The sequence below is a fragment of the Athene noctua genome, chromosome 2, assembly GCF_965140245.1.
Source record: "Athene noctua chromosome 2, bAthNoc1.hap1.1, whole genome shotgun sequence".
In the NCBI taxonomy this organism is placed as follows: domain Eukaryota; kingdom Metazoa; phylum Chordata; class Aves; order Strigiformes; family Strigidae; genus Athene; species Athene noctua.
In genome coordinates this window covers 59900435-60044613 of record NC_134038.1, presented here as the reverse complement: position 1 = coordinate 60044613, position 144179 = coordinate 59900435, and the positions used below count along the sequence as shown (strand labels likewise).

Genomic DNA, 144179 nt, shown 5'->3' with positions numbered 1-144179 from the left:
TCCTTGACCCCAAACACAAATATTTTAAAGTAATGCCTACATTTTTTTTATTATTGAATTCATTTCTTTCTTTTCCGAATGTTGAAGTGTGCTTTCCTATCAATATTAAATATTCTCTGTCTGAATGTTGAATACTTTTTTTTTTTTTTTTAAGTAAGTTTGACTATTTAAGTTTTCCTTGAAGGAAAACTTTATCAAATTAGAACAAAGAAGGAAAAATTTGGTCTACCTGTCCATGGGCTAGAAAGCTCACTGGTGAATATTTAAGAGCATAAACTACCTTTGCAATGTATGATCTCCCAAAAAGCTGTCAATTCATAAGCCTGTTTTTTTGAAATAATCCAAATCCTGGCATTTAGAAGAAACAGTGGTTTCTTCTAAAGATCTCTCTATCGTTTTACCTTTTTTCCTATTTAGTAAAATTTAAAATATTTTGCCAACAGTATAGATCAACAATACAAAGAAACTAGAATATGAATGACAATTTCTTCCCAAGGTAAATATTTATTATTTCCTTCAGTTCTAATACAGTAAACCAAAAGGAATAAGAATTATCAGAGAGACACCAGAATATCAGCACTGAAAATAGTTTAAAAAAATGAAATTAAAATTTAAAATGTAGAGAGAATCTGAAACAAGTTTTATAGGGACATGGTCTTTTAGAAATTAAAATGTAAATTTCCTACTTAAAGAGTATAAAAGTAAATGCTTTGACAACTTTAAAATTGCTCTCATTTTTTTTTTACTGAGGTTTTAATCAAGAATAGTTTTCTGGGAATAATTTTGATTTTGACAATTCATTTACTGTCAGAAATATTTCTGTGAAAAATCTCCAATCAATCATTTCAGAAGCTCTCTTCTAAATGCTAACATCTAATTTCCCCATAATGTAATGTCCATCAAAAATGTGTCTGGTTTCTTCCTTTATCTAAAAAAAGTTATAACTTTTTTTAACAAAAGTTTCAAGATTCGATTAAGAATCTCTGAAAGATGGTTTTCTCATTTTTCACAGCTTACAGACTCCTTCCAAGATTTGGCTTGTTCTTGTTCTTGTGATCCCCAACCATGACATTAGCGCATAAAAAATCTGCTGTCCATGGCATTGCCTCTTTACATCATTTCTGGCTAGATGTCTGCTTTCTGCAGGTTTATGTGGCAGTTTGGACACTTCCCATATGTAGATAGAATGACACATCAAACCTGTTATCATGCATGGGGTGTCTAAATATCAGAAAGCAGTGAGGACAGGCAGTTTCACAAGGGTGCCAAGCTGGCAACCATGGGTGACAGCATGGCTGGTAGGGCAGGAACCTCATGGAGTTTGGGATACAGTCCCACTGCTCCCCAGCAAAGAGACAGAGCAGGACTGGTGCCAGAAACCAGGGGGAGACTCAGCTCCAGGATGGATGGGCAGGCCTGTGGGGTCCATGGCATTGGGCTGGTGTCCAGGTCAGCAGATGTACCCCTACAGTGTAGTCTGGGTGAGGGCCAAGGCTGAGGGCCTGAGCTCTAGCGCAGTCCCCACTGGAGGAAGAAAGGACTTACAGAGGCCGATCCCAGACTTTCCGCACTGAAGCTTTGTCCCAGGTCGCTGCACTCTGCAGCAGAGATGGTGTTCATCTTTTTATAGCCAGGTGGTTTTTTATTCATACAGTTCCATGGATAATTTTCTTAGTTATTATTGTTTACACAAACTCTGCCTTTCAAAAACTCTCTATTGTAACTATAACAGCAGTCCAGCTGGGGGTGAATGTCAGTCAGGTGGGGGTTCGTTACTGATAACATACTGTCTTCCTAGTCCCTGAGATTCACTTCCAAAAACTTCCTCTTCTGAAAAAACCTCATGTCATTCTCATATCTCCCCTTTATGTATTAGAAAAGAGGAAAAATGTACAAAAATGCAAATTTTAAACATTTTCTTTCTGCTGTAATCTTCTGAGTGACAGCTAAGCTTTTTCCACTACTGAATTCAGTGTGAATATTTCTTTTTTTTCCTATAAACTGGTCAAATGTGTACTTGAAGTATAATAACTAATGTATAACCTTGCTTCAACTGTTACGGAAAGTAAAAACAAATTTGGGAAAGGGTAGGTATCTTCTCACCACCAGAAGCATTCCATATACTCATGGAAGCATTAAATGTTTCTCCTGCTTTCTTACTCACTCTTAAAGGCATTATGAGTAACTTAAGATTTTTTTCAGGAGATTTGCACTAGAAAAAACGTACAACTGTCCAGGAGAGAAAAAATAGCTGTCAATAATATTTTAGGAAGTAATTAAAATATTGGGAATTGATCAGACCAGTACATAAAGAAAGCAAAGCGAGAACTACAAAATCGCAATTCTTAATTCCCTTTCTTATGACATTCCAAAATTTGGAGAGAAAAATGACTATTTTTTAGGAGTCAATTTCAAAAATTCCTCCAAAAAGAACATTGGAAACTAATGTCTAAAAGAAAGAGTTTGATTTGAAAAATACTGGCACAAAATTCTTTATATAGCTTAATCTCTGAGAATTTACTTTTTTTTTTTTTTTTTTTTCCTCATTGGTGCATTGGGAGACACATGGTGTCTGACCAATATTCTATAGCAAAGGCCTTAGAAAATCAAGTCTCTCCGCATTTTAAGACACCCTGCTCAGAGTCAGAAACCTATATTCTGAAAGCATCACTGCAAGCTAGTATCCATCATGATCTTAGGGAGTCCAACTGTGTTATGACTGTCCTATCTTTAGACAGCTTAGGCATCAGGAGCGTTTTCCTGTAAGTGACTGCGAAAGACACAGCTACCCAAATCAAAAGCATTTCTGAATTGATAGATTAGCAGAAACTGGTGGATGTTACTGACCTGTTTGTGACTAATTTATCAAGCATGTATAATTTATACATGTTTCTTTTCTGAATTAAGTAAAGGTTGCCTGTCCACCTATGTCCAAATAAGTAATTAATTGCCCAAATCAGTAATTGATGTCCTTTTGCCAGAATAATTAAAAAAGTCAACAAATCAGGCCAGCCCATGGAAACTTTGTTATGATTATCTTATATTTTCTAGAATAACATTAGCGATTAAAAAAACTACAAAGGTACTCATATTTTGCCATAGATTTTATTATTAAGATTCTTGTTTTATCATACAGTGCAAAGTCTGACAAGTGGTGTCCCTCAAGGATCAGTACTGGGACTGGTATTGTTTAATATCTTTGTTGGTGACATTGATAGTGGGATGGAGTACACCCTCACCAAGTTTGCCGATGACACCAAGTTGTGTGGTCTGGTTGACATGCTGGAGGGAAGGGATGGCATCCAAAGGGACCTGGATGTCATCCAGACAGTGGTCCCAGGCCAATCTCATGAAGTTTAACTTAAGTGTAAAGTCCTACACCTGGGCTGGGGAAATCCCAAGCACAGATACAGGCTGGGTAATGAGTGGATTGAGAATAGTCCTGGGGAGAAGGACTTGGGTATGTTGGTGGATAATATGATCAACATGAGCTAACAGTGTGTGTTTGTAGCTCAAAAAGACAATCAGACTCCGGCTGCATCAAAAGAAGTGTGATCAGTAGGTCAGGGGAGGTGATTCTGCCCCTCTACTCTGCCCTCGTGAGACCCCACCTGGAGTAGTGTGTCCAGCTTTGGAGCCCTCAATACAAGAAGGTTATAGAACTGTTAGAACGAGCCCAGAGGATGGCTACCAAGGTGATCAGAGGGCTCGAACACCTCTCCTATGAGGACAGGTTGAGAGAGTTGGGCTTGTTCAGCCTGGAAGAGAGAAGGCTCCAGGGAGATTTCATCATGGCCTCCCAGTGCCTGAAGGGCACCTACAGGAAGGGGCTTTTTACAAGGGACTGTAATGTAGGGCAAGGGAGGGGAGGTTTAGATTAAATATAAGGAAGAAGTTTTTTACTGTGAGGGTGGTGAAGCACTGGAACAGGTTGCCCAGAGAGGTTGTGGATGAGCCAGGTTGGATGGAGCCTTGAGCAACCTGGTCTAGTGGGAGGTGTCCCTGCCATAGCACGGGGTTGGAACCAGATGATCTTTGAGGTCCCTTCCAATGCAAACCATTCTATGATTCTATGATTCTATGAAAGTATTTGGGGAAAGCAAACAAACTAAAAGCTAGAAAATAACACCTAAAAGTTTAGAGTATCATTAGAAAGCATAAATCATATGTGAATATCCTGCACAGAACTCCCAGAAATTAGTGATACTTCCCATCTTCTCTTTGCAAAACTCAGGCCAACACACAGAGATATGATAGAAAACATGTAATCTCTTCATTATGAGTACTAGTACAGTGACAGTTAATATCACACTGAATGGAACAGTTTGCTCCTCATGTTACCGTGGAAATTTCACAAGCATCTGTTCACAAATAATTTAGTGCATTTTCTATGTGCTGAGGAAAGATGCAATAATTTTAAGAAACTGCATCTCTTGGGTTCCTTATTTGAAGGACTTAACCTACTACTCATCCTTTCCTGTGGAGCCACCTATGTGATATGATTTGTACTGCATATTTAAGGGTTTCTCAGAAGGCAACTGTTCCATTTGATAGCATTTAAAATATATATAGCAGCTGATGTACTTTTAAATGCAACAGAACCTGATGTCCATATGTGAGGTATAGTGACAATTGACATATAAAAGATGCAAACAGTGTGGACACAAGCTGAAAGCTAAGTTAGAAAACATTTGGTTTCCAACAAGTGTGTTGAAGGACTCCTTGTGTGCAGATTGACTAGTCTTTTATATTAGGCTTAAGTGGCTGCCATACAATAGTCACCTTTAACAGATATGTTAGCCAATGATTGTGTGGGAAACAGATTTTTAAATAGACATTTATTTTAGTATGGGTAAAACATACCCTGTAAGGTAAACATTTTTCCTTTGTGGGGGAAACAGCCTTTCTCTGTCTGTCATGATTTTAGTGAAATTTCTTACATAAGCTAAAATTTCCATAAGATTTTATGAATAGTGCCAATACTGAAGAAATCTCTTAGAATGTTGATTAGTCAGAAAAATCTCCAGAAAGACAATCCTTGATCCATCAGACTAACCCAGGTACTCAGAAATATTTATTTACCTGAGACTTTCCAGAAATAGAGAAATTTTTTGTTGTATGAGTATTTACTATGATACTACTTTCTCAAGAAATCTTTCTCAAGAAATCCTCTATTATTTTGTTCATATTCTGCAAGCAGAAAAAAAAAAAAAAAAAAAAGTGGATGAGTACTGTTTCTCTATAATTGACAAAGCAGGGTAAACCCAGATATTTCTTAAGAGCAACAATAACTGTTAAAATGGTATTTCTGAAGGGCAATACAAATCAACATCTAATGAATAAGATTCGTATTTGTTGAATAAGAGCCACTTACAGTATGAAATGAAACATATGTTTTTTATCTTAGAAGATATGACTTATGCATTCATAAAAATCTTTTAGATGTTGCTTAAATATAAAGTGGTTTCATTATGAGTCCATAAAGGAAGAGAAAAGGCTACTGGAGTCTGCTACTTCTATAGCAGCCAATTTGTCTGTTTATTAAAAAGGTTTTATTTATCTTTTGAAAAACACTTTTCACAGAGACAATACAAGAGACATGGATTGCATCTCTGCAGAAATGACATGTATAAATGCATTTCATAAACATAAAGGAATAAATAGGAATTGATTATAAAGATATATTCCTCTTTCTAAACGATCATTCCTTTTTTAATGAGCCTAATACCAAAATCAGGACACGAAGATTTACACACAGGATCTTTTCTTCCCTTCCTCTGTCTCTCTCCCCGTCCACACTCTATTTCTTTCATTTGAATGACAGTGTTTGTTAATATAATGCTAACTAGTAGGCAATAAGCCACTATAAGGTGTGTCTATGATATGATCTATTGTTCACATTTTATAGCTAAGCTTCATATGATTCTATTTTACATATAATATTTTTTAAAAAGTAAAAAAAAAAAAAAAGTTCTTTTCAGCCTGCTGGTACCCCTCAGTAGAAAATACAGTTCCTTTGATTGATCACAACTGCAAGGCTGAAATTCAGGTTTCGTTCTCCTTTTCTGTGTTCATCTCCCTCCTTTTATATTCAGGTGAAGTTAAAATTATTAGCATGATGCTGACAGAGATGCTGACATGAAGTGTTTGAAACAAAAGGTTTTGAATTATTAACGAAACTACAAGGACAAAATCAGATGATTCAATGGAAGTTGGGGTCTTAAAAAGACCAGTAATAGGTACTAAATTTTAATGAAGTTCCAAAGTAACACTGAAATGCACCATTTCATTTGCTGTTAACCTTTTTGATATGCTGCTCTTTGGACTTTAACTTCTTTAATACAGGGTGCCTCTTAATGACAAGGACAGTGTTCCATTTAAGTGAACATGCTTAACTGGAACCTGGCAGGGGAGTTAAAATCAATGAGAGCTAAATATGAAGGGATGTAGCAGGTTTAGAGGATATGTCCAAAGACAGAAAAAGGAAGGAGGAGATGTGCAGAAATAGGTAACACTGGGTCTCCTGAAAGAAAAAAAAAAAAAAAAAAGAGAGAGAGAGAAAGAGAAATTACTCTGGAACAGAGCAAACATAACTTGAGAGATAATAAGAAGTTCTAAATGTCTTTTCTGAAGAGGTACTGAGGAGGTTTAGTTCTTAAAGCTCTTGTGCGCAAATATGCCTAGCACTGATGAGGAAGAGACAACACACTCTAATGTCACATGAAGGCTTAAGGCTGGGCACACTAATATCATGCTGTGTCACAGGACCTGGGATCAGAATTCAAATTCTTGACTTTCTGTCATCTTTAAGCAATCAATAAGAACTATTTCTATGTTTAGAGAGTGCCGTATACCTAGTAAGCAATACAGTTTAAAAAAAGGAGGGGAGAATGGAAGTTATAATAGTGGGGGAATGCTCTCCTACTAAATGAGTCCAAATTGATTAATTTTTTACAGCAAAACTCTAGAGATTTTTATGAAAGTTTATAAGTGAAATTACACAGGATATTTCAAAAATTGGCATAAAAATGAAGACTCGTCACTGCCTGAAGTTTTTCTGAACAAAAAACACTCCCAAAGAGCTGTTTCATAGTCCTCAGATGTCTACTTGGAAGTTTGTTGAGCCTGTGATTTGGGGCTTTTCTTCATGAGAAAGGCATGAAAAATTGATGACAGACTAGTAAGAAAAGTCTTACCTGAGACTAATCTCTATCCTTCAAAAATGTACCCAGTACAGGATAGTTGCAGCTGTTCCTTCAAACCATAGGCATATATAAATAGCTGAAATCAGCAGCCCCAGGGGCAACTTATTTTCACTTCTTAATTACTGGCTTCAAAAACTGACCTATCATCATGTTGGGTTATCTCCAGTCCTTCAAAGATGAACATTTTGCATTAATTTATTGTATATTTGGGTCACCAGCTCCCAAACTTTTTTATCTGGGGTCTTTAGGGAAAACTTGTAATGCTTACACCATTTTATTTAATTCCCTCTAACAATGTTCTGACAAGTATTATTATAATAATTCCTTCTTTATTCTCCATTTTTTCTTTTGCTCCTTTTTTTTTTTTTTTTTTTTTTTTTCCAAATACATCAATGATACAGAAGAAAATGATATTGGAAAACTCTCTCACTAAACTGCTAAGGAATTATGTTCAAGTTTTATTTTTATTTTCTCTATTTCATTCAATAATTTCAGCTTTTCTGCCTTTGGGTATCATAAACCCTTGACCTATACTGTTTATACACTTCATAGTCTTGCTGATGTGTTCGAAATACCTAGTTACTGAAAAAGGACAAATAAAATTAAATTTTCTACAGCAGATGTGATTAAGAAGGATTTACATGGATATAATTTCTTACTCAGTAGGAATGAGCAGAAATAGGAATAACTAGGAAAAGAGTCTCTTCTGGAGCTGTGTGTAGTGATTGAAAGGACAAATGACTGAGATGCATTTGGAAATAGAAAGGAGTGATGTTTCCCAAGGTCTCCTCTCCTCTGTGATTCCTGTTTTAATAGTTACAGATGCCATTGTGCACATGGAGATGAAAAGTTGCCTGATTTGTGTTAGTATACATATGGATTCGTTTAAAATGTCCATATAAAGTCAATTAAATATTTAACAATGAAAGGATTTTGAAAGCATTTTATCTTTCTAGGAACACTGAATCAGAGCATTTACAATTTCTGACCAGAAACCTGTGTAAAGTGATACAGGAAGGGAATGTGTTAAATGAGGAGACATTATGAGTACAGAGGTCGAATAGAGGAGGGTTTCAATCAAAATATGGATTTTTCTTGGCTTATAATTATTACCCACTCTTTTTAAAATATCTCCTGAAAATTATTTTGAAAAAAATAATCTGAGCAGTTGCTAAATAAGGAAAATTTGATAGAAAATCTGTAGAATTTTCCACTCCAAACTTACCATTGTTGATCTTTATTGTAGGTGTTTTAAATCAATAGACACTTACATAAATATCTCTTGCCGGAATTTACTACAGCACCTAGAAACAGGAAGCTTTATTACTGTATTAAAAGCTGATGCTGCCTAATAGGAACATTTAACTACCTCACATCACTTTTACAGGACATCAATATTTAACTATTTGCATAGTGTTCCTTTTATTGCGTAGTCATATGAGCATTATCCAAAAACTCTTCAGTTCTGGTTTAGTGACTATGAGCATGAGAACTACAAGGTGCTGTTAAGAAAACATGGAATTCACAGCTTCTACACATTTGGAAGGGAACCGTTTTGTAAGATTAGAAATCTAAGCAAATACAACAATACCCTCTCTAAAACATATCTATAGTCAAATACAAGCACTTTTATTTTATAAAAATGTATGTAATGTCTTGTAAACATATCTAACTGTGATTTTCTAATGCTGCTAGCAGGTCAGACGTAACAGTAAATAAAGTGGGATTACAGCTGTCAAAAAGTCCAAGAGATGGATCTCTGCTCTCCCATGTACATACTGCAACTATAAAAGGAAAGTGAAAATTATTAAAAAACGTGACTGGTTGCACGTACATGTGGCTTTCTCACATTATCACCTTTTTATTGCTTGTACCTAGAACAAACAATAGCCTTTCTTGTTAGCCTTAAGTTATTTAAAATATTTGCTTATTTTTTACACCTGAAAAGTGTCATTGCCAACACAACTACTGCATGTAGAGCATGGCTACTTGTTAAAAGGATGGACATCTGGAAAACTGATGAAGGAATAAGACAGTGCACAAATAAAAGGATTTGCCTTCTTGGGCTCCTGCCTGTATTTTCTGTCACAATCAAGTAACCTGCCTTCCAAAATCTTTCAATACCAATGATTTTACTGTGAAGTACAAGAAAACCTAATCATCTTGATATTCACTGAAGATTAACATTCATCCTACACCTTTAACTGAATACTAAACATAACGCTGTTTTCTACTAATTTTATATTCAGTGAAAGTTTCTTCACACCCAAATAATCTGTATGAACCTTTTCAATATTTATCTCTAATAACAAAGGAAATGTCTTTTTTTCTTGCATACCTTTAGGAATGCAATGAAACATTCAATAGTTATCTCCTTTGTGTGTTAAGATATGAAAACATACAAAATGAAATTACTAGTCTGAGATTACTTGATTATTCTTGTTTTGGGAAATAAATTATTGAGCTCTTTATGGCTTTATTTCCTCCTAACCTAATTCTGCAGCATATTTGCTGCAATGTTAAAAAAATTTACATAGTAATCCTTGAAGTGCTAAGGCTTGGACAACAGGCCCAAGCCAGACTTGACTTATAGATGAATCCTGTATTTTTTATAACTGAAAACCATTGTGCTAGTAGGTATTGTACTAAGTTATAATAACCCACTTATGCTGATGTAAAATTGCTAAAGTGATGAAATACTGAAGCGTGAACAACAGGCCCTAAGACGAAGCTGCTAACTTAGTATGCAATCATTAACAAAGTATGTAATATGTGAAAGATGCAGCTCAGACAGAATATAATCAATAGTGAGGATGAAAGGCCAAGAGAAAGTATCCAATTTCCCTTCCTTGGCTTTGTATTTGGCCTTGTTAGAAACTCCCTTTGTCTCCCCCTGCCGAGCCCTGGCCAGGCTTTGGGTGGAATCCAACAGGAGAATGAAACCAGAAATTTTCCACTCAAAACAAAGGTGCCAGCTATTCTGACCTGTCTATCTCTGGTATATAAGGCTGGGCCCCTTTGCAGTGACTTTGGACGCCTCACCTACGGGTGGATGCACCACGTAGGATTTCCCCCTTGCCGGGACAGGCTCTCCAAACCCTCGCTGTAACCGGGGCTGCCCAGCCACTGCGGGTCTGGGTGATGGTAACGTGTGCAAGTGGTGATGGATCTTTCTTAATCACTATTCTCTCTCTCGTGTAGTAATGATTTGATGCATTACACTGTATTTTCCCGTTTGTTGCTTTAGGTGCACTATTCTGCCTTTTCTTACTGCAAGTTTTCTGTATTGCTTTCTTACATTATTTAGTTATCACTAGTAAAATACATCTACTTTGTTCACTCTGGTGTCTGAGATTAACTGGTATTCTTAAGCAGCAAAACAACCCTAAACTGTGATTTATAGGTATGTCCCAAAAGGATAAGTCTGTAATGTTCTTTCAGTATCTCTAGGGCTTAAAATTTTATGCATTCATGGGACAGTTGACTACTTGGTAAAGATAGCATTCAAAAGGAGTTGAAAAACTCACAGAAACATAAAAATGAAGCTATGGAAGGTGAAATCTGGTGCAAGAAATAACTGCTGCATTGCCTTCCTAGTTACAGGATCTTCAAAAGTATGGAGCTTCTATGTCTGATGTGGAAAGAAAGGCACAAGAAAATTAGTAGCTTGTTAAGAAAATTGTTGGGATGTCATTTAGTTTCCCAAAGAATAATCTTTATGAAGATTTTGTGAATGTTGTTCCTTTCACCAGTAACTGTCAAAATGGAAGTGACCGCTCACATAACAGTAATGGCAACATTAGGATCAAAGGAATAAACATGGCAAAATGTGTAATAGAATTATGGGAAATCAGAAGAGAAAAAAGTGGTAAATATACTAATCATTACTGCCTCAACTCTTTCTGTTCTTCATAGTTTTTTGAGTAAAAGAAAACAATATACCAGCTGAAATATCAGATGTAAAATGCATTAGAATTTCAGTATATAAAATAAAAATAGCAAAGGTCACAGGGTTTTGAGAATGAGTCTTAATATATTACTGAACAGAAGCCTGTCCTCATCAACTTAATTATAATTCACAGATGCATAGGTAAGTTTAGGTTCAAAGGAAACTCTGAAGCTCACCTAGCCCAACCTTCTGCTCAAAGCAGGGTTAAACTCAAACTGAAATCAAGTTGCTCAGAATCTTGTACAGCTGAGTTCTGAAAAACTGTCAATAATGATAGCAATGATTGCAGAAAGACTGGGAAATTCCAAAACTATAAACATGAATTTCGACAGCTTGATCTAAAAAGCCAATCTTTTAACAAGTCTTATGTACTTACATATATTCGTATTTTTTTGTGAAATGGGGAAGGTTTTGTGCTTAGTCCACATTCACCAGTCTGCTATACTTGCAAATCATCTTTAAAAGGGATTAGGTTAGCTCCAGTCTGTACTGTGTAATAAAAAGTCTTCTGCCACACAGGTATGTCTTGTAATGTTGAGAATTATGCTGACGAGGGCAGCTTTAAATGTATCTGTACCTGACACTACATACAAAAGAAATAGAAGCCCAGCAGCATACCAACTGGTTGGAGGAAATGCTCCGATTCAGAATGAAATTCAGGAAATAAATTAAAGGAATCAAAAGACAGAAGAAAGTAGTTTACATTTTATGAGTGAGGAAAACCTGATGACACAGCAAGTATCCAGTAGAGAAAATTCACTGCTCAGACATCTCAAAAAGCAAGATGTAGAGGATAAGCTATTGCTAAAGAATACTCCATGTTGTGTAGCCAGCACAGGCATAACATTAATAATAGTAGCTGGGAAAATATATTGACTATAGAAGAAAACTAAGAATCCTAAGAAAAATAATATTTGTGAAGTGCTAATCATGAGTCAAGTTTGGTAAACACTTTTCCCTTTTTTTTTTTTCACCTTCAGTGAAACTTTTTCCCATCAAAACATTTTTATTTTTTTCCCTGAAAATTATTATTAAAAATTAAAACCTCAACAGGCTTATTCTTTTTATGGTGTATGCGTTTTCCCCCATTCTTTCTCCAGTGCAGTTGTTAATGTCTATTAGGTGATAATTACTTCTCCCTGTTCTGAGACTAAAACACCTTTCTTACTTCTGCCATCCCTAACATTTTTTTCTGCTCTACACAAATCAAGTCTGAAAGCATATAAAACCAGTAAGTAAGTTAAATTCAGAGTGTGATCTGATGTAGTTCTTTCCACATTCATTAGTTCCCAAGGACTGTAAATTTTCTGGATCAATTGATCCATCTGGTTTATACAGGTGGTTTACAAACATTTACTGTCACAGCTGAAGCACCCACAAGTTGTATGAGGGATACAAGGAAGAAGAAGTTGAGGACACGAGAAACCAGGGGAAGGTGTATTAACTTTAAAAGTCACTAACCAACCTGGCCTTAGTCTAAGGTTTTCTCCTTCCCTTTTAGATATAAAGAGGTGATGGGTTCACAAGTTTACTTTTCACAACTACATTATTTTTTCTATATATTTAAGAATATTAGTTGTCACTACAACCTTGTTTCATTTTCTTCCACTAAGTGCTTTTGTTTACAAAGCATTGTCTTCTCCTCCCCCATTTTAATTTCAGAATAAATATTTGATTTTCAGTTTCTAAAATCCTATCTTGAAAACAGAAGTATTGAAGAGTGTTCAGCTGTTAAAAGCAAAGAGGGCAGATTTCTCTTATGGTTATGATTGTGTTGGTTGTGCTTGAATTCTCATAATTTAAAAGATAAAAAAATGTTTGCGATCAAAACTTCCTGAAATGTAATTTCTCAGATAGCTTCCACTTTTCCTTATGTGGGCTTTTACAGAGGTGGGGGTCCCTGGGCTGAGAAGACAATCACAAACCGCACTGTCTTGTTTCTGCTGAGGCCCCTGGGACACCAGGGACCTTCACGCAGATTAGCTACCACATGCCGGCAGAGACTGCCCTTGCTTAGGAAGTGGAGGAGGGGAGAGGAAATGGGAAAAGGGAGCCTCACATCACACCTGCCCAAAGCAGGGATGGAGGGCAGCCTGCCTGGACCGTGAGTAAAAAAACCTCTGTACAGTTGTACCTCTCCTAGAAATGGTCACAGCGGCGCCATTCAGCAGGGCCCGGAGTATGGGACCATACAGAGGTCTGAGGCCAACTCAGAGCTATCATGGCCAAGGGTGTTCTGTCCATCTGGAGCCATGGGGAGAGGCCCCAATTCCCTGTGGGGGCACCCTGGACTGTCTTCAGCCTGCCCATGTTCCCACAGCCCTGCCTTGGGCTCCACCAATCTGGATCCATCCACAGGCCGGTGTCCCAGCCAAGGCTTGGCCTGTCCCTGTCCCCAGGAAGGTTCCTGATGCCCAGGGCTGGGCTGCCCCCATGGCCCCCGGCTGCCCTGCTCCTGGCGGGGCAGTGGGCTGGGCCCTGACTGACAGGCTCTGTCCTGACATGGCCCCTGCCCCCCACTGCACCCTGACACACTTCTGCAATGCATCAGGAATGAAACTGCAGATCACCTTTAATTTGTTTTCAGCTTGTGCATAAACTATAGTAGTAATATCAAAATTAAACACTGAAGAAGAACAAGAAGATAGTAGGTACTTAATTATTTTCAATTAATTTTAATTGCTGACATTTTGAGCAGCAGTTTAGTTTCCTGAGCTTTCCCCTTCCCCCTCTCTGAATGACGTTGGGACTTCTGCCAGGTTTTTATTGCTTTGGGTTCCCTCAGTGCTGTTTGAAAAAGAAGTGCTTTAACAGGTGAAAAGTTTAAAATCCATTTTAGTCAAATGAGTACATGGAGGCAGGATAGCATTTGAAAGCTTAGCAGTTTATCTCAGGGAGGGAAGAGGGATAAAAGGAGCCAGCTCATCAGCAGTAGACTGAAATCCACCTTGCCAGTTTTGTGTACTTATGTTATATATAGCCACTGCAGCCACACACATATCATGCACTATACAAAAACAGCCTTGGAATCATTTGGACTAATAAAAAGAAAGAGGTCTGTGTGGCATTAAAAAAAAAAAAAAAAAAAAAAAAGAGTTGGTTGTTTTTCTTCTATTTGGTTGCTGCTGTTGTTAAAATAGACCAAACATTTTAAGGTAAATCTTATTAGACAAGATGGAAGAAGACCAGCAGCTAGAACTGACAATAAGAGGCATGTGGAGTTTTAGATACCATAATCCATTTATAAGTATAGTCATTTTCAGATGAATATTTCTTAAGAAGCTACTTGCAAACATTTGCAAAACTCCCTGCAGTTGTCAGCTAGATTGGTGCCACATACTCTCCTACTCTTCATTGTGTAAATGCTGACACCCTGCTTTTTTCTTAAATCCACAAGCCATTAATAACTGACAACTTGCCTTCTGCCTCTGAGGTACCTTGGTGACTCTAAAATCTATTCCAATTTCAAAGTTAACCATCTTATGTTATGTCAGACTTTTGTTGATGCTGTGGTTATTTGCAGGTAAATAATTGAAATGTTCCACCTATCTCATATGAATCAATGTTTCTGTTTTATTCTACCTGTACAGCTCCGCATTGCTGAGAGATTTCTTGGTGCCAGTGTTTCCAGCATTGTAGGCTGCATAGTCGTTGACTATGCACATTAGCCATCATGACAAAGAACTTTGTTAATCTGCTTGTTTCCTGTCAAGACATACTGCTAAAAAACCACCACCTGTATAGCCCTCATGCTCAAAAATCACTAAATGGCAAGTGATGAGTTCACTGAAAATGGCAATGAATCATATTGATTTTCCTGAAAGGCAGTGTGTTTCTGTATTAAAAATAATTAAATAAATAAATTACTGAACATTACTATAGCTTAATCCTGTACTTTAACAGTTACAAAATGTTTCTAGTAAATGTCTGTATTTATAGAAAACGGTCACATGTTGTACTTAGATAAAAGCGCATTTGAATACTTATGAGGCACGAGTTTTCTATAAATATAGAAATTCAGTAATTATCACTGTTGTGTAGTAGTAATAAGCACAGCTGGGAAATGCTGCTGCTCTTGTTTCATTGTTTATAAAGTTAAATTTCAGACTTGCAGGTTCTCTCTTGTTCTTACCTGCTTTTTCATTCTACATGGAAAAAAACAACTTCAGGATATCAGGGTTAAATCTGTGGCTTGTCCATATATTTGGTTGTCAATGGCATGTTCCAAGGCAAGTAGAGTCAGTATGACTGTGTCTGTGCCTTTGGGTCAAGCCTTGGACATTAGTCAGAACTGAATCACTGAAATGTCTAAGCAAAAAGATGAAACTGAAAAAAACAGTTCTTGCTCCCCCAATATGTACATTTCCTAGCTGTTATAATAATAAAAATCTGGAAATACCTCATAGCTCTTGTCTTGCATCCTTGCTTCCTACGTTTCTGTCTCGTTCCTTCTTTCCTTTCCTCCTTCCCTCTTTTTTACCGAGTAATCAAATACCAGCGATGTTGCAACTTAATGGGCAGTACAGAATGGAAGAACATTAACTACACAGGGTTAAGCAGCTAACTTGAACTAATATTCAGGAAGCCTTATTTACTTTAGAATTATATGGACATGTAGGCAACTGGTGGCTAATTCTAAATTGTCACCTACAAATTAGATGTGAGACATTCATGTACAGACTTCATTTATAGCTTGTATAGCTGGGAACTACCTGACTTGATAGAAATTGCAGTATAAGCTGGGTTTGGTTTGGTTTGGTTTGGGTTGGGTTGGGTTGGGTTGGGTTGGTTTTGGTTTTGTTTTGGGTTGGTTTTGTTTGTTTGTTGTTGTTGTGTTTGTTGTTTTTTTTTTTTTTTAAAGGCCTTTAATTGAGGTATTTCTTTTTACTTTCTCTCATTTTGCACTTCCAGAACTAACATAGGGCTGGTGTCTTTTGTTTACTCCCTCTAACATGCTGTGATACTTAAGAGAGTCAGATAGTCCTTTCTTGGAGTACATACTTCGTGATCTATACAATTATCCTTAATATCAGAATGTACTTTATCTATGTATTCCCCTTTAAAAACAAGATGTCTCAAAAGCTGAATGGAAGAGTGGCTTTTGTTACCCCTTTGCACTGGCCTTCAAGCTGGCTGGCTGTGCAGAGAACAGCTGCACTTCATACTGTAAAAGCCATTGTAGATGTATTTGATTCCACTTCCTGTTCCACTTTTATAACCAATAACTACATTTTTCCTTCTGAATATGTGCCTTTAATACACTTCCAACTTTCTGTGAACTACATAGATGGAGAAGTCATGTAACCACCAAGGCAAACCAACCACTTGTGATGGTCCGATGAAACCATAGTTAATGTCTCAAACATCCTATACAGGACTTTGGTAAAGGAAGCTGTTTCTATGGAAATGCCAAGGCTGTGCAGGTAATGGCAGAAAGACGCGGTGAGAAGAGGGGGTCCCACGTAGGTCGGACCACACTTTCCTGAGGCTGAACTTCCCTATCTTGAGCAACTCTGTAAAGATCCAATAGAGAAGCCGTTTTCATAAAATGTGCATATTGAAGAAAGGTCAGACAATGGTCATATCTGCAGGGAGAGGGCATTAACTCCCCAATGACCCCCAAGCCCCACACCGACCTATTTCCAGAAAACTCTGAAGGCACAAACTACACATACACCAAAGCAAGAAGAATTCTAGAAGCACAGACTATGCACGATGCCTAATTAACCTAATGAGTCCAAATGCCTGCTTGGAGGAGGGGCAAGGAATCATAAAAAAGACACCAGTCAAGGCCCCAAGTGGCAGCACCCCTCTGGAACAGGATCCCCAGGCTGGCTAGACCAGCACTGAAACCAGGACTGGTGAAATCCTTCTTTTTAGACATTCTCTCTCCCTCCCTGCCTCTCTCACTTTCCATTTCTCTCTTTCCCTCCTTTTTCCTCTCATTATCTATCCCAGTATCTCTGCATATAAGGCAAGGTTTCTCGGGGCATGTCTGCCACTTGTTAGGGTATGTTATTAGATCTGCAGCTAGTCAGTGTATGATGTAAGGTTAGCCATTTTTTGGTGCATGTTATGAAGTTTACTGCTTGTAGCAGAGATTGCAAGGCTTACTGACACAGTTTCATGCCAATATCTGTTGTGAACAAATAAAAGTTGACTTTTGTGAATTGATGAATCCTAGGTGTCGTTTCACCATAATCCTGACCTGGGAATCAGTGAATCTGAATCATTATCCTGAGAAATTGGGGTGTGACACCACTGAACCTCTACTGGCTTGCACACAATTATTTTCAAAAAAGTCCTAGAGGATCTATGAAGTACCAAAAGCCACACTGAATTAGATTCTCTTGACGAAGGGCATCTTGTTTAATGAGTCTTAAGGGAGACATTTTTGGAACTTGTACATAGTCTGGCTGTACTTGAGTTTCCATCATTCTTTCTTCTAAACCTCTATGGCTGGAAAGTGCTATCTGTGAAACAAATGTTTAGAGACAGGATCTTGACTGGTTATTTGGGGTGTCTGGGGTTTTTTGTTTGCTTTGTTATGTTTTGTTTTCAGCTCATGTAGAAGAAGGATATATGAAAAAATAAAAAATAAGAACAAAAAGGAAATAATGTTATACATAGTAGCAAAAATGTAACAAGATTTAGTGCAGGCCTTCTAGGATGGAAAGATAATTTTATTAAAAAAAAAAAAACAAACAAAAAAGCTAACTAATTTAACTTGTTAACACTCATACTCACATACTCACCAAGATCTTTGTGTCTCAGCAGCCTATCCAGCATTCAGTGACCAAAGTGCTTGTACAATATCAGTTTGTTCCACAATGATACAGATTCCAAGGAACTCCTGCTACTCACCATATCCTCAGTTTTTCTTAGGTTGGTGACTATGTGCTAGTTGTGCATGTTTCTGTTGGACTCTTCAGAGATTCAATTCTCCATTTTGTCTATGTGACTTCTACGTGTCTTCAAAATTTGCTCAGTTGTCTATTGCTATGTATGTTTTGAGATTCAACATGTAGGTGTGTGTGGGTCTTGATGACCACCTGATAATCTACATGCTATCAGCACGTTATTCTCATAGATGTCACTTTCTTCTGCTTTTTCTTCCATTGCTTCTATCGTAAAAAAATCCTGTTCATTCTCCATTCACGTCAATCTTAACGATTCTACTGTTCCTACAAATGAAAGCTGCAGGACCAGTTGCCTTTGTTTCTGTTTGTTTCTTTTGTGTCAGCTAACAGATTAAAGCCATTTCTCAAAATGCAATGGTGGGGTTTTTTACATAGTTTGTAAGCAAACCATGCAGGTAAGTAAGCACTACTGTCTGGTTAGAAGTGACTGTTCAGGAATATGATTGAACTTGTAATGGTCCATGGTTCTCTGGCTAGTAAACTGGTCATTAACAAAGAATATGTAGTGTCTGAAGTGCAGTATGTTTATACAATGATAGGCAGATTGTTTTGAGGAAAAGAAAGTCTGGCTGGGATAAAATGCAGGAAGAATATATTCACTTAGAGATATGAAAGCACTTTCCATTTCCAACTTTCATCTGGGTAGTACAGACAAGGACATATCAGCTGCCTTGAGTCCTGGAACTACAATTCCCATCTCAAGGCTGGGAAAGTCTTTTGAGAACATTTCAGCACATCCATTCTTTGCTAGGCTTCTTCTATACTAATTTTTCACTTTTGATTACAGGGTCTTTAGTCTCAACTATGGCTATTCTTTTGCTCTTGTGGCTATTAACTTCTTAATCTTATCTGTGTCCTGATACACCTCTCCAAATTTTCAAGGCTTCTTTGAGTGACATCATCTTCTTACCTAAAATACTGATGCAATATTAAAAATTATTCTCATAAATATATTGTCATTTCTGAAAACTACAGCAGAACATGGATATTTTATATTCTATGCAGTTTCATCTAGACTACAATTATTGTCACATAAAAGCAAGAGTATGTGAGGGGGGAGAAGAATATAAATGATGGATGATTACTCTCCATTTTAGTGCTGAAAGGCAGCCAGTCACATCTCCCTTGACTGTAGGCTTCTACTTTCAATCTGTGAATAAAAAATGTAAGTATGAATGAGAAACAAATAGTTAATCACATTTTGTAAAAGCTTTTGTGGGAACTCATGCAAAAACAATCCCAAAAAAACATTAAAATTGCAAATCTGTAGTCCTTCGCTGTAAACCGTTCTTAGAGTATGTGAGAAATTGACTAAAGTTCAGCAAGGTATACTCAGAGACTGTAAAAGATTAACAAGTAGACGTTCCATATTCATTCTGTGCACTGTTAGGTATTTTAGTCCACTAGCACTCTGAGCAAAATACTGATAGGTACATTATAGCACCCAAAGGTAATAGAGCAGGCATCTTGTTTTCTTAATCTGTGCATAGGTTTTAAATAGATCTTTTGCAGAGATTATTAAGTAACAGCTTTTATAGGTACATTACAAAAATGTAACTTTAAGTGGGTTTGAATGCATTGGTAATCCATTGGAAAATTTTATACAGCTTGAATATTTTAACACCTACCTGAATTCATAATTAAAAATTGATTAATGCTATTGCAAACACTGGAAAAAAATGAAAGCTCATGAAAATGCATGTGTTTGTTATTATTTTGCATTTTCTCACTTAAATATCAATCATAAAGAGAGTCCTCTTCCCTGCCTTTCTTGGTCTGCTTCAACACTGCCTTAGGTAACCGCTATCTTGTGTGCAAAGTGTGAGTCTGATCAGAATAATGCTATTTTACATGTAGTCTGAAATAAGAAATTACACAGGCTTCAGGCAGTAGAGAATTGTTTTTTCTGCCTATGGAGCATTGTACACTACTGGCTAGTGCCCAGGTTTGCAAACGTAGAAGATGCACAAAAGATTTATAGACAGCTGTTCTGTCAGGCAGTGAAGCCTTAATCAAATAGTCTTTCTTACTCTTCCCGACTTTCTTATCAACTTATTTTTGTTCTTGTTTTTACTGACATACAGAAGCACAGATCACTCTACAGGAAGCAGAGATACAGATTGCCAGAAGACTGCACTTATTTTCCTGGCAAAGTTTTGCTAGTGATTATATAAAAGCCTGTGACAAGGAAAAATTCACCTAAAATAACTAACTACTGGTGTTAGAAATGTTATGGGTCTGAACGTCTTTCTGCACTGACTCATCCCTTGAAAGTTACACCTGCTTTTGGGAATTACTGTTCAGAAAGGCACATTGTGTTACCTCGGAAACAGCTGCGACTGCATGTGTATATTTAGATAGAAGGTATTTCACTTCCTTCACATTTCTGTCTGATATGCCATTTACTTTTTATTTAAGCTGTTAATGCAGTCAGTCCTTCGCTATCACATCTGCTCTCTTTTACTCTTAAGTCTACCCAGCTGCAAAAGATGGTGCTGTAAGGATGCACCTCTAGTGACACTGCCACATTTCTATTATATCCAAAATTTCTACAGGATATTATTAACATATTTAGGACCAGAAAGATAAATTCTGTGCACATCTTTAGAAGATTCAATATTTCATCAAGACAGGTCAGCTAATAAAATCATACAAGGTGACTTCATTTCCTTTCAATTCACTTCACCATTGAGAACAAGGGTATTTGTCTATAAGACATGTGCTTGGCAGGAAAGAGTATAGCTAGGAAAAAAGAATTGAATTGTTGTGTGGACTTGGGTACATAGCTTAAATTGTCTATGCCCTTATTCTTAGCTTATTCTGTGTAAATAGACCTCTAATACTTGGCTGAATTCTATTAAGCTTGAAAAATTCTTAACATAAAACATATAAATGTAAAGTTTAATCAGTATGATTATTATTTTCATTCTGCACTGACCTTTCCCAAATTAGGGGAAACAATTACATTTCTGATTTAAAGGCAGCATGATTCAGCTGTCATTGGATCCAATATTATAAGGCATTCTGCTTTCTGTAGATTAATGACATTCATTTTTTAAAAAAAAAGTACTTAGTAAAGCTATTATATATAAATTACTAAACACTGCTTTAAAAATACACAACAAAAGAATTGCAAAAATATAACCTACAATTTCCTGTAACTTTCTTGTCATGATAAAGCAGAGAAAGAAGAGCAGACAAAGATTAAGAAACAAAAAAATATTGTCATACAAGCCTGTTTCCATACTGATCTTCATTTGCTTATTTTTGCATATAATAACAAGAAAATTGCTGAATGAAATTAAGAAAACCTTATGTTTCCTCCTCAGTATTAAGAATATTAATTTCACTTTGTTTAATCTCAATTTATCTTTTTTTTTTTTTCTCTCTCTAACAAAACTTGTTTATTTTTTCCCCCATTTCTCTTCTGCCGCACTGTAAGGAAAAATACTGGAGATGTCTTCTGCATTTCTTGCTCTTTTCTATACATCGACATATAGAAGAGCATCATGTCATGATAACTGAGTGCTAAAGACTCCTGTGTGCAAATATCATGAGGCTAGAACCTCCTAGAGCGAGCTGTCTCTTCCCAGTGAACTACTGAGAAAATGGTCTTGAGTCACACAGAGTAGAGGAATGACAACAAGTAGTTTCAGATATTCAGCCAGAAATGATAGAAATTAGGAAAGGTGAGATAAGTATTAATAAAGGAAAAAAAACCCTAAGTCAAAGGTGTTTAACTAAAACCAGTGCTTTTGTAGGTGTATACATATGCAATATTTAAAAAACTATTAACAGCTAGAATTTTGTTCTTTACAATATTGACCCTAAATCTTAAAATATTACGTAAATTTCATCTAATCCCAAATCAGATTTATACCCATTCAGTAACACAAAACCAAAATGTTGCTTTCAGGTCACAAAGAACAAGAATGACACAGAATGTGGAATTGCTTCTGTTATGAGTTGGAAAGACAGTCAATAATATAGCTTAAACTCATAAATAAATAAAAGTAAATAAGGAAATAGAACTTTCAGGGGAATAAAAACCAAACCAACCAAACAAAAAAAAGCGCTACAGTAATAGAGTCCCCAGTGCTCACCAGTTATAGATTAAAGAACATTTATTTGGATAGGCATCTATTTGGATAGGCCTCAAAAAACCTGAATGTCTCACAAATCACTATGATCTTTCAACAAACCAAAGAGTTCAGTATTTTGACATCACACCAAAAGCTACAGAAATGTATGGAAATATAACTAAGAGCATCAAGGGCATTGACACTCTCCTAGATTCCAGGAAGAACATGAGAATTTTTTAGATTAAACCATCTAGGTAAGGATACTGCATAGCAAAACTTTCCCATGTTTTCTGCCAGCCTGTCTGGGATGACTACTAATTTAATGATATGTAATGATCACTTGAGTATCTAAGCAAGAAATAGCATGTAGGCACTTGAAAACTTTTCAGTATTGCTAGAGCCACTTGTGAACCTGTACAGTAGCCTGTGATTGGTCTCCAAGTGCTTTATGGGATGGAGAGTGAAAAACAAAGCCAAAAAAGAACCAATTTATACATCTAGGAAGCAATTTCAGTGACACATAACTTCTGTGTAGTACCAAATTGATCAGGTCCATATATTTGATCAATGAAACACTTAAGTTTATTTCAAGAGCCTTTGAAAATTTACATGGGTTGAATACACATAGCCTTTCAACATGAGAATTAGGATTGATGTAATATTTTTGTTTCTGTGATTCCTTCTTCTATAATCTTTTCAACTTTTGTGTAAAAGCCAAAAAACATTAGAAAGGCTATCCCAGGACCTCACTTCAAAATATCTCTCTAATTGTGATGACAGAATTATTCATGACCATTTTATATCTATATGGTCATGCATAACACTGTCTTCTAAACCAGATCATTCTTGTCCTTATATTTTCACACCTACAAAGAAAGTAATCTCCTCTCAACATTTGTTTTACTCTCTCTTGTAACTTGATTTCACAGGGATTTTTTCATTCTCATAATCATTCTTATGGTCTTTTTCTGCACCTAATTCAGGTTAATTTCATTATTATCAGATGAGTAATATTGTACAGAATATTTTTAATAAGATCGTGCCAACATGTTACGAAATGGGAACAATATTTGCCTATCTGTAATGAGAATACCTTGCTTGATGCATCCCAGGATATCATTACCATTTTCAAAGCCATGTCACACTGTTATCCCATTACAATGTATTCAGATATTTCCTTTGTCACCTACAATTTCTATATCTTACATTTATAGGCTTAAAGTCTCATTAATCCTGAAATATATATATATTTGTATTTTGTATTATTAAGTTTAATTTCAATTGCTTTAGTCCACAAGTTCATCAGATTCTTCCACTTATTGATCTGGTCTTCAGGAGTATGGATAATATTTTCCAGTTTGTATCACCTGCACATCTCAGAGCACCCATTTACTTCCTGCATGAAGGTCTCTAATGAAAATATTAAACAAATATACTCCAAGTATAACAACTGAGGATAATCACTGTCCAATGTCTTACCATTCTGATATGTTTGATGTAATAGATGTCACTTTCCTGTTACCTAGCAATTCATAATTTCTGGTGAATACAAGTCCAATTGAAATATCACTTTTGATAGGGAGCTGCATGAAATTCTTTTGCAAGTCTAGATAGATTGGGCTGACCTGACTATGAATATCTAATAGATCAGCTGTCAGAAAATATGCATATATGTATAGTTGCAAACATACATATATAGAGTGAATCTAATGTGCTATATCTTTATTAAAATTTTGTAACTTACTCGAGGGTCTGCAGAGTTCCATGGATCTGGTAATTTTTTCTCCAAAATATGTTCTAAACAGTTATGCAACACCGAGGTCAATTATGTATATGCATCTGACGTATATGCAATGTTGTATTTACTGCTCTCCATTTAGAGAGCATTGCCATCATTCATTCATAGTTCCGGACTTTCAATTTCAAGTGAGGATTCTTTTAAGGGATAGAGACTAATAGAGTATCCTGATTTTGTTAGAATATATGGTCTAAGCTTTTTTTTCTATTTCAGATATCCTTGTTTCTGTTACATAATTCTTTTTCTGTTTGGCTGGTTTTTGGTGAAGGGTTAGCATTATTTTTTCTGTGTAGCAGTCACATTATAAAAAAAAAAAAAAAAAAAAGAAAGAGGCAAAAATATTCCTTTGGCAACTGGAATAGATTAACCTTGATCTTTACTTCTTTCTGAGCATGTATTAGTATCAGTTTTCTTCTGTTTCCTATCCCTGCTGACCCTTTTCTATTTTTATCTTTTCACTGACAGCTGTAATTTTCTTTTAAAAGTTCAGTTTAACTATTTTTTTACTATTTTCACTTTCTTTCAGTACTTCCTTGCAATGGTGTCATAGTCATCATTTCTGCAGATTATTTTTCCATACATTCTGTTTGCCTTATTAATATTCTTTTGTACATGTTTGAGGTTGCTTTGTGTTTTTTTTCTTTCATTCAGTAAGTCTTGTAACTCTTCCATATCAGTTATTCTGCCCTCCTGCTTTGAATAAAAGATCCTGTGCAAATTTGCTCTTTTTACAGAAAATAATTATTTGTCTATTCCACATTCAAATAATTGTGTTTCTCATTCAAGCCAGTCAACATCAGCAATTAGAAGAGACTAAAAAGTCAGAGGTTTGTTTTTGTCTTGCATTTCAACATCTCAGTCACACATTACTTTCTGTGGCTAATTCTGTTACAAATAAACTTTCTGATCTAAAATAATTTATCTCACTGTTTCATTTCAGAATTTGCTAGAGATGTCTGCCAGCTCTATATACAAGAATATCTTGTTCCTACAGTTATGATGATTAATATTTCACAATATGTGTCGAGAAAATTGTAGTGTTTCATAATTACGTTATTTGTAACTTCCAGAATTTTACTGAGATTACCGAACATCTTTAATTTCATAGAGGTTAGAGGAAAAAAGATGTAAGAGGAAAGGAAGGTATTGGAACTTTGTCAAAAATTGAATTGATATTCTATCTAAATACATACCTGGTTTAATGCTTACTTTTGACCTGATTTGAACATAACTGCTAGAAGTCTTGAAAGTTGAGCATGGCAGCAGATTAAGTATCAGAAAGGTTTTATGACTGACCTTATCTTGAATTATCTTTGCTTAGTCAACTATTTTCTTTGGTTTCTAATGCTATTATAAAAATGCTGAATTAACAGTCCATTAAGATCTGAAGATTTCTTGATCTTGGTCTGTGATGGCTAATACAGGTTCTTCACCAGTGTGACAAAAAAAAAAAAAAAAAAGTCCCGAAGGGAACATTTTGAAATCAGATGAAAAGAGAGAGGGTATTTTACTCTGTGTGTTAATTCAGTGCCTTTTGTTTTTTCTGAGACTGCCGACAAAAATGTTAAATTAGTGGTCAGCAGTTATGTAAGACTTATTCTCTATGACCTAGTATCAAAACACAAATCATTTGACATAGGCTCTCTGATAGCCAGCTGAGAGTAATGTAATGTCTTTTAAATATTGTTGACTAGCATCTCCTTCCCACTCACAACTCAGTTTACATAGGTAAGGGGTCTTCCTAATTCATTATTAACTTCTTGAGACATTAAGTCCCTTTTCTTTCTTATTCTGTCCTTTCCTCCACACAGTACCACAGGTTTTTGAAAAGTTTTTCTTCTGGAATTCATAAAACTTAGAGACAGAAGTAAAAGACATCATGCAGTGTATTGGTTTTGTGTCTTTTGTATGTCATTTATAATAGGCAAAATCCTGACCACATGTAAACATTGGTAGAGAATTTTGTTCTGGATGGATCTAGAAGGCAGCACTACCAGAGGCACTGATTATGAAACCCATTGCTGCAATGTAATTTTGCAACCCAAGCAGTGAGAGTACTTGGTACTTTTTAACCTTTTAGAGATTGAGAGGTTTTATAATAAAATATATTTTTTATAGAAGGAAAGAAGTGAAGGGAAATGAGGAGAGGAACATAACAGAGAAAGGTGAAGGATTATGGGCATAACAGAAGTCTATAAAATCATGTGACTGGTCATTTATTTTTCAAGCTGCCAACATGGTTAACCTACATAATACTGATGGACTACAACTACTAATCAACCTTTAAAATGTATGCTAATATTATACTTTATATCTATTTTAAAGCTAGGAGAAGATTACATTTAATTGCTTGCAGACTGTTATTTATATTGTGTCTCCCTTGTTCAATTACATTTTCTGAAGTGCACTAAGTTTAATAATTCATACTTAACAGCTCTCTGATGAATACACTCTATTGTAAACAAGATGTCCTGTTTCTAAGCTGGTTAAAGTTGCATTCTTTTAGTCTAACATCATGTCACCTTGCACATACACACTCTTCTGCCTGTTAGCTTTAAATAACACGTCTCTATATTCTTGGACTTTATGTATAGAAACTATTAAAATTACTCTCTGTCTTGCAATGGAAAGGTCAGTAGTATCTTATTTATAGAAGAATCATAAAAAATAAAAATATTAAGATGTTTCAGGAGCTATTCGGGAGCTGTCCTAAGCCCAGCTTGCTTGATATTCTTCTGAATACAAGATATTCTGATTTTACACTTCAGCTCACATTGAGTGTCAAAAGATTAGATTCTATTAAAAAAACAAATAGTAAAAAGAGAAGCCTTATTATTGACCTACTGTATGGTTCTTCATGCAGCAGGTAGAGAAAGAAGGCATAGCAACTGAAAAATAATTAGAAATTATAAAAGCCTTCATTGTGAGCTACTGAAGATTCCCAAGAAAAATCAAGGAGGCTTTCTAAAGAATGAAGCTTATGCAGTTTTAATGAGAATTGTGTAGATAGTTTCATGCAATGCTTTGGTTATTTGTAGATAAAAGACTGGTATGATCTCTTTCAGTATAATAACAATATATAGAAAGGTGAAAGTTATATATGACCTTTTTTTCTCTTATAACTAGATGTCCTAAGGTAGAAAGTCTTGTCACATTTCACTGTCTAAGAGTGTTGTGCTCAGATGTCTGGTCTCCAGGGATTTTAGAAGATGATGGAACAGTTCTAATCCTGGCCCTTAGAGGTGTTTAACTGCCACACTGTCATTGATCATCTGCCTAAATACCTTTGAAGATATGAACCTGGCCTCATTCATTGAAAAACATATTGTTCTCTGGGTCAATTCACTGCTGCCCTAGTACAAAATTATTGCCACTATAGTGCACAAATTCTGAGCTACTGGATGACAAATAAAACAGCTGCTGTAGTTAAAAAAAGTCCTCTTTCAGGTCTTTGAACTCATGTCTTCTGTTTCCTTGATTTTTTTTTTTTTTTTTAAATTTAAACATGTTGAAAGCAAACAGTGGAACACATTCTGTGAGATCCCATTTTAGAAATTAATACTGGTATCAGAGTATTAGGATCCTTTTTAATTCACTCAGCAAAAGTTTGAGCAGTCCAGATTTATTGGCCTGAATCTTGATAAAATATTTCACACGATATTTTTGAACAATATGTTCAGCTTTAAAATTAATAACGTATAAATTTTGTCTGTATAAATTGGTTTATATAATTTCCATCCACCATCAAATTACAAATATAAAGTGATCAAACAAAACCTATTATGTTAGTGAAATTGTTGATAACTTACCTGAGCTGCCTTCGCTTTGGTTTTCTGACAGAACAATGGTTCCTGATGCATATGGCAGATAAACTTTAGACATATAATTCAATGAGATAGTCTGTTCAAGACGATTAGCTTTTCCCACACATTGCTTTGCCAGTACAACTTACTAGTGAGGGAGCTTTTAATTTCTCATGCCAAAGGGAGAACAGATTTTTAAATTTACAAAACCATTGGGGATTTTTTTGTGATTGAATGGCAAGAAGGATGACTTAATTTTCTCTCCTCAGATGGAGCTTCCATGTCAATAAAGTTTCTATTTATTAATCTCAGATTAGTTAAACCATAAGGTTTACAAAGATACGTAACAAGCTTCAGCTGTCAAAGTAATTTAGCTGAGGAGAATGTACATTCTCAAAACCTTTCCTGGTTACTTGCAAATATGGCTTCTGTATTAAAACATCAATTAAGCATTTGTCTTCATCTATGTTCATACTCGACAGAAGGATATAAATCTGTCTTTTATCTCAGAACAAAGCATACTAGCCCTCCAATATATTTCTACACCACTGTTTCATTGTGGATTTGAGAGAACACTTAAATCAAAAGACAGAATGAATAAGCAAATTCATTCAATCTCTCCGTCTTTGAGACTCAATGGAACACAAGATGTATGTAATGAAAGTATCAGCAGCCTTTATTTGTGCTTTTTCCTACAACATTCCATTCCACTGCAATATGACTATCATATTGCATTTGTATGCCTTCCTAATGCCAAGTCATTTTCAGGAATGACTGTCTCTTGATGCTCCCTTGCTATCCCATATGCAACACTGAAATTACATTGTTGCTGACATTGGCTCAGGAATGGTTTACTCTAGACTTATGCCAGGGCTGCATTCTATCCCTGACTATACTTCAGATTTTCAATTTCAAAGAGAAAATGAACAAACAGTTATTACATTGAGGTTACCATACTATTTTCATTCTCCAAAATGCTGAAAATGCTCTCTTACTCTTCAGGCCCTTATATCAAAAAATGACAGAGACAGATGAATCAACCAATGTCACAGAGAAGATCATTGACAAAGCTGGACAGGTAACTTGATATTCTGATTCCAAGCCCAACAATGTCACTTTCTGGCAGCATCATTATTAATAACTGTAAGAGTAACAGTACAGGTAAGAGTAAGAGTACAGGTGTTAGTTTCTAAAAGCTTCCCTTTCCTGTGTTCTCTGCATATATCTACTTGTTCCCAGAAGGACAAGAAGTCCGGATTGTTGGTCACCTCTGCTTATTTCCAAGGACCTGTGGCTTCTGAATGTTGAAATGACACCACATTCCACAGTAGCTATTTGAATTAAAATCCCTCATCAAAGTGCTCAGTGCATGTGCCAAGATGGTCTACATTAATCTTTGAGTCTGACTAAGGTATATTGACCTGTGCTAAGCCACAGTAAAAGGATGTCATACATAATATATTAATCTATTTCTCATGATCAGCTGTTACTAAGCATCAATTTTTGGTGTTATTTTATTATCATATAATAATTTACAATGATATATAAATCATAGTTTTACCTTAAAACCAGTTTGTGAAGGTCATATAAAAGAGTAGGAAACGATTAAATTTTTTTCCTAATTCCCAGCTTTGACTTTGACACTGGCTTGTTCTCCATTCACCTTCTACATTGGACTACTACAAAAGGTAATTAATGTGTACCCAAAACAGCAAAATGATATATTAGCAAAAGATTTAGTGTCATATATTATCTTTGAGAGAACATAGGATGGAAGAGGAGAGCAGAAGAAAAAGGAGGAGACAAAATGTTCATCTTTTTACTAACCTGTTTTAAAGAAATTATTTTTCACACTGCTTGAATCTTCGCAGTGTCCTTGGAGGTAAATAGACTGCACTTTTTCATCCCTGTAGTCCTTTTCTATATGTCACAGTCAAACTCTACTAGAAACTGAAGGGGGAAAAAAGATGAACAAATATCCACCCAGAAATAGTAACTGCATCAACAGGTTGTATGTCCTATAACAGTACCATTTATGTGTTCACCGCACATAAACAAGAAAGCTCAATGTTTTGAGAAACAGCAAATTTCTTAAGTTTACCACTTAGCTATTTAATCTTTCCTCCTAATAGTTTATATTTTAATAAGAAGATGAGGCCATATACTGTAGTCTGTTGGAAGATATTGTTCCACAGGATGGAAATATTATTAGCTCAGAGGAAATTATATCCCAGTAGCATCTGGTAAAATGTTATTTTTCACATCATTAGGTCACGTATGAAGCAATAAAAACACCAGGAAAAGCTTGGTACTCTTAATCTCTCTGCCATTTTGTTGCTCCAGCCCCTTTCTATGTTAATAAAATCTCAAGCAACAGCAAGAGAACATATTCCAAAACAGGAAGGTTATGATTCATTTGGATTGTATCTGCAGTCATGGAAGGCAGTAAAGCTGCAGATGGTCACACAGTGTGAGGAAAGGTATAATAATTTGATTTTCATAGCTCAGAAGTTCTATATGTTCTTAATATTATGGAGGAAGAGTTTTGCTGTTTTTTTTTTTTCTCGTCAGTATTTCACTATTGGTACTTTATCAAGTGTAAACCTTTTGTAACACTGTCAGTATTTAGCATGTGCACAGAAATGATCCTTTTGAGTAAGGGTAATGTTTCTTACAACAAGGTTATGTGTACTATGCTGATAGTAAGTAGTTTATGCCATTAAAAACATCCTATAAAGCTACTTACATGACCATTAAAAGATGCAGATTGTGGCTTCTAGAAAGGAAAAGTCAGTAGAAGAGACTGTGTAAAAAGAAAGGGTATCCAGCTCAACACAGCAATCTCCCATCTTGATGATCTATGTGGTCATTCATCAGTCTCCCCTAAAAATGTATACCTCTTAACACCTCTTGAAAGCCGTAGAGAGGTCTGCCAAGTACTTCAACATGATCAGGATTTTACCAAGCATTTTTCAGGTGCATCAGTAAACACTTCTTCCTCCATAAAATTTCAAAAGTGTGATAATAATAAAGGATGTTTTGATCATTACGGAAATATAAAGACATTAAAATTCAGACTGACCATTCTTGTCAGACTTGAATGGTCTAATGTGGCTTGAATGTCTGGCTGGATATCACACTTATCCTAATTGATGAGTAGTTAGTCTCAATGAAAGGAAAAGCTATCGATGTATTAGGGAGTACTAAGGCAGGGCAATAATTAAAGCACTGCATTAAAAGTCAGTACACATAGAGGGATTTTATACTGTTTTACTTTTGTAACTTTTTCCTCTTTTTCGGTGAATCAAGATCATGATATATATATAATAATGATGAAACTGAGTCACAGGTAACAAACCTTGACAATTCTAAAATTTGATTTTGCTAAACATGTAAAAAATGCTGATATTAGTGCCAGAAAATGACAGTATACTTTAAAGTTGTAAGATTAGACCCATATTATGATTTCAATAGTGTTAATGGAAGTTTAACTATAGTGTTTGTGAGCTAGTGTTTAAAGAAGGTGACAGATTCGTTTCACTGCAGTCTGCTGATTCTATATTTATCTTTTTCTTCATAACTTTTGACATCAAAGAGGAGGAACATCTCAGGACATTTTTTTGTGCTACTAACAGAAGACAAAGGGTGGGTTTGAAGTCAAAACTGAAGTCAGGATATAACCAGTTTTCATGTTTTTTACCAAAGGAAAACAAAATTTCCAATTAAAAATATCAACTCATCCAAATGCAAGCTTTTCACCAAGAATACCAGTTTTAACAATAAAAAACCACTAACCACAAACTAATCAGCTTCACAGGCCTCAGGTAGCAAGAATTACGAGTCAAGACATCATCAGATGGTAATAATTTAAGAGAATGACCTAGTAAATACTCTTTTAGCCTTTGCAAGGAGGAGACAAAGATCTAATTTCCTACCGTGTCTAACTTAGACACAGCATGACTTTTGCTTTGACGTACAATGAAAAGAAATTTTGACTTTGGCAGAAGTGGTGGGGAGTAGATGGAGAAAATAAAATCCTTGACCTTTTTCTAGTCCTGGTTCAGCATTCAGCTTGTTGTTATGATGCACAATAGGTTTATGACCTTAGTTAATCAACCAAATATAAAACTCCATTAAACTTTGCACCATTTGTAGTAATAGGAATTTCAATCTGATAGCATTTTAGTATAAAATAATCTATGGCTTTAAATCATCATGAAAATAGCAGTCCTTGAAACATTTCTAAGAGCTTCTAAACTATTTTGTGTCAAAAAATGAAAACAATTTCCTTTTATTGTGGAGGCAATATTAAAAGTTTTGCCTGAGTCTGAACTATATTTCCTACATCAGACATTAACAGGGGTAGAAAATGTTTTTGAGAGTAAGGTTGATTCTTTTCAATAGTCTATGGTTAGATAAAGTATTTTAAAATAAATAGTGTGGGTGTGAAATGTTTAAATATACATCAAATTTTAGGAAATATATGATACACTACTGTGGCTTCAAATCAGATTTTCTTCTCATTTCCAAGAAATTCCTATGCTGTTTTCTGTTTTCATTGTGTTTGATCAGATACATGAAGATTCCATGACAATCATGTCATATAATGCTTAGGGAAATCCATTTTTTCACCAAAATATTTCTGTCTGAAACTGTATGGTCTAAGACTTCATATGTGCCACATCATTGAAAGATATTTTTTCTCTTTTCTGAAAATGATAAACAATAGTCACAAAGCAAAATATAGCATTCATATGTGGAATTTTCATTCCCCTCACCTAGGAGATAAATTATTCTTGTGGTGTGCCGTGATTCTCCTAATTCAAAGAACAAAACTGCAGGTAGATATCCATTAAAAAAAACCCAACCTTTTCAGTAAACAATAAAATACATTTTCAGCTGCATTGATACTGAGCAGAGGAAGAATTCTTTGTGAGGAAGAAATGGTGCTGGGATGTAAATATATCATAGGATATGGATGTAAATATATCATAGGATATATCTAGGAAACTTAGTTATGCCATAGTTAAGACTGTAATTTGTAGACTTTCCGCTTTCTCTCAAATAAATGAAATGTCATTTCTATCTTTTGCAATTCACTTTAAGAGTCACAGATCAATAAAAATATACTTGACCTCATCTAAGTATCACTAATGAGGTGAATACAATGTTGTCTCCCCATATCACTCTACATAAATTCTAAAGCAGAGAAAAATTCTATATATAGAAAAATAAAATTAGCCACATGACAGGCTGCAACCAAGAATTTACCACTAGGTTTGATATAAGTAATTGTGTTAGCCTTTCAACTCTTTAATGATCTTAAGAGTCAATGGAATTGTAAGCTTTATAGTATATTTATTTCTTTTTTAGAATGACAAAATGCTACTTTTCTTTATATCATACAAGAGTAGTTGCTCATAAAAATAAGATACTGCAATTTTATATTTCATAACATGCTTTCTTTCAAAATCTCTAAAAAAAAAAGGGAAATGAAATATTTTTTTATTGATGAGTGCCAGCACCTGAAGGGTGAATAGGACAAAATAACTGATAAAAGACTTTAACTGTAAAGGGAAATTCTTATTAATTTCCCCCCCCCCCCCCTTTCAAAACAACAAAGAAAACAAGTAAAAAGTAAGCAATTTTTTTCCCCCTTTAATTCTTAGGGAGAAGGAGAGGTTTCAGTTGGTTTCATCAACTTTCATGAGTCCTGCAGTGATTGTATTAACCAAGGTTTAGGAAGGTCTGTGTTATGTCTTAGTGAAGATATAACTTAGTAAAGAACACTGAGTTTATTCTTTTAATTAAAAAATATGTCAGAATGTCCACTGTATATTGAATTCAGTAGATTTTACACTGGTCAAAGTAGAGTAAGGAGGAGTCTTGCTTCAAATCTTCTTCAGACGTGTTAACTTTGAGTGGATTTTTTTAGTAGCACTCTTAAAACCATATGTTTTTCAAGGTGCTTGGAAATCTCAATCTAAAATAAGCCTATTCAGTTGTCACATGGTGGAAGGAAAGAGATGTTGGCGTTTCACTAAGATGGGAGTGGTTGCAATATTTGACATAGTTTTTAAAGAGGACTTGTGGTGTCTAGTTAGATACTGGAGGTCTTCAGAAAGTTAAATAAATAAATTAAATGAAAAGTCTTTTTAAAAGGCCTTTCTAATTAATATCCCCAAATAATTTCATAACTTTCTGGGACAGAAAAAGTATTTATTCTATTGTACACTATTTAGTCAGTAGAATATACTTTATGACATCAGGCTATGCGATATAACTAACACTCAAAGAAGGAATTTGTATCAGATTATAAACTGAAAATTTATAGTCATGGTAATTTATGGAGAGCATCATATGTATATACTATTGTAACATCTATCATCAAATGTAGGGAATTTCCACCTTTCTTTCTTAATGTAATAATATAATCAGTAGATAAGCATATATACTGTAACAACAAATTTACTCAATTATTTTAGAACTGTGCAACAGAAAAGATATATGCAAGAGTTTTTATGGCATTAGAGTAAAGCATATTTCTTTCTACAGAAAACACACACAAAAAAACCCTTAATGTAGTTTCATAACAGGGGAGCTTTTGGGGCTTTTACAGATATAGAAGGTGGAAAAGCAAGGGAGTTGTGCTGTTTACTCTAAACCACATTTAAATCTCCTTTGAGTGTTATGTGCTAAAATCAGCATTTTTGACATCTTAATCCAAACGCATGAATTATCTTCCCACAAACAACAAGGAGATTAAGTGTTCTCTCAGCACCTTGCTGATTTAATACCTGCTTAACTCCTGCAGCATATCTCGCTCTCATTAAACTGCATACACATGGTTCATTTTTCTTTTTTTTTTTTTAATTTTTTTATTGAAAATCGTACATGTATGACTAAAAGTCATGGGTGATATCTTTCAGTTCCATTACAAAATCTGTCATATATATATATATATATATATATATACCTATATATATATAATACAACTAGAAGCAAATCTAATGAATTATGAAACAATGATTGTCTACCAAAATGTAACTCAAATTAAATGTGTTGCAGATTATTAAAATTATTCTGTTTTCTCTGATGGAGCTGAAGGCCACTTTCACATAGTTAATAGATAATGCTGGGCTGCAAAACTTACAAAGCCTTAATGATAATTTCCCATCTCCCAGCCTGGTGTCACCCATACATTAGAATTTTAGTATAAGGATCCTTCTTTCAGAAAAATATTTTTAGAGTGAGCATCATCCTCTATGGAGTACCTTCTATTCACAAACATAGTCCTGCAAACAATTCTGTATGTCTCTCAGTAACTGCAGGTTAAGTCAAGTCATTTCAAGTTAGGTACAAGCAAAAAGTTTGCAGGAGCAGAGTCTAATTTAGGAACTCATCTACAGATTACCTAAAACAAACCAATCTGAAATAATACTTAAAACCACTATTTTACTTGAATATATGTCTTAGTATCTAGTAATAAATCATGAAAGATGAAGTATAAATATTGTCAGAATCATAAAAAAGTTCTCTTATTCTATGAAATCCTACTTCAAAATCGTACAGTATTTTAACCAACAGCAGTTGTCCTTCTGTTTTGGCACTCCTGAACCAGTGTAGAAATTATGTGTAGTGAGTTAACACCTTTGGGTAAAAATACTCATGTGCAGCAGGATCTAAAGATGATTTCTGGAGTTAATAGCATTACTTGCTAACATAAGAAAGAAATTGAAAAGAGTCTTTTACTGTGATTCATCAGCAGCAAAAGAGAAGGGGAAGGAGAAAAGCAAGGTGTTTACAGTCTTGGAAGCATATAACATGTTTAACCTTGAAAATTAAATCTTGCATTAAAGACACTCCCAGCTACCTCTGTAGTCTTCTTTCCAAAAATCCAATGTACAAATATTTTATTTAAATGTCTCAGACTTTATAATGGCTCAGAAGAACAACTACATGTCCTTGGAGCTGCTCTCCTTTCTGAGAGATGAATGGTGGGCAAGATTGCTTTAGTGTAATTTCTCCATTTCCATGCTTCATTTCCTACATTTATCTGAGACTGGAGAAAAATCAGCATGTTCCGATAAGTCTAATACCATGAGGCAGTAAAATGGACCTGAATTTAGTGGAGATTGGAGCTCCAAAATAAATATAATACTTTATGTCAAATAATAATAAAAAAGGATAAATTCTCCTGTACAAATCAGAAGAGATAATAAAAAATAGCAAATAGATAGCAACATCTTTTCTATACCTACATGGGCATCACAGAATTTTTCAACCATAAGAATATCCCTCCATTTTTCTCATTTTATGTGGTCTGTAAACTGCTTCAATACATTGATAAACATTATGGAATTTCTTAGTATAAACAGTAATTTTTCATAAATCTACCCAGAAAATTATAGACTTCTAATTAAATAGCTCTGAGAACAGAGAGAAGCAAAAAAAAAAAAAAAAAAAAAAAAAAAAGTTATCTTCTGAGATTCTGTTTTCATGTCTGTACTGCTTTTTCCCTAGCAATCTGCATGCAACACTGTCAAGACAATTTATTAAAAAAACCTTGCATCTGTAAATATACATTGTAAACTTTTATTGAATTCTATATTTTATTTTATAAATTTGTCTCTTCTTATGCTTATCTCATACTAGAGACTCTGTTCTAGATATAGCAATAGTGCTAAAGCATCTACAAAGTATCACTGGCTCATTGAGGTCACAGTGCATAAGATACTCTTAAAAGTGAGTTGCCTCTGCAGGTATCTGAGGGTTGCTATCTATTTGAACGTGGCTGAGCATTTCATTTTATCAAAAATGCCACCAAATGCTCATATTCTGTGTGGTCAGTGCAGTCCCTAGGACAAGTCTAATGAAGATATGTTCCACCAAGGCAAAAAAACCTAAAAGGTTAAAAATGGAGAAATATTTACAACTTTCTTCAGTCTGTAAGGTTAAGTTTTCTGTTTTAGTATTCTTCAGTGCATTTTCAGAGAAAGGTTCCAAGGCTATGAGTATAAGCACTCTGGTCCAGTCCCATACATATCTGCAAGCCGTTTAAAGCGAGGACCCCAGTCACTGAGGTAATCGTAGTTCTGGTCAGAGTTTGAGCTGATCGAATCTAAAGAACTGAGTGACTCTGCCACCGAGCCATTCCCTTCAAATGCATATGTCTGCAGGGAGTCGTAGGGTGGCGCACAGGGGTCCACGTCAGCTTCTTTTAGTCTTTCCCAGATAAATTCCCTAAATATAACATTATCTGGGATGCTTTTAAAAGTTGGTCTGCTCAAGAACTGAATCTCAGGTGTCACATCCCTTCTGGTCTTGGTGTCTCTGATGATGTTGAGGTTTCTCAAGGCAGCCATGTCAAAAGCCTCAGTGTCTTCTTCTCCACCACCCTCATCATCATACCTGACAATGTTCTCTCTGATATCTCTCTCTTCATCAAAAATGAGGGGCTCTTTTTTTCGTCGTCTCATGGTGACAATCAGCAAGACAAGAACTGGAACACAGAAAGACCAGAGTTTTAGCAATGCTGAAGTTTTCTCATTTCTTTTCCTAGTGGTGAAAGTACTCATTAATTTATATGACAAAGACCCAAGGATATAGCAGGCAGTTTATAAAGTTACATCTGAAACCTAGCAGGTTTTGAAACAGCTTTTAAACCATAAGCTTTATAGATGTTAAAGAATCTATTTCCAAAACCATTCTGGATTAACGTCTTCATCTCTAATTCTATATCCTATGCTGTCCGCTAAACATAAATTTTAGGACTGGTTCAGTCTGACTATTACAATCTCACAGCCATGAAATACAAAAAAGACCTTTTCCTGAACTCTTAATTGCCCAAGTGATAAAAGTACATTCATAAAGTCACTGAATAGAATTTAACAACCATGATTTGGGAAGTGACTAAATTAAAGTATATGGCCAATCTCTGTTGAAAAAAAAAAAAAAAAAAATTAAAAAAATCGTAGATTGGAGAACACGGAATTGTTAAGCAATGTGTAAAATAAGACTGTCTTAGTTCATGGATTAGAAGTATCTCTATATAGATCTCACTTTTCTATAAAGTGCAAAGTACTGTACTTGCAGTTTATGTATTACATCTAATGAGAACTGCTAGAACTGAAGTTTATTGGATCAGCCAGTGCTAGAAAAAGTAATTGTTTTTTAAAATTTAATCCTTAAAATTTCTTTAAAATTGAAAGCTAATACTAAACTGCAGTTATAGCCAAAATAACTGGGAGAAATTAACACAAGGCTGCTCTTGTTCAAACACAGTTTTGGTAGAGAAACATCATTGCTGACACACAATATATGGAACCAGTAATATGAATATTCCACCCATCTGTGGGACATAATGAAGTGTGATTCATCCTCCTAGAAAATGATTAATACTATATCGTAGCATCTGGATAACATTTGTTGAGTTAATGATACTCCTAGAAGATAACAAGCATTGCTATGACTGTAAAAATAACAGTACGTTGAAAAGTGTCATTCCACATTCAATTAATCTCTTCTGATTTTATGTTTATTTTTAATCTTAAGAATATCTGATTATATGCATTCATATGTCTAAGGTTTGGAATCTTTACTTACAGTACTTTGATATGCCAAATAAATGCTGGAGAAACATATGGAAAAGCAAAAGTGATATAGCTAAAATTACGCTTGAGCTTCCCTAGGTAGTCTCTAAAATGGCCTCCATAAATTGTATGATGTAGGACTGCCATTCTTGAAAAGCCCTCCTTTTCATGAAGGAATTCTTAAAATCAATGTTAATCTAGTGATCATGAGGCATGATTCAATATTGGGATCACTTGATTAGAATAAATCAGTAATTCAGAAACTATGTATGCAGAAAACTGTATCGTATGTCTATGGAAGTTATCGTACTCTTTGTAATTGGGTAAAGCATGGGATGATTTCAAAGGTAGACTTTCTGCAATTCTTTCTATTTTCATTTGGAGCCATGCATGTCTAAAATTAAAAGTGGAGCAAGTTCTCTTTTTTTCTAAACTTTTTGACGAATATCTTAGGCAATATTTTTCCCCTTTTTTCAGTAGCTACCAGGCACACATCTAATGATCCATTTACTAACAGATGCCTTGTGACTCTATACTACTGCAGCATCAGCATCACTCTCACTTTTTTGCCCCTGGCATCTCTCTTATTCATGCTTTATGTATTGAATTCAGAAGCCACTAGTTTGGGACATTTTGCTTGGAACGATATTTACATAAGCAGTTTGACAGTATAAGATGTTGACCTTTAAAATGGCTTTTGTAAAATTTCAAAACATTCTGATATTTGTATAATACAAATTGAGCTGCAAATTATACAGCAGAGAACATAAAATTGTCATCAGAGACAACAATTGCACTCCACTTTTAATATTTTTCCTTATTATAAAATATATTTTAAAGTGAAAGACAATTAGCTTGCTGACAGTACAAATATACATTTAAGCCAGGATTGCTATTGACATAATTTTTTTTAACATTTACTGCCACAATTTTTATTGCTATATAAGTAAGCAGCTAATAATTTCCTTTACTCAAGTGTAAATGCATTTTCACACCACTGTCTCTGTTAACATAGTTCAATTTAAAAGTTAAATACTTGCTAATAAGTGAAAAATCTGAAACTTAGTGGGCAAGTCCACCTAAAGGTACAATAAAAATTGGGATACAATGAGTGTTCTATATAATATTCCTTGTACATCTCACACTTGCTTGAAGCCAAGAAAAATATAGAGTCTTTCTAAAGGTTAAACATTTTAGCATTTAGATGGCTTTATGAGATTATTAATTTCTAGCCTTTCCAACAGCTATGAACAATAAAATTTAACCTCTAAATGAACAAAGCTTTAGCTGCATTGCAGGAACTGACGATGAATACAAGCCCCAAACAAATTTCACTGATAACTAAATCAAGTGCAAATGGTTTTAAAGTTTATCCATTTGTCATTAAGTCATGACGTTGGGGGTTTTTTATAACAAAAGCAGAGATTAAGTCAGTAATTAGTGACTGGCTGAACATCGAGAAAACCTAATTTTATGCTTTTTAGTGAAGAAGTAATATAATGAAAAAGCTTTATGGCCATATATATTGCACATTGAGGCCTCTAGTTTGGCTTGATACTGGTACACCAAACTCATCCTAAAGACATGAAATGGCAATACTGATTTTGTATGTCATTTAGCAAATAAATAAACCAATCTGTATTAGAAGTAACTAATTATAAAGTTTAAATAAACCCAGCTAATAAAGGTAGAACTAAACTAACCTTTTAGTTCTGGTTTACCTGAATTATTAGAAATGTTGATTTTGCTTAACAGGTACAATAGCCAAGAGAAAATGTCATTTTTATTTCTTTTAGTTGTGGTAATACATAGTTTTATGCTTCTGTCAGTATAGGTGTCATGATAATATCAGTAGTTTCAGTTCACCTGAATTAGTCTTTAAACAAACACCTTTAAAGACATGAGTGGATTTTTGCTTTACCATTTTGCTTTACGGAATTATTATGAAATTTCCATTTTGGTATGATCTGGTAAAAAGTCAGGTTTAGGTCACCTAAGCATATTTCTCTGTTTTAGTATTAATTTTTCCTTTTGTACGCAGGGCAACAGCAACATAGTTGTAAGGAAGCCATAAAAGCACTGAGACAACCTGGGATCATGCTGTTTATACTCTACACCCCTAAGCCTGGCATTTACTATAGCAATAAGCTGCATCAGGTGCAAGCAAATCTGCACATTGGTTTCTGCCTTAGGTGTGTCATGATTCATGAAGCTGATGACTGGAGATATTCAGCCATCTAAGCAGCACACTAATAACCTTTTTAGATATACCTTGAAGTTGTCAGTACAGTCAGATAAGATTTGGGGATTACAGAGGCCAAGACCCAGGAAATGTGCATTTAATTCCCATTTAACAAACTTCATATATAACTGTTGTTTAATCAGTCTGGATTGATATTTGCAAAAGAAATTTGACCTTTAAATGTTCACATTGAGTGACTCTAATAGGCTCTATAACTTTCAGAAAACACCTTCTGCATTGCTTACTCAATCACCTTCTAATTTCACAGAATCATCAAGGTTGGAAAAGACCTTGAAGATCACTGAGTCCGACCATTAACCTAACATTGGCAGTTCTCAACTACAACATATCACTCAGCGTTATGTCGACTCTACTCTTAAACACCTCCAGGGATGGGGACTCCACCACCTCCCTGGGCAGCCCATTCCAACACCTAACAACCCATTCTGGAAAGAAATGCTTCCTAATATCCAGTCTAAACCTTCCCTGATGCAACTTGAGGCCTTTACCTCTTGTCCTGCCACATACTACTAGGTTAAAGAGACGCATCCCCAGTTCTCTGCAACCTCCTCTCAGGTAGCTGTAGAGGGCCATGAGGTCTCCCCTCAGCCTCCTCTTCTCCAGACTAAACACCCCCAGTTCCCTCAGCCGCTCCTCGTACGACCTGTGCTCCAGACCCTGCACCAGCTTCGTTGCCCTTCTCTGGACACGCTCGAGTCATTCAATGTCCTTTTTGTAGTGAGGGGCCCAAAACTGAACACAGGAATCGAGGGGCGGCCTCACCAGTGCCGAGTACAGGGGTCAGATCCCTTCCCTGTCCCTGCTGGCCACGCTATTGCTGACACAAGCCAGGATGCCATTGGCCTTCTTGGCCACCTGGGCACACTGCTGGCTCCTGTTCAGCCAGCTGTCAATCAACACCCCCAGGTCCCTCTCTGACTGGCAGCTCTCCATCTTTTGGATACCTCCAAATTAAAACAGTTATGGAATTATCAATTTTAAAACTGCAAGACCAAACCCCACACATACTACATAATCACATTCTGTAAACATTTTATTTATTTAGAGAATAAGTTCCTTATGATTAAGACGGTTTCTTGTTTATTAATCACACATTTATGTGTTCTGATAAAATTGGGTTCTTTTAGGTATTGTGATAATAATAAAAAATTCCTTGCCTTTCAACTGAAAAAGAATAATTTAAATTTGTATTTTGAGGTTTAATCAATGTATTATTAACTAGTAAAGTCTAGTACCACACTACTAGGAGGCTTTCTGTAGTGTTTCTAAGAAAACAGGTGGTTCTAATAGATTATATTCAGAAACATGGAAGATAAAAATAATGAAAAAGCATATGTCAATCTAGCTTTCCATTGTTTCAATACAAAGAATATCTTTAACCTCTGAAATATGATTATGTTATCTACAGGTGAACATACATTTTTTTTGTGATTTTATGTACACATTTTATGCTAAATACTTGTTAAAAAAGCAGTTCTTGTGCCTGAAAGATGCTAACTGAAAAACAAATTACTTTGAATTTAATTACCATATAATTTTCACAGGATTTAAGAAATTCCTACTACTCTAAAAATAATGTACAGTCTAAAATTAATACAAACTAGCTTTTCATATGCTTTTTAATAGAATAAATGACAGTTGTTTGGTTTTGTTTTTTTTTTTTTTTAAATTGTTTCTTTTAAATGTAGCATAACTGCAGAGTGAATAATTATAAAGCTATTTTCAGTAATTAACAAAGTACTGGAACTTTCTTGTGGAATAAAATCCAGAATTTAATCTCTATCAGTCAATATGAGGAGAGAAAAAAGATTTTGGTAAAAAGTTTTTCATTTTTAAAAATTATTTATTTTGAAAAAAATAGTCTACACCATGTTATGCACAATTATAATTAATTAGTATGCTTTAGTAACATTCTTCCTTCTTAGCACCAGTGAAAACATTATGCTTATAGGAAACTGATTGATTGCTTAAGTAAAAATAATAAGACTAAGAAATCCTACTGGGACAATCTAAGCTTTGATTAAGAAAAATGCTTATTTATTAGACAAAGTGTTGCACAGGGTAAGAACAAGTATCAATGTACATCATACTAACTTTAAGAAGACAAGACCTTGTTGAGAATTCAAGATACTAGTGCCAGAATGTATGTATCCATGACATTTCCGCAAATCTCATGCTTCCTCCCCTTTACAACTGGCACTCAAGTTGAGATGATGACATTGATGAATGTGACTGGATTTGCACTGAATATTAACCTTGGGTCAAAAAAAAAAATTTTGCTTAAGTAGCCTGTCTCCTCTTTTCACTGATAAACTCTTACACAAAAAGGTTCATCCCTTGGTCCCAGCCCTGGAACCACTTGCCAGCAGCTAAAGCCTATTTTTATGCTGTGCTAGGGGATCTTCAGGATTTTTTTCTCAAGAATGGATGTGAAAAAATAAAGGGAAAAGGAAAAAGTAAATTCCTAGCAGTACTACCATTCAGCTGATCCCAGAAAATGTCTTCTAGGATCAAATGAGAGAAGAAGAAAGGCTCTGGGACCAGACAAGCAACGACACTCGACTGGGGTTTTTTCACTGGTCAGCAGTGATGCTTAAACACCTCTTCCTTGTGAAGACTGGCAGCTGCCTGGGAACAAATCAGCAGCAGGATACAGTACCAAAATGCAAGACTCAAAGCCAGGATTAGCATACCGATGCAGCCTAAACAGTTCCTGCAGTTTTGAACTGTACTCAAAAGGAACAGTTTAGATTGGAAGTGATGAAAGCACATACAATTGTATGTTTCGATCAACAGTGGTGATAAATTCAGACAGCTGAATTTGGATGTCCAATTCTTCGACAAATAAAATTAATGGTAAAACAGTCATATGCAAGATTCATTTTCAGTGCACATCCTGTTGTTTGAACACTATGTTCAGAGAGCTTATCTTCAATTCTTTGCCAGATGTTTGTTCGGCACACTCTAAAAATGACCAGAATAAAAACTCAGATTTCTTGATTTATTGTTTTATTTGAACTGAGTAAAATAAGCAAGTTATTGCCTGGTAACATGCTATGTCTCCACTCAATGCCCTTCTTTAAGATACATGGCTCTTATTTAAGAAAAACTTATGCTCAGGCCAGGCTGCATTGTATCTAAAATAGTTTCTCATGTAATCTTCTGAAACTCCCTTTTTATATATAACAGAAATAGTGACATTTCAATTTCAGATTAAATGAATTGTTATTGTTGCAGAATTTTTCTTCTGAAGTCCTTTGGACCAAAGTTTTAAATCAGTGTTTTTCCACTGATGTCAATGCCCGTTTACATGACAGAATGTTTTGTATATCTTTTTGAACTCTACCATTAGTTTCATGTCCAAATAAAGTTCATTTGGGTGTATAAATGACCTATAAATGCTACTAGAGAAATGGCACTTTAAAAGTGTTCATTAAAACTTTTGTCAATCATTTCCTTTCATTTCTCCTTAAACCTAGGCCTAACCATGAGTTGAGTTTAAACAATCTTATGTTGTTAGGGTTTTTTGTCACAAAGATGAGTAACTCTGGAAATGCCACCTCTTATAGCTGGGTTCATTGCAGAGGTAGTGATTTTCCTTACTCAGTAACAACAGTACAAGAGAATTTCCTTTTTTTGAGTCCTTTAGAAATGTTTGTATCAAAAGGGATATTTCCTTCTAATGGTTTACAGTGAGGTGAATTTAAGTCAATAAGAAGAGAAATCTACACATTGTTGAAACACTGCCATGAACAGGAGTGTGCACAAAAGTCTCTTGATTTGACCTGTTCAAATTACTTGGATAACAGTGACAAATATATCACCATTGGGTTTATACCAAACTGAGGAGACTATGGCCTTCCCCTTTCCCTTAAGCTGGTATATCCAGACAGGGAATAGAAAAATCTCTCAATTGGTAACAACACTCAAGAAAATTCTTGTGTGCTGAATTGATACCCTTGTTAGCATGTCAACTGTCTGACAATAAGCAAAACTGCACTTTTGCTCACCTGCATCCTGCAACGTGTAGATGCAGGATGATCCTTCATCTTTGCTCCTTGATTTGGGCCTTTACTAACAGCATGTAGTCATTTTGTTTAAGGACTAGGCATGAAATGAGAAATGTTAACCAAACTAACATGTTGACATTGCTCCACTGTTTTCCACTGTCTTTTATCTACTTGCAGTTTTACTAGACCACATAAAATTCAACTGTGCTACCAGTTGCAGAATTAACAAAAGATCATTGTGTAAAAAATGTTCAATTAAATGATTCCCGTCAGTAGATTGCACCTGTTATATTTTCTGAATGTCTTTTGTTCTATGCAAATCAATAAATGTTTAAAAATAGTTATATCTCTGAAAATGGGACACACTGATACTGGTTATATGGTGAGTCTGTTAAACCAAATACTTCTGTAAACTGCATAGTTTATCTCTTAAATATTATATTTGATGGAAGTGATCTTTTTTTCTTTTACTATTTTTTCATATATACATATGGAGACAGCTTGATATAGAAACTAAGTATCTGAACTTGAAAATCCCAAACTAAAGATTTTGTGCGATTCATGATACAGAATGCTGTTCTGCCTGGAATGTTAGATGTCCATGTTTAGAGAAATCGTGTGTGTGTGTGTTTGTGTGTGTGTGTTGAAGCTCATATACATAAATATATATATACACACACATATCTTTTGCTACTATACATTGATCAGAATATAAGGGTAACAGGAAGAAGACATACCTAGCAGTGTCAGGACACAAGCCAATATTGCTATCAGAGCTCCAGTGCTAAGTCCTGCAGGCAAGATATATGCTTCTGCATTGCATGTCTGAGCAATACCATCTGCATCACAATCACAGACTCTGATGGTGAGGGTATTAGTGCTACTAAGTGAAGGTGATCCACTGTCCACAATGAATATTGGCAAGTAGAAAACAGACTGTTCCTGTCTTCGGAACCCATTTCTTCTGGTTAATACTGTTGCAGTGTTATCTAGGTAAAGGAATAAAAAGATAAATATAAAATACATGACATTTCTAAAACAAAATTTTAAATAATACAGTCTTTTGCTTAAAAGACTTCATAAACACATTTATGGTATTTCAACAAGCTCACCTTTCCTGGTCATATATTTTTGAAGCTGTAGAGATAGAATCAGCTGAGAAATTATACCAAACTACAGGAAAAGATTTTTCTTTTCTATGAAAGACTGTTCCAGAATTGTAACTGCAGAGGTTTATTTCGTTTTACTTAAGATCGCAGTTGCACACTCTTGATAGGTAGTTGAAGATGAGATTGTTATAAAAAAGAAAAAATTACCCTTCAGTGATCAGATTAAGAATCTGCATACCTGTTTCAGGTCTAATTTCCATGGATCTATTTCAATTATTTACAGACATAGATAGCATATTAGCGGAAGGGATTAACATATTAATAGGAGAATAAGTTCTGAAGACCAATAAAATATTTTTTTAATGTAAAAAAAAATCCAGTTGGTGCACAAATACAGGTAATTGCACATGTAAAAAAGACATGCACTTGTTTTCAGACTCATAAGAGAGTCAAGATGACTAATATAATCAGTCTGAAATGTGTGATTCAACACTGCTGTGACTTGTGTGATTAGAAAGTCCATGTGTTCCAGAAAATATGTGCAAAACTCACTGTGTTCAATACAGGTTGACAGCTCCTGAGAGGTAGGGAGTTACATCTCCTAGAATGTATAGAAAAGGTCGGTCGGTTGATCTGTCTGTCTATCTATTTATCTATCTATTTATCGACAGGTATATCAATAGCCCTGTAAAGTTATCTTACTGTGTCATCTATTATGACTGATCTGGTAAAATATGCAAACACTTCTTCATATAGAATCATATGAGATATGCATATAATTAATTATCATTGAAAGAGGCAACTGCTGCTGCAACCTGTAATTCCACTGACTTTACTGGTGTTGCCAAAGCACATTATTAGTTTTTTCTCATGTTAAGTTCTCTGGAAGAGGATCTGCCTTTTCATTAAATAGTTCACAGTTTTTCTAACAATAGAAGACTTCTGAATAGAGTCTTATTCTAATGCATTTTTATTGTTTTGATCATTATTACTATTACAGTCCTTAGTTTTGACCTGCAAGGTGCTCATATGAAGAAAATCGAGCATGTCAGTAACTATACACAGGGTAAGGCAATAACTAGCTGTGTGAGAGAACTTTATAAGGTCACATGTTATACATAGTGAATGTTGTTCAAAGTCTGTCTGTAAAAACAGCATCCTTTAGTCCACCATATGTCTGTTTTTCTTGCTTTATTAATAAGGATGACTTTGTAGCTCTAGTTTAGTACTGATCCATAAAAGTGCAATGCAGGAGTAACATAGTGTGTATTCAGTTTTATTTGCTACAACTAATAGCTAAACTGACTGATACATGCCCAGCTGCCATATTATGCAGTGCAGCTAATGAGAACACTAATTAGAAGCATGTTCTCAGACATTTTAACTAATAGAAACGTGATGTCAATGGGAGTCTGCATAAGTCTTTGGGGAAATAGTCATAAGAAGTCTGTGTAAATATCATAGGCAGCTTCCATTATCAACAGCATTCTTCAACAGGTGGTGTACTGTCTGGAAAGATGTATTTACCATGCACTTATTTTTTATTCCCTGACTTATAGTAATAAAACATGAATCCCTGGACGTTTTTCAGTCCCTGCCCCAAGGTAAAATCTTATTTAGATAAAGCCTATAAATACAAAGAAAAAAATGTGAGAAGCATGATTTCTGGGGAAAAAAAAAAAAATAATAATAAAAGAAAGATTTGAAGCTGCTCTGCTTAGCTCAAGGCTTTAAATGATTCAAACAGCAGTTTAATTCCCTTGACAAATAATCTGTAGATAAAATTATTTCTGAAGCTCACTGTAGTTTAGTTTATGTCCTTACCAGAATAGAAGTTTGCATAGGTCATAATCAGCACAACACATTCAAAATGAAAGGTGTTAGTGGTGAATATTTACTCAAACAAAATGTCCTCACCTTTGTTGTCCTGCAGGGTAAAATTGTGGTTATTTGCTGCCTCTGCTGTTAAACTGAAGTAGAACTGATGGCCATTTGGTGGGTCATCTTTATCAATTGCACTGATTTTTTGGATCACCTGTTTTGAGATACATGGGGGTTTCATTATTTGAAATGGTAAGAAGCATAAATACATGTACATTGTATAACCTATGAAAGTATCAACCCTCCCTTGAGTCCTGTTCATATTGCATTTTGGTTTTCTAATTTCCTAAACCTGTAACAGGCACTATTAAAACTAAAATTTTACTCAGCTCTTTACTTCCCTTTACCAACCTTATTGGCCAAAAGCAATGACCTGCAGGGCCTGTGAGAAAGTTAGGTCCTGTCATTCACCCGAGCTTGGAATATGAACTACATAACAGTGGAAGAACTGTATCTTCTGGATGCCCTTTATGTAGTTATCAGTGGCTGCAAGCAATATAAACTTTCACAAGGAGATTATTATGCTTTTGAGCATTTTAATATACGTTTCTGTTTTGGGTTTTGGTTGGGTTTTTCTTAATACCATGACAAATAAAAAGCCAAGTCATAAGTATACTAATATTTTCTGTGATTTCTTTTTATTATTATCATCATTATTTTTTCCAGTTTTATTTTCTAAAACTCTGTCAAAATCTGCCTCTATAAAAAAGTGTCACTTGCTGAAAATTCATAAAACATGAATATGCAGAACTAACTCTTCTGACTAGCTCACAGGAAAACAAACAGGTACTCCAATAACGGCATGCATATTCTATGTTTCACATGAATATAAACTAATAATCACAGTGTTTTCCATTAAGGATTTAAATTATGCTGTGATTTTGAAATGTGCAATAATCAACACCTGCCACAGGAAGGACAATAGTCTGGGAGAAAACACAGAAGTGTAAAGTTGCCCAGGGAATATTTGGGATCTATGTTGGTGAAGCATCTACTAGTTTTCTGGGAGAGAGAAGAGAAAATTAGATTTTTTTTTTTTCTCTGAGGTTTTACAAAGTAGAGAGGAAAAGTCCAAATATGAGAGACACCAAGGATGAACAACATCAGATACATTTAGTTGAGTCTGGGACTACTTGAAAGACATTTAAGGAGTTAAAAACACTGGAGAATATGGTAGGAAAACATCCCCCTTGAGAAATTGTGGCCTTATGGTCCATACATCCTAAGGGAAATAAAAGTGCATACTTGTTTTAGGCATGGTAGGACTTTAGTCTCAGAATAACTTCTGTGTTATGATTTCTCACTTCCCAGAAAAATTAGGAGGCAGTATGAATTCTTAATATTATTCAAAATGAAGTGAGTTTAGAAAAATGCGTCAGTTAAATCGGTAAGAAAGACAGAGCTTCAACAAGTAATTTTTATACCTGAGTCTTTCTCTTCAGAGTTATGGTGAAGATGTTAGGGCTTGATTAGTGTTTCCTTGTATTCCACAACAAACATAATTTTTACTGCCATAAGATGATTATATTTGATCTTAAAGCCAGCAGACTTTCATAAGGAATTGCTTCCTATCTGAAAAAAAAAATATAAAAACCTAACAAGTCATACCTGACCAGGTTGAGCATTTTCACAGACAGTTGTCTCGTACTCCATGGCAAACTCGGGAGCATTGTCATTGATGTCAAGGATAGTGATGGCTACATAACCTCTCCCAATCTGTGCTGGATTTTCTATAGGAAAATAAGCCAACAAAAGAATCAAAATCCTTGGAAGTTATTCTTTGGGTCAGTACATTTTCCATTTTCATTCTTTTGCATATGCATGTCAAATCAATTACAAACTCTACTAGAAAGACAAAGTAAGGTCTTGGCTTGATCTTCTAGACCTAGTGGAAACAAAGTTTAATTGAAGCAGCTGGAAAACATAAACAAAGATTTGACTCTCAGGGATAAACTGAAAATCTAACTCATTAATCACAGCACTGAATCACATCATATGTAAGAGCAAGATGATGTAAAACCATTGCCAAGGGGTATAGCTAGCCAGAACAGCACTTTCTATTTCAGGAATAGCATGGTTATTATGGGTTAAATATATTTTTGTTGCAATTCAGATTGATCAGGCTATTAAGAAGTTAAAATCAGAATTCCATCAGTTATGTATAACAGAAGAAAGAGGAAGCTGTATTTCCAAGCAAGTCCCAAATTATTTAAAGTGCACAAACCTAAGTATTTTAACACTGTCATTAAAATATTAAACACCTTAAATATGAATCACATTCTTAAACTGGTGCAGATCTCTAGACAAAATATTAATCTGTTCTGGGTCCAGTGTCATAATTTAATCTTAAACAGTAGATATTTTTTGACAAATCATAAAAGACATTAGTGTGTGCTATATTATTTTGCTAGATAACACTTCTGGTTTAGATCAAGGAAATGAGAAATTACATTATTTTTTTTACCGCAAGTGATGACATTAGTGATGGAACAAGGCAGAATAAAAAACTCTACAAACCTTCAAATGCATATCTATCTTTTTATAGGGTATTGAAACCACATTTCAGTAAATATTCTAAGTACTTAAAGCAATACATCCAAATGTAGATCACTTGGTTTGGTTTGGGTTTTTTATTCCACATGTGAAATACTAGAGGAGTAATCAGTTTTGATACCAGCTTTTTTCTCTGCTGATCTAAGCTTATGAAAACCAAACCAGTCGTGAATATATAATAAAACATTGTAGGATATTATCTGTGCTCCTAGATTCTTACTTGTGTCAGGTATACCCCTTATCTACCTTGTCAGTTTTGTTACTACCCAGGAAAAATTTTGGTTTCCAATCTGGCCTCCTAGACAAAAACTCTACTCCTGACAATACAAGATAAATTAATACAGACAATAAATGATAAACATTAGTTTTCACATTAAACATTAAATTATCTTAATTGAAAACAAGAAGTGAAGATTTTGAAAACAGCAGCCCAGAGAACTGATAACTCTTTTATTCTCACAGCGCAACAGAGCAGTAATAAGGATAAAATTTGAAGAAATAAATCCTTCAGACATAAAGGCAAATATATATATTTTTTCACAGAATGTATTCAGAGCTTTAGGTTTAAACTTGCATTAACAGAATTTTTGTTGTAGGTGCCTGAAGTGCTCAAATCTTCAACACCTTTTATCTTACACCAGAAAAGATACCAAGTACAAAATATCCTTAGAGTCAGGAAGCTGAAACCACAGAAGCATTCACATCCCCTTTCCTTCATAGTTTTAAGAATGCTGTGGTTGACCAACAGCAATCAACTCTAAGTGAGTGCCATCACTAAGATGAGCTAACTGCTCTCATCTATACTCTGTATCACTTTTCCTCTAATGATACTTCAGTTGAGACTGCTGACTTAGCATATTTCATCTTCCTTTGTACTTGTTTTTCAGAAGTCAAAAGACTACGCAGGGTGTGAGGCAAAGGAAGAAGCAAATACTTAATCTGTTGTATTTCTTAAGTTTTATCACATCGATGTCTTTTGCATTGAGGAAAAAGATATTTTTAATCTTCTATGGTTTGAAACTGTCATGATTTCTCTCAATGCAGCTGATCACAGCCAAGCTGAAGTTTTACACATAAACAGACTATAAAATCTTTAAATTGTTACTTACGACTCTCCATAGCCAAAACTGTGATATTATGAACAGCATTAGTTTCCCTGTCCAAAGATTTGGCAGTTGTAATGACTCCACTGTTGGCATCAATATTGAAATACCTCTCCAGGTCTGTGTTTCTATCTATCGAGTACCTAGGTGAAGAATGAAAGAAAACTTTTGATTCATGTTCAGTTACAGCTTGTGAAAAAGTTTAATTGATTTCTCATTAGAGAGCTCCTTTTTCCACTCTTTCCCCATTTTGAACTTTGTTTTGTCCAGTTTCTCTGGGGTGTTGAGAGCAGCAAAGCTGTATGCAGAGGTGAATGTTACACAGTGACCTGGGCTGACAGTGGTAGGCTCTGTTCCCACAGCATCCTCTTAAGTGAAGTTATAGTTATTCCCCTCTCTTTCCTTTCTTCCTCTCTGCTGTAAGGCAAACTAATTTATTCATGGAATAGCATTCTCCTGAACCCCAGCTAAGGAGAAGGTGAGTTGGAAGTTTGCTACATGGTTGTACCAGCCTAGCACTGCTCCCACGGGGGCTGGCAGTTTGAGCACAGAGCTTTCTATCATCAGCAGAAGAGCCCCTGAGTCACCCAGAGCTCCAGGGTCAGGGAAAAAAAAAGAAAGATGATGCAGAGTAGGTCAAGGGATTGCATGTCATCACTGTCAGCTCCTGGTGCTTTACTGTCGTTAGACAAACATAGGCTCATGCCCTTAACTCTTTGGCTTAACATATCTTTTACTTCCAAATTTGTTTTAGGAAGGGGAAATGAGCTCCTTAGCAAACAAAAAATAGCATAAGGGAAAAGGTCAAAATGCCTGTGAGTGTTTTGCTTATAATCCTTTTGAGAGAAAGGGACAGTTGCTTAGGCAGATTTACAGCTGGAATATTCTTGACATTCGATTTAATATTGGGTCAGATTCTTGCACTCTCATTTAGATCAAATATGTACTCCAGAGCACTTCCCTACACTCAGGATGAATTAAAGTGTCTGAATCAGACTGATTCATTTCAAATCATTACAATTACAAATTGTAATTGTACAATTGATCATTACAAATACTGTCACACTGATGATACATTAGATTATTGATAAAAAGTTTACCAAATCCTTTAAACAACATGGCAGGAAATAATTATGGAAGATAGTTAAACAACAGGACTTTCCAGGTATACTGATCTTATGACTTAGATCCCAGGTATGGTGATCTAATGATCACTATTTGATTTTTCTGTGTTGTAATATAACAGCTTCTACTTTGTTGTATTATTGTGTTTTTATCTACCCCTCTTGGCTGCAAAATCTTAGAGCAGACACTTGTTACATAATTAGAATTGTTTTACCGCATTATGTCACAGTGAGAGGGAAACCAGAGTAAAGAGTTGTAACAACAATAACAGCAGTTTTCATGGATTAAGGAGCTCTCTCTCTTCTATTTTTCCCTCATGTTATGTTAACTGTAGTTCATTTTTTACTTTATTTCATGCCAGCACTATTATTTATTTGTTCAGCAGTGTTCTTCAGCTGTTTTGAGGCTGGCAGGTTTCCCCATGAGACTATGCTTGTCATCTCTGCTATGTAGTCAATCTTGGCAGGCCCTGTAGCTGGGAGTCAATCTCCTGCCAACCCTTAGATCTCCAATTATTAACACTATCACTACACAATTTGAAGAGCCAAAGACCTTTCTTTAAAATATAGTAAGAAATTAAGAAGGAAAGAAGGGGGAGAGGTGAGAAAGAAAAAGGAAAAGAAAGCAAGAAAACAATAAAAGGGAAGGGAAGGGAAGGGAAGGGAAATGGGGAAGGGAAATGGGGAAGAAGTGAAGAAGGGAAGGGAGGAAGAAGAAGAAAAGGAAAGAAAGGAAGTGTGGAAAAAGGAAAGAAAGGAAAGGAAGGAGTGAAGAGGGAGGGAGGGAGGGAGGGAGGGAAAGCAAACAAGTTCTATAAATTGGATGACAGATTCTTATGAAGCAAGAAGAAAAATTACTTTTATGCATAGGAAACAAGTTGTTTCCCTTATCTTATTTACAAGTGTATGCATATTCATATTCTAAAAAATATTTATAAATATTTTTAATCTTTTAATTCCTTTCAGCCATTAATACTTGAAAATCTTTGAGCTGCAGGAGTTTTAAATCCCTTATTTAACCTAGTTCAAACATCAGTAGTTCTCTGGTCCATATGAAATAACCTCTTATTTTCAAAATATTTATTACTTCCCCCCCCAGTATTGTTAAAGTTTTAATTGTGACTGATCTTGTAGTTTCAACATTATCTGAATTGTAAGCAAACTAATTTTTAATCAATATAAATATAAACCACTGTTTGGAATTTGGAATAGTTATTTACAGATTAATAATTTAAACTTCTTAAATAGATCATGGAAAGTATTATGCATTAATCCTCCTCAATACATTACAATTTTAGGTGAATCTGTCTCTGATGTATATCATAGCAAATGCAGGACAGCTTTAAATTACATGCTCTGTGAGTATCCCCAACAATGTACATAACAGGTTCGTAAATGTATAGATAAACCCTCACTAAGTTTCTTTTTTTTTCCCTCTCGGATTCCAAACAACTTCGAAGCAGAAATCTTCAGGATGTTAGCTGAGCTGGTGATCTAACTACATTTTATGCTGGAATTGTAAAAATTAACCACATCAAGGCCAATAACTCATCCTTATGTTTACACAGGAGTCAAAAGCATTCTGAGCATGGAGAATTCATTTATGGAACTGGATTTAATCCTACCCTACATGATTCTGCTAAACCAGACATTATACACCAGATGCTAACATCAGTGCCAGAAAACACTGCCACAGCAATGAAAGAGCTCAGCAAAGATAAATTTCACAAGGAAACCCATGCCAACCATCCATCTAGGACTTGTTTATACATTATAGGAATCATCTATTTTGAATATGTTGCAACTATAATGAAAGAGAGAGAGAGAACATTTATGTCACCTCTAGGAGTGAAACATATGCTTTATTTTTACAACTTAGGACTGCTGCTTTAGAAATTACAGAACTACACTAAGGTCCCAAGTTAATCTTCAATGCATGCAAGTAAAAATTTAACATCATCAAAAAATGTGACATCGAAACAAGTTTTGTACCTGTAAAATTCTTTTCTATCTATGCCCTAAATGAAAAACAATAACAAATGAAACTTAGTACTAACTTTTAATTATGTGTTCCTCCTCCTGCAGATGTTTAAGTTCACAAAATTCCTGAGTCAGAAGTATTACCCTCTAGATCCTTTGTGTGTTCCTTTTACAATTAATATTACTGCTCTGTATAAGAAAAGTAACAAGTAACTCTGGTTTTAACCAGTCTTGTTACTGGTTTAACCTAGGTGGGGAGCCTTTATCATTGAGATTTGACCTTTGTTAGGTGTTGGAAGCATGAAAAAAGCAAACCAGTGAAAAATCTGTAAAATGCAGATTTCCTTGACACATGGTACCCAGAACAAACACAGGACAGGATGGAGATCCAGTGATTTGTGTTTGTCATGGCGTCAAGGAGGAACGCAAAGCGAGGTGTAGGCCGCGCGGTCTCATTCTTTCACTTATCTCAAGGACAGATTTATCTCCTGTTCTACCCCTTTCTTTCAAGGGATAATTATTGCAGTAGCCAGCCAGCCTTGTTTTTCATCCTCCCTCTTTTTCCCACAAAAACCAGCTGCTGCCTTCGAACCAAGGAATGTGCTGTGTCATTTCTCAAAAGAAAATGGCTTGACTACAGTCCCACCCCCCCCCCCCATACATATTAAGATAAATACTACCCCAAGCTTGTACCTAACTTGGAGGGACGATAAACTGACACCAAATAAGCCCAGATCGACAGGTTTGTGCTCCTTGCCCCACACCCAACACCCCCTGCCACCCCACCACCACCCCCCGAAGGGATGCTTTTTGTTAAGATTTGAGCCCTCAACTACACAGAATGATTACCTGGGAATTAAGTGGGTGTGACTGCAATAATTTTTCTTTTGTGTAGTGCTATAGAGCCAACCTGTAGTTGGTGAATTTATTGTTGGCAATCTCAAAGAATCTGTGGATGTTGCATAAAAATAAAGCATAGTATTTGTGAACCTGACTGCTTCCCTTGAATGCAACCAGACCTACAGCAAATGGGCTGTTCGTGCATCTGGTGTCAGGCCTGTAGTGCATAATCGGCATACCTATTAATAGGCATACCTATTAAGAGATAAGTCCAGCTGCCCCTCGCCCCTCTAATCTCTGAGGACCAGCTAGAACGCAAGGGGATTCATCTCTTACCAAATTAATTCCCCCCTTAAATGCAACAACCTCAGATACATGAAGGCATAAGTTCAAGACTTTTTGTTTTCTTACGGGTTTTTTTATGATCCTGGGCATTGGATTGTGAAAGACTTGAAGGTTCTTCACACACTGAAGAAAAAGGAAGAGACCCTTGACAGTTTTCATGCATCTCTAGTGCTCATATCTTCTCATTTGAATGGAAGATATTTGTCTGCAGCAGAGTTTACAAAAGCCAAAAGATTATTGCCTTTAACCATCTTGATTAGGACAGGATGTGTCTTGTTCTACCCATTTCTCTCATGTAAAGATTTTTTTCTAATTTTTTGATTTTTCCGTGGGACCTCAGGTCTGGTTTGCCGTGCAAGAGTCTATATGCTATTACATTCTTGTACATAGCACATGCATGATATGAATCATTATGCGCACAGAGACACACATATATATTTTGTATATATTTTTTGGTCCTGGTTGATTTAAGAGAACATAACTTGTTGTAGATAATAATAGACTTTTCCTAAACTTAGAGAGAAATAAATATGAATATTATGTGAGAGGTTTTTTCTTTGAAATCACGAAAAGACATCTTCTTCACTTTACAGAGATTGAATTATATTACTTTTTTCAAAGTTTCTGCAGTTCAGAAGTATAAAAGTCAAAATATGCAAACCCCTAGAACACCTCAATCTCCCTCTTCAAGGAAAAAACCTAATTGCTTTCAGTGTAACCAAAAACCCTCCCACAACAAAATGAATAATTTCAATATAAATGCTAAATAAATAAACAATTAAGAGATCTTATCATTACCTGACAGGACTACTTGAGGCATCAGGATCATGGGCCGCTACAGTTCCAATGATTGTGCCGACCTTTGCTGCTTCAGACACCACCATGGAGTACAAACGTGAAGTAAACACAGGTGGTTCATCAACATCTTCTACGATGATCTTCACTGTTGTCATATCACTGAAGGGTCCCAGACTCAAGAAACGAGGGTCAACATGCATATTGGCTGCTTCTATCCTCAGGGTATAGCTTGTTTTAGCTTCAAAATCCAGCTCCTATACAGGTAAAGTTATTTGGAAATTTCATTACCCAGTGATGTTGCTGTAAAACTGTTTCACTTAAAACTGTCAGTAAGTACAAAATGAACTTCCCAAATTGTATCCAACCAGCACTTTTGATTGGCAGTGCATAGTTGATGGCTCATTTTTTAGCTTTCTCAAAACACTATTCACAGTGTCTTGCTAGTGAATATTCCCCAATGACTTTAACAATAAAGGTAGTTCTACCCTGTGAATGAAAGAATTCTCTGAGTTAATGGAAAATCTTTCTGTGACTTCTGTGAAGACAAAATTCTCTCCCATTGTTTCATCATTGTGAATGAATACTTTTTTTTTTCTTACTCATATTTTATCTAAGGTAATGTCAGGTACAATTTTCCATACTACCCAGACATAAGAACTCAAATATATTTCACTGGTGAAAACATTTCATTCAGAAAATTGTGGGGTTTGGTTTTTTTTTGCATAACATTGGGATTGACTAATTGATTATTACTTCAAGCTTTGTATAAATTTGTGTAGAAAATGTGGCAATCAGTTAAACTACATTGCTTAGATGACAATATTTTATACTGAAATGCAGTCTGGATATTGTTTTGTTTTGCTTTGCTTATTAAAAAAGTGCATATTAATTTTTCCACTTTCATTCTGCTTTAATTTTCTTTGATGACAGTATAGTTTCTTTTGGAATAAATACTGCATTAGAATTAAAAAATGGGATAACTGTAATCTGGAGGACAGTCCTATGAAGAAAATTATTTTGGAGGCAAAAAGGCATTTTACCTTACAGGCAATTATGGAAAGAAAGCCTCATGTTAATATTAGCACCATTTATCCTATATCTATATTCTTAGGTTGTCAGTTTGCGCCAAGTGCCTGGATAACTGTTCCTTTGCAGTTCCAAGTTAATCTTTAAGGAGAGCAACAGAAGACCCAAGCATTAATAAAACTGCAGTCTTGTTACTCAACTATATTTTCACACTGTAATTCTAACTGTATAAAACAGATTAAAAAAGCTATTCTGCATTTCTGATTCTGAATACAACATAGAGTTTTGAAATGTGCTTGCAACATAATCTGACAACATCTGCAAAACATTCCTGTACTCACTCAGAGGAGCAGCAGAGGTGAAACACATATTTGTTGACCTACAAATGCAAGGGTCTAAGTTCTCCATCCAGTTACAGTAGGAAAAATCCCAAATGAGCATCTTAAAATCAGCTTATGCTGATGTTATAAAACAGCTGTAAACAGTCTAGATTTAAAAATGAAAAATTAATTGCAACACTCAGAAAGGCACTGAACTTCTATAAACCCTGTGTGGCAGCAAAAGACTTCTCCAAACAAGAATACATGTGATCCTCATGTTAAGCAAGTGCTTACTTCTTACACTGAATCAGAGCTGTAGCATCTCCAAACCAGATATGGGAGCTCCCCAAACCAGATATGCCATAAAAGAGAAATTGTCTGAATACTGGTCATTATACTGGATACAACTGGTCAGTATTTATTGCTTAAAGCATGTTTGTTTTAGTTAAATTTTTGTTTTATATTTGAAGTACAATATGTGTGCTATGAATCAAACCTCACAGCCATAATGCAAATGTAATGTAGTGTTAGGGTGATGAAAAATCTCTCAGAACTCTATAGTGATAACAATTAAGCAACTGATATAAGCAGCAAGGTTAAGAAGAAGACAACCAAGCACACAAATATCTTAAGACTTCTCATTTTCCAATAAAAATATCATATTAACTAAAGAAATGATAACCTGAAGAATGTCAAAGACAAAAGGCTGAGATTTATTGTGCTAAAAAAAAAAAAAAAAAAAAAGAAAAAAAGTGAGCCTTTAGCAAACAGCATATTTTCAGTAAAAATGTACAAAAATATGTAGCAGAGAAGGGAACGATAATTCATTCTTATTAATCAGTGATATCTGTTGAAATTGAATTACTGAGATTACAGCAGTACTTAACCAAACACATGGAAATATGTCATGAGACTGCAGACAAGATAGCTTCTTATGATATGCTAATATCAACACCACAGTCATATCTAAGAAAAAAATATGAAAAATATGATTTAATAGAGAAAGTGCATAGAGCACAATATATGTAATTGGACAAATTATATGTTTTAATTTGAACAGACTAAGCACAATAATGAAGAAATACTATTTAAATTCTTTTTTAAGACATTCCCATGTTTCTATACTGATTAAAGAAGACTAAAGGAGAACTTTAATAATTGAAATCATAAAAATGTGTTTTCCATGTGAATGTTTATCACAAGGGCTGACACGCAATTTAAAATCATTATATTTCATTCCTGTAGTGTAAAAAGAGATAATTCTCATTTTGACTGGATTACAGGAGAGTTAGAGTAGTAAGGAACACATAAAACCCACATCCATTAAAAAGGTATTTCCTCATAGAGAAGGATGCAAAACTAATGATGGTGTAGACGCATATTCTAAACAGTCTTGCTTACTAAGAGCACGTTTCACCTTCCCTAACTTAGCCATGTACATCTGAGAAAATCACCATATGGTGCTTACTGTGAGTTTGGCAAAATTCTTCTAGGGAAGAAATCAGTTGGTCTACTTATAAATGCCTGTTTTTCACCAGCCACTAGTAAGGGAGTCTCAATATCTGGAAGAAGTAAACATCTGCTTTCAGCAATAAGAATCCTGCTCCACGATTCCCTCAGATATCTTCTGGTACCCAACGCTGCTGATAGTTTCCAAAAGATATAAGGGTCCTTTTTAATGAAAAATAAGTAAATAAATAATCTGATGTGTCTATATATACAGTAGGGAACAGCTGGTGTTTAGAAGAGGGGAAGTATGCATTGGCAAAGGGGTTTTACAACATCAAATGTTATTGTGTTATACAGGGGCAGTTATATTGTATTTTAGTTCTTTGTAGCAGAGTCTGACTCCTGTGGGGTGTGACAGTGTCTACAAAATCTACAGTCATCATTCTCAGTCTGTTTCTTAAAACACACATCCACAGATACTGTGATGAATACACAAGTACCAGGGTTTGAGGCAGAATATAATCTGGGAAGATAAACAAAATCTCTAAAACATGATTAGTATGCAAGAGTTTTTGACCTGGTGGAAATGTTTCAACAATTCATGCATAGTATAATGAAGACATTACATACTACTGACACTAATGAAAGACTGAAAAAGTGAACAGAAAGGATTTCCTGTTTTTGTTTCTTCTTATCTAATTATCACTGTTGTCAGTTATACAGAGAGCATTATTTAACTGGCCTTCAGATCATGCATTCATTATGTCCTGCTATAACAAAAGCACAAGATTCCAGTAATGGAGTACCAGGTCAACAGACTACAAATCACTTCCTTAGTGTTGAAGGTTAAATAGGCAATGAATACTTCAGTCCTTCAGGACAGTGAATAGAGCTTAACAGCTTCATTAATATCTGTTCATTAGCATTACCTGATTAGATCCTGTGCAAGACCCATTCTTTTGGGGGTTTGTGGGGCCTTTTTTTTTTTTTTTTTTTTTTAATTTTTCTTTTAAGGGGTGATACTTTTACCCTGTCTGAGGCAAATTACAAAACAAGTCATCTATATTACAGAGGCTGGATATGAAGTTATCATTCACAGGAAGCCCATTTTTATAATGCTCATTTTTTAATATATGATAACTTTGCAATAATGTACTTTTCAGAGGTGAAAATCCCATATTTAAATCCAGTTAAGTTTTTATATTGAAAACTACCGTACATCAAACAAATGCACATTATCTCTCAAAGAAATCATGGAAGCCTCAAGTTCTTACATTGCAAACTCTAATATAGAGCTGAAAGAAAATTTTCTAGCTAAAAAAAAAAACCAAAACAAAACCCAAAACATGAAATGTTAACAGTAATAAAAAGGGTTTTTGCTAAAAAAAATACATATAAACACCCCATTTTTGTATTTGCAAGTATTACTCTTAGAACAAACTTAGCAGTCAATTTCTGTAAGAAACATAGAAACACTATTTTCACATTTTGCCCTCTAATATTCAAATTGGTTGGTGATATTGATGGCAGGGCCATGTATTGGAGGGAGAAATGAAGGCAAAGAGAGCAAGAACTGTACCATGGAAAATCTTAACGCTCATCACTTGCTACATAAGACATGACAACCCTCTCTCTATAGAGTCTTCAGGCTTTTTTTTTTTTTCACTTAAGTTCACTAAAATCTCTCCGCAGTTTTCAAAATTTCTTCAATCAGATCTCATAACCTTCCAAAAAAAAAAAAAAAATACATTGCAGCCTTTTTTATTATTAAATTACCATTACTACTTTAAGCACCAAGTATTTGATAAAGGTGTAGCTGTATACAGATCATATATTGGGTTTTTATCTTAAGATGTTTGCTAGTAAGCTATAATTATTACTGAAGTCTAACTATAAATTGCAACTTTGTGAATAAAGTGAGATCTGTACTTATATGATGCCTGTTTCAGTACACTATTTTTAGGAATAGTGCTTTGGAAACTAAAAAAATATATGGTCTTGTGTATGTATTTTACTTAGAAAGTGAAGCCAAGTTTTAATTACAATCAGGATTCTGTGAATAGTCAACATGAATTGACTTTGAAATCATACACACATAGGTTTGCATGGACACTTCAGAATTTGTTGTATTAAATGTCTGGATCTTCATTCACTTCCAGAACATTTCTTCAATTCTAAGGTTGCCACTGCAGAGACAAATCCAACACATTTTTTTAAAACTCCAATATATTCAGAAAAATTACACTTTTCTTCCAAACACCCTCACCACTGTGAAATGTAGCTATGCAAATGATCTGAGTCCTTACTAACAGAGCATTGATAGCAGAATGCAAATCACAAATGAAACCACAGAAAGGAATTGATCCTACTCTACAGATGGAAAACTGAGTCACAGAGTGAACCAGGATAAAATTTTCAAATACTTCTAAGAAATATAAATGCCCAATTCCTTTTCAAAAACTGTATAAGACTCTTTTTTTTTTTTTTCCTGAAAAGATCACCTAAGATCAATGTTTTCCTAAATCCTGCTTTAAAGTAATTTACACATCTAATTTAGCTTTACTTGGGAATTCACTACATAGAGTGCGTCTATGGGATGGAGAATAGCCAAACTCTCTCTTTATGTGCAACATCAGAACTCTAGTACAAAGTTTGAGTAGGTGGTATCTTTAGACTGCTCTGTACGAGATAAAAATAGAGCTTTATTCTGTTTCTTTTGACAAGCAAGATCTTTTCATTTATTTATTATCATTATTTAATAAAAGAGAAATTGGGACAAGAAAAAAACCAGGAAGGTTTCCAGGTTTCCACAGTGACTTGAAACTACTAGGCAAGAAATTGTATGGACACAGCAGTTTAGAGGAAAAGACCTTCACTAGTTTTTCCACCACTTTCCCACTGTTCCTGTAAACTGAGAATACTGCTCTGAACTGTATTTATGGGTCCCATTTACCTGTCATTTATACCAGCTTCTGGAAAATAAAGTTTATCTTCTAGCATTTTTCATATCCTATTGCAGGTAGGAAGCAAGAGTATGGCATCCTAAACAACTTACAGACTTTGATATACCATCCTAGATACATGCTGGATAAGATTTTTGCATATGAATTCAGTCAATTCACTTAATGTATTACAGAAGAAGTAGACTTTTTTAGTGCCAATAGTAGATTTTTTAGTGCCAATAACCAAGTAAATGGTTCAATACTGGTTTTAATAGCTCCTGTCATAAGTTGGAATTCTAGCTTTACTGATATCACCAAAAAAATCAGATTTAACCTCTTATTATTTAAGCCACAAATTCATGAACAAAAATTAGTCCTTATCCCAAAGAATATTTTGAAAAGTTGGGGTTGGGTTTTTTTGGGGGTTTTTTTGGTTTTTACTTTTTTTTTTTTTAGAATGAATTTAAGAAACTTACTGGAATACATGAATTTCACATGTCACTCAATCCTGATTCAAACATCCTAACCTGGACAAAATAAAATAAGGTGTCACAAGTATGTGAAAAACCATATAGTAGCAAATTTTATACAGTGGTATGGCATGCATGCTCCTTAGTTGTGCTGCATAAGGTAGTACAAACCTACTCTACTCCTTGGAGGGATAACAACCAAGAGAATAAAAATACAGAGAAAGTATTCTGCCTTTGTTTGATTACATATGGTCAAGGATGTTATTATGAGTTCCAGTCTATTGTCAAAATGTTACCCTGAACTGAGGTTTAGTCTAGTAGCTGACATTAGCCACCAGGCAGCAACAGTACTAACATGTTCAGGAACATGTAACCCCCAGTCCTACCATGGCTATGAAAACTATGAGCAGAACTATTTGAAAAAAAGCACTGTTTTCAAATTGTTTAGAGAAAAAATCATCCTAAATAAACTATGCAAGCCAAAGAGATATCTGGATTTAGCAATGAACAAGAGATATAAATGAGGGAAGAATACACTCCATATTTCAATGAATATCACTGTCAGATTAAAACCACATGTATTTTCTTCTGCTGACTTCGATGTCTTGAATTCTCTGTGACATAGAGTGCAGAGAAGAAATGTGTTCAAATGTGCACGGAAAAAACCCAAATCAAACCAAAAATTAAACATACCTGAATATCATTCATCAATTTTGCCAACTTTCAAATCAATATATGTATTAGTCTATTCCAGTTTACACAAGTAATCTTGGGAAATACCTAGGCATTGAACATTTTTTTCTAAAATCACAATTCTTGGTATCTCTCTTTTTAAAAAAAGATCATTTTCCCTGACTTATATATACAAGTAACTCCAATTTTTGCTGATCCTTGAGCATTTTTTTTTTTTTTCATATTCTAATTGGAGCATACAAAAATCCTGCTTTGCTCACGGAATTCTTAAATCTCACTTCTCTTTTTTTTTTTTTTTTTAATGAAAACTTGGGTTTTTTACTTGAAGCTCCTTATATGTTAAAAAATGTATTAGTTTTTAGTGAGAAAGTCAACTTTTCAAATTGTCTCAAAACAGTTATTCTTCTAAAAACAGAATGTAAAATAGTTGGTTTGTGTGTGGAACACTGACAACCAGATGCCAAACTTTCTCCAAAACACCCAGCACAAAAATGAACGGAGTGGTGCCTTCAGCTGCTCAAATATACTGGCAGTGATTTTCATGCCCAGCCTGCTGATTTATATGTACGATTGTAGCACAAGTATGCAAAGCTAAAGCATGCATTTGCATTTAGAACCAAAGCTTGCCTTTTCAGAAAACTTTGCCTTGTCATTTTACTGCTTGATGTGTACACAGACATGTCATCTGAGCATATAAATACACACAAGTTTAAAATGATGGGCATACGTTTGAAGGTTGAGCTATTTCTCAATGCCTCAGATGATTTCAGGAGCATGAAAAGGAGAGAGCTAATTGCACTTGGAGGTGTACAGAATGTCACGTGCTGGTTAGCAAAATGTTTGGGCAGATTCCAGGCTACAGACTTCATTTCTTCCCTGATTCCTTTCTAAGAAGCACACATTATCATGCAGGGGTAACCTCTGCCCAACTCCACAGTGATCTGGCAGCTAAGGTTCAGTGGCTGAAGCCCATTTAACCTGCATACACTATCATTAATGGTCTTTTATGTACTTGTTCTCCAGAGAAGCACAAGGTACAGTTGCCCGTAACCACTGTGCTTGAGCTCTTCCTTTACTTTCTTCCCTCCTAGCCAATGTTCTCTGCTGGGTTGACAGGGAGGATCTTTCAGCCTTGAACAAGGCATCAAGTTCCCTGGAGTGCAAATGAAGAGTTAAGGGCACCCAGCATGGGGACTCACCTTTGGGTATAACAGGAAAGAAAGTCAGTAACAGTAGGAAAATGAGAGAAAAGTTCTAACACTGCAGACAAAAATGTCTGTTTTCTTATGTGAAATATAGCAGCATTTGATTTAGAAATGATTAGTAAATTGATGCATTTCATCAGGTTTAAAATGTGTAGCCTTTTTAATGTAGACTAATAGCTATTTCATAGAGCACTTCTCAGGATAAATGTTTGGTACTGAAAAGTCCAGTTCAGCTCCCCAGCTAAAGTGATTACAGAAACAATAAATGACAATTATTTGGTCCACTGTGCAACACTGGAATAAGGATATTTCAGGAACAAACAACATGACGACAGAAGCATACTAAAAATTAAAATGAACTCATCAGTTCTCAAATTAGAAGCTGAAGCTCCCGACTGATTCAACATTGATCACTGTGGCACTGATAGATGCTCTCTCTCTCTAGGATATTTCTTCCATATCTTTGCTTAAAAACTTTTTTAAGCAAACTGAAGGAGCCTCACTAAATTTGGCTGTTGAACAAAGAGAAAACTAACTTTTCATCACTTGTATTTCAAACGTGCTAAGCAGAAATTAGCACAGTTTGCAAGAAGCTTAAGACGGATGCCTTTGCCTTGAAGAAAGATGATTCACATTACACATATTAGAGCCTGATCTTTCAAGGTTGCTGAACATTCTCCGTTTGCTGTGACATCTACGGATGCTTACCAGCTCTCAGCAGGTGTCCAAGGCATCAGAGAATTAGCCCATTACTTTACAACATTATGCAATATTAAATTATTTCAAAGAAGAAATGTTACTGAAGCTTTATATTGCTTTAGAAAGGATTTGATGCAGCAGAGGAGGAAAAAACCCCAAAACAAACAAAATACCCCACAACTGGTAAGTGAAGTTTGCAGAGATTAAAAACTATATAGGGAAGAAAAATCTGCAATGGAATTATATTAACCACAAACATATCTCCTACTTCAGGAACTTACACATATTCTAAAATATCAAATCATTCCCACATTTTAGGGGGTATTAAAATGTTTAGCAGAGTTAGGGCCATGGATTCAGTATTGTCATTGCTAAGCGTTCACACATTAAGAGTATGAAATTATATGAAAACAGATTCTTCTGTCTAAGGTGCTGAGGTTTTTTTGTTCTCCTCAGAATTTAAATTTTCTTATAAAATATTTCATCACGCTTATTTTTTTAAAAGAATACTCTTTGATATGTGTTTCTGAGGTTTAATATTTTTTATTTAAACATGATTTTTCAATTTTAAAATGTTATTTTTCTATACATATAGAATGTTAAGAAGAAAAAGTATTTCTTTAAATATTTCCATTTATTGGAAATATTTTTAATAATATATTATCTTCTAAAACAACTGTTCTTACTGATACATAGTTTTAACATTAGCAATGTGTGCCTCCTGAATAGAACAATATCAGCCAAAGACAATTAGGTGTTTTGTGGTTTTTTTAAATACATTTGGGAACCATTTTGTATTTTGTATTGGAGCTTACATTTTTACTGTAAGATAGATTTTCACATTTTAATACAAGAAAAAGTGAGATTATATCTTGGACTCCCACCCAAACTTGTATTTTCAGGAGCTTTAAAAAAAAAACACTCATCAAAAGAATACAGCTATTGCCAAAAAAAAAACCACCAGAACTTTCACTATAAGTCATTAAAAAGCTCAAAATCACACACACACATGCATACTGAAGTCAGGATTAAATATGCCAATGGAAAATTTTACAGCAGATAAGGCTCTTAGAAACAAAAGCCCATACTCTCATTACCTGCCCTCATCTTGCACAGATCTAAACAGAATCAGTGAGAAAAATCAGACTTACCTTCTGAATTGTTATGATTCCCTCCTGGGTGTCTTTGTCAACAGAAATTTTGAATACTCCTAAACCATCACCATCTACAATCTTATACTCCATTTCAGCATTAGGTCCCACATCTGCATCTGCAGCTTTTATTCTGGCCACCACAGAAGCCACTGGCAAAGACTCTGGGACATTGTATTGATATGATCCTGTGAAATTTGAAAATTTAATTAATTTGGAGTCCTGTGGGACTGTAGGTTAAAAAAAAAAATTAGACCTCATAAAATCTTCCTTCCTTTAAATCATGTACTTGAATATTTACTTGGTCTAACAGAATATATTCAATTTAAAATAGAATTGGCTTTTTTTTGCTAGATTTTCTTTGTAATGGACTCTAAGTACTGTGGGCATAATTTCTTCCTACGATGAGAGGAGTACAAGGAAAAGATGCAAAACTTAAGTGCAAATCATGAGGTGAATGCCTGCTACAGAGTTCCATTGCAGAAAATATTTTACTTTTTTTTTTTTTTTTCACAAAAGAGGAAAACAAGCAAGTAAGTAAAATAATATCTGTATAAACTCATTCTTTTATAACTGTGTCTTGATTAGGCAGTTTGCAATCTGACTAGAAACTGATATATATTAATTTCTTTAACAGTAAGCACACCATCTGAATTCTTGAAAATTCCAGCTTTTTCATTCAAGTAGAAAATGATATATATGCTGTGGAAAGGGTATCTGAGTGCAGCCTGTAGCCAATAACACCCTCACCTTCAAAAATAACTTCAGTTACTCTATTATTTATTCAAGCAGTTGGTGGCTTGAAATAGATGTATTTTTTATATCATTGGAAGTGAGGCTGGAGTGGACATGAATATATTCTTCACATTATTTTAATTCTACTTAGCAAGGACTTTTTTTTTTTTTTTTTTTTTTTTAAGAAAAAAGCATTCCAGACAGAATGCTATTAATAAACTGAGCTCTTCAGGTTTGTGCGTACACCCATGTACTCCTTTTTTTGGCTAGGAAGAGAGCCACCTTTGTCAAAGAAAGTAAATGGAGGGAAGATGACTTTCCAGATCTTCTGTGATTAATTCCTTAGGAAACACTGTGTGCACAAGAGAAATCCTGCTAAAATGTCAAAGGAATATGAAGGACTAAGAGTCAAGTTACAGAACAATGTATCCTGAAGTCCAACTGGCAAGAGATAAATAACTATTAATGTGTATCTTTGTTATCTTTAACATGCACCTGCTGTACATCATTTTAACTCATCTGAAACATATTAGGTAAAGACAAAACATTCTTCCAATGTAGTAATAACAATAGTAATAATAATTCACCTTGTTTTCAGTGATTCTCTTAAGTACTTAACTTAATCTCTTAAGTACTTAAGTACTTAACATGGAAGCTGAGTGCTTTTACTCTTTGTTTAGAAATAGCATGATGTGTAAATAAAATATCAATGTTTAGAAATAATATTACAAATCATATTTTTACAAAATAACCTACTTCGTGGGAAGCGGGGTGGATTGTCATTAACATCAGTCAGAGTGACAGTTACAGATGTTGTCCCTGATAATCCACCATTCTGTCCAACCATGTCCTTTGCTTGAATAACTAGTAGGTATTGGTCCTTGGCTTCTCTATCCATATTTGGAAGGGCAGTCTTGATAATACCTGCAGCAAGACAAGATATGTCAATGCTTGCACAAACAGATGTGTTACCATGAATGCTGAGCCTGCCTTTAAATGGTAGTAGCAGATCAATGATTGCAACAAGAGAGGAAGTAATTAACTTCAACACTAATGTCACGGTTTTTGACTAGGAGCTGAACTGACATAATGCAAACTTATTTTAAGTAGTCACCAAAACCCACCAATTTTTATTTAGTACTAGATTTGTTGGGTAATGCCATCCATGACTGTTCTTTCTGAATATCTTCTCCCCGAACTACAGACTTCATAATATCTTGAGTAACACTCCCTTCCCTGGATGATATGATCTGTGTTTGATTTCCCATTCTTTTAGAGCTAGGAAGAACAGAATATTCTTTAAGATTCCAAGGTCAATATTAATTTCACAATGTCTTGAACAGTCATTCACTTCATTAACTCTTACTAATATTGATATCAGCCCATATTCTGTATGTGTAAGAAATTACCTTATTTTACCATATATTTCCCTTTAAAATACCCAATCCTAAAGCATTAGTGTAATTAAGGGAATTTTGATTTTTTAATGAAAATTCTGTAATATCTGAAGTAGTTTTTGTTATCCATTTGGTAATCTGCATACAATTTATAATGAACTGATTTGAAAGGAAAAGCACAAGAAAGCTCCACGTTTCATCCTTTCAGTTCTGTTGATACAGATCAAAAAATAAATATGCCTTCTCAAAACGTGATGACTTTATGAATATTTCATGTTCAGTACACAGTACAGCCGCTAACTCTGATTTCCAGAGAGGCAGCCATTTACTCCACCAGCACTTAGTGTCAGCAGCATAGGAAACATAAACAAACTAAATAAAGGAGAGGCACATTGGGACACATATCTCTTCATCTGGTATTTGTTGAATGTTTAGTTAGAATTTTATTTCCTTCTTCCCTTATGAATGCAGGACTTGCCGTTAATAATTTCTGGGTTGAAACATTTATTTCACAAACAGACTTTCTGGCACTATGTCACCTGTTTTACAAAACATGTTAGAATACAATTACTATACAATTCCATAATGTTATTGTTTCTATATCGCTTTTTCTGGCCTGCTTGTTTTTCTATCATAGTTAAATTGCCAAACAACATTACCCAATCATTTGGAAGCTAATTATCATGCGTACAGGAAATCTGAGTATCACATCAAAGTGAAAATGTATGCAAACATTTCAGACTGAATCCTTAAAGATTTTGATTTAGCAAAAACTACCATATTATTGTTCAAGGGCTGTCTGCAGTCATTATGACAATATATATTGTGCATACATATACATGAAGAGGGAGAGAGAAGGGGAAAATCATTGTAAAGCACACTCATTGAGGGGAAAAAGAAAGTTCTATATATCCTTGCTGAGGATGGACCTGTTGCAATATGAAGGTAATTAGAGTACTTATTTCTGCAAATTTAGATGTTCTTAGAGTGTGACCTTTTGGTCATGTCATTGGGTTTCAGGTCTGATTCACATCACAGATTGTTTATGATAAATAGGGTAAATAGTCTGTTTTTCTTTTGTTTCAACTTGTCCATCTCTGAAAAGAAAATTGTAATTCTTCTCCATGTTGGTGTAAGTGAAGGCTCAGACACCAAATTAAACTGAGCAGAGCAGGAACTTATTTTCCCTCTCTATGAAAGGATACAATACAACGGGTAATGTTTATTGAATTTACAGAGGATTAAAAGTTGAGTCTTGTGGCTTAAAATATTCACAAAATTTCATAGAAATTGTAAAAAAAGATTCCACCAGTAATTTGTTTTGAAAGTGGCAGCAAAACATTACACCAGATAACGATAGGAAGCACAGTGCTTTCTTCTTCAAATTAATAAAGGAAAGATATATTTTCCACAAAAAATCTTAAGTTTAAAAAGTAAAATTGGGAGGTGACCATGCTGTAAATCTATACTTTAGAAAATCTTGCAATGTGACATTTAGACATTTCTAAAACAAACACCTGCAAAAAAAAAATTGTTCACAGCATCCTGAAATTATCCTTGATCAGAAAGACAACAGGCAGCAGACCAGCAAACTGGCAGATTGACAAGAAGATAAAAATTCCTATTCCAGCAATGTCTGCTTAGTACATCACTCAGATGCATGGTTTTCATAATCTGTTCTGAAGAATAAGAAATTAAAATATCAAGAAAATCCAAATGTATTTAATTAACCAAGAAACCACATTAATAAGTTCCTAGCAAGTTTTAATGCACATTTTCTTTTTTCCTCAGCATTACTGAAGAGAGTTTATGGAAAGTTACCTGTTTTTGGCTCCACAGAAAAGTAAGGTTGTCCTTGCAATATACTGTAAACCACTCGAGCACTGTTACCGTAAGTAGGATCATCTGCATCAGTGGCTGTCACCTGAACCACAGAGGTACCTGCAAAATGTTTAAGATACTATTGTACATAAAAGATCCAAAAATCTTAACTACACTTATTCAGCATGCTGTGCCAATATATATCTGGAACAGTGTAAGGTCGCTTTTTTACAACTGTTCATCATTTCCATGCTGATTCAGCTTAGACTATAGGGTCCTCTTTGTAAACCATTAGTATTGGCTTATACAGAGTTCTGTCTTCCCAAATAGTCTCAGCCTTTGACTTACAGCAGTAAAAACCATCTCACTCAGTTCCCCCTTCCTACCTCTACTTTTGTTTTGTGGAGGGTATGTGAACAATGGTGATGCCTGAAGTATGCTTAAGTATGAAATACAGTAATAGTTTCCCTTTGAAGACAAGTCTGCATACCAAACTTGTAATGAGTAGTTGGATTCAAATATATATACACATACAAGGATTATATATGATGATAACTGTACACATACATATATAAAAAAATATTTTTAGCCTATAAAATTTTTTGCCCTTTTATAAAGAGATGACTGGAGTTTCTCTTTCAGGTCAGAGAAAAACTGGTGAGAACTATTTCTACATTCCTTTAAAAAGTACTAATTTATTTAAAAACTATGAAATACTTTAGTATTAGTCGTGCTAATAATCTGTTGCATAAACATTTCTTGAGCAAGAAATGTTTCTGTTGACAGGAATAAGAAAGTGAAATCTCTAACTGGTTAGCAAGAACAGTATATTTTGTGAGGATCTCACTCTGTATTCAGCTCCTATTCATTACGTTCTCCATGTCAGTTCCCATTTGTTTTGTTCTGTACAACAGCTTCCATGATGTATGCTGAGAGCAGAATAAAACAACACTTGGGAGCCGGGGCTTTAGCCATGGTCACCATCCTTGACAAACAGAAAGGATTGTTTTTTCTCACTGGCAGATTGTCTGGAACATTGAGACCTTCCATTCAACAGTCCATGTAGCAATTTGGCAGATGCCCAGTAAAGGTCTTCAACAGAGGATCAGATACCTTCTTTAATGTATTTAGACACAAGATTAGAGAAAATAATTTGTTAAAGAGAGTGTTCATTTTCTGAATGAACACATTTTTTACACACAAAAATGAGAGCAGCAAATCTAGAAGTCACTCTTTAAGAACAAACTGCAACAGCAAGTATCCAGGGTGAGCTTTGCTTAAGTTTTATACTGGTCAGTTTTATTTGGATTTATTCAAGAAAATCGGCAGAAGGAAGTTCTGAAATTCTTCAGTCCCACATCCACTTTCCTCAGCTTTTCAATTTGCAGTTGGGCATCATAAATGTGTCCTGGGACAAGGCTGAAAGTTTGGAGAGAGAGAGCATAAAGTCCAGCCCTCCATATAACAGTACATACTATAATGGATGGGACCTACCTGAATGAATTCTGGCCAGAAATGATCATCCATATGATAACTTTATTAACCTAAGTTATGGCCTAGCTAACCCACATTCCTGATCTCTGTTCCTGAAGTATCCATGACAAAGTATTATGATTGCAATTCTATTTTAAATGCAATTTTTCTCTTTTGTGGACTGCCTAATATTTTTGGACAGGAAAAAGGTTCTTCTCAACCTGAAATTTCACAGGCAACTATTAAGTAGATGGAAAGTTTAAGAAGAAAATTGGTAGTTAATCCATCAAGCCATTTATCAGTTATAGGACTTAAAATACATCAATTTTCTGTTCACCAGTAACTAAGAGCTTTGCTTCAGTATGTCAAACTGATTTTACAGATTACTCTATAATGTAATTTCATACAGGGTCCTATTTTAAACTTGCCAGAATCTCTCCAGCTTTTGAGTACAAGAGTATCGTAGTGCCTATTTCACATCCTGTGTTCTTTGTGAATGCCAGGTTTACCACATTTACACAGTCCCTAAGCCCTGTCAATGAAGCTTACAATGTCTGCAAATATTTGCAAAAGTGCTTATAAACCTCACACACAGTTATGACTTTGCTCCTCGCTCTTGCCACTTTCAAGGACTCTAGACCACACAAGATCAAAGAAATTACGAGCTCTGCAACGTCAACACAGGTATTTTGGAAATCCTGTAAGCTTAGAAGTGCTTGTTTGCTGTAAAAATCTATTGATGTAGCAAACAAACCCTCTCCATTCTGTGAGATGAATAAAGTCAGTATCTGAATATAATTGTCTTTGTCCTAAAACACAGAGATCCTTTAGAAAAGTTATTTCTTAGGCAGAAATTCTAATGCCATATCTTTCTACACTCATCCCATTTAAGTATAACCACCAGCTAAAACACAGTGATACTTTTCTAGTCACTTTGTGCTAATCAACTTCTCTCAAACCTTATAGGGGAAAGATCTTTTGCTATTGTCATTATTTCTTTACCAGTTGCACACAAAAACTTTGAGCTTCCAGAAGTCCCATGCCAAGAGGGAGATTTCTGCCTAAGTTGTTTTTTAAAAAAAGAATATGCAAGCTAACATAAGGTATGCTAACTATGTGAAAAGTCCTATGTGTAGGAAATCGGTTCCAAGGAAACATAATGTGTGGAAAGATTGGTATGTGAAGATTTCCAGAGATTTTCCCGGAGGAAGCAAATTTCTCTTGAAGAATAGGAATTCCTTCAAAGGACGATCATTACAACACAGAGCTGTCCTAATTTTTCTTGCAGTGGATTGATGTTAAATTCATATGCTTATTTTCCTTTTTTAAAAAAAATGTAACCAATAAAGCTCTATGGTTACTCATGAATAGTCAATAAATCTACAGATTGAGGAAAAAAAATGTAGTTACATCATAGTTCCAACCAACTACATTATCTTACAAAAGGAGAGTATGTGTTCCTGCACTGAAATTAAGTCTTCCTTTTATTCCTGAACACTTTACCCTACTTCATAACAGAGGTGGTCAGCTGTCATATATGTGTCCAAGATTAGGACTTAGAGGTAACATGGGACAGTCAACAAACAGCACCACATCTTCAGTCAATCCAACAAAATGTGTGTCCTCGTAAATCTTTACATCTTGTTTATGGCAGCATTGTTCAGATCCCAAGACTACAGGTGTAAACAGGACAATAATCCTACCCCAGACTTCCATTAGTGACTTGTTACAACCTGTAGCTTCACAGCTACAGCTTTAAATATTTCTTACAGTTTGTGTATCTGATACAGGTTGAAAAAATAAATAAGGGTTATTTACTGAAAAAGTGTCTTCCCCTCTCAGATATGGATTCCTCTACAATTATTTTTCTCAACAATTATATCTTTGTAACAAAGCTTGAATATCAGTTCATTAAAAAAAGATCCTACATGTAGCAACTTAGTAAGATATTTCATCAGTTGCAGCAAATACTGAGGGAAAAATCCATGTTGCTAATCAAAGGGTGTTCCACATATTTCTTTATTGATACTAGCTAATAACACACTGAATTTTGTGTGAATGGCACAGATTTCTGTTTTTTTCCAGAATGTTTAAGCTATCATTTTTAATCTAACCATTTGGTTAAAAAACACTACCATAGATATAGATAGATATTACAGAATCACAGTAATCTTAGAACTTGACCTATTTAAGTTCTGATATTAGGGCAAAAGGAAGGGAGAAGCTTTTGTAGAGAGGATCTTGAATTTAGGACATTATTTTGTACTTTAATATACTCAAGTCAAGATTCAGCAACGTTTCTGATGTTGCAGACATCAACCTTTTCTGTGACAGGGTCAGATAAAGGTTAACTGGTTGCTGATGTTTGTTTTCATTTGGAGATCCTTTAAAGGGATCCTTTTTTAATCTCTGAGTTTATTATTTTAGAAACCTCTGCTCAGAGCTTTTTAAAAAGCTTGCTACTAACCTCTGTGGTATTTTACCAAAGCTTTTAAATGAGTTTGTATGAGAAATGTTTGTGTGACTTCCATTTTTAACACTGGTGAAATCATTTAAGGGAAAACCGGTTTCTAAAACTAGAACTTAAAACAATTCTTATTTTTGAAATGCACAAACCCTTGTTAATTGAATTGTAGCCACATTAATACATTAAAAATTATCTTTGAAGGCAGTCAGCTATTAAAGACATTGACTGATATCAATTAATAATGGGTTATATGTATAATACAAAAAAAAATCCGTAATGACATCACGTTTCTATGTGATATCAGCTGCTACTAGAAATATTAAACACCTTTACTATCAAGCTATCCATAATACCTGCTTAATCCTTACATGCGACAGCCCAGCCTGGTTCTGCTCCACACCATCTGGAATTTCTGTGCTTCTGCCACTGGTTCTCACCCAGAACTGATGAAGCAATACCTCCCACAGCCTTTCCCTTCCAAGAGTTTAAAGAGGGAGAGAGAGCACCTGGAGGCAGGTTCTACCCTCTTCATCTCCTCCCACTCCTCCCACAGCCTTGTATGTTGCCTTCACTTGGAGACAAAGTCTAAGACTGGTCCCAGCCCAGCAACAAGGTCAGATAAACTGAAGCAGAGAGGGCCTGTGACTGGAAAGAGACACTCTCCCTTCATCCAGGTTCTCAAAATCCATTACCCATTTGTACCAAAGATTTAAGCATGATATAAAGGGGGTTTTGTTTGGGGTTTTTTGTTGGTTTTTTTTTTTTACTATAAACATTAAATACTTCTATCAATCTCAATCAGAAATAATAAATTTGACAAGAAAGATATTTCTTATGCTGGGTAACAAGCAAAACTGTTGGTATGTCTGGAGAGTCAAGAAGATTAAATAAAAGAAAAACCACGCTGGGTATTGGAAATTTTATCCTCAGTTCCCCTGGCTACAAGCCAAACAAATCAGTATCTCACATCAGTTATTTTTTTGGTCAACATCATAGGAACACACTTTTAGTACTCTTTTAACTATAATTTGCAATCTTTTTCTTTGAAATATAACACTGCTGGAAAAAAGCCCTATGATTTTCAGATAAGCCATATTTTTGAGGTTTTTGCTATGAATACATTTATAAACCATCAAGATATTTACCCTATCTAGGATAATCAATATAATTGGGCCTGACCAAAATGTAATTTGAACCTGACCCAAAGTAATTCAAATAATAGAAAAGATTGACTTCAGTTAGCCTTAGATAATGTCCTAAAATATTTGTCAAATAAAATATAGGTTCATTATACTTGCATAACCATCCTTTAGGTTAAAGGTTATAGTTCTCTTATCTTTATAGTTAATTTGGGTTTATAATCCTGTGATCTCTTTCATTCTGTTTAATATCCAATTAAAAATCCTTGTCATGGATATAATTTTAAACAAAATAGGAGAGAGATACTTTGCTTCTCCTTAATATTTAATGAATGCTCTAGGTGATTAATTAAAAAATGTGTTATATGAATAAACTATGAAGCAATGTGACTATGTAAAACAAGTGCAACACAAGCATTTCACGTTAATCCTTAATTCAGTAACAGTGTAGTATCCGGTAGTTGTGTGGTACAAACTATGAAGATATTTAAATTGTACAGTTACTGAAAGCTCATGAAGACGAAATCATCCTTAAAAGACACAAATCCCAGAGTGTGCACAAGTCTCAGTTACTGATTTTGCACAATATTCCACATAAGTTGAATATATATTTGGTGCTTCAGTCAGTATGGGAGAGAATTTCTTTCAGTCATTTTTGTGGTAAAGATTCAACAAAATATGCAAAAGCAGCTCGTTTTGAAAAATAGTCCTTATGTTCTCTACTGCACACTGTGCACTCCCCACAGATTGATTCCCAATATGTTTTTGGAACAAATGGAGCATGCATGAGGGGTAGAGGCATGGATTTGTGTGTGTGTAGGTAAACCTCATATATCTGTAGTAGTTGTCCATATGTCAATATGTCAGTACAGGACAAGACAGTGGTAACTCATGCAAAAGGGAAATGCAGATACTGCTTTTCAGGGCACAAGACAAAGGTGCAAAAATCTAATCATTGCTGCATGCTACAGCTCACTTAAATAATCTAATTCTAAAATATAACTACATCTTTTTTAAAAATAGATATTTTTTACAGAACATTTTTGAAGTGCTGAATATTTAGGTTTTACGGTCTTAGATTATCTAATTATGTCTCATTTTCTGAAGAGTAGCAGTAAAAAGTTCTCTGCAATGTATCACAACTTTATCTCCTCCCTGATACTCCTCAAAACCTGTGGTGTCCGTCTGTCTTTCCAAGGCTACTACTGCTTCTTCAGCCATCCACACAGTGTTTGAGTGACAATGAACAAGTGTCAAATATTGAATGAGAAATAGTGTCTATGCCCAGTGCTTAGTAAAATAAAGAAAAAGAAAACCCATTAGTAATGTTTTACTTATCTCCTATTGGCTCCTAAACTGAGTTTCAGATGTAAAAACAATGTTGAGTAATGATTGCTTAGGGGCACTTAGGCAGGGAAGATTATTTTTCTCTCTCTAGTTGTAATTTAGAGGCATTGTTTAACATCCAGAACCACAGGAGATGGTATTGAGAAAACTATAGGAAATCTTACATGGGTAGTCTTACTGTAAGATTATCAAATTTTGATATGGTTTAAAATCAGTTAAGAAAAAAAACCCTTAATTTCAATTACCATATAACTCTCTTAATCTGAAGTGAGACTTCCTGTATGCATATTTCCACTGAAATAGATTAAGTTCTTCTGGTTTGTTTTTTTTTTGGGGGGGGGGGTTGTTTTTTTTTTTTTAAATGCATGTTTGCATTTGTAATTTCAGGTTAAAGTAAAATTTACCAAAATATCTCTGAGCCAAATTCCTATCTGGTCTGAATCAGACAGCTTTCAAAGGAACAGTGGCACCTGACAACAAATGAGCATTTAGTTTCTTTGAAATTAAGAGATAGTGGATTTGACGTTGAAATTCTTCTCTGTTTCAGATTTAGGAAAGAATAGCATTTCTTCTTTTCCAACAGAGTCTGAAGCCTCTAAAAGCTGTTCTTCTCTGATTCCACTGGAATTTTGAATCTATTTCAAGTTGTACACTGGTCCTTGCTGCTTGCATATATTTCCCAGAGCGCTGGATTTCAGTATTAGAAAAGATATACAGTAAACAGTTACTGACATATGCAACACTTACAAAAAAAAAAATAAAAAATGCTATGCACTAGCAGGAATTTGAAGAGTTTGTTAAGAACGGACTTTATCTGAACAAAATTACATATTATCACCTCTGAGTACCATAGCATAGGTGTGAAACTTATTATTGTTAATGAGAATTATAAAACAAAGCCTTTGGGCACTGGAATGAGAAATGCACCATAAAATGCTTCTCTGAATCCCTACATAGCTATTTGAGTTTCACAACATTTTTGAAAGGGTAAATACTTAATCTTGCATGTTATTTCCAGTTAAGTCTTGAGATACCTAACTGTTGCAGGTGCCTCATAGATAATTAAGTAGCTTAGTGTGATACAGTAAAAAATAATGACATTTTTAAAAAAGGCAATAGGAACAATTTTCCCACACCACCAACAGTGTATTTTGCACTTACCCACAGGAGACATCTCCGGAACTCCAGCAGTGTAAGGACCATCCAGAAATTTTGGCTCATTGTCATTGATGTCCTGAATCTTAATGACGAACTCAGATTCTGGTTCCACGGGTTTATTAGTCAGCCTATCTAGTGCTTGTGCTCGGAGTGTGTAGTAGGCCTGCTCTTCTCGATCCAGCCTCTTTGTAGCATGAATATCCCCCGTGTTCTCATCAATAATGAAAATGGAACTTGCCCCTTCGCCTGACAAGATGTATTTGATGGAACCATCTCCTTTATCAACATCAGAGTGAAGCTGGTGAAAAATTGATGAGAGATGAGATTAACTTACAAGAGAGTCAGTGGCATGGAGATATGTAAAAATAATTCTTATGTCAAGCAGTAGTACATGAAATTTTATTGTTCTTGGAAAGATAAGCTGAATGTTTATCATGCACAGCATGTGAGGGACTGTTAGAATCTGTCAGCTTGCTCTTTTGAGCAAGATAATTTAATTCTTTCCGGCAAAGAATCTAATTTTCACATGCATTTGATACTGTCGTACAGTCTTTTCATACCAGAGTTTTACATAGCCACACACACACAAACATGAACACATATGATTACAACCGTGATTTTATTCCTACCTGAATTTAACTATATTGTTGGTTTCAGTTTATTATCCTACTGAAGGATGAGACTTCAAACAAATGTCATGATAAACTAAATGTCAGTGTGTGTTTGCTCCTGCGCATGTATGGGAAAAAACATACTGATTTCCTCAGTGTTTACTGTGTAGAGCAGTAAAACATATCAAATAAATGAATTAAAATGGATTGGTTGATAGTTTGCTCACTACTGTCGGATGGGCCAGTAACTTCACTTCCATAATGTTGTCTGTTATCTAACTTCAGAAAAATGTAGCCTGAGAAAGGCCAAGAAGTGTCCTGGCACTGCCTGAACTACACAGCATCAAAAGTCAGGTGTGGTTTCGCTGGGACTACCTGTAGTAGACACAGAACAAATGTACCTCAGTAGATCAAAATGCATTTTCCATTGGAACTGCACCACAGATTAACAGAAAGAAAATGTCTTCCTCACTACACAAGCTATCTTAAGTTACAGAGCAAGATTCCACAGGTTTTGTAATTCTTTTATGTCTACTGAATCTCACCTTCCTGTTACAGAACAGAGAAAAAAATTCTCGTGTGCTTTTCATATTTGTATCAACAATGTAATTGATCTGAATCTCACATTAAAGTAACAGACACCTATATTTAATATAGTATAAGTGAAAAGAACAACAGTAAAATTCAAAGTATTTGCTTGTTTGTTAGAAAGTGGATTATTACTTGTAAATAGCTGAGGACAGTATTAAAGATGTTTGGATTCTTTATGTCTTTTATTTACTTTATACCTGTCCCAACTCCATGTCATGTTGAGTTTGGAGGTAACCCTACTGTGATCATCATCATCATCATCATCATTTTCTCCAATAACATTTTTTTTCTCTCATCTGGGAGTATCACTGAGATAGTAATCACTTCCAGAATACATGCAGAAAATTGCTATCTCAGTCATAACTTAGCACAGCTGCAAAACCTTTTCCTATTTCAGCAGGGAAGTATTCGTGATCAGTTTTGAATTTTGCAGCTGGATATGAAGCTGCCTATTTCTTAGACATTATTTCACTTACACTCTCTGGATATCACACACTTATGCAATTACAGAGCACTCCCTCTCTCATTTAGGACAGAAACGGAGTCTGAGCTTTGGACTGGATCAAAAAAACAAAACAAAACAAAACAAAACAAAACAACTAAGGTGTCTAAATCAAAACAGCTTCATTATTCCAAAATATGCCTTATCCACATTCTGTTGCTACCTGACTCCTGAGATACCAAAACAAACCTGAGATTTCTTTGGTGGGATACCCCAAACATTTAAAGTCCTACTTTTCAGCACACTCAGGAATAGTCATTGCTGACATTGTGAGCAGACCAAGGTAAAATGCATCTCACATTCAGGCTCTTTCAAGATCTGCAGCAGTAGAATATTCATCAGCCCCTAATGGCTGGGGGTTTATTCAATAAACCATACTTCTGTTCATCTCACAAATCTGGCAGTTGGGGCTCTTGTTGTTTTTTCAAACTGGACTGGAAGAGTACCCATCTTCCCTAGAAAGGAGCAGTAACCTGTGCAAGTAAGAACCTGTCTGGCTTGATTTTGTTTTACTAGGTTTTCTTCCTCTTTTATTTTTCTATGAGTTAATTCAGGGTACATAAGAGCCCTGTGTGTTACAGAGGCATTGTGTGGGTTCCCCTACATAGCTAGAACCCTACAGTCTAGACTGAAATACTGAACATCATGCTGCTGAAGAACTGAAGTCATGGGATACAAAGTTTCAATGTCTTTGACCTCTGGAAATTATTAAGTTTTCTCCATATCCCATATTCTAGCAGAGCACTGATCTTTCTATGTGGCTGAGACTCTACCATTATATCTGTAAAAGTTATTCCAACTTTTTTGACATACATAAGGATATGCTGGATGAGAGAAAAGCAGATAACACCAGCATACCCAGCAATTTATAAGGCAGAGCAGTTTTCTGAAGGTTAGAGATGTGCACGTAGATCTCTTCAGGCAGAGAAAGGAAGGGATTCCATGTCTCAACTTGCTGAGAGCATTCTCTCATAGGGGTGGAGCTGAGCCCATAGACACACCAGAGTGTAGCACTCACACCTGGGTCTCATGATGCACAGCCTCCCCTTCCCCTCCTTTTTAGAACCAACCCTATTCTGAATAACTTTGTAGCAGTGTTTTGCAAGAAAATAGACCTTCAGGGGAGAGGGCATAAGTGTAAATTCTCAAAGAACCACTGAGTAAGGCTTTCACATCCCAAAGAAGAAATTCTGTAGCTTCAGCATTTCCCATTTTCTCACTCAGTGGCTCACTGATTAACACATTTTTTTTTTTAAGGAGTCCCACTCTGAGGTCCATAAATCTCCTCATGGATTACACTACAGGCTGGTGCCCTGGAGTGAAAAGCTGAATAGAAGCCACTTTTTGGAATGATGCCTTGGTAGAAAACTGCTACCACATGGATTACTAAAGTGTTTAGCACTGACCCTTGTTACTTCAAGGTTGAGGCTCCGGGAGAGCAGAATTCTTTCTACCTTTTATTAAAACTGTGTTTTACTAAGCCTTTAAGAAACAGTGCTGGCCCATGCTCAAGTTAGTAAAGCACCATTTTCTACTTACTTAGCCCCAGGAAGGTGATCTAGCTAAAGATTTCCTTTACCTGTGGCAAAATAGTACAATGAATTCTTTGTAAAGCACTCTTTTTTTCAACATTTTTATGTGCATTTTAGTGTCAGTCTGAGATAACTTCAAAGTATAATGCAAGATAACAATGCAAAAATAAACTAGGCTGACAGAATCCAGATGTATATTTGGTGCAGTTTTCAGATCACCTTTATTCCAGTTCCACCCAATATAATCCTTCCAGACAGTGATCTTCCAAGTCATTAATGTAGAGGCATCAGTGATTTGCAACTAAAAAGAACATTTTTAAATGCAGCAGTCTTGTTCCATATTTACAGCTGTGCTACTACCAAAGCTACCTGTACTTCCAGCTATTTAGTTCAACGTCTTAGGAAGTGAAAAGTAATATCTTCCTTGAAATATTGGCTTTAGAAAACACTTTGCATGGGGTTTTTTTGTTGATTTTTTGTTTTGATTTGTTTTGCTTTTTCACCCTTTTTTAAAGTACATTTAAGAATGAATGAGACCTTGTGATTAATTTGACAACAATTTTATAGAATGATATTAGTCCTCAGGACAGTTGTACTTTACAGGAAGGCTCCAGAAAACATCCATGGCAGTGTTATCTACTAGCTTGTCTATCACTTCTCCTACTTTCTACAGACATTCATGTAGGAGACAGAACCACAGCTCAGTCTGGAGCTGCACATGGGGACTATGACTTTACAAGTAGAGAGGATCAAGACAAAAGCATTTTCAAATTCTTGTTTCAAGAGACATGGAGGATTCACAGGGTAAATCTCATCTGATCCTGTTCTGCAACATTCCAGACATATTCTTTCAGAAATACTTTGTAATAAATATTGTAAATAAAATTCCTCTCTCTATTTTCTGAAAGAGCAATACTATAGGTAAAGATGATGGCATACTTCCAATTAATTCCATCCATTGCTGTCTCCACACAATATCCATGCAATCTCCAGTTTGCCTTGGCTTTCAGCTAACCTTATTTCCAGTATGAGATTCATGATCCAGTTATCATACGCTGATCCTATTGCTTCTTTGTTACATTCCACATACATCTAGCTAAAGATTTTAAGAGTTTTGGTGTTGAGTGTTCACTGCATTACATCATATACAAGAAAGAGTACATGAGAAGAGAAAAGGGAAGCAGCAGGCTTTTGCAGAGAGATAATGCATTTTAACAATAGGATAACTTTTGATATTCTAGGATAGTTAGCAGAGAGTGAACAAATCTAGTAAGAAAACCCACAAAAGCCTTGTGAAGGCAGAGGGGGCCAATGTATATAAAAAGTCCTTTTTTTTTTTTTTTTTTCACTGAGTTCACTCTACTGTTCTGAACTCAACCTGAAAAGAGGGCACTCATATCTTCTTAGGCCCAACTCCTAAAACTCCTCTCAGTTTTAGAAAATTCTTGTTTGGTTATGTGTGAGAGAAGGAAGCAGTTTGCTTTACTCAGTGGCAAAGGCACTATTACCCTAACTCCTTTCATTAATGCGATTTTGTCCTCACCTACACTTTTTGGCCCTGCAGCAATATAGCTTAGAATAGGGTCTCACCTAATGCATTTATGTTTATGTGGCCCCTTAAGATGATGATTATTCTAGGGGAACCTAAATAATAAATTTTCTTCAAGATCTCTAATACTCAGTGGTTTCTGGATTTTGTCTTTTTGTGGGTACAGATCTGTACAACCAAAAATGATGTAATTTTGCACCACTTGCCATTAAATATGCTAATGAAGTATTTTCAATAGAGGAAATTTACTTTTATCAGTAAGCAGAGATACTGTAATGACTTAAAAGCAGTTTTTCTGGCTGCCACCGATCTGTTTGAGGTCTGAATGAGAGGTTTGTTATTTCTCTGATTTTCGGTTCAGGCTCCCTGAAAGCAGGTGCAATGTCCATATGCCTTTCTTCTCTGTTTTTTCTTCCCCAAAGATCTATCTTTTCAGTTGTTCCTCCCTGTGACAGCATGGCTAATGTTTTATTTCAGAGTTTACAGATTCTAGGAGAAGAAAAGTACAGGGAGAGCATGAGAAGCTACTGGGTTTTCAGCACCAGTAGGATCACAAAGGCAATGGTGAGAAAGAGATGGAGCAAACATGGGATGTTTCAATACAAGTTAGTTCTATAGCTCCCTGAGACCATAAGAAATGTACACTTATTGGCAGAATAAGTGAAAAGTTTTCTCAAGGATGAGTTACCCTGCCTGCACCCTCTCCCATCTCACTGTGAACGTAACTAAAAAAGGAAGGGGAGGAATGAAAACTACCTCCTCATGACTGTGCAGGCATTCATAGTTCTTGGTGATATGGAACTGACGCAACTGCAACTTTATTCCTGCCTTCTCACTAAAAGCAAGGAGGCACTAGGAAGTAAAAAAGCACAAACAGAAGAAAGAACACCAAGCCAGGAATTATTTTCTTGTCTGTTTTACAACCACAACTTGCTATCACAAACAACTGAGAATTGATTGTGGGAGGAAGACATTCTCATCTTCGTATACAACATGCTCCCCTGCTTTCTGGGAAGTCTTAAAAAGGAACTTGTGTGTATACAGCTTAAACATGTAATTGCCAGATGCTGAAAGAAAGTAGGTGATTTGAAACAAAGACTTAACGACTATCTTTATCAAATCTTGCTCATCACAACAGCCAGATTATTGAAACTTTGTTCTTGGGTTCAGTATTTACTATGGTTGCACCTAGAAGTTTTTTAACCCATTTTCTCCTCAGGTTATCACTGTTAGTAAGTGTTTTGAATTGTGATGACTCATGAACTGCTAGATATTTGCATTTTTTTTCCTTCTTTTTTTAAAACATAACACTATATTTGTTAATTATCAAGATAACTAGGGGTGCAATGTCACTCATTTGGAATAATTTCAATGTAAATAATAACTAATATCTAAAATTCAGCATAGACAATGGAGTCAACATTTAAGTAAAATCTGATGGACACGTATACCACATTTCGGCAATGTTTAAGAGTCTCACAAAGACATTAGTTACTACTACTAGAGCTGTGAAACTCACTCTTGTAAACTGTAACCATATTTCAGTATCAACAGCTTAAGACATCTTTTTTAATTTCTTTTTCAGTCTCATTACAGAAGTCCTGTGGGTCAGAAACAGATTCTTCAACATTTCATTGATATCAGCAAGGGCTTGTAATTCATATAATTGATTTCACACCCAGGCACTACTGAAAGTATTTTTCAACAGGTAATGATTTTCTTATAAAAGTCTTTTTCCAAGAAACGTTGAGAAAGTGATAAAGGAGCTCCTGGAGGATTTTTGTTTGCTTTTGGTTTTATTAATTCATGTAAAACTATATTATAAGCCTGAGCTCATAAAGAAATATACTGGTCTGTGCTTTCAGCATAACAGATAGTACTGAGGACAAGAGATCAAGTCAATATAAACAGTTACAGCCAACATTTTTAATTAGAATTTTAAAAGAAGGAATACAGTGGTACTGTTGCCAGACTTTCCTTGTTAATATAGTAGGGAAGCAACATAGACAACTGTGCCACAGTGGCAGAATTTGCCACTTTGACTTGATAGCAATTTCAGACACTGTTTTGTTGTGTCCAGACTTTCTCCTTGTCAGGCAAGTGCAGAGATAGTCATGTGAGAATACAAGGTCCCATGCTGTAGACCACAGTATAACCACATGATATTTATCTAACACAAGTGGCTGGTAGCAGGTTTGCTCAAAAGCAAGCCAGCCTAGACAAGACTTCTGTTCTGTGTTGATCTAACTCCCTAAATTGTTTCCAGAGTCTTCAGAGCTGACCAAAGACTGAGAGCTTTTGACACAACTAAGGTCCAAACCGTTCCTGAGACCTCCTCACATCCAGCACTGTCCTTATATGCTGTCTGAACTCAGACTGTCTCTGAATTCTCTTTTGTCTTGCAGGAAATACTAGAGCCCTATGAATGACCACAAGCCAATATGTCTACCCAGGATCACCACAAAGATAATGAAATAATGAGAGGTTACCTATCACATGGGAGCATTTCTCACTCAAGGTAAAACCAGCACACGTTCCTTTGGGAGTACAAGCTGTGTCATCCCACAGCTTGTCCTTACTAGCCTTCCTGCAGGCAAATTGTATGCCATTTGGTGCATTTTGACCTCCAAGATCTTCATATTCAACAGTGTATATAAAGCTGGCAAGAACAAGTTCCATCAAGGTATTCATGCAGGCATATGATTAAGAAAACATAGGATAAGAGAGAAAATAAATAAGAAGGATAAAGAGGAGAGAGAGAAAACTGAGTTTGTTGTTTGTTTGTTTGTTAAAAAAAAAAAAAGGTAAAAAATCCAAAAATTAAAAAATCAAAGTGGATGAGAACATGGACAGGTCTGAAGGACCAGGAGAGAACAGGAATGGGAAACAGACTAATGAAAGACCTCAAATGAATGTGATGAGGCAGAGCAGGTAGGGAAGACAGTCAAAAGGAAGAATGACAAGTTGAAATGGGAGGAAAGAGCAAGGAAAAATGGAAACTACAAATGAAAGAAAATGCTGAAGTAGTAAACGGAGCCAATCTTCAGTGACTGATCAGTGTTAGGCAAGAACAATATTTGAGAGTAAAGCTGTATAGCTTCACCAGCATCTTCTTTTCATGCTCTGTTTAATGCAACAGGAATTAAAAAGGCTGATAACTTTAGTCTGGTCAGGTGTGATTTTACTGAGGATATGTATTACTACTACTCCAAGACCACCAAAAAAAGCCTACTCTGAAGAGGAAAAAAAAAATAAAAGAAGAATGTGCAATTTAAATTGTCATTGATTCTAAAGTGCTGGAACCAGACAATCAAACATAAGAAACATAACATGGGCAGGGAGAGTAGCGTAAGTATTAGCTTGTTCTGAATTAACATTCTTTTTAAAAAAAATCCTTATTTCTCCTATTGTAGTTTCTGAACTTTTTTTGCTGCTACAGAAGGTATGTTTTTGTGTCTAAGAAATTAAAAAACAATTTTTATTAATTTACTCAGACTTATTCTCTCCCAATGTCACACTTGAGATAAGCAGTTAGACTTTAGTATCCCCTCCTTCATCTCTGTTGTTTTCCCAGTAAAGGGTTCAGAAATGTTGGTGGAAGAGCTTAGTGAAAAAATATATAGCCGTATAGTATATATATTATATATATATACTCTTAAGGGACTGATCAGTGCTCCAGGAGAATAATAACCTTATCACCTCAGCCACATGAAGTGAAGTGAATATTTAATTTTGCCAACCTTTTGAAAAAGTGGGGTGAAACAGGAAAGAGAACAGTGAAACTTCTTTAGTTCCTTGATGGTTACTGTTCAAACAAAATTCAAAATAGAATTACTAAAATTCTAAAACTTAGAATTCATAACATTCCAGTTAGTATCTAAGTAAGCCCTTAAGGCTTCTAAGTAGAAGACAAAGTTCAGATGAAAGGTTCCTCTAGGAATAGGGGATACTGTCATCTAAAGGCTAGTGAGCTGAATAATTAATAGGAAATGCTGAAAACTGGATGTGATAAGAGCAACCATGTCACATTTTTATGACATTTTTTCCCTTAATAACACTCAGTTGTGTCTATAGCGTTCTCTCTCTCTCTGTATACTTCTATTTAGCTCTTTATACAGCCAGTGATAGTGATTGTGTATATGTATACAATGTATGCATACATTTAAGTGTTTATACATTTAAGTGTATGCATGTACACCTACATATGCACACACACACACATGTGCATTTCTTTATTCCATCCTCTTCTTTTCCAGTGTCTGCAGATGATGCACTCACAGATCTGTACCTTCTCCGCGCCCCAGTTTTAGTAAGAACACGAAATGCCCTGTGGCGACAGGGAATTGTGCAGCCAGCCCATTAAGATTAGTGCAGCTACAGGAGGAACTCAGCAGCAGCTGCTGCTGTAGATGGAGCTGAGTGGGCATATGTAGCCGGCTGAGTATTCTTGAGTAGTTTTAATGGGCCATCATCATGACATGTCACTCTCCAAAATGACTATTTGTCATTCACACTCTTAAAAAGACAGTTTGGCAGCTTTGGGAGGTAAAAGCCATCTGTATGCTGTGTATCATCACGTACTAATTGCATAATATTTATTGGGGGGGGGGGGGGACACAGCAATACTGTATTGTAGCACCACCAAGAGCCTGAAGGCAACATAACACGTTCAGAATAGGAATGGAAAAAAAGAGACCTGCTTCCTCCTCACACACACTTCAAACTTTTCAGAAATTATCTTGCTAGAATTTAGAATGGGGAAATAGAACACAATGTTTGTAAACAATATGCACATGGAATCCTTACAGACCTGCTCAGTATTCAGCTCGGGGTTTTTTTTTGTTCCCAAACCACTCTCAGTCCATCAGTATTTATTCCTTGATGTACTCATTCTGAGTATTTCAATAACAAAACTGCATCCCTGACAAACCAAACCATATAGTATTGGATTTTCTATCTGACTTACCATTTAAAAATTGCTCTGTTTTTATCCAAATAGATTTAATTTTTGATTAAAGAAACCAGTGACTCAAACCTCATTTATACAAGTGTCTACAACAAATAAATCACGTGAAAATACCACTGGAGTGAAATTCTGTTTACAAATGCCTGCATGTTTATTCTTACCAGCTGTATTTGGGTTTCTGTATTTACTTATTCTCCAGGAAAGGGACTAAATTCTCTTCCATACATACCAATAGTATTTTCACACTATTCATATCTATTCATAATGCACCATACTACTTGCTGGTATATACTAAACCAACAAATTTACTGGTCCAGTGATTTGATTTATCTTGTTGCTGAGAATCACTGAAGCTCTAAGACAAAATTCTCTTAAAGTCACTACTCTCTATTTCAGCAGTGCGATAAAACTGTGTGAAGATGCTTTCTCCCTGCATTCCCCACATATATCTTCTATGAAAGTGATCAGGCTTAAAAAATGTAGCATGGCAAATAAATAACAAAGATCCTAGTATGCTTCATAGAAGAGTATCTCTGGGCTGGCAGATGTCCAAGGGCTTGAAAAGTTTATGCCTGTGTAGCAGCTTACAGAAACAGAGCCTTCAAGGAACTTCACTCTTTCTTCTCAAATTCCTTCCCCACCTACACATGAAACAATCTCTGCTTGCACAGTATTAACATACATACAGTAAAGAACTGTTTCTAGAGCATATTCTTTTTTTTGAATGAAATACTTAGATGTATGTATATATATGCATAAATACATATCTATTTAGTGATATGGATATTTTCTGTTCTTACACCACTGTATTGTAAACTTATGTAAATCCTTTATTATTTATGATTTTAAAGTCTTACTTATTTATTTATTTATTTATATGACCAGAGACTGCATGAATGCACTTTGCTTTATGGCACAGTAAAGAGGGAAAGAGGGGAGGTGAAACTAGGAAGGCAATAGCAGAATTTATATACCTACAATAATGCAGAGTGAATGCTTTTACTTTTTCCTTGTTCTTGAAAACAGATATAAGAAAAAAGAATACAAATACGCTGAATGGAAAGTTGTCTCTCCCATATTGCGTCTTCTACTTAGCCATGATAATTCAGGCCTAGGTTTTCAACCACAGAAAATGAGAGCATATTAGAGGATCTGTTTTTTCATATCTAACTCTGTAATCTAAAGAATTATCTGTAATAGCACTGAGCAGGAAAAAATAATCATACACACTTCCTGTTTGACTACTATATCAATAATATCAAATTTACAGACAAAAAATAATTCTGTATTAAAGTATTTTCTGAGATATGTATTTATACTGCATGTCTTTATTTTAAAGTGGAAATTATACCTCCCATGTTGTCTTTTCTTTGTCAAACTACTGATCTATAGTTTAGAGTGATTATCCTGTTTCTATTTCAACTATCCAAAATAGCTTGCAGCGTTGCTTGGTTGATAATGATTTTTCCCATAGGAACCTGTTTCTAAAGAACATTAGTACCAAGGAACAGATATCCAGAGGGCGTAGAGCTTTTTTCTGTTGTCTTTGGTTTGGTTTTATGTTGCATCAATTCCTCAAATTTCATTTGCTTTTGAAAGTTTAATCCTACTAAAAATCCATTTATAATCTTACCTTACATGTTAGTGGAAGGTGCTGAAACCCTGACAGACTAGAGGACAGTGGAAAATATGTAACTGTAAAGCAATTGAAGTAATCACTGTGACTGCGTCTGTAAAAGCTTATAAAGTACTGGACTACAGAAGACAGCACGATCTGATCATTTTAATGATGAAAGATTTACAATACAGAAAAATATGTAATTAACTGGGTCCACAGCCACACTAACCTGTAATTCCCTGAAAACAGTTAAGGACTTGTTAAATAAAATTTATGAAACTGTCAAAACAAAACAGAATTAACATGTTGGTCTTCATCTCCATTTTTAAGGTACATAAATGATAAAATATGTGTCAGGGCATCAGTCTTTGTTACTGTGTTTTGCTTCTTAAAAACTAAATTCCTATTGTCTTTCTTTATAAAGTTTTATATGTTTGAATAAATGAAATACTCTAGTGCTGACTTTCCTGAAAGATTTATAGTCAACTTGAAATTGACAGTTCTTCATATGATCTTATTGGTTATACGATATAAAATGTTTTACACCACCCAGATATTTCTCAAAACATTTCCACAAACCTAATCCCATAAGTATTCGCACTGAAATCAATGGGAGTACTCCTAGATTTAAAGTGTAAAATTAAGAATTTGACACAATGCCCATATCACACACAATTAGTCCCTGGGAAAGTTTATTGCCAAGAGTCATAACTGCTCAGAGCTGACAGTCAAGGAAATAAAGCAAGAACAGATAATTTTTAATGTAAAATTTCACTATAAAATTTTAATATGAATAAATTATTTCATATGGAAAATTCAGCAATGAAAATCTATAGCAAAACATTACCGTTTCATTGCTAATCTGACAATATAACATGAAAAAACAATGCATGACCAAATACAGTGCAGTATTAGATATCTTCCTGTAGATACTTGTCTTCCGTCTTAAAATGAGTTCACTTAAAAAGAGGGGAAGATTCCCTTGGTTAATTTATTATCTTAAAGCACAAGTTACTGTTGTCAGTGTGTTTACATTTCATTTAGAATCTCTTTTTCAGTCTGGCTTGATTAAACACCCTAACATTTCTGTAGTGCTTTCTATTAACTACTATGAGTGATTACTAACACTGCAGCTCAGTAAAGGTAAAACACTGAATGACAAATAACTTGTTCTTTTCTCAGTAGGCTATAGGACAATTTCTTCCTTTTTTCTTTTTTTTCCCTACTCTAATGTATTTCACTGAAGATGGCTTATCACACTGATTTTTACCCAAAAGTGTTTCTAAAATACATTTCCATCCATCCATATATACTGTCTAGTTAATTAACAGCCAACCCATTTTTCAAAATTTACTCCAAAGAGTAGGGAAATTTAACCCTGTGCTACATCAAATATCATCATTATCTATGTACAGCATGTCAGGACTTGCTTAACGCTCATGAAAGTTGGTACTAAGCATATGTCTAAGCGCTTTTCTGAAATAGAGCCTTAATCCTTGTGCAAAGGAAGGGTGCTTTAATGAACAGCAATGTGCATCACAGACTAATTGTAAGAAGCAGAGTTGAAAGCTTAAGCGATTCCGTTACATAAATTCACACTGTAGCTGTTCAGTATTCAGAACAAGCTGAAGTAGGGTATGCACAGTAAATACGGACATTTGAAAGTCTGCCTTAAACTGTTCAGATCATTTCAAGTGGTCCTTTTCAAATAAATGCTTTAAAAGGTATGATTTCTTCTTAACTTTTTTTTTTTTTTTTTTTCCAACCCATTCAAATTTGCAGGTCTGACAGGGCTTTCAGATATAACCAGACTGATCTCAATTACTATTTTGATAGGCATTTTTACTGCATAGGACTAACAGCTGGTAAAGAAATGTTTTTGATACCCTGTTACGTGCTGTTTTTCAGAAAACATTTGAGGGGGAAGGTAATGCATTAGTATTTCAAGACCATAACAATCTGTCTTAACATGAACAAAACTAGGCTAATTGTAAAACCTTCTAGCTTAGAAGGATTTTAACACCTAAATGTAAAGGGTAGTGCTCTCCCGGTGCCTTTTTCTATTTTGGTGAGTACAGTGAGTGTTACAAAGACAATCTCACCAAATTCTTATGCAGTCATTACACCGTGTTTCCTTAAATCATATTTTTACATTTCAAATGATGAGAGAAGGTATTTATGAATTAAAATTTAAATTCACTCATCGATTTTCAAAAAAAGTCCATAGATACGAGTTTTGCCATGACAATGAAGATGACAACCCAGGTTTTTTTCATGTTTTTACCAGAACACATTCTTGCTGTGTTTCCTACTCACTGCCATTAAATGTTGGCAAAATAATCAATCTATGTGCCATTGATAAGTACATTATAAGAAAATACTGAAATGGCAGGTGTTATCTTACATTGGTCATGAATACTTGCTGAATCTACATTAAAATTCAAATTTGCAGACCTGTTTCTAATTCTGAAAGCCATCTGGATTATACTGAAAATGCTCAAAGTCTTCCTTCAGAAACTCATTTTTGAAGTTTCCAGTACTTCACACATATTGAGAACTTTCAATTTACTTAAAGACCCCTCTGATTATCTGAAAAAACATGTCCTTTTGCTACTATAAAAGACATTGCATAACGTAAATAATTCAAAGTTTTTGGTGGTTCCTGATGAAATTAGAGCACTCTCATCTACTGATCATTTTCACGTTGTTTCCCTATTGAGTAAGCATTGGTTCAGTAGAAGTAGAACACACAATGAGTTCCTTATGAGAACACTCCCTGTTTCTGAAGCATTGTGGTCAACACGAAGGTACAGAAGTTATTAGCATCGTGTATTCCATTGTCTGAAACAAGAGCAATCATCTGAATTTATTCTTTTCTACCTCAAATATTTCAACTCACATGACTGATACTAACTTGTCTGTCATACTTCTTGTGTATACCATCAAACACCTCCTAAAGGGATCTTTTATTATAGTATCTGATCGGTTTTATAACCAAAATCAAAAACAATGAATTACTCTTGGAGATTAGAGTTTAAATCACCATAATACTTGCCCCTAGCGTTCAAGACTGATCTTTGCTAAGTTTCACTTGACACAGCATGTAAACTTCTCTACCAGATTGTCTGAGCACTCTCAAAGCTTAATTGATCCAATTTGCATGTCTCATCCTGGCAGAACTGTGCATCATTTCTATCCTCTCGGACTAAGTGATCACAATCTAATCATTTTGTATACAAAGCAGATGGAAAGTTTCCAGCTCCATTGCTATCCCCTTGCATGCATCCATATTAAAGCAATTCTAATTCGACAAGCAATCTGATCTTTCTGTATTTTTATAGGATTACTGTCTCATTGATAGGCCTTCTGTCACCAATTGTAATGTTCAGGACTTTATACTCAAGGCATTTTCACTTTTGTCTCACACCTTCTGTGTGGTCCATTAAAACGATCACTTAATTTAACAAACTGTGCTAAATATCCCCCCTTAGGGAAGTTCTATACAGCTCGGTGTAAATCAGCACAGCTCTCCACATTGGAAGGAGAGAGCAATTTCCATTCATTGAGGGTTTGCTCCTATGTTTTTAAGAGATAACAAATAACTAATTATATCCCCCTTCATAAAGTTCTGAGCCTTGTACATTAATAGATACAAATTTAAAAAATTCTAGCTTTTAAAAGAAAAATGTTATTTTAATTTTAGTAAATATTTTCCAAATAGTAACTCTTTCTGCACATGAAACAGAAATCTCTTATTTATGTCATTTTTCAGTACTTTTTTCCCTTCAAAACTGTGCCAATTGACATTTAAATAAAATAGCAGTTTAGTAAAAAAAATTTTATTACTTATGACTAGGTGAAATCTAGCTTGTGAAGATAACACAAGTAAATAAAAGCATCTGCAAAAAAAGTCACAACCCGATCAGTCAAACTAATCAAGATTAAGGATGTATAAATTTCAAATATCATTAAAATCAAACTTTCTGAAGCGAACAGGAAATTCTACTGACTAATCTCACTTGTAGTTCACAACTGGAGTTTATATTCCACACCTATCTCTAGTTTATATACATCTTCAAAGGTCATCATGTTTCTTCAACCGTACTCTATTCATCATTCCTAACTGGGGAATCCTTTGTCCTCCTAATGGTCCCACAGATCCTCTGCTCATCTGGGAGTTTGTGATTAGCTAGTATTGGCTTATTTTTTTCCTACATACATTCTTTTTATTGTTTATTCCTCTTTTGTTTTCTCCATTATTCTCTACTCATATTTACTAAATAAAATTTATGAGAAGGCAAAAAGATTTGATTTTTTTTTTTTTTTTTTTTTTTTTCTGTGAAGAATACATGAGAAACTTTTAAGGCATGTTGTTCACAGAAGTGATCAAACACTGCTGGTCAGTGCCCATGACAGCACAAGATAGGGAATACCCTACAGTCTGCTCTGAAACTACTTTTAAAACAGGTGAAAAACTGAAAGGCAAAACCAATGCCTATATAAGAGAATAAAGGAACTAGAATGCACTGTTAAATTCTTCAATTTTTATCAAAGAGAAAGCATACTAATTCAGTAATAGAGCCATGTTGCTATGTCCATGTATACCCAAAAATAGCAGTAGAAGTGGAAGGGTAGTAGTTGTTCAATAGCAAGTCCAGTGCATTCAATGTTAACTGGCAAAGAACAAACTGAATTAACCAAGAAAACAAACTTGATCACAAAAAAAGCATTAAGACAGAAAACCCGCTTTCTATTAATGTGCTGCATGCTTAAAATTAGCAATGCCATTCTGTCACTTGCATTTCAAATATTTTAATGGACAAGTCATATGTAAGCTTGTTCATATTGCAACCTTGGCTGACTCTTGTGAAGACAAGCTCTTTCTTTCCAGGAGATGAATTATGCCTCCGGTTACATAAGGAAGCAACCCCCCTGCTATCTTCAGATTCTGTTCTCATTGTAAAAATGTATGGTCCCATAGCTTCCAACCAGGTCGTGCAGGTGTACGTTAGCAGAACATAATAAAAACACGTCTGTATGACACTCAAGAAATAATAGAATGCAGTTTGCTGTCCCTCAGCTGTGTTAGCTCAGCAGGACTAATAGCAATAATAAGTAGGAAAAAAATTATCACCAGAACAGGCAGGTGTGACTCACACATAGAATTCATCTACTGAGTAACGGAGTATAATTTTATACAGTCACTTTTAAGAGCAAATTTTCTGCTACTCTGTAAACAATCAGATGCATATTAGACCGTCATATTGTATTTAGTGAAGATATCCAGAGTTTCTAAACCATTATGAAGACTCATGTCCCCGAGCTGCATTTTCCATGTGGCAACCTGCTGCTTCTTCTGACAATCCCACACTCCACCCTGAAGGCATTTAAATCTTCAGTTGAGGTAAAAAAAATAACAGTATTGAATGTTTTCCTTGAGCCCAACCTTACAGCAAATCATCGGGAAGGGTATACTAATTAATGACATGCACAACTTCAGGAGTATGAAGAACAGAACAACTCTTACTTTGCCTTCCAAAACATCATTCATAAAATAATGTTATCCTCCAGTAAACATTACTAAATAGTATCTTAATGGTTCTGGGTTTAAGAAAATCTATCTTATTTTAACACGTTACTTCTGTTGCCACCACCAAATTCAAAACTGTACTTTGATTTTGAGAATAGATTAGGAAAACACTGGATGTACTGTTCATCACTAGTTGTATTTATATTTCCAACAGATCAATGTAATTATGGGGAAAAGGATCAGATTTCACCCCGTTACTCTCTACAGTGGCACTCGTATTGGTTCTGTCAAAGTTCTGTTATCAGTAAAGGTTATTTACAGGTGGAAGAGAGTTTGACTCCAGGAAAATTTGCAATATCACCAATCACTTTGTTCACTGTAATAAACTTAACTCTTCTGACCTTGATGGTTAAGCTGCAGCATGTTTCCCCTGTATCTTGCTAATTACTTTACAAAGTAATTTTCCGGAGAATTGAATCTGATCCACAACCTGTTAGCTCATCCTGTTACAGTCCAAAACTGTGTTCCAAACTGATATTTGCAGTTTAAGCATAGTACAAAGCACACATGAAATGGACAGAAATGGAAGGTGGGCCACTGTATCTAACACACAGAAGATAAAATTATTTCAGAAGCAAAGGTAAATATCTTCAATTTTTAGTGTAGTCTTCAGATACAGACCCTTATGTCTCTAAAGGTATCAGAAGGATCTGTCATCGAGGTGGACATCTTAATCTTTCTGTCTTCCTCATAGCCTCATTGCCTGCTTGGCAGATATTTTGGAAGCAAGACAAAGCACCTGGGCCCTCAGTCTGTATCATCCCACATGAAAAGCAGCCATTGATTTCATTTTGCACTACCAGAAGTAAAACTGGCAAAAAATCATTCTGGAATAATGATTTTGCCATCAGACTAGCAGAATGGGCTATCATCTTCTACACAGCCCTTTTTACTAAAATAATAGATGAAGAGAGACTGTTGAATGTGACACTGTGGCTTACATAGTATGTAACAAAATCTAATTTTGACAAAATATTGAAATCACTCTGCAGGAAAAAATTCTCATGTAGCCTGCAAATAGCTTGAAGGAAATACAGTAACATGAAATGATGAATGTCAAAATACCAGTCTAGAAGGAAAGACATCTACTGAGGTTCTGAAAGACCTAGAAAACCCATGAGTGTCATTATTTCATGCCCTTAACTCCAAAGACAACTTTACTTTATGAGCTGCAGGCTGCCTTCCTTAGTGGTAGACCAGAGCATTAATCCTTTTGATTTTCAGCTCTTAATTTGGAAGCAGTCTGGACATGGCCCAGTTGCTGCCCTGACAGATGCACATATTCGCATCCTTCCATCCATCTGCTGAGAGATCAGACTTGCTTGGACTCCTCCAGATCTGCACATTGCTTTTCTGCTTATCCACACTCTACCCTGACACACTAATTCTTGGAATCTCTGTGGATGGAAAGGTTTTCTTGTCCTTGTGTTGTTTGGCATCATGTTGCTCATGTTTTAAGGTTTTTGGATCAAATTCTGAATTCTCTAGCTCTTTCCAGGAGTGCTTTATAACAAACATTTACATCTTCCCTTTGCTTCCCTCTTCCCAGAAAAGAAACATAAACCCACTTTTCTTTGTCTTTTTTTTTTTTTTTGTATCTTTATATTTGGTTTTATTGCTGTCTTGTATCACAGATTACCTTGTTGTATGTAGCATCTTCCTCTTTTGATTCCAAATGAGCACTCACCTTTTTGTCCCTTTCAACCACAGTTAACCTATCTACTCTTGTGCACATTTCTCAAACCTGGGTGCTATTGGATCTCTGGCTAGCTGCCCTCCTTTCCCATCTGCGTTAACATAACTAAGTCAGCTAGTACTGGTACCTACAAGATCTTTCTAGAATCTATGTGTGGTGGATTGATGTGACTTAAACCAATGTATGCTCCATATACACGTATATAGCATCCTAATCAAAGAGCAAAGGGAACAAAGTCTTATACATATGATTGTTATATCTTAATCTAAATTAATCTTTTCATTGTTTCCTTTGTTATGTTCTTTTCAGCTTTACATCAGGCTCTGGAGTGAGAAAAACATATCGTGTTTCTTCACCATGGTCCTTTCATTCTCACATTTACTTTTTATGATGCTTCGCTTCTCTTAAACATTTTCAATCTCTTTTTTTCCTGTACTAAAACCATTAAGACTAGAATCTTTATATTTTCTTTCAATCTTAAGTTAAATCTGAATTGAATAAATATATCAGTCCTAGTGGGAATTATTCCTCAATGTAAGGTACCCCCATTGTTTCCTACATATATACATGTATACACATGCTTATGTGTACACTCTATCACTGCTATCACCCCAATGCCTACTAGTTTTCTTCATAAAACTTCCTTTGACGTGGCTTCATTCAGTTTATCACTCAAACAAATAAACTGAAACAATTTTTAGAACAACTAATATTTCCTTGGCTCTCCAAATTGTTCAAGAGAGATTGATACGGGCTCAGGAATACACTCGGTTGAGCAGAAAGAAAAAAATAGAAAAGCAATAAGGCTTTAAGATCCTCAGAGTAGTAATGGACATGAGCTTGCAAAGAAGAAACAAACATGAATTGTGAAATTTGAATTAGACAATGAGAGAAGAAATAACAGTTTCACTTGGCTTATTTCCTATTTAGCTGAAGGTATAATAGAGTGCTTTTGTTCATGGCTTTTTATTGTCAGGAAGATATTGAAAAAATAGAGGGAATTAATAAAAGCGCAGTAAAGATGAACACAGGACTTCAGTGCTGACTAATGAGGAAAACTTCCTGCAAGTGTGAAATATGTTTTGCTTGGCTAAGCAACAGTTAAATAGTAAAGGGTAAAAGATGGGAGGAGAGAACAGTTTACATGTGCATAAAGATTATGAACATCCAAGAGCAAGAGAATTATTTAACAGTTCTTAACGTAAACACGATGCAGCATTATAGTCCTGCAAGTTAAAAAAAACCCCATAAAAATATGCCAAGTACTTTCCCAAATGCCTACTCTGCCCACATCATGTGTGTAAATTGTATAAGAAAGGCAAGTATTTTGCTAATTTATGGCACTGCATTTATACCATAATTACGGAAACTTAAGAAATGACCATCTGCTTTTCCCAACTGTGTTTGAAAACTTTTCATTGTTACCGAATAACAAGCTAAACTTTGCCTAATACAGCACCTGCCTACCTTGTAAGGAAAATGAATTGCTTTGAGTGCTTAGTCAGCAGGGTTACAATTTGGTACCTCAGTATGAAATGTTTAAGCAGCTTATCATCCTTACACATGTATCCAAGTACCAGAGTTTCCATATTTTGGAAGCATTTCAAATGGAAAATAACTTTGTGGGCTCAATTCTTCTCAGAGGCAATGCAAAGCAACAAAATTACATGTCTCTATAGTCCTCAAGGTAATTTCTCATGATTTACAGAAATAGAAAAACTAAATGGAACAGTATGACTATGTCAACATTTTGTGGAATTCATGAAGCAAAATCTCCTTATATCACCTGGAAAATGACATTTAATTTACTTCTTTCTACTCAGAGAGGGCCAAAGAATCTCCTGTGAGGCAGAACATTAGGTTGGACAGCCCTTAGCTGTTCTCAACATATACCCTGTTCACCCATATGAAACAACATAATGCAGACCTTCAGTGCTCTAAGAATGACTATATGACTATATGAAAGGCGCTCTTTTTTCACTGTCAAAATCTGGAATACGTTGCTAAATGCCGTCAATCAGAATAAAATATCAGTTAAAAATTCAATTTTAAAATGGCCAAATAGTTGTATTCCAAAATTAATATTCTCAAATAGTCTATTAGAGTCGATTAAATCTGATTTAATGATTCTGGATTAAATCTTCGGTTACTCTATGAACGCCACAATTTAATAAACACCACATATTGAAAAACTTTTGCCTTCTTTTCAGTTGTTTAGAGCTACCTCCTTCTTCCAGGGGAGCATTCTGAAAAAGAAAGCCTGAAACTGAGCCAGTAAGGCATATTTTGTATTTTCTGGTGCATGAATAATTGCACATGAACTACTATATGCAAAAGAGCTATATTTGTCTTGGTGTTCTTATTTATCTGAAAGATAAAATAATGTTTATTCTTTGCTATATTGTTTATGATTTATAGAGTACTACTACCACACTACATGCTTTACGTCCATGTAATTAACAATATTACTTTTGCAATACCACAGGGCTGTAGCACCAGCAAATACTTGAATATAGAAGGAACTATTAACGGTAGTAAATTTTTAGCTAAGTCAAAAACATCTGAAAGAACTAATCCTAAATATATTGTATAATTTTATGACCTCGTTTATTGATTTTGGTGATTAGCATCTTTTCGTGATGTGTTCTGTTGTCAATGAAGCTTCTTCACTGGCTAAGTTTACACTTCGCCTGAGAAGGTTAAGGTGGTTCCCATTTATATATTGAGGTCAAGTGATCTGTAGTTAGGTGTCAACAACATATTTTTAATATAATGCAAACAAAAATAACCCTTTTTCTAACTGGCTGATCCTCCTTACAGCCTTGAAGCTATCAGAGATTAACATTATGAACTCCTCAAACTCCTGCTTGTGGTGTAGGCTGGTATTCATACCAACGACTATGGTTTGGACAGCTGGGATAGAATTAGAGTTCTCCTAACAGCATAAACACCACTGCTTTTTCTAAGAGCTACTTGTCTCCAATTTATGTGACAGTGTCTCTTTCAATGCAAAAGTGACAGAGAGGACACTGGTAGCATGAGGTAGCTAGTATAGCTAGTAGTTATTCTGAGAGGAGTAACTTAGTGTATTAACTTCTTTCTTCTCTCATCAGTTCCACCATTAGCACTTAGTTCAGACACAACTTCCAGGGAAACGCATAATACTAAGAGAAAAAAATTATACTGCAGACCTCCTCCAGGATATATCGTCAATATTGTTATGTAAAAGCCAAATTATTGGACATGAAGGAACCGTTCTCTGATTTTCTTCAGGATCTCTAAATATGTTGTTCCAGGTACTCCTCTTAACTGGTAAAAATTAGCACTGAAAACCTGACGTGTACACAGGTACTAGCTTATTAAGTGATTACTAAAAAAAAAAAAAGACAAGGAACTCGAGAAGTGCAATGTAATATTAAAAAAAAACCCAACCAACCAAACAAACAAAAAAACCATAATAGTGTGGAGTAAAGAAGAAATTCAGCTGAAGATTTGTGACAAGGCAGAAATAGTCCTGTCAGCACTTTTAGACTGTGATACATGGAAAATACTAAATACATGGAAAGAAAACCCAGTCAGTCTGTAGACAGACAATTATGTCTAACAGTACAGGTATAAGAAAAAAGGCAACATGGAAAAGTTAGTGTGATAGCAGACTACAAGATGTAAAACTTTAAAACATATGCAGTTCGATCTTTTGAAAAGAGTGGAAAAATATCCTTTATCTTCACTGGTCTAAAAGAAGAAGTAGCCTTGTACTAACATGGATATCAAATAGATCTGCACTTATGAATGTCAACTAACTTGTCAACCATAAGGGTTGGAAAATAAAGGCAGGAAGAACTCCCTGTTATCTGTTCATAACATTTAAAAATTCTCATTCTCAGAATAAATTATCTTCATAGCAAAGAACAATAGTGGGCTTTTTTTCTCAAGCTATTTTCAGGATGTGGACTAACATCTCCATATTTCTCTGTATTCTGTCATTGCTTCTTAATCTGCTACTGCCTCTTATTTTACAAGACTACTGCCTCAGGTCAAGGGTTGTGCTTGCTCACACTATGCCTAGTACAGTGGAAATTTGGTTCATGGCTGGACTTCCTTAGCCCTAGAATAATGAAAATACAGTTCTTGGTAGCCCTAGTTTTACAGTGCTGCATTTCTAACGTCATTAATACACAACTGTTAGAGGACAGAGGTAAATTGGATATTGAGTGACAGCAAATAGCATGAACTAGAGGGCTAAAACCAAACTCAGCTGATGAAAAGGAGAAGGAACATGAGAACATGGCTAAAAAAAGTCAGCTGAAGCAGCATGAGCTTGACTGAAAACAAAACTGTAAGCCTCATGTTCTCATGAAAAGAAGGCATTTTCTGATAACCAGCCAAGCATACAGGAGACTTGCATCTACATATCATTGCAAAATTAGCTTTTCTATTTTGTCAAAGACTTGTAAAATATAGTTTTAAATAATACCCAAAAGAAATTCAGAGAAGAGAGCTACAGGTAGAGTTTATTAGTCTACTGAAATACAGAACTGTTATTACAGGATTATATAAATAGCATGGCTGTGCCATTGAATAAGAAGCTGTGATGAGGGCTACGTAATTTACGGATGTTGTCATCACCTTCACTAACCTTCCTCTTCTGTAATGCCACATGTTAAGGATCAATGTTCTATATTATACTAAAAGATCAAAAAGCTGCATGTTCTGGTTCAGTATCCAACCGTAAGTGTCTCAACTCTATTATCACTTCTAATAATGAAATTACATACAAATTGTCTTTTAGTGCTTGAGCATGTGAAATTGTCATCACTTTAAATCCCCAGCATAAAACCCATTTCTGTATCCATTCAGCTATGTGAGAAGATGACTTCCTATAACGAGGGAAAGAGGAAATTACACTATAGCTGTGCAGGCTAATGAAATCAACCAGGAAAAAGCAGTAGATATTAGGTTATCCTTTTGGATAATTCTTCCTGTGTGCCTTAATCTCACCATTCTCCCCAGAGACACTTTAGCTCTGCATGCTAAATGGGAAACATTCAGTTTGTCTGTCAGTTCTCAGTTATTTGGGGTAATCCAAATAAAGCAAAGCATGAAACAACACAAAGACCACAGTGATTGTCCAGTGAAGAAAAGTGTGTGCTACTGGTGACTGCGTAGTATAAACTGAGATGGTAAATTCATACCACCACTGTACAGTTGAAGTATCCCTTCACCAAGACCTAGTCTATCCACAAAGCAGGTAAACAGGACTTGACTATTTTGTCTGTTCATTTGTTTCATTTGCAGCATTTGTGGTAAAAAAACATTGACAGGAATAGCATGTCCCATTTTACTTAAAAGGTCAACTGTTATCAATTTTCACAGCACAGAACAACAGAGAGTTCCTGAGATGGATAAATATCAGAAATACAGCATATGTGCTTTTTTACTTTCATAAATGGCCTTTTGGGAATATATAAAACAACAGTGCTTCAAAGATTGTGTTAAAAGTAAAGATAACATAAATAGAAAAGGAGAAAAAAATATATCAAAGGAGAAGTTTCTCTCTGAGTTTTGCCATCTTTGTTTTCCGCATGGTGTCCATAAAGACAGATGGGGAATAGTTGATTTCAGTTGAGTTTGCTGTTGGGTTTTTTTTTATTATTCACAAAAGTACTTGGGAGGAAAAAAAAAAATCTGTACAGAGCTGTAGCTACTCTCAACCAGGAGCTTACCTGCACAGCAGGTATGAACATTTATTTAGCACAGGACACGTGGAAGGGTGAGACCCCAGGTCGAGGCTGAAGAGAGAGCACAGGTCCCCATAGGTTGCCTCCAGAGGCAGTGGGAGGGACAGAGCCCATCAGAAAATCACGTCTGACTCACCTCCTGCTCCATTATCTGAAAATGAGGCAGCCTAGCCTCTTACCTACATTTAGCCTTCATAATTTCACCCCATCTCCTCTCCATTTCCCAGAGTGCCAGTAAAACCGATGTAGTGTAGTTTCTAGAAAGAAGAAAAGCTATTTGGTTTAATTTCTATACTGAATTCCTCAGCTCTTTCATCACAGATGACGTTCCCTCAGTTTCTCAGCAGCTGATATTCCCACATATCAGTCTGAATTTGACTGAGTGGCCAGCATTTCCACAGTACTCACAGCCTTAAAGTATTTTAGCAATGACACTGATTATCCAAGTGAGTCAAAAAGTCATCAGCCACATCTTAAAGTGTCAGGCTATGATCTAGGAAAAGAGTCTAACCTCAGACTATATATGTATGGCTTGATATAAGGTCACACCACAGATAAAAATAGTATGTGAATAATTCTGTCACCCTATTGACACATTCACCAACACCTTTGAGAAACAAAAAACAAACACAAAAAACTCAGTGTCCTTCCTTGTCTGGCCTCCTTCCCTCCAAAATGATGAGGCTGGAAAAAACAACCCATTCTCTATGCCAACGGTAACATACTCTTCTTATTATTCTGCTGCTTGAAAAACGCTTTCCCCACCCTGCCTTGGCAGAAACATGTACACTCTCTTAAATGCACCTATTTTCTACAAAATGTTTAGGTTCACTGCAATTTTTTTAATGTTTCACTCATTTGGTGTTACTCCATAAAATAATAATGCAAATACTGGCTTTTATGCACTTAGGTCCATGTTTGAAAATTGAATTCAACAAGCCTTTTTATCTTAAAATGGTTAGAAGAGAAACAAAGAGGCAGGTAAATTGGAACTGGAAGGCAATGACTGTGAGCTCTAACAAACTACATGATTTTAGTCCACTTATTTAACATTTTTTTTATTGATTTTACCATCTAGAAAATGAAGGTTAAGATTTATGCTTTCCTTCCCCATACATTATAAATAAAAACTACATGCAGGGCACTTTACAATTTCCAAGTGTTATTTTTGAGAAGTACCAGTGAGCCTCTCAAAGTTAAATATCAGCTTCTTAGGTTTGTGCTCAATCAAGCCTATGACTTTTTCTCTTTTCAGTTCTTCATATCTTAGTGAGGTTTCAGGGGAGAAAAAAAAAGAGTTGAACTCAGCAAAGAGCTTGAAACTGTCCCTGTCCTTAACTATACCTAAATTTAGAGCTGTTGGAAGAAGTGGTCTGGTTTAGATCCAAAAGAAAACATTGAAGCAAGTTGTCAATCAGCATCTCACATGGAGATCACAGCCTTGTTTCACTTCTTCAGGTTTATTTGTGGCTTCTTTTGATTTTTAATTTTTTTTTTTTTATATAAGAAAAATGAAAGGATTACTGAGTCGTTGTGTCATCATGCTTTTGAGAAGACTGACAGTCTTGCAGCAGAACACATAAAATGAAATAAAATTAAAAAAAAACAAAAAACAAAAAACAAAAAACCCCAAAAGAACAGCAACAAAACCCCCCAAATCCACAATCCAAAACAAACCCTAGATGTCCGACAGTTATATAAAAAACAACTAAAAACCAAATCAGCAAAATGTTAAAGTTCTACTTTAAGTGCACCCCTTTTGCAAATGTATATCCATATATACATATATATGTCTGGAAGATAACTGTGCCTATCCAAACAGGTAAATGGGCTAAACAGTTAAATGCTTCAGCCCTTTAAGTGAACATAACATATGCTGTGCTGACAGACAGAAAAAAATTGTATATGGTTCAGTCCACAATCTGATTACATGTTAAGCACCTCCCAAGAGGCACTCAGAATTACTCAGGATTAAATCCAAGATGATTAAAATGTATACCATGGAAAAGAAGGACCTACATTTAAAAGAAAAAAAAAAAAAGGGCAAAAATCAGTCAGCTCTTACTCCTATTACTGTAAAACTGATGGGCCAAAGGTTTCTCCAAAGCAATGTGAGAAACAGGCCCCTTCCGCCTTAAGAAAGTAAATACATTTTTTCTGAAAAACCACAAAAAACATTCTGCCAATAAATGGATGTCAAGGATGCAAGAAGGAATACTGTAATATACCTCAGGTATGGATCTGAAGTCTTGTTAAAGAAACATGAAAACATTGAAAAATTATTTTAGGTGAAAGGCTCGTTTTACTGAGGTGAATAGGAATCCTGTTACATTATTTAAAAGGAATAGGATTTTGCCCTGCATGATCATGTAATTAAAGTGTCAGAATGCACACACCCAGGAGGACAGAGTTAATGCTGAACACAGAATTAACATTGGTATTTCATGACTCTTGAACGATTTGCTGTGTAACCCTAACATTCACTGAATGCTGCCTTCCAAACAGAATTGCCTAGGGCTTTGTAAAATTGAATAGTGGTGGGGAGAAAATATTCCCTATTGCAGATCCCTTTGCCTGAGTGTTTCTGAAGCATTTCTATCTCACAGCCCTTAAAACTTCCTCGCTTCTGGATGTACAGTTAGATTGGCACCCTGCAAAGCATCCTGAACGTAAGGCAGTGCAGAACTGACCTCCCCAGGAGCAGAGCACTCTGCAGACATGAGGCAGAGTCTGGTAGCTGCTTGCACTTCACTTGATGAGAGAAGTGAGTTATGCCAGCCCTTTGCTTGATGTAGATTCTTCACCAAGGGAAAAGGTAACAAAAAAAAAAAAAAAAAAAACCACACGAAAACCCCCCCAGCCTTCCTATCCAAATCACAGTCTTCTCAGTCCCTACCTGCCTGAAAGGATTTGAAATGAGAATGGCAATATTTTTAGGGGGAGAAGAGAGGGAGGAAGGTGACTGCTGTTCACTTCAGAGTGGTGCTACACATAATATGTTAACATACAGAAAGGAACCCGCTTCTTCACCTTTTTTCTCCCCTGCATGGGAATGCAGCTTCGGTCATGATTGCACCTCAGGAACCACACAATAAAAAGCCTCTCCGGTGAGAAGGTTAGGAACTGGGCACATCTTATCTTATAAGATGCTCAGCAAGGATTCTGTTTCCAGAAAGATGGGCTTCCTTTTGCAAGTGCAAATTTTCATCTGTTTTTCTTATAAAATGAATTTCTGGTACAAATGTGAGTTCCAGAGCCAACAAATCATACTGCTGATACAAAAGTAGGCTGGGCACAGACTGTTTCAGAAAAAAAAAGGTTTGCTTTTTAGAAGATATCTGCTTGTGAATGCTAGGACTTCTGTAAAGGACAGGAAAGAGCAGACTGTGAAGCTAAAAATAGCCACATACATGCAAATATCATGTACTCTAGTGCTACCACAGCATCTTTGGCCATAACATAGCAGTTGAAGGAGTATGAGAACTGCTATAGATCAAAACCAGTCTTCAGTCGAGTATTTAAAGACACTTCTTTTCCAGGAGAGAAATTCTAATTTGAGAGCCACACTTCCTTTTTCACCAGTGGGCAAGAATGCCAAATATGCCATTTTCCAGAGGCACAAGAGAAGCTCCAATCTGAGAACAAATTTGTTTAAAAGACAAAACTCACAAAGCCAAGCAGCAGCTGCATGGCATCAGAATGGAAACTGCTACATAATCTAAAACTTAAAAACTTTCAGGACTGCTGTAATAAGAGACGATGTTTCTGACTGTAGCACATCTTTCTTTGCTCAATTGTGCAAAGTACCAGCCCAAGTTCAGAAAAGCACCTAAACACAACCATAGCTTTAATCATGAGAGTCGTTCCGCATTTAACTTGATTATTCAGTTGGCATGATTAAATTCTAAGTGCTTAACTGTGTTAACACAAACATCAAGGTTTTTGTCTCAGTAGGATGAATTAGTAAGCTAAAATTCATTGCACTCATATATTTGAAGCGGTGGATTTCAGATTACTTCATCTCCTTTTCTGTAAGCATGCCATTTTGCCCAAAGCTGTCACTCCCTTGTTTTCTATGCATTTGCTATATTTTAATGAGAAACTCTATTTATTGATTCTGATATTAGGTAGAAAAATGGGGTTTTCTTTCAATAAGATGATTACACATAAATGTTACATAGAAACACAAGAGGGTTATTTGTTTGTTTGTCGGCTTTTTTCCTTCATAATTGCTGAAAGAAGTGTATTACCCACCAGCACAAGGCAGCAAATGAGCTAAGGCCCAGATTCACAGCTGTACTCAGCGTGCTCCACGTGCAGCTACAGGAATGCGAAACGAGCCATCTGAGATACCCTGATGTAAGGGGCTTGCTCTGCACTGGCCTGGTGCCCATCAGAAGGAAGGTAAAGCCACAAGGCTATGTTATGCACCGAGGGCAGCAAGGCCCCCAGGGTGCCAATCTGTCAGGCAGGAAATGTCAAAGCAAAGCAGTAATGCAGACATGCCCTCCTTTTTACTTGTCACACCCTCAGATGCCTGATTCTTTCTCTCTTGACTTCAGTAGTGCTGATTTTTAGGGAGCAAACAACGTAACACAGATCTTCTATATTCTGGGACTAGCTTTTAACTCTTATAAAAGAATATTTATCATTATGTTTCTCTATTCTTATGTAAAAAGTACATCTAATATTAGTAATAAAATATTTTCTTTGTATCAATAGTAGTAAAACACTTTCATTATCATACTCCTTTAAAGAAGCACAGCTAATATTTAGAGCTCTTAAGAAAACTGCGAGAGAAATCAGGAACGTAGTATGTTGCTGCTTTGAAGTGTTAAACATTTTTCTTTTTCAAACTACGAAACTTTGCTCCATCCTGGCTTAAGTTAACCACATTGACAGAATTACAATTTTCAGGTTGCACGATATAAACACATCAAAAAGCAAACATCTGCACCCTCCAAAGGTTGTTTAAATCCCCTACCTTTCCTACATAGAGTGGGTCTGTACCCATGTATTCTTCCAGCACAAAGAACTGATTCCACACCCAGCTGCGTTTGGTTCTCGTCCTCCCTGATTGAAAGTAGGGCTTTGACCTGGACCTTGAGACCTCTGCTTGATTCATCCCAGAAAGACACAGGAAAAGAGCTAGTATCTGCAGAAAATGGCAGAACTCCACTTTGCCCAACTTCATCTTTTTTATTTTTCCCCCGTGAAAGAAAAAACCTTGATGAGAGCGGGCACAATTCCAGTTGTCTCAGTAGCTCTAGCCTCCGGCAGGGTGTCAGCTGGGAGTCCAGAGATAATAATTTGTGGAGTGGTCGATTGGAAGAAGTCACCACTGCTGAACAGCCTTCACCAAAGAAATGGTGCAATAGGTACCTAAATGGGAAAAAGACAAGAACTGTTGTCAGAACTTCTTTTTTTTAAAAAAAAAAAAAAAAGCAAATTTTTTGCAGCTTTCACATAATGCATCAAACATGTTCATTTATTATTTTTCTCATCATCAACACAGTTGAGTTTACATAATAAGTCTCAGAGTTCAGAGCATATTCCTTGGATGTCATTACTACTGCTGATACATCTGTATTTATAGCTATAAAGTTTTCTCATGACTTCTCCTAATACACCAGTTTCCCCAGTACAAATGCTGAATTTCTTTCTCTTTAAAGCAAGTGTAGTTATTTACAGTTATTTGGTTTGATTTTTCCTCCTCTGTCTGCTACAGTCTGTTTTACTTGCCATTACCATGATATAATTACAAACCAGCTACAGGCTGGAAGTTATATTAATGGCAAGGACATATGCTAGCTTAACTCTCTTCCATATAACTGAAAAGTAAAATAAAGGAGTATAAGATGAATCAGAACAATTTGATTGATTCTTAGTCACAGTACAACAGATGTTATGATTTGTTCTGATCTGAATCTGACCAGCTAAAAAGCTCTCAGTATCTCCTCACTTTTTACTACATTCCTAAAGCAAATGTACAGTAAGAAGTATGTTTCACCAATTTAGATATTTATACAAAAATATGTTCAGAAAAATCAGAGAATAATATGATTTTGTGTTTTCAATTAAACACTGATTTAATGACGAATTATTTTGCAGCACTAACACATACATTTTTTGTCTTTTTGTGCATTTTGTCTGTTTTTATTTCAAAATCTTGATCATTTAATAACTAGTAGAACTTACTCAAAAAATACTAATTTACAAAAAGCCCCCCACAAAACCTTCAATAATTAAACAAGTCTTTTTTCTGCCTTTTACAATTGTGAGCCTTCTCTGGTCAAGTAAAAAGTCAGTATATAATGTTTTTAAAAGTATGAGTTCTATCAGTCAGAACCAAAAGTAGCTTTGCCTTTCAGGGGAATGACCTGCTCTATCTGCAGGTAAGCAATGCTCTCTCTGAAATACGCATCCTCCTTGTCTGAGGGAGCAATGAAGCAGACGAGAAGAATTTAAGATGTGCCAAACACAAGGTGAAAATGAGGATGAAATTAAAACAGATAACAAGGCATTCATTTGGAGTAAACCGCTGCTACTTAGGAAGCCATGGAAGAAAGATTTCATCCTTTCTACATTTAATTAATCTAAAAAGGCTAGACATTAAATCACATACACATTAAATGCTCTAGATAGATTATCATTATATCCCTACCCACTACTATTTAAACTGAGTGAAATGTGATCTCTGCTGTTTTCAGTATGTCAGGCTCTTTTAGCTACAGAACGCCTATGCATCGTTCTGCCAAAGGTACCTAGAGGGCAGAAACATGAAACAAATAAAAAGCTCTTCTGATTACAGACTGTATTTAAAGCCTTTTTATAGTAATCCCTTCTGTGGTACTGCCCTGCACCAGAAAGGCTTTGCTTAGAGACTGGTGGGATAAACCACAAACCCACTGAGCATGTTTGCTAAGCAGCAGCAATTTGAAAGCTTCCATATGTGAAAATCCAGTGTCTCCCTACAGGCAAAACAAAGAGAATAGGCAATGTCTTACCTAAACACCCTAATTTCCAAAACGTGATATTATAGTTGTAACAGGCATCTCTCCAACATGGACGAAGATTCTTTTTGCGGCAGAATTAACACGCAAGTATCATCCTTGCTAGGAGAGCACAGTGTAAAATTATTAATCCCAACTAGTCATAGTCCAGTTTTGAACTGGTCCTTTGGGTGAATCATGACCATATGACATAGTAATTACTGAGAGCATTGCCACGAGTGTCAAGGAGAGTAGCTGTGCTTCCTTGGTGATATGTTCACTTCCTACTGCTCCGTTCAAATAAGATAAGTGTTGTTTGTAGTACAGGCTGTTTATTCACCCTTTACTTTCCCTCTCTGTGTCTAAGTTACATCAGGTTAAAGACATCTGATATTGATAAACTGTCAGTTTATTTCAAAGAGGCAGCAGATCGTTATTTAACAGAGATAAAAATATGAAATGGATTTTCTTAAGAAATGTCAGTAAAACATTTACAATATGTTATAGTCTTTCCATGAAGCAGTTCAAAATGTCTTGTTCTTGCTCTGAACAGACATTTCAAACCTAGAATTGCTCTAACCTTTATCTCGAACAGTGTTCTCTTATATCCTTTCTTTTACACCTGCAGGAAAGTATGAAAGCCACCATATGGAGTGCCATGGTCCCCAGCCACACACCACAGCACAGAACTGAAAAATGCACCCAAAATACCAACTGAAAAACAGTCCATATGCTAGACAGCACAATCTGATGAAAAGCAGAATACTCACACCCCCTGGAAAAAAAAAAAAAACCAAAACTGTTGTCGTTTACTCATTCTCAAATGCTTAAACAACACAGTCTCCAGAATTCCAATTATTTTTATTCAGTGGTGTGGCAGCACTTTCTGCTATGAAACATTCTTCCCTCCCTTCCTCCCCTTCTTCAGGATAAGGCTCCATATTCCTCTTAGAGCCCTTTTTTTTAGGTTTTTATTTATAGTTCTTTCAGCACATTGCCTTTTGAGTGTGATACTTCCCAAAGAAAGAGTAAAAGTGTCTGGTATTTGAAAATCTTTTCTGTTTTGGGAATAATTATTTATTAAATTGCATTTCATTACCTTTTTTACTGATCTAGATATACATACTTATATTGATTTTTTAAATTAAAAAAAAATATATTCTGGCCCAAGCTTAACTAGCACTTCAACATCACCTGTTCTGTGAGGTCCTCAAGTATGGAGTCCACAAGCCCACATAAGCAACATCACAGCATGCATAAAACTGAAAACTGAAAGGTGCTGTTGGGTTTTTTATCCTCCTCAAGGCATAACTTTAGTGTTCAGGGTTGCACTTGCAGCAGTGGATATGACTAACGCTGACAGCAATAGAGGGAAGGCAGTGCTCTGATTCCAGTGCCTTCTCTGTCATTTGTGTTTACAGGCTTGTGTGAAGGCAAAACTGACCTGCAACCATTTTGTATTTTGTGTTTAAAGATGTTCTTTTATAAAATCGTATCACTTTCTGCACAAACAGGACTCAGAGTACACAGAACTGAAAAATATTTGCACTTGTAATTGATGTCATTAATTACCCTAGCACATAAGTGGACCTTTACATCTTACTTCTGGATCTCCAAAATGTTAATCCTCTCCCCAAACAGGGACAAAATACAATCATGTCTCCTCGCTCAAGCTTTGCCTACATAAAAAGTAATTTAAGTTTTAAAAATAAAATTGTCTGTTGGTAATTAAAGCACTAGGCTCTACCTTTCACTTCTAAACTTGTATTCCCTATTTACTTTCATATAGTCCTGACAACCACAAATATGAAAAATATAAAGTATAAAACCCAGTGTGCAATTCAATGAGTATGTTATGTGATCTGGACTGTGCATGTAGTACGTCTTGCCAGAGCAGTAACACGCTGTCTATGTGAACAGCTATAAGAACCCAAAACAAATACATAAATAATATCCACTAAATATCTAATATCTCATATTTGTGTTCTTAAATAGCTGGTTGATATATAAAACATTCAGACTGAAGAATATACATTTGAAAAAATAATAACCTCCTTATTCAATATATACCATAAAACTTACATTTTCTCCCATCTGCTGTATAGAAATGGAACTATATTTAAGCCACAGTCTAGTAGCAGAAGTGTTCTGGTGAACACTGCTGATTTGAAAAATGTTACTACTCTACTTTGCCAAAACAATCTGCTAGTGTCAAAAAGACACTATTATGCACTGTCTCTGAGGGACAATCTTGATTTGTTGAAAACATTCAGATCATGAATAAGATCCTCAGCTTTAAGGAATAGTTCCCCTCACTGCAAGCAATTAAGGGTAATTTACACCCACTGAAAATCTCTCTGAATATTTTGCTTTGCTCCATAATTTCTAAAACAACACATCTAGACTAGTCCTTGCTGTTTGTGTGTAGCCGTGAACACCAGCAGATATGGACAAAACACATCTTCAGTCTCCTAGATATCCTCATGGAAGCCCTCTTTCCCCACCCTTGAGATTTCCCCAGCCTTGTAGGACCATTTGCTGAAGGGTCTTGAGATTATCTTTGTACCACCTAACCTTTACAGCCAAAGGGCAAATTCCTGCAGATTTCCACTCACACATTGCTACCAGTGTCACAGTGCCATCTTAATCTATGAACCATATAATTTCCTTTGTCAATCTCTTCAATCTAACATGGAATTTTTTCCTTCACCATATATTGTCCTGAAGTCTTTCCAATGTACAAAATTCGTCAGGAAGAAGTGGAAATCCAAAACCTTTTCCACTACTAAACTCCTCCAGTCTGGATTGCATTTGTCTATTTTGAAATCTTAGAATGAAGTTTTCTACTCATTGCATTTCTTCTCCCTGTGCCCACCCTGCCACCTTCTTCTCCTCTCATCAACATTGCTTCAATTTTTGATACCACTGCAAAATCTATTGTGTAAACTTGGACCCCACAGTCTCTGAAAGTGCAGCCCAGACACCTCCTAGTAAATCTTGCTTTAACTTGGTCAATAGTGCACAGTTATCCCTTGTTTGGGGTTTTTTCCCTCTACTTTAGTCATTCAATAAAATAAGACCTTGAGTGTTGAGATAATCCTGAGGGTGACCATTGACACTGGATCTTGAACCATGATCCCTTAAACACAGTGGAATCAGCAGGTGAGCCCCCTGATAGCTGAACTACCCTCATTGAAATATTTATGTTTTGACATTCAATTTCACAGTGCCCACTGGAAAGGGTGTCACTTTTCATGGCAGAGAAAATTCCCCTTTGTTATGAGCCTGCAGTTCCTCTCTGTCACACACCCTAAATATCATGGGAGACTCCTTCACAGGCACAGGAACTCTGTGATTCTTAAAACAAAGGATTTATAGAAGATAACATGTCTAATTATCACAATGTCTAGTTATCATATTTTCAGGGAAATTAAAAAAAAAAAAAGGAAAAAAGGAGGGTGCCTTGGAGCAAGTGAGGTGGGGACCGACCCTTCCATGAAATGAAGCTCTGCAAGTCAAGGCAGTACAATGAAACCTATTAACTCCCTGTGCCAGATGACATTACAACTACAGACCACAACCTCCTGCCGCTAACTGGCCTAAATATTCACATGGGAGATCTGTAAATGTAGTGCACATCCTGCAGTCTGCATCTGGTTATCAAGCAAAAAACTATCACTACTCCAAACATATGGCGCTGTTACACTAAACTGGCTCCAATACCCTCTGACTCAGGTGGAAGGACCTGATGAGACAATAGAAAAACACTAGGCATACTTCAATAAATGATACAGCTTCCAAAAAATGTGTAAAGAAACCCAGGCAACAGCTTTTGGTCTTTCATATTGCTCTGCAGTTGATCATAAGATTCTATGTGGCTAGAGTGCTAAGTTGTGTAGGTTGTTGATTGGTTTCTTTTTTTCCCCAAGAAAAATTAACAAAAGAAACATTTAAATATTTTTAGCATAATTTTCTCCATGTGAAAGTGCTTTGTTGGATTTTCACCTTGTTATGACACATTTTAATAGATCTAAGTTGCTGGAAAGGATTATGCTAATTTGATCCGTTATTGAAAAGAAATGCTAGCAGTATTTCTATATCTGTGACCAATCAAGTTAAATATTTAAATTTCCACAAGCTGTTTCTGCAGCCTCATCTAAACTGAGGAACTTCACATAATACCTAGGGATGACTTTCTTGCAGAACCACTGAATTCCCAGAGGAGGCACTCCTGCATTACTGCTTAGAGTTAAGCCTGGTTTGATGGGAAGAACCAAAGTAACCATCAGCTGTTTTATGCACCCTTCCTCGGCTAGAATTTAATGATTTTTATTGCCACGAGAAAACAATACCCAGTAGTAACATGAAAGTGTACATGAAAAAAAAAATGTGCATGATAAACTGAAGGAAACTGAACGGTTCAAGAAAGGCCTTCACTGAAGAACCGCTGAACACATCAGATACTGAAGCCTAGCCAAAAACATAAGACAGAAACTTACTAGCCAGCCTGTCACTAAAACTGACTCCTAAGCAGCATATTAATCTGCAAAGCACTTGAAATTTAAAATATTTTCTATTTTCATTGCACACTGAAGTAAATTTTTGAGTTGAATACCTTTGAGAAAAGGCTTAGCCAGGTTTATAGCAAAGTAGGACTTTAACTTAGAGTAGAACAACCTAAGGTTTTGCATTAATAATGATTTTCTTCAGTCAAGTCTCTGCTGAAGAAACAGAAAAATATGGACACAACATGCACATGCACACAGTTATACACACAGGATAGGCAAAAATCTACCCGGATGCTATATCCATTCTCATCAGATAATTCATGGATGATCTGCAGTTACACAAATGCTTTATAGTTACCCTTTTATATAGAAAGATAAGAATGCTTGACTATTAAATCAATAGCAAATAATCAAGAGTACTTTGCTATTAAATCAATAAAAGTAGACCTATGAGAGTTGTGAGGCTGTCATCTGACTCTTAACACAATTCTAATGACCTACATCAGCCTTTAATTACAGTAAAGTCTTCCATTATAACTGTGAAACACCCTCTGATTAAAACTGCAGTCTTTAATGGCTTTTTGCGAGAAAACAGTCTACATTACTGATGTTTGTATTTTTATTCACATTAACTGATTACACTTCTAACAGTGGTAGCTCAGATTACCTTTGATATTTCCATGATATTCCAGGTAGTTTTAAATCTATTTTAAGTACTCAAACCCAAGATATTTGACATACTTAACATTAAAAGTTGTCAGAATCAACTTTTAGCTCCATTGCTCTTCTCCCTTTGCAATTGTTTTTTAAATCTTACTCAGCCTTTCTTCATGACCCTAAAAAAGAAGTGTGCCTAGATTAGATCCCCTGGTAGTTGCAGGCTGGAGAGCTTAAAAGTGTGCACAAGGACTTTAAACAGGATGTCACATTTGGTCCCTAGATAGTTCGTTTGGATTTGTTTAGTGGGATTTCTGTTCTTTTTTTTTTCCCCAAAAGATGGTAACACACTGGTTGCACTGAACTAGCTCTCATGAGGCACAGTTGCATTATCTCTACACATCCTCAATTCACTTTCGCATCTTTAAAATTCTTATGATATTGCTAAAAGCAAATCAGCATCATTTCCCAACTGATTTTTATCTGTTGACCTGTTGTACCTTCAGAAGCTTTATTCCAAGTAAACAGTTTACTTAGGCAACTTTCAGGCTATTGCCCATCTAAATAGCTCTTCACCTGAGATTATGTAGACCTATCTTTTTCAGAAACAGGATAAATATCTAGCTTTCACTGGTAACAATTCCCTGCAAACTTCACATAATGTAACAGGGAAACAATAAATTCGGTAAGGGTAGAAAAGTAAAGTTACACATCATTGTCAAGCAGATACTGCTTCAGAAACTGGCATTCTTAAGAGTTTGGCTCCTTTATATGTTTACTTATTTGTCCTGGAAAAGCAATTTATTTTCTGCAAAGCTGTACAATCACCTATGTTTTAGATGAAAAATGGCAAGGCAGTATGTCTTGTTAGGGAGACTATAAAGTATGCGCTGCCCTTTCAAGTCTCTACTTTGACTTGAGAAGTTATCTATCAGAACACAAGATTTTATCCTTGCAATGGGAAAAGATTAAAGTATCAACACTTCAGTTCCCAGAATCAGAGTGCCTCACTAGTCTCCATCTCCCATCCCTCCTTAAATGCCCCAATTTGCTGGTGAAGACGTCGCTTGCAGGATCCTGGCTCACCTGAACTACCTCACCTTTTGAGAGTGTGAGTATAAAGGCTAAATCTTATCTCAGAAAGGGATATTCTTCCCTCCATTTATCACCCAGAAGTCTGAGGATCCAGGTCACAGACGACTTGCTACCGGTCCACACAACCTATTATAGGAAAGCAGGACGTGTCCGTGCGTGGATATGTGGAGAGATGGGGGGACGGGGCGGAGGTGGAAGGGTCAGTATCAGCCAAGCACTGCAGAGCTAGCCTTACCAGCTGAATACTAATCAAAGAAATAAGCTCCCATCATTTCAACATTTGCAAACTCTAGAACATCCTTGACATAAAAGGAGGAAAGCTCTGGGAAATAACTCAGGAAATTTTCTGCCCTCAGTAATCTTTTGCTCCGTAGCATCACTGCCGGATTCAGATCAAGCAAGACAGCCGCTTTGGTGTGGCGTAAAGGGCTGAGGTAGTCAGGACTTAGCGCTGCCTACATTTTGCAGAAGTCTGAGGCCCTCCCTTCCCCCACCTCACCTCCCCGCTTCTCTGTGAGACTTCTCCAAAGAGTCAGAGAGATGCTATTGTTCTCTTATTTTTTCAGAAGGTGCGCACTCGCATACAGCGTTAGTGTGTACAGCTCGCATATAGCGTTAGTGCTCTTACTTCCCGCGGCTCCCCCCCCACGGCTGGTGCCGGTGCTCCCGCGGCCGCCCCCGAGCACGGGGAGAACGGAACTTGCCGCGGCTGCCCCCGCCGAGCCACGGCCCCGCTGCCGAGCGGCGGCAGTTTAGGGGCACGGGGGGGACGGGGGGGGCGGCGTCGGAGGAGGGGGGAGACGAACCGCACACAGCCCTTTCCTGCAACTACTCCGATCCCCCTCTGCCTACATAGGAGAGGAGAGGAGAGGAGGGGAGGGGAGAGAGGGAAGCACGGAAAGGCACAGGTGCAGCCGCACTTACCTGCTCCCCCTCTCCCTCGGCTGCCCGGCGCAGTGAGTATTTTAATCCCAAAGGCCGACGGTGCCTCCGCGGCGAAGTGCTGGCGGGATGCTGCCGGGCGGGGGCCGGGCTGCGGGCGGCGGGGCTCCCTCCTGGCATGGGGGCTGCGCGCCCACCCGCGCACTCGCCCGCACCCGCGGAGGTAGGAGCGCCGCCGCGCCTGTCCGCTCCGCTCCGCTGCTCCTTCCTCCTCCTGCTCCTTCTCCTCCGGCGCGGCGCGGCGCGGCGCGGCACGGCCAGCCGCTGGGCACACGGTGGGAGAAGTGGGTGCCGGTGCCAAGCCCAGCTCCGACTGGGTGCGGATCGTGGCTGCCGGAGGAGGAGGAGGAGGAAGAGGAGGGAGGGAAGGAGGGAGGAGGAGGGAAGAAGGCAAAGGAGGTGGGGATGCTGCTCTGGGCAGGGGATATCACCGCTCGGCGGCCGGAGCCGGCTGCCAGCTCCGTCCGAGGGCGGGCGGCGGAGGCACCGCGACTCTTTGTACCTCCCGAAGACCCAGCGGTGGCTATTGAAAAGGGAGCCAGGGAGCCAGCAGCCTGCCCGGCCCCACTCCCCCCCCGCCTCTCCTCCCCCCCCTCCTCCTCCTCCTCCTTGACAGGATATACAGATGGAGTCCTTTGGATAAAAATCAGGAGCCGGGCTAGGGGGTGGGGCGGGAGCCAAATCTATCTCCCGATTTGCATTTGAAACGCGGAGCTGAAGGAGAGAGTTTAAGAATTTTTTTTTTTTTTTAATATTTCTCCCCCCGCCTCAACTTGTCCTCGAAGCCGCGATCAGTTGGGCTCCCGAGGTGTGAAGGCAAAGTCGTAAAACTACTCCGAACTTGCGGGGTCCCTGCTTTTACAGTTTTGCCCTTGCAGTCTCCCCACCCTGCCCTGCTTCCACTTGCCGGATCCCCACTCCTCCCCCGGCCCGTTCCCCAGGCTGGTGGTGGGGCAGCAGGGGGCCGAGGGGCACCGAGCGGGCCGGGGCCCCCTCTCCTGGCCCCGGGGCGGCGGCGCGGCTCTCCCGGGGCAAGGCACGGACCTGCCAAGGACCCGTTCAAGGGACCTAAAACCCCGCACCCCTGCTGCCCCCAGCCTCCCTAGTGCTGCTGTCCCTCCTACCCGGACCCTGTTTAAAGCGGAGGGTTCGGGGGGGGGGGGGGGGGGGGGGGGCGGGGGCGAGGAGGGAGGAGAAGGGAAAAAAAAAATTAATTGATCAGGCGTTTTCATAGAATGAACGGTGGAGAGGGGCGACTGTGGCCGTGCGGGAACTCTGGGCACCGGTGGGAGGAGAAGGCGCGGTGTCAGGCTGGGGCTGGTGCCCGGCAGCACCCACACACAGCCCCGCAAGCCCCGCGCTGCCCGGGGAAGCCGCTCCGGGAATGAGCACCCGCTTTGTCTGGACATCGTCCGGCTGGGAAAGCGGCAGCACAAACTTTCTGCCTTATTTCAGCACTGCCGAAGCCTTTTGGGGCTGCAGAATTAAACAGACCTGCAACAGAAACGTGATCACCCAAGAGCCAGGACGCCTCCTGCAAAAAAAAAAAAAAAAAAAAAGGCAGAGGTTCCAAATGTTGACAGAGCTGCTGAACTGACATTTTCCACGGACAAAAATATTTTTAACACGTGCTGTTTTTAGAACAATGGATCGTACCAAGGGCAACTGTAAGAAATGAGCCTTGGCCAATGTCTTTTGATTTATAACTTTACCAGAAAAGCATGCTCAACACACTATGAACAAACTAATAATGTGCATTTATAATTAATTTTCATTCCTATTATATATTATACTGTGAAGTGTGGTGTCAAGAACAATAAATTAATGTGAAGATAAAGTCACTTAAAAAAAAAAATTGGTTTGGATCTCAAAGGATATTTTTAATCATTTTAGTTTCAAAATTTGTTTGAAGCCTTTTAATACATAAATGCAAACATGCACGAATATTTTAATAAGTGTAACGTGTAACTGTGATGTGTTCTTTGTCTTTTAGCTTAATTTTCAGACGTGATTTCCAATGTCACCCTTCTAATCAGAGTGAGGTAATTGAGCATCATAGCATTTGTAAACTGAAGAAGTGGTTTAAAGAGAGCAACTAGAAGCAATCTTCATTCTCCAAGTTACAGAGTGTCTGAGTGCATGGTTACAACTTAATAAGATGTATTCAGGCAAGAAAATCCTGAAACATGATTGCACACAGTCGCTTAAGATTGTAATTAAGGATTCTTCTTTCCTTTGTCCTTCCCCCAATCCCTAATTCATCTTTCACAAATTAATCAAAATAAGACTCTTTGCACTGATCCTTAGAGGACAAAATTCAAGGACAGATTATCTTTTTTCCCTCACTAAATATCACAAACACCTCTGCTTTATCTTCTTTCAAATTCATTCAGAGATGTAACCAGTACTTGGAAACCTTATCTTTTCCTACTTAATTCGGTAGCTATGACTTCAATGGTGAAAATAGAACAGATTAAAAATAGAGGGAAAAAACCTTTGTTTGGGAATAGGATGATACAGAAAGAGAATCTACAAGGGGTCACACATTTCATAAACTTTACCTAACATCTTCAAACTTTTTCTTTGCTCTTCGTATTCAAAATAGGGACTAAACAGTTTTACAATCACTTAAAATCTTTATAAAGGAAGGATTCTTTCTTATTAACTTTGATTCTATGCAGATATTACTAATAGAGAATTGGAATAGCCAATTATCACCCAATTAAAAGTATAGACCTTCACGGAGTATTTCATGATGTCTTACCAACTTAACAGACCTATCTCAAGGATGTGCTTTATGTTCCAAAAATCTATATTCTCTCAAGCAAAACCTTTCATTAAACAGTATGTCTGTGGAAACATTTGAACTTATTTTTACTGTGTTGAAAATAGATATTTTTGTCTGATTATTTTTCTAAATGCTTATGCTGTCATATCAAAATAAAATGTATTAAACCCTTTGACTTTCATGGAAGCAAAACAGCCCAGTTACTCCAAGCAAAAAGTGTGACTAAGCAGAGCAATTTAATTTCGTTGCACAGGCAATATAAAGAAGCAATTATTCTTAGTCACTTTTGGCAATCTACCATTTTTAGTAACATAAGAAAATGTATATTTTTTTAATACAATTTGTTCTTGAGTGTCTTGATTGCAGGTTTTTGCCAATGAGTCAGTCCATTCCAGTACATTGACTGGATCATTTTGGCTGTAATCCATACTTACAGTGCTGTTGTATTTCTTTCTAGTATATTTTGTAGTGCATTTAGTAATCTTGAGAGTTAAGGTGTACCATTTCCACAGGAAAGTACAGTTTGTAAAAACAAACATTGGACTGTGCTAGACTGTCTCTTAGGTGGGCCCTGTACAGGCTGACTCCAGGCCATCAAAGGGTGCATTGGTACTGACACCTTTCCCACCTTTTGACTTCTTAAGGTGTCGAGGATGCCCCTTCACAGCACAAGCTGTGCTGCTGTTCTGTGTAGTGGATCCATAGGCAGATTTAAGACCACAAAATCTGCTTTGAAACATGCTCTCAAATGCTTCTTAGACAATGAGAGCTTTGATGGCCCCTGGTTAGGGAGGATTTTGACCTGAATCGGAAAACATAAAAGTTTTACAGTTGCCTTCAGTCCCCTGAGCCACTGACAGTCTCTCAACATTAACATTTCTAACTCATAATATACGTTCTTTAAAAAAATGGTAACTGCTACCTGGATGCTGGTAATTCATTGACTGTGTGGGCAGAAATAACTTCCATTATGCACTCAGCAACAGCTTGCAGAGTTCCTTTAATGTGAGAATGTATTACACTCGGAGGCAAAATGATAACTTTTCCTTACTTTTCCTAAAAATTTGTATGGGTATTAGTCTTTCATGAGGCAAGTAGGAGAACTCGCAGTTTAAGATCTTTTTTAAAGGAAAACACTTCTTACCCCCATTAGCACATGGTTGCCCTGTACAAGCACTAATGTCTCTATAAATGACTCTTAGAAAAGGAGTTCTGCTGTCCAGAGATATCATTTGCAGGTGACTATAATTCTGATGTGAATTTCTCACCTTCTGTATCACATGGGAAGTCACTGACCATTGCTGTGGTTACACTGGCTCTGATTCAAATCTAGAACTGAGCATTGCTGGTCTTCAGTCTTCTTTTGTTTTCATTTCTACAATTAGCAGAAGGAATAACAAAAGGCCTATTGCAACTGAAGACACTCAATGCCTTTAACAAAATACTCAATACAGGAATGCCTCTGCCTTTCCGAGTCCTCCTGGTTATGGCTTAATTCCCTATTTAAACTGATTTTTGGAGGCAATTACACTGTTGCCTGTATTCCAGGAGTTTTGCCCTCCCATTGTGGACCCACAGTAATTATGGATACCTACCTAATAACCCCCCAAAACTCAGGAATCTGTTCTTTAGAAGGTATTTTGCAGAATATCCTCTAAAGATATGGCATCCAAAAAGACATAATAATATAAACTAAATTGTAGCAAATAACAATAGTGGTGATTCAGTTGGTGAATTTGAGGTCTCTCTATGATTCCACAAGCTCCTATTCTACCTGGGAAGTGTTGCCTTATCAGTTCAACACTACCATCGTGGCTCCACCTTTTCCTCTCTGGTTCCTCTGTATTTCCTCTTGAATTTCCACAATCTTTTCATGACATATTTGGCCGACATATACTGACAAATCTGGGTAACTGATATATTTGCAGGAATGGTATTCTTCTTCAGAAGTAAATCTAGTTAATCTAGGGCAATGTAACAGTAACAAGAAGTTACTGTTGTCTAAGAATAAATGTGAATGCAGATAAAAATGGGGTTTGTGTTGTCAGGTAGAACAGAAAAAGGCAACAGAGGGAGTTGTAGGAAAGGAACCTGTAAAGTCAAGAAACTGTAGATAGGAGACAGGCATATTTAATCATAAGGAGGCTCCAAAATTAGAAGAAAAAGAATCTGCCATTGAGGGTAATTTATTAGTCACACAGCAGTAAGAGCAGCACAAGGAGAAATCAATTGAAAAACAACTGCATGGAAAGAATTTTTAAAATCTCACAAGAAGACGGTGGCAAATGGCAGGTAGGCTGTCAGAAGACTGAAAAGAGAAATGGAGAATTTCATTGTGGCCACACAGGAATGGGTTATTTGTACAAGCAAGGATAGATGGCTTAAAAAAGCCCTAAGACCAGAATGTAGTCTGTGTGGCCAGGCTCCAGATGCTATTCATCATATTGTAAGTGGATGTACCAAGCTGGCCAGCACTGAGATAGAATACGACAGGACAAAGCTGGCGGTGTTGTGCACTGAGTGCTCTGCAAGGAGTATGGCTTACCAATAATGGAAGTAAAAAAATCAGCAGCAGCCACAGAAAGGTGCCGAGAATAAAAACACTAAAATTATTTTACAAACATTAGAATTAAAAAAAAAAAAAAAAACAAACTAGGAAATAAGACAATTCAAAGGGAGGAAGAATGCTTAAAAAAGCCTTTTTACCTGTTTCATTCAAGGAGATTGTTCAAACAAAATTGCGAGGAAAGGCGCAGTCAGGGCAGAAGCAGAAGAAAATTCAGTTTCTGAGAAGTGCAAAGAAAGTGCCAACTACTTGGGTATCCCTGGACCTTCACTAACATTGCAATTGTACTAAGTTAAACAGTAGCTCTGTAACAGACCTCACATAGCTATGTTTATGAGCATCTCTTGATGAACACAATAGTTGTAAATAAATAAATCCACAAACAGTTGGGTCTTGGATTAATGCTTCATGCCAGCAAGATCCTGTTAATGGAGAAGGATCATCACCATCTTCACAATTAGCACTCCTCTCTTTTCAGATGTATGCAGGAAAAAAATAGGTTAAAGTTTCTGCTGGATATTAAGCTCAATTCTGCAGGGCATTCACACTATGGCACAACTAAGGTCAATTTTTCAGAGGAATTGCAATCTAGACTGAAAACACTTGTCTGATCCTATGAAAAGTTATACATAGGAAGTCCAATTGACTTCAGGGAGTTTTGCACGCTTCAGGGGGCTGCTACTGTGTAGCAGTCATCTGAAAATCTGCAGCTAAGTTACTTGTGAAAAACGCCAATATTATACACAAAAAAATCCCAGTAACTGCCCATGCACAGCAGGATATATCACTTCAGGTCAGTCTATACTCTGCATCAACTATCCAAAATTAATGTGAAATACCTCCTCCACTGACCTCTAAACCTAAGGCTCATTTCAGTGTTCCAAGGCAGTTTGTCAACACAACCTTGAATACTTGCATGAACAAAATCAGAGATTACAGCTGCAATTTTAGAAAACTTTTACGAATAATTGGCCCAAATTTCGTATACTCTTGCATCATGACTGTTATTCAAGACACTCATAACTTTCCCTGCTAAGTAAGCAGATTTTATTTATTTGTATGTTTTTCCACTGACCATAGCAATAATTGGACAAGTTCTCTCTCTTTCAAAAAATCCCCGAAAACAAAGACAAAAAACTAAGCTAAAAACCCACCAACAACCCCAAAACACTAAACGTTGACAAAATGTACAATCTGAGCATTATAAGCACAAGAAACACTCCAAGCAAGGAGTATGCTGCTAAAACTTCTTTTTCACCTTCAGGCAATCAAACTTTTCATGTCTGAATGTTAACCTAAATGCTAAATTGCTATACGTGAATATTTATGGAGAAAGAATTCTAAACCAGTGTATAAGTAGTTGTATAGGAAACAGATTAAAATATCTTCTAAGTGAGCTAAGAGAAAAAATGTGACTGTCTTCATCACCTTGAACTGCCCACTCTCACAATTATTGGTGTGAGGGGCGAAGGAGACATAATTTGATATATCAGGTTTCCACCCAGCTAATGTAGCAATCTTTATCCTTTAGGAATGACAACTCAGACATTACTTTTACACTTGAAATGTTAAAAACATTATAAATATCTTAATCCTATCCAGCTTCTACTTATTCTTGGGATAGATTCTGCTTTCATTAAAATCAGTGGAAAACCATCTTTTGATTCAATGTGAGAAGAATAAGTTTTATGAAAGGTCTAAGTCATTGTCATAGACCTTTGTAATTGTCATTTTCTAAGTCATAGAAAACTAGCTCAGAGTGTGGAACACAGCACTTTGTTTTCACTCCTACAGAAGGTGGTGGAAATCTTTGCCTATTGCTATGAAGATGCAGTTCCCAAGGTGTTACACCAATGGTTGTGCTGCAAGAATAAAAACAGAGGTTGATCAGTTCCTATTTCCTTTGTCTTCTACCCATGCCTGTACATATAAGGGAAAAAGTGGTCTGAGGGCAGGTGAAAGAAAATAGCAGTTCTCTGGAACCTGCTTCCTCCCCCACTTAGCAGGTTAATGGTATAGTGCCCTAGCATCAGAAGTAAGAGCCATTCAATCTCCTTCACTCTTTTAGTATATTTCCTCCAGTCTGGCCTTTGGAGACATCAGGCACTGGTCACTAGGATGCTGTGTCTAATCATTCAGCAACTCTGACCTTAGTGTTACCAGTCCTACATGCCCTGTTTTTTCAACAGAACTACTGCTTTTATTTATCTTTGAGTCACTGAAGTTTGTCATATGTATTTCTGTTGTGAACTTTCTGAGACAAGGCACTTTTAGGTCAGTCATGGGACATAGATAGAGCACAAGCACCCTGATCTCAGTGTGACGTACCATCATATAGATAAATATTAATAATTTACTACGCACATGTATACAATGCACACATAAGTCAGCTACTTTAAGTCATCTCATGTCATGGAGCTTGTGGTCATCCATACATATTTATGCTGTTTTGAACTCAGTGACAGTGGCCCATTCAACAAAAATTCAGTAAAAGTAGAGGCATTGCAAGATTTCTTCTTGTGGATTCTAACACTATCTTCTGTGTGTAAAGATTTGTACTTATATAAAGCTTTATTGCTAAACTATGTAATTGAATAACTCTACTAGACTTTTTTGAGTAGCTTTTATTTAATTTACCATGATTATCTTCAAAATAGTGGAAGGCTGGTAAGAAAGTCTTCGCATATGGGATGCAATATACATCCTCAGTCTCAAGGCCAACAAAAGAATAGGTGCCTTTTGAGCAGCAGATGCCTGCAGGAGGATAATATACCCACCAGTTACTCAGCTGCTTCATCTGTCATTTTTATGAAGGCATGTCATGGTTGGACAGAGCAAAATTGCCTGTGAAAAGCTATGTGAGGAAAAAGGGAGAGAGAAACAGGTAACTGCCTCTTCCTAAGTGCTGGATGAAATTAATGTTTATAGCGGGGGGAAGAGCACACAGGAAAACAAACATAACAAATAACTTTACAAAATATATCTTCATACAACATCAGTCATCACAGAAGTGCTAAAATGCTGCAGTTGCTCCTCTGCTATTACTAGTTATTTTAAAAGATAAATTAATGTGGAAATTAGAAAGTAACAGATGTGAAACAAGCATAAATTCCTTCACACTTCTTACTAAGTGTGGTTAAGATTTTGGTTGTCAAACAACCTTTCGTTCAGAGAATAAAAGCAAGCAAGTGAAAATTTAACTGTTCTCCAGTGTTGTAAGCCCACTGAGCTCTGTAATTTGCTGAAGATTTGTTTTCTGACACTTTCACCAGAAAAGGGAGAGAGAGAGGAAAAATGTGTTTCTCCAAAAGCATTCTGACCCATAAAAAGACCCAACTGTGTGTGTTGGGAAACATGTCCAAACGCTTCTCTATTTAAGGCTTTTTTCTCTTTCAATAAAATGTCAGTACCTCTTTGTATAGATATTGTCCTTGGCCAAGACCCTCGTGAAAGGCAACAGATGTTGCTAAGATTGTACCCAGCCTATCCTCTATCCTGTTTCATTTCTGAAAGAGAAAAGGAGAGAAAGAGAGAAGAAAACTTGCTTTAAATCACCGGACCATTTTGTACTTCAGCAAATCTGTTTGCACATGCTCGACTGGCCTTGCAGAAAAGGCTGAGCCTTTTGCATTCAGCCTGAGGTCAGTCCTAATGCTCTGTTCAGTGGTCCACACTCTTTTCACATGGAGCAGCTGCCTCTGATTGCTAGAACAAATTGAGGTGATTCAGGCCACCAGCAGGGCCACGGTACAAGTGCTTTTCACCAGAAAGAGAGGGAAAGCCTTAGAACAGGACCGACTGGGGCTGCCCACAATAAACCGTAGGATTAGATTTGATACACTCAATATTAAGACATGCTCTTGCTGAAAAGTAGGCCATAGTAACATAAACTACAAGACAGCTGGACTGAAAGATGAGGGGAGAAAAAGGTGTTCAAACATTTATTAAGATACACCTAATTATTTAATTGGGGAACATTTAAAATAGTAACACTGACAGTTCAGGCTTGGGAATATCTTGCTTTTTAGCTCTTGGAAGAATATTCTTGATGTGTGACTCAAGATCACTTGTATGTCCACCCCCAATATTGTTTGAAACATTGTCTCCAAGTACTCTAAACTATTTCTGAGATCAATTTATGGAGAACAATAAGCACCATGACCATTTCCTACCATATTATTAACTTTTTTCAGTGACTGGAAGCTGCTGCATAACTGTTAACCAAGTGGCAAAAGAAAAAAAAAAAAAAAAAAAAGGAAATTAAAAGAAAAAAATAAATTAAAAAAACGATGAAAATTAGTATTTACTTTTTTCTAAATTCTTTCTAATCTACCAAATGAGATAAGAGCACACAGCTGGCATTAGCAGGGAAAGATCAAGGTATAACGCTCTCCCTTTCCCTGGTGCAGCCAAGCTCCTGCAATTACTTGGTTCTGTCCCAGATATCGGATCACAGAATTTTCTGTTGTGTGAAGGATCAGACCAACAGCTCTCTGAGGCTGAGGCCAAACAAAACAATACAGTACTGCATTAAGCCACGACACCAAGCACTTAACACTTCAAAAGGAAGCACTCTTTGATGCTTCTGAAAGGAAAACAAAATCTCCATGGATAAATAGGTAATTTTACTAGACTGATCAAAAAATGGATGTTTATGTTAATTCATAAAACCATGGATTTAAGATCAGGGGAAATTAGGAATTACAGCATTTACCCTGGCTCTGCATTTAGATGGAATGACTGGGCCTTTGAAGTACAGTTATCCATGAGGTAGCTTAGTAAGCTGGAGAAGAAAGGGAAAAGATCTTACTATTTATTCAATTAGCAGGTATAGAAACAGAAGCTAAGAGAAGAGATATGTAAAGATCTGCCCGCTGACTCAGAAACATTAAGATGTAGAAAATAAAAGTGCCCAAAAGGTACGCTAGAGCCTCTGATATATGACTTCACAATCAAACAAACAAAAATCTTTAAAAAATCTTGAATTACAGTCACAAAACAGAGATACATCTCAATCATCTTTTATTAGTATTTCATGCTATTACTTGCTACTGTTTTCACACAGAAAGTAGAAAAATAAGATGCTGTGTGCTCAAAGAAAAGTTTTAACAAAAGACCAAGAAGAACTTGTATTTTCAACAGAAAATTCACTTCTTTTTCTCCTTGAAACAATAAGTAAACAAATATGTGTTTCATGACATTTCCTTCAGAGTGCTTCTTAAAGCTTTCTTTTCTTTAAGGCACTGTATATACTAAGTGCAAGAGTTTTGAAGACCTGCATCTGAAAACTCACTCCTGTTTGTAAGACATGTGGTTTTCAGCTAGGGAAGAGGTGGAATTCACTGGCAACAGATCCAGCTGAGACATTCGTCTTCTTCCTTCCTACCTCCAGGGCTGCTGCTCACTGTCCCATCAGCTGAGGTGACATGATGTGAAATAGATCAGTCCAAAGATTCAAGTTAAATCAAGCCATAAAAAAGAAAAGTTTCTGATTTGTTTTATTTAACACAGGTCACTTCCCTGATCAGCTTTACAGCACAAGTCCATATATAACTATGGAGAACAAAAAAATAATGTTGAGAGGGCAGAAGCAAGCAAATTAAACATACTTTAAACTTCCTTCAGAAACTTTATACAAACTTCTGTGGGAGACTCAATCTAAAAGGTATTTGAGCACATCTGCTGGTATATTATCTGGGTTTTATTTCATTTTGCTAGTGGGGTGTATGTTCTTCTTGTTTGTCTTTTCCCAAGCCTCTGCTAAATAATAGTTTCCCAAAGTATAGATATTGACAGAGAAAAGGGAAGGATTTATACCTTATAAGTTCTTCAATGGCAAGTTCCGGAGATGGAAATGGGGCCTTCTGGGATTAATCTGACAAGAAAGATCAAGTCACTTCAGCATGCTTCTACCTACACTTGCCAGATTTCTACAGCATGTAAGCAGGAATGTATAACTGACAGTGTCAAACACTGCTGAGGAGAACAGTAGAAAGGGCATGGGCATTTGCCAGTTGTCAATCTGAGGTGATATGCACTTTAATAAGCTAGGCACCAGGGAACAGAAATGGACTGAATTCATGCTTTGAAGGAAGCAAGTTCTCACTTGAGCTTCTACAGTTTCTTCTTGTGCATAAAAATTAAATATTGAGTGTGCAAAAGCTTGTGCCTGCCCTTTCTGGGTAAAAAATACTATTTAAAAAAGTGATATCAGTTCCCATATATTCATTTTGATGGTACAAGTCTAAATATTCAGGTGTGCACAATTTTTTTTGTGATATCTCAAAAGCCCATCATATCTGTATATATACAGGCCTCAGCAGACTGTAGCCTAAAACCCAAATACTCAAGCCCTTAAAGATAGGCTACTAAAGAAAACAAATTTTAAAAGCCTCACTTATGAATGGTTATTGCTTAGTCGTGTTTTAATAAAGGTACTAGCCATATCCTATTAATTGTACTCCAGACACTTTCAGTACTGATAGGAACAAGCAAGAACTGTATGGAGCTAAGTCTGATCTCCCATATGTGTATGGCTCCTAATTGGTATCACTGGCCAAAGGTCCATAAGAATCTCTGATGAGTACAACATGAAAAGAAGAAAAAACTACAAAGCTTATTGTTACAGAGATTTTTATATTATTAAAGGGTTAGTACTATTTAGGATAGTTAACAAAATACATAATAGAAGCAGGCAATGTAACTGATTTAGAATTTCAAGAGCCTTTTGAAAATTTTTTTCTTTTGAGGATATTAAGCAATGAGAGGGGATGATGCACAGTCATGTTATGGATTAAAAGCTAATTAGGAGACAGAAAATATAGTAGGAATGTATTCCAGCTCACAACCCAGAAGTGATTGTCTTTACACAGCAGTGCCAGAGCAAGCCTTATTTGCACCAAACTGCATTCATTGCTCTCCAGTATCCTTACAAATTAAAGGAAAACCAAATCAAAAATACTATTTCAAATCTTTCTTATTTCCTTTTTTACTGGGACTGGGCATACAGTGATGTTCTCGTCCGAAGGATACAGTGTGTTATAGTTTTGTCCTTGACTATTTACCTAAAAGAAAGACGTTATAAAGAAGTTACATTAGCATAGTCTTTCTATTTCTACCTGAAGCAAGCTGACGGAAAACAAAGGGAAGTGTTCCTCTCTGAAGTGGCTTCTTTCTCTGTAGAGACCACAGTTTTCACTGGTTGTAGTTGGCATGCAGGATGATCACCTGCCTTATTTAGTGTTTATGTGAGGTGCCTACATTTGGTAGTTTGGCAATCTCAGGCAAATCAAGGACCTTCAAGAAGACTTGAGAACAATTCAGAAATTTAGCCCACTGTAGATCCATGGGAACCCTTTTGGTTAAACTGTGCTCATTCCAACCATTTTTAGCCCTTCATGGGGTTCCCTTCAGCAATGGTAACCAGAACCTCTGGCCCCCGTTTGCATACGGCCATGCTGAAGAGATGGGTGATCCTCATAATGCCATGCTGACTGAAGAGCACACCCCCTTGAGAACTCATTATTTCAGTTTAGTTCACAAGTCTCACCCTGTTGCACCCTTGAGGCCACTAACTGCAGTTAGTGTCCTAATGAAGTTAGGAGCCTAAGGTAACTAACTTCTTGACAAAGTAAATTGCCTTCTACTACACAGGAATCTATGTTCCTCCATCTTTTTTAAACTGAATAGAGCCTGATAAGAGACACTGTGAATATAGACTGAAATGCTAACAAATTAGGAACATGATCAAATGTTTAGTACCAACTTCAGTCATATTTTCACAGAGAAGGGGCTTCACTCATTCTCACTTGTCCTTTTCATCTTTAGACAGTATCTATAAGATCTATCAAAAAATTCTCCAAATGAAACACAATTCAAAAGATTATGAAGGCTTTTGATCTTGGTTTATTTTTAAGCTGAGACTAAAGAAATGATTTATGAGTGAGAGGATTAGCATATACAGAAAGTTACACTGCACTATAACCCCCAGATAGTGCAATAAAATACCACAGAAGTAAAATCAGAACACAGATGCGAATTAGTTGACTGAAAATGAGATGATGGATAATGGAGTTGATGATGGTTTTAGAGAATGAAAAGCAGCTAAATGTTGGAGTTTGTTTGCACACACTGTTATTCTTTGAGTATCCTTCACATGATTATGAGAGTAGTGGCAGCCCACTTCACTCAATTGCCTCTGTGTACAACTGCCAAAAACTTTTCTTCATCCACCTCTACCTGGAGAACTTTGGTTTTTTGCACGCAAGATATCAAGTATTAGATTTCTGTATATTGAGACATATTGAAGTACTTCATGCTTGGGAGTTGAATCTCTGCTTGTAACATAAAAAAATGTAAAAAGTGGGGACAGACTGTATGATATGGAGTGTCTATGGAGGAGGCTCCAGGACTTTAAAGCATCTGACACCAGCCACTTTCTCATAGAGAGACTCTGCTCAGGATAGACTTTGGATCTGAATCAGTATTGTAAGTCTTGTATAATAATAGAATAAGGCAGTCGTAGAACTGGTTGTAACTTTGCAGGAACATTTCTAAGTGTATATATTGTGAACATAGTGTCACTTCTTTACCTTTCTAGAACAATTCAATGATAAGCTCTTTCATGCAAGTTTTGCTCAAGAAGGAAGTCTGTATCAATTACTGAACAGTTTAAAATTATATACTTTGTAAGTGGGAAATAGATAGAGGAGTTACATGATATTATGGTAAAAATATGTCTCTTTCTATGTAACAATGTGCTCCCTCAAAGCAATTTATAAGCATGAACTGATTAATACTTAGGCAACAAAATATACATTAACACTATTTTCATTTGTGAATTACCCTTAACAATTTTACTTGAACAGTCAAGACAAACCAATGCTAAAAATTCCTTATAAAACCTCATTTTATGTCTTAGGCTTCCTTTTTGATCAAATAATGTCACCAACATCTTCAAATAAAGAGATTTCCCTTTGTTGAATTTAAATGTAGTTCTTACCTGACAGATGAAATGGTACTCTCACCAGTTCTAAAATCTGACACTCATACTATTTTTATATTTTTCCTTATCCTTCTTTTTTCATTTATCATAGTCTGAGATTTGCCAATTCCATATTTATATATGTATGTTTATGCATCTGTGTGTGTGTGTGTATATATATATATATTTTATGTGAATAGTTCCTTCCTTACTTATTCAGACAAAACTCTCACTAAAGACAAGACTTGTACTAGCCATAAAGTGAAGATTTAGGATACCGATGTCTCTCCAAGATGAAGTGTTCCATAAAGTAATATTCCCCAACTATTCCAGGCCACTTAAGCTTGAAGATATGCCACTGGGTTGAATATCATAAAAAACCCCAAGAACAAGCTCCCTTCCAGTTCAGAAGTTTTCATTAATATATTAATTTACCTTCAGTATATTTTGATTTCCCTCCATACTTAATCTGGTACTTCTTTTGGTGTTATTCAGGTTAAAAATAAATAAGGGGAAAAAAAAAAAACAAAAAACAAAAAAACCCAAGATGTAGGATAACTTCAGACTTAGACATTCTGAGAGCACACACTTTTTAAAATACTTGAAATGCAATTTTGGACTACTTTTGCTATTTTCACTTCAGAGTAAAACACTCATGCTGACTAGACTGCAAGTATAATTGTGATGCTTTCCCATTAGGAAACAGTTACAAAGATGATATAACTACTTACCTGGCTTAGAAGCCATCAAACTATTTTATCCTCTCACTTAGGACATTCAAAGGTGTTTGAATGATTCAAATCACAAATTTATAGATAAATTCCACTTTCAAAGGCAATTCCCACAAAAAAATACAACACAAAGTATATGAAATAGTGTTAATTAATGTATCAGCTGATCTAATGTAACAAAATAAATTTGATAAATTTTTTCCCTTTGTAGAATAGCTGAGGGATATACAGGTTACCTGACCTTATCATCAGACACACAGTAGGAACACTCACACAATTATTGTGGGAGAACTCTGCCATAAATTCACATCCAAAAGTATTTGGTCCTTAGCAGTCTAATTATTTGGTCCAACAGCAGTCCTTATCTTCTGAAAAAAAGAGTACAGAAGAACTTAAGTGAAGAGTACATCATAATGTAACAAGAGAAACCTATCAAAAAAGAGCAGGAAGAGGGAGAGTTTAATCATACTACAATCACTTAAAATCCTTAAAATGTAAAACACAAGCCATGTAATCTTGCATATCAAATTAAGTACATTTAAAATAAGTTACAAGTTATGTTTCCTGAAATTGAATTCTGAATTTAGTTTTGGTCACCCAAGAAATATTTATGTTCATCCTCAGATCTTTTATGTAGAGATTAAGAAGATTTCTTTGTTTGAAGTAGAGGAAGAGGTAAAATATTTATGGAGTTTTTAAATACAATTGTTATTTTCCATTGATAAAAAATCCAGCTGTAAAGAACCTAAACAGTATTTTTTCTGGTTGTTTTATGTTCAGTAAATGTAGCAATCTTAACACAGAAATGGTCCCAAATAGCACACAAACTAAATTTATTCTTCAGAAACCTCATGAATACGTGGGGTCGTTTTATCCCAAGCATGATCTCTAATTAGAGAGATTATGGCAAAGGGCATTCCACTACTGCTTGCTGCAAGCCCCTTCAAAAGAAAATACATTTTAAAAGAACATTTCTTCTCAAATGAAAAGAAGAAAGAGCCTACAAAACTGATGTCTGGTGAGGTTACTACTTTCCTAGAGACATGAAGGAATTGAACTGGATATCAAATGCCCTCTATACTTTTGAAAATCGTAGTCATCTATCAGACACTGAAATCTATAAAAAGTAATTCAATGCACTCATCTATTTTGCTGTAATGTGGAATGAAGAAACCATGAGTAAAAATACTTAGTAATACTTTTAAGAGATAAAAGCATATTTTAATGCAGTATACAAATAACCAACAGAAATCTGTGTTTACAAGAAGAAAAACACTGATTTAAAAAAAAAAAAAAAAAAAAAAAAAAGAAAGAAAAAAGAGTATCTGAGGGAATGCTTCTCTATTATGTAGAAATAAAATGCCTTAGTATCTCCTATGAATTTTTAATTCCCTGGGCATAGAGTAACAATCAGTGTAAACTGGGAAGACACTACACATCTCAGCCCCATCGCTGACTGGAAAGAGCATTACAACATGCACCTGAAATTGTGCGCAATGATCACCATTACTAAAAGTAATTTTAACTATGTGGAACACTAGGCTGATTTGTTAAACCTGAACATATGCTCTATCACTAGCAAAGCCTTCCATACTCAGATGAGATAGCTGATAGTAAGAATGCTTATACTGTAAGTTTTGCAAGTTTGGGAAGATACAGATGGTATTACATTTATTAAAATAAAATACCTTGGTTTCCATGCATCTGGGAGATATCTCGTGGATGTAGCTATTAGAACCTAGAATGTAAATATGCACTAAAAATAACAGGTTCAAGACCAATAATTTCAGTTAGTTGCTTTGTTCATCTAATACTGACCAGTGGTTCTGAGATGTAATCAGAAACCAAAATGTAAACTCACTTTTCAAGTCAATTATCTTAGCTTGGAGGAAAAAAATACATCAAACTGATCTGCTGAGACATTACAAGTTAAATTAATAAAATCACAGTATTTAGGATTACTGTAGATGCTGAGTCAACACAAGCCCTATGAAAATGAGTGTTAAAGGGTTAAATTAGAATACATTCTATAGAACAAAATGCATTCACTACAGTGCACATATAGCTGTATATTGAAACAACTCTACAAATAAAGCAAAACCTCTGTAATCATACTATTTTTAATTGTACAGCATCTAAACTTAGGCATTGAACATTTTAAATTTTGTTACGGTTTGGTAGGTTAACCTCTCTTTCTGTTCTGAAGAGATCCTCTACTTCACTTTGAATAGTTGTCCTTATAACTGATGAACAATCTCTCAAAACATAAAATGTTCTGCTGGGCAGGGATCCCAGGTAAGGAAACACAACAACTGAAGGATCCAATGACTGATAGGACTGTTTCAAGTCATCCATGGGGTCAGTTGCCTGTGACATAACAGCAAAGACTGATACAAAGAAAATGTATTCTCCATTCAGCTCTCATTTATTTGAGGCTGAGAATCAAGATTGCAACTCCATAAATTTATTGAATCTCCTCTTTAAAAAGGATTGCATAAGCTGCATTTAACCTGACCTTAGTTTTCTTTAGAGATTGCTCAGTAACTGATTTGCCCTCCACTTTTGTTCTGACCTCTATTTTTGTGTTGATTTGGAGGCATTCTGCTGACAAATTCACAGTGGTTTTTTTGCAGCAGCATGTGCTGTATTTGATCGCACTGGAGAGACTGCACAAGGCATAGGTCCAGGCCTGATATCCTTGTTCTGTTTAAGTACATGTAATCTGCTTTGAAATAGATTTAAAGCCCTTGTCACAATTTCTTGGATGCCTTAACCAGGACCACCCTTGCTTATAGGAAATATCAATGGTCAGGTAACAAAAATTTTCGAAGAATTATTATCTTAGGGAAAATGTTATTTGCCTTAGTTTCCACCATACCATCAGAAGTGATTCCATGGGAACAAGTTTCATTACATCATTGGGTACAAGACAGGGAAGATCCACCTGTGTTTCAATAGTTATTTTTGCAGTTCATGTTGTTCCTCTGTCTTGTGATGCCTTTAAATGAGTTTGGGTACCCACTGGGCTTCATTCTTTTGGAAAGTTTTACCAAAGAGAAGTTGTAGGAAATTGCATCTGAAGAAGCCTGAGTACCTTCCTCCACATCATCAAAATCAGATCAGTTTTAGTGGGTGGGTTTGGCAGTGAGATACTGATGCAGAGTTGTTGGTCCTAGAGAAAGCATTTCAAACTATAAACATCATTCATCAAAAGCTTGTATCTTAGCAACCTTGTTTAAAATCAAGCGTGTACCTGAGCGGTTGTCTTCTCCCAGCTGTCAAACATGTTGTTATGTTTTTCTCTTAAAAATCTTTTCCATTGAATATATGATTAACCCCAGAAAAGTTACTCTCTAAATCATATCAACTGTGAAAGGATGACTGGCCTTTTTTTCACAAGTGTTGCTTTTCAGATGTACTGATGGCTACAGACTTGTCAGAGGGGACCTTCTTTAGTAGTGATCTCCAGTCATTTAACAAGATACTTGAAATCAGTACTGCTTAAAAAAAACAACAAGTTGTTCTTAATATTAATTATGAATATTAGCGTGATTTCATTCAGTAATTGCTCCCACATAAAATTTTCTAGAATTCGATTAGTTTTACTTGAAGCACATAACTGCCACAACAAAAATTACCTGCTTGTCTTAAGTAGGGCCATGTGAACTATTTTGCCTCAGAGAATTGTTTTTCACAAGCTTGCTCTGAGCTGCAGATTCATTTATAGACTTCAGAAAATAAAAAGATACTTTCCACTTGTGTGAAACTTTCCATCCGAGGCTCGGAAAGCATTTCCTGACACTTTTGTTTCACAGTCTTTGTGATACAGAATAGAACCATTAAGATCTTACAGATGGGTAAAATTAGGAAAAATACCACCTCAGATAATTTATACGATAACAGAAGTCCTTAGCAGAATGTAGACTGAAAAATTAAGTAAATTATTAATAAACATGTAAGCTAGGTGACCATAAAAGCAGATTTTTATATGGTCATAAACAAAACCTAAAGGTTTTTTACATTCGTCAGGAAAATTCAGACATATCTTTGAACACGCAAAAAATACCTCTTTGATATGTCCTGGACCCCGTGTTACAGCTAATGCTATGCATTTCTCCCACCATCTTCCCAGGTGCAGCAGCCAGGGCAGGGTCCCAGGGGGGCCAGTGGACATACCGGGAGTTCAGTCCACTCACTGTACATCAAAAAGCAGCCAGCTAGTGTTCTGTACTGCTTAGTTACTGTTATCTTGTCAAACAACAGCAACCTTGTTTCTTAGAGCATGTTGTGGTCAAGTTTTTCTGAAATTCAGTAAGAAACTGGAGGGAGAAAAGACATCATAAGCTGCATGTTCACTCTTGTGTTCACAGTGTTCAGAGGATTGCACAATGAAGTATAATGGATCAGTAAGAGCAGGCTAACACATGGTATAATCCAGATAATTTGTCTAGTTGAAGAGTTGTATGTGTAAATTTGGACATAATTTTGAAATACATGTCCTAGATCAATGGATTAACAGATTGTGAAATGTTCTTTTTATTTCTTCTCAAGAAAGAAAAATTGCAGTGAAGGCACTCCAAAAGAGGGAAATTCGGGCTAGCATTAGATTGCAAATGTGTTGGTGTCCTTTCAGTAAAATTTTAGTGACATCATTAACCTTATTCTGCTTTCATACAGTCTAATTGAGTATTATTTCTGAATTTCTCTGGTATCACCCCAAACAAAAGAAAGTTGAATATATTTGACAGTGTTCCGTAAGAGAAAAAATATTACAAAGTATTTTCCTACTACAGAAAATATTAGTTCATATGCAATACACCAACACACTGTATTTTACATTCCCACTCAGAAATATACACATGTACTCACTCTCACAAGAGTATAGAGCAGCTACAGTCAGATTTATGTCTCTGTGGAGCAATTTGAAAGAGTGTGATCCAGAAACTAAGCTGAACATTAAGCCTGGAGGAGCTGTTAAGCAACAAGGCTTTGCTGATTAAAACATGAACTTTATTTTAGTTTATTTAATTCATTTTACATTTGGCTGTTTTATGTTAATTAACTCTTATGCAATTTTTATTAAATTTACTTTAGGCCCTAAATGAATATTTCAAGTTGCTATTGGCAATTGTTTATTGACTATCAAACACATGTTGAATGTATTTCCACATTTAATTCCCAACACAATTATGAAAAAGCAGAGTTTCTCAGTGATTGAAGACAAGAATGGGCAGTTAGGAGGTATAAACCTAAATGGAAATCTGCAGTGAACTCACTGTGTAGGCTGGAAAGCTACAACTACTTTAAATGGGGATCATGACTCTTTTTGGAAGAGAAGCAACTCTCAGACTTCCAATACTTGGAAGAAGATACCTTGGGAGACCTAGGTAGAGTATGCTCAAGACTATACTAGGCCCCAGAACAGAATCTATTTGAAGGACTCTGCTTTATACTGTAGTAGTAGCTAGAGTGAGTTACCTGGAGGAAAATCCCAAACTTGTATTTCAGTCTCCTCATTATATAGAGTCATGATTACCTATGTGTTTGAAATGCTTCAGATTTTATATCTTATGAAAGAGATTCAGCTCTGGTATAAGCAGATACAGTTTGGCGGACAGTTGTACTACAGCACTGGGTAATCTTTTAAGTAATAAGAACTATCAATAATGACATTATTAAAAAGCATTATTTTCTGAGCTTTGCAGTGCAAGATGGAGTGGAAAGACGATCTTCTTGTTACAGGACAGAAAATATGAGTCCAATATCCAATACCCAGCTTTATTACAGACTTCCTTGGTGAGGCAGGGGTAGTGTCTCTGTATTTTAGTTATCCCTCTTTCTGTAAAACTAGTGTATGCACCGTTGAGATTAACTTTTTCTGTTTCTATGTTTAGAACCACCACAACAGGACAATTAAAAGGTATTCTAAGACAGTAGCAGAGGCTTTTTTGTTTATTACAGTGGTTTCCTCTGAAACACTCTATGCAGTCCAAGCGCTGTTATCTGTGACTGTGCTTGCTTGTCCTCATACTAGTTTTTAATATTCTGAAAAATGTAAAGCTGGCAACAACAGAGAATTAAGTTCATTTATCCACAAGCTAGGAGCATTAAGAAAGTCATGTACATTAGACCATTTCACATCTGGAACTTTCTGCCAGGTAGTTCAGCTCTCCAGTGACTTCTCTTTTAAAGTCACTAACAGATAGTAACATCTGTTCTAAAGATTTTTGCTGTTTGGTATGCCTGATGAACAGACAACAGGCTGAAATCAGTAGTTTGTTTTGTAGCCCAAGCAGTGCAAGTAGAAATAAGTCCAGGCGGTCAGCTCCTGTAAAAAGAGGGAGGTGAAATAGTTCTTTCTAGGGGCAGAAAGACTCCCAGCGTTGCCAGGTGGTTGTTTTGGTCCCAGGAAGTACCTCTATTTGGGATGTTTGTAGAAAGAGAGTTAGTTGAGAGGTCATTGAAAAATGGTGCCAGATGTGGATTTAAATGACTGAGGAAATATAATGGTTTTATCACCTTGTTTTAGTCTTTTTGCTGAAAATAAGGTATGGTCTTTTCTCCCTCCAGAAAATGATATTGTATTATAAACTGTCCTGTCCACTGACCCTATGACACAAGTGATAATAATTACTGAGTTCATAAATGCGAGAGGTTTTATGGAGTTATAGATGGATAAAGTAATGAGAAGTAGGAAGATGAAGAGGAAAAAAAATGTATTTTTAAGGCCTTCTCTAAAGAGAAAGAGTAATACTCTATCCTGGATTTAGTGCTTGGACCACATGCAGATCAGTTCCTTTGGCTAATTTATAAAATGACAATTGTGGTATAAAGTTGATGTGGATTCTTGTGTTTTTTCATTTGGTTTTTGATCACCCTTCAGGAATATTAGGAACATGGGAAAAAATTGTTAGAAATGTCTGTAATACTTCCTCTTTTCTTCCCTATGTTTTCATTTTTAAGGACTTGCTGAAATCAGGCCAACAGTTTTCCTTCACACAGGAAAATACGAAAAGAAAAGCAGTTCTATGGGAAGAAATCTCTTCAAGGACCTCAAGCAGAGCAATCACATTATGGCAGAAAACAGACTGCACATCTGAGTATGTGTAAAAGGATATACAACAAGTTAAGTTCATGCACAGGGTGATTTATTTTGCTCAGATACTGGCTTCTCTCCAGCATTTCTGATACACTGGCTGAACATGGATGAGGGATAATCTGAGGTCCATGTTCTCATTAGCGTTGCTAACTAAAAGAGGAAAAAAAGCCATTTTGCTCTAAAATTGTGTTAATCATTAAAAACATGTAAATTTTCTTTCAGGATCTCAAGCTATTAAACTGAGAACCAGGACAAATGAAATTTGTTGAAACATTACATTCTATTGAAATAGTGATAAAGTTAAATTTCTGCTTAATATAATGATCTGGTAAGGCTTTCCTCATCTGACTATGCTGCACAAAGGCAAAAGATAAACAGCATGTATATTAGATGCTTGCAGTCTCTGGAAGCAAGCTCCTTTGCCATTCTACAGTGGGGGTTTAAGTGTTTATTTTACATGTGGTGTAAATCCCCACTGAAAATAGCACTGGGGATGATGGAAGATTACAGAGTGTGATTTACTCACATCCATATTCTGAAACACAAAATGCCTTGAAATGGTCCCCGGCGTAATCTGATGTAGATTATTGTGGAAGTAATAAAAGTAATGAAGAATTTCTACTGTTTCATATGTAGAAACTGTTATTTCACACATTTGAGTATCTCCTGGCCTCCTAAATGGTCGTGCTCTTCATTCCCCTGTTGTTTCCGACAATCATCAACAGTTTGTGGGTTGGATTTTTTTTAATGATGTGCACTTTTGCCCCACCCAGTGGCCATTGCCTAAATTGCCAGCTCTGTTTTGGAGTTTTCCCCTCTCTGCCCCAGTCTGCAGTATGGATCTGCCACTGAAATCTGAACAAAAGCAGCATTTGTCCCCTGTTGCAACCATGAGTATGCTAGGCTATCATTATCTGCAATGACACTACCATCTGTAATGTGCTCTGGGGCAGACACAGGCACTGCCAGTAGCTTCGGCACCACAGGCAGATGCTTCATCATGCAAGAAGATGCATGAAGCCAAAATATGCTATAAAAGAATCCAAGTACGTGAGAAGAGAGAGAGAAGGAGAGAAGGAGAGGACAGCCAGGAAATAAATGCTGTTCATGTGTCTCATCAACAAAGATGGAAACAAGGAAGCATAGGCTAGGTCAGGTGCATTATTCAATCTAAAGGAATAATAGGTATAAAAAAAGAGACTCATTTTATTGCACTAGGAAACCTGAGAGTCTATAACTTTTTATGGACTTCTGTATCTTTCCGTTTTTCACAAGTAACTTACAAGAAAAGGGTTTCAAATTAAAGTAATAAATAGAAGTTGTTTTTCTCAAAACTCCTGCCTTCACTCATTTGTAATAGAAAACCAAACACACACATGCAAAGATGGGAAATAAAGACAGAGAAAGGACTTTTTTTTTTTTTTTTTTTTTCCCTTGTAATGATTTTTTTCTCACTAAATCACAGAACTCTTATGTAGAACTCTATCTTCCTCTCCCTGAACCAATTTCTGTGTCATTAAGTTCTCAAGGAAACAGAACTCTTTTCCTGGACCTCATTGTCACATGTAAAGGCACAAGTGTAAAATAGGGAAAACTAAGTCTTTTCAGAAACCACAAGCATTCAGGCTAGTAGTTTTTGTTTGGTTGTTTTTTGTTTACACAGTCTTTCGTAGGAATGCAAAACCATGTACTTCAAACAATTTCCTGATTTTTCTACCTGCAAGACATACATGCAAAGAACACACTTCTGTTCTTGTTATAAAACAGATGCTTATTGAATATGTACATTATAATATATGTCTACTGCCACCGTAGCTAGGTGTCTTAACCAAGACTGGGGTTTCAGCATCATCTGTTCTGTATCCATACAGCAAAAGAGAGCTACTATCATTAAAAATGTACTTTCCTTCCAGAATGAAATGTCTTTATAGAAGCTCTTTCAGCACTATGTAAGGATGCTAACATCAGTTTCCAAAAGACCCCTAACATAGAAGTAGCTGAAGATCTGCATTTTGATGTAATTTCTTCCCCACTCTTTCTCCTTTCTCCCATGCATGGTCTCAGGAATTTACTCTGTACCTTCAGAAATGGTCTGCATTGTTTCTGGCAAAATTCAACTCCTGAAATATTCAAAATGCAAACATTCCTACATCACTGTATAGAGCATATGTATATATTAGCAACATTTTTCCCATTGTTTCATTTGCTTCATCGAAAAATTGGTTGTTAAGGCCTGAGCTGTTTTCACAGGAGTAGAGAAAGATATTTTTCTATAAATATGTTAAATTACACAACCAGCTTTAATCACAGTTAGCTATGGAAGACAGGACTGTAATAATTTCGATTCATTATGTAGAGCTGAAAACTGAAGGTTTCTGGCTTCCTCATCCACAAATTGTTACATGTCACCCTCCAGTCACTCTTTTATTGCACTACAAGGACACCGCCTTGTTGCAGGAGAGGAGGAGATATCAAACAATGCCTTTGATTAAGTGGTCCAATGCTGCCTCTATCAAGATTAAGTAGGTCATTTATAAGATCCCTAGCATACACTGTATTTTGCAGTAGGAGTTTGAAGTTTAACAGACAAGCAGCCATCCAGACAGCAGACCTGATCACACTGTATATGAGACAATATTTTTCTCAGAGACTCCCCTTCCAAATAAGCACAAAGTATCTTTAACATTCCTAGAGAGAAAATGGTGCTTTCACCACTTTTTCTCATATGGTAAAGGTTTTGTAAGCATTGTTTACACATCATCACAAGAAGTCTATGATTATTTTCCAGGCATTTGTACAGGCTTTCTATAGCTTTCTATACATTGTTGCTTCTCTTCTAAAAAGTGCCTATTTAAAAACAGCCTCAAAGAGTTAAACCAGTTCAAGATATTCTAAACTTGCCACATTTGTCCACGGGAAGTTTCAGCGGGTTTGTCAATTTTAATTAGAAATGGCACAATGATTGTGCACAATATAGCAGATTATCAGGGCTACTTGTTAAATTATAAAAGGCTGGCTAAGCTTCAGAGAGAAGGTGTTGTCCAATTAACAAATTTGATAGTTTATAGTTTATGCGTGCAAAAATAATTGCTTTTTCCTCCTTTCTTTTTCAGACTGTGTTCTTTATCTGAGAAAAATACCAAGCCTAGAGATCTTTAGCTAATTTCTGTAAGTTAAACCTAGGTTCACAACAATAAAACCAAGTAAAATGCTATGCCCTTTCCTATGCCTTGTCTATTTTTAACATTTCTGATTTTTATGTTATATTCATAAGACACCCTTTGTTGTAGCAGAATGTTTTTACGTCAGCAGATCATTTATTGTGAATTCTGAGAACAAATGTTAAAGAAAAAAATTGATATCTGTAAGAGATTATATGCATGAATGGAAAGAGAGGAAGGAATAGTCCACCATATACCTTTTTCATTAGGGACAATCTGACATGAAAAACAGCACCCCCTTCTCCAGCACCAAGCAGAAGACATGCCTTTCTGCATGTGGCAGGCAGAAAACTAACCTAGCACTGGACACACAAGAAGCTGAAGAATGAGCTCCTGCATCATACTCCACCATCCTTGAATGATCTGCAGTTTTGTCTGATTTTGACTTGTGGGACAACACTGATTTCAAGCCCAAGGTGATATGCTGATTTTCTTGCCTGTGGAGTTAACTCTGGAGGCAACAAAAAATCTTTATGAAAGCTGAAGAAAAGAAAGACAAGGACTAAACTCTTCAGTTATACAAGTCTCAAATGGTAATTCATGAAGCATCAGCCATCAACACTGCTGAAGATCACTGGAAAGTTATAACACATTTCCCCTTTTAATCTCCATGTATTAGATTATATTCAAAGGCAGATAAGAATACATTGGATAGGAAGCAAATTATATTTACAAATAAGTAAAATAGATTTCAGGGAAATCTATCACCAGTGAATGATATGAAGCTTGACTAAAAGTAGTTCTTAAGGTGTTGTAAGAAATTATATCTAACGTATATTTTGGATTAATTGATTTAGTTTTTGTTATTTCTAAATCAAAGGTCTTCCTAGCTGCATAAATGCATGTAACCTAAAGCTCAATAGCCAGTATATTATTTAAAAAAAAAAAAAAAAAAGAAAAAGATAGGACAAGAAAAAAGTTAAAAGTCCTATAATCTGAAGCAGAGACAAGTGAACCAATGACTGATTCTGAAAAAAAAATTGTCAGATGACTCCTACATATGAATACCCACCTGAAAACTTCTAAGGGATAAAACAGGAACAGGAGTCAAAATCCAACTCCTCTGTATCAAGTCTCTCTATTGATTATCTGATTTGCATTGACACCTGTGGGGCAAAATTAAGAGCATGAGACCATACTAAACTCAGTAGACTGTAGGATCTACCCTCATTCTTTGCAGTTATGTAGTCATCTCAGAATCACAGACTCACAGAATCATTTAGGTTAGAAAGGACCCTTGGGATCATCGAGTCCAACCATCAGTCCTACTCTACAAAGTTCTCCCCTACACCATATCCCCCAACATCTCATCTAAACAGCCCTTAAGCACATCCAGGGATGGTGACTCCACCACCTCCCTGGGCAGCCTATTCCACTGTCTGACCACTCTTCCTGTGAAAATTTATTTCCTAATGTGCAGCCTAAACCTCCCCTGTTGCAGTTTAAAGCCATTCCCTCTTGTTCTGTCACTAATCACCCGTGAGAAGAGACCAGTACCAACCTCTCTACAATGTCCTTTCAGGTAGCTGTAGAGAGTGATGAGGTCTCCCCTCAGCCTTCTCCTCCTCAAACTGAACAGTCCCAGCTCCTTCAATCTCTCCTCACAGGATTTGTTCTCCAGGCCCTTCACCAGCTTCTTTGCCCTCCTATGCACTCGCTCCAGCACCTCGATATTGAGGTGCCCAAAACTGGACACAATACTCCAGGTGTGGCCTCACCAGTGCAGAGCACTGGGGGACTGTCACCTCCCTCCTTCTGCTGGTCACACTATTTCTAATACAAGCCAGGATGCCGTTGGCTTTCTTGGCCACCTGGGCACACTGCTGGCTCATGTTCAGCTGCTTGTCAATTAGAACCCCCAGATCCTTCTCTTCCAGACAGCTCTCCAGCCACACCTCCCCAAGCCTGTAGCCATGCAGGGGGTTGTTGTGGCCCAAGTGCAGGACCTGGCACTTGGCCTTGTTGAAGCTCATCCCATTAACATTGGCTCACTGATCCAATCTATCCAAGTGTCTCTGTAGAACCTCCTTATACTCATGCAGATCGACATTCCTGCTTAACTTGGTGTCATCTGTGAATTTACTGATGATACACTCTATGTCCTTATCAAGATCACCAATAAAGATGTTGAACATAACTGGTCCCAACACTGAGCCCTGAGGAATACCACTTGTGACCGGCTGCCAGCTGGATTTATCTCCAGTGACCACCCCTCTCTGGGACTGTCCAGTGCTTGACCCAGCAGATCGTTCGTTTTTTGTTATCCTTAACAGCTGTAGCCAAGTTGAGCTCTAGCTGTGCTTTGGCTCTCCTGATGTTCTCCCTGCATAACTTCACTACATCTTTATAGTCTT

General features: G+C 36.2%; 1 protein-coding gene across 2 annotated transcripts; it reads right to left on the bottom strand.

Annotated features, from left to right (window-relative positions):
* Positions 1-36210: 36210 nt before the first annotated feature.
* On the bottom strand, positions 36211-117004 carry CDH7 (cadherin 7). 2 transcript variants are annotated; one of them, XM_074899289.1, is made up of 12 exons: positions 116420-117004; positions 107228-107625; positions 77851-78145; positions 70264-70383; positions 67802-67969; positions 66311-66498; positions 56356-56609; positions 51275-51411; positions 49221-49342; positions 47649-47766; positions 45360-45611; positions 36211-37259 (listed from the first exon to the last, which is right to left on the bottom strand). In XM_074899289.1, the coding sequence occupies exons 2-12, from the start codon at positions 107435-107437 to the stop codon at positions 36766-36768; spliced, it is 2358 nt and encodes a 785-aa protein (XP_074755390.1). In that variant the 5' UTR covers positions 107438-107625; positions 116420-117004; the 3' UTR covers positions 36211-36765. The 2 variants fall into 2 exon arrangements, with proteins under 2 accessions (XP_074755390.1, XP_074755391.1); XM_074899290.1 differs by lacking the exon at positions 36211-37259 and adding an exon at positions 46284-46332 and having other exon boundaries at positions 45541-45611.
* Between the last annotated feature and the right edge of the window lie 27175 nt (positions 117005-144179).

What these genes read in the sequence shown, in the direction of transcription:
- CDH7 (XM_074899289.1), bottom strand. Translation starts at nt 107,437, where the DNA reads ATGAAGTTGGGCAAAGTGGAGTTCTGCCATTTTCTGCAGATACTAGCT. An exon ending in TCCACCCCGCTTCCCACGAA is followed by an intron (nt 66,499 to 67,801) that starts GTAGGTTATTTT and finishes CAAATTTCACAG; the next exon opens with GATCATATCAATACAATGTC. An exon ending in GCCTCAAGTAGTCCTGTCAG is followed by an intron (nt 51,412 to 56,355) that starts GTAATGATAAGA and finishes TTCTTCACCTAG; the next exon opens with GTACTCGATAGATAGAAACA.